At 42.2% G+C, this 144,179-nt stretch overlaps 5 protein-coding genes across 7 annotated transcripts; 3 read left to right on the top strand and 2 right to left on the bottom strand.

Moving 5' to 3' along the window:
* Positions 1–29,270: 29,270 nt before the first annotated feature.
* On the bottom strand, positions 29,271–30,044 carry CUNH17orf100 (chromosome unknown C17orf100 homolog). Its single transcript, XM_056127898.1, has one exon. It carries the CDS (start codon positions 29,922–29,924, stop codon positions 29,547–29,549), a length of 378 nt encoding a protein of 125 aa, XP_055983873.1. The 5' UTR covers positions 29,925–30,044; the 3' UTR covers positions 29,271–29,546.
* Positions 30,045–30,356: 312 nt separating this feature from the next.
* MED31 (mediator complex subunit 31) lies at positions 30,357–36,495 on the top strand. The gene is made up of 4 exons (XM_056127198.1): positions 30,357–30,471; positions 31,200–31,277; positions 31,516–31,612; positions 36,122–36,495. The coding sequence occupies exons 1-4, from the start codon at positions 30,444–30,446 to the stop codon at positions 36,309–36,311; spliced, it is 393 nt and encodes a 130-aa protein (XP_055983173.1). The 5' UTR covers positions 30,357–30,443; the 3' UTR covers positions 36,312–36,495.
* TXNDC17 (thioredoxin domain containing 17) lies at positions 36,444–40,184 on the bottom strand. Its single transcript, XM_056127197.1, has 4 exons — positions 39,958–40,184; positions 39,348–39,429; positions 38,944–39,019; positions 36,444–37,768 (listed from the first exon to the last, which is right to left on the bottom strand). Exons 1-4 carry the CDS (start codon positions 40,166–40,168, stop codon positions 37,697–37,699), a joined length of 441 nt encoding a protein of 146 aa, XP_055983172.1. The 5' UTR covers positions 40,169–40,184; the 3' UTR covers positions 36,444–37,696.
* Positions 40,185–40,492: 308 nt separating this feature from the next.
* On the top strand, positions 40,493–136,637 carry KIAA0753 (KIAA0753 ortholog). 3 transcript variants are annotated; one of them, XM_056126704.1, is made up of 18 exons: positions 40,493–40,548; positions 45,807–45,963; positions 50,266–50,881; positions 54,124–54,230; positions 56,964–57,026; positions 57,359–57,574; positions 60,659–60,869; positions 72,806–73,038; positions 77,726–77,892; positions 80,761–80,880; positions 82,600–82,689; positions 97,916–97,994; positions 98,847–98,930; positions 112,886–113,032; positions 114,456–114,537; positions 121,449–121,593; positions 122,305–122,526; positions 135,134–136,637. In XM_056126704.1, the coding sequence occupies exons 2-18, from the start codon at positions 45,871–45,873 to the stop codon at positions 135,249–135,251; spliced, it is 2,793 nt and encodes a 930-aa protein (XP_055982679.1). In that variant the 5' UTR covers positions 40,493–40,548; positions 45,807–45,870; the 3' UTR covers positions 135,252–136,637. The 3 variants fall into 3 exon arrangements, with proteins under 3 accessions (XP_055982679.1, XP_055982680.1, XP_055982677.1); XM_056126705.1 differs by lacking the exon at positions 40,493–40,548 and adding an exon at positions 44,603–45,191 and having other exon boundaries at positions 121,473–121,593; XM_056126702.1 differs by lacking the exon at positions 40,493–40,548 and adding an exon at positions 44,603–45,191.
* On the top strand, positions 40,943–44,408 carry LOC130035003 (collagen alpha-1(I) chain). Its single transcript, XM_056126494.1, has one exon. It carries the CDS (start codon positions 40,943–40,945, stop codon positions 44,294–44,296), a length of 3,354 nt encoding a protein of 1,117 aa, XP_055982469.1. The 3' UTR covers positions 44,297–44,408.
* Positions 136,638–144,179: the final 7,542 nt, after the last annotated feature.

The raw sequence follows: 144,179 nt of genomic DNA, 5'->3' as shown, positions 1-144,179 counted from the left end.
TTGGCCAGGAATGTTGGTGCGCTAATATGGAGCCCAGAGGCACACTGTGGGAGTGACATCCAGGCCGACAAGCGAGCAGGAGCCGGGAAGGGACAGCCTGGCACCTCTGCCACCATGTAGCGTGGAAATTTAGTCCTGGAACCCGCATACCTGGGCCTCGCTTGTGGAAGCTCTTGGTCACAGGATTCCATCTGGTGTAGGTGGGGAGACTGCACCTGCTCCACCTGGGGTGCCCCCCAGTAAGAGTGGCTCAGTATAGGGCCTGGAGAGATCTCTGCTCTGTGGTGTCTCCTGGGACTCATTGCTGTGTCTCTGGCTTTTGATCTCTTTCAAGATTTGTTTATGGGTCTCTGAAGCAAGGCCAGTAATAGTTTACAGGGTGGCACTGGAGTTGGTTCGTCAGGGTGACTGCCAACGCTTCCATGTGTACTGGGAAGTGGGGGAAGGTAGCCCAGCCCAACTCTGTGAAAGCCCAGAGATTTCAGAAACAAAACCTGCACACCAGAATTTTCAGTAGATTATATCTTGGTGAGGTCTGTCCTGAGACGATGGAGTCAGGCTGGGGTATGGCAGCAATTTTGGACTGTGGAAGCAAGCGGCAGCTGGGGGCTCTGCTTGGGCAGTCACATGCCAACCTGCCCCCCTCTGATTTACCCCAGTCTGTTCTGTCATGCTGGTAATCCAAGATTCACTGTCACTGTCCTCCCGTTGTTCATCGATTTTCTTGAGCGGGCCCAGTTACGTCTCCATTGTGACAATTGTTACTGTGTTTGGCATATCGAATACGTCACGGGTAGCTTGCCAGGCTTTGCCGTGTGGGCAAGATTCTGAGAGGGGTGGAGGAATCGAACTCAGGTCGGCCATGATGGCTGCATGCAAGGCAAACGCCCTACCCACTGTGCTATTGCTCCAGCCCAATCCTAGATTAACTGTGGCTTTTGGTCTCTTTCGAGATTTATCTATGGGTCTCTGAAATAAGGCCAATAAATGAGCTTGTATAGCTGAGCCGGAGATGGTTTGTGGGCATGGCTCCCACATACCTAACTTTTGGCCATTTAATTTCTTAGTAAACTTGGTCTCAAGTTGTTGGGTTCTGGCCAATGGCACAGTGGCAATTTGGGGATGTCAGGAAGCCTGAAGGCACCATCAGGCTGCTGATATACTCACCCTGCTGGAATAGAAATATTATTAGGAAGCAAATTTAAGATTATCGTTTAAATGGATATGGACTAAGAAAAGGGGAAATGCACCCCTAGATGGTATAACCCCTTGGTCAGTTCTCCTTGCAGGATGAGAATTTGTCCTAGAAGAAGTTTCCTCTGAGGGAAGGGCTTTACATCTGTTGATTGTACAACCATACCTATGTGTAATTGCTACCCCCAATTTTTGATGATTTCTCTGTAACTAACATATGAGACTAGTTTGGGGGGGGCAGTGAGACAGTGTGAGAGTGGAATGGGGCAATGTGAGAAACTAGAATAGGAAGAGACTGGCATAGAGGCAAGAGGAGACAGGAATGAAGGAAGAGAGTGAAACTGGATGGGGAGTGTGAGACTGGGAGGAGAGGAGTGTGAGTCTGGTATGGGGATGGAGATTGGAATAAAGAGTGACTGAACACCAACCAGCTTGGCAGCCCTGTTCCCTCCTTCATGTGTTTAACAGCAGCAGCAACCAGCTAGGGTGGGGAAGCGGCTATGGCCACTGAACACAGCGGTGGCGTGTGCCCACACTTTCTAAACTCGGAATTACTCCTTATCTTGCACTGAGGTATCACTCCTGGTGGAGCTCTGAGAATGCCAGGGATCAAACCCAGGTTGACTACCTGCAAGACAAGAACACTATCACCTCCAAATGAATATATTTTACATGATAACTGTACTCAAAAGTCTCACTAACCAATTCTTACTTTTACTATGCAAACATTGATAATTATGTCTCATTTCATTAAAGGTAAAGGTAAAGGCCCTCCCGTTGATCGTCGATTTGCTCGAGCGGGCCCAGTAACGTCTCCATTGGAGACTTTGTTGTTACTGTGTCTGGCATATCGAATACTCTCGGTAGCTTGCCGGGCTCTCCGAGAGGGGCGGAAGAATCGAACTCGGGTCGGCCATGTTGGCCACGTGTAAGGCGAACGCCCTATCCGCTGTGCTATTGCTCCAGCTCTCATTTCATTAGTAAGAAAAATACTGTTTGAATTTTACTAAAACTGATTTCATAGGCCAAGCTTTATCTTGGAATTAAAAAGAGAGTAACAGTTGAGCAGGTAGGGCACTTGTCTTGCATGGGTTCAATGCTGGTATCCCATATGGTTCCCAAGCCCTGCCAGGTATAATTCCTAGATGGAGCCAGGAGTACAGAGTCCTGAACACAACTGGGTGTGACCCACAAACAAAATAATCAAAGTTCAAACAAAATACATACTGATTTAGTACATTAAATTAGTGATTTAGCTGCCAAACTTCAGTATTTTAACATATTACTTCCAAACGTTTGGTCACACCCAAGACCAATTATGAAATTCGATTTTTCTTTAAATTAACTTAAACTAGGGCTAGAGTAATAGTACAGCAGGAAGGTCCTTTGCTTTGCATGCAGCTGGCGCAAATTTGATCCCTGGTATCCCATGTGGTCCCCCGAACACCACCAGGAGTAATTCCTGACCTAAGAGTAACCCCTGTGTACCACTGGGTATCCCTCCCCACAAATAATGATTTAAATATTTAAAATTATTTTTTAAATTTATGATTGATTGATCCACACCTAATGATGTTCAGTGGTCAGTTCTGACTATGCAGTGCCTGGAATTGAATCTGCAGATCCTAGGTTGGAGCATTCGCCCCAGTTCTTTGAGTATCTCCTTGGTCCCGGTGTAGAGAGTTTGAAACACCTACAATAGAGCCTTAAGGAAAATACTGGTAAAGTCATAAGTATGACAGCTTGTTGGGGGTTTTATTTTAACCCAATATACCTTAGAATAAATATCTATCAAAATGAAACAGGTTTCCTTACTTCCTAAATCAGCTTTGCCTGCATTTATCATCTTGAGATTCACAGATCCAGATTTTGCAAACATCTCACTTTACAGAGAGAGCAGTAAGACCTGGAGTGGTGAAATAATTTATCTGCGGCTTAATTTCTCCTTGAGAAAAAAAGTGTTTTATGGTCATGAGGGGAAAAAATTGCAGGAAATGTATTTCCAGACTGTACTTCATCAAGTGCTATGCTAGGTGTATCATTCTTAGCACTCTGAGAAAGATATTCTACCCAATCATTTCATTCAAGCCCAGATAAGTTTACCTTGGTAAAACTATCTTAAATCTTTGTGGCCTTAGACATCTTGTTATGGAGGTCCTGATATGTGTTAGATAATGTACATCAGAGTGCATCTATATTTGCACCAGTCTTTTTTAAGTTTATGACTTTTTCAGACTTCTGTCATTTCTGTAAGCTCTTAAAAAGTTCATAGGCCCCAGGGCATCATCTGGTGTATATAACAGATGGTCCTGGAACTGGAGAATGAATTTGATCAATAAATAGCACACCTAAAGAACAACTTTATTACTTACGCCTTCCCTTCTGTTCTCATCAAAGGGAGGTATGAATGAGCAAATGGTGGCAAAATGCATGTATTTCTTGTAGTACAAATCTTAAATATTCTAGTAGTAGAATGGGGCAGGTGCATTGGAGACAGGCCAAATGCTGCATGACCTGCAAAGGGCCTATTTCCTTTTTATGTAAAACAAAGTCTTTAGATGAGATTGGGATGATTTTGAAATATTTTACTTAGTATCAGGGCACTTTTGCAAATGAAATCTCACTACCAGGCAAAAAGTATACCCCTCTAGGATGGACAAAACTTGATTAGATATCAAAGTCTAACAGGTATGCAAGTTAACTGGTTTGTAGAGACATTCAGACATCTCATCCCTTAGCACTTGCAGCAATAAAGGGGTTTCCTACAGATAAGAATAGATTTAACAGATTCTAGAATTCCTGAAGCTATGATTAGAGCTCATCTCCATAGAAAAATCAGTACTTTTCAATTCTCTGAATGATAATTATGAAAAGTTTACACTACATAAATATACTGGCTCATGAATGTTTTAGAACTATATCACAAAACTTCTCTTGGTAATTATATTTCTTATCAAATGACTAATAATTTTATGATTAATTTAATTTAATAAGACTTATGAGAAACCAAATTGCCTATGTAATCAGCTAACTTACTTTCCTTTCATCTGTCAGACTTGGGAGGGACCCATGGCCACAAGCCAGCATTCAATAAGTCTAACAATTTAGCCTTTTGATATCTGAACAATTTTCTTTCTTTTTTTTTCTTTTTGGATCACGCCCGGCAATGCACAGAGGATAATCCTGGCTCTTCACTCAGGAAGTACTCCTGGCAGTGCTTGGGGGACGACATGGGATGCTGGGGATCGAACCCGGGTTGGCTGCATGCAAGGCAAACACCCTACCCTCTGTAATATCACTCTAGCCCCTAAACATTTTTCTTGTATCCAGTCTAACAATGATTATCTTCAAATCTTCTCCTACAACATGTCCTAATCAATAGATGCAGGTTGAATTGGCCAGGTCATATTCCTCAGTCATAATATGCAATAAACATTTTGATAATGTGAAATTGGCCCAATAAGAACTGAGTTCAAAATTAAACAAAGAATCCAGAGCAAGGGGCTGGAGTAATAGCACAGTGGGTAGGGTGTTTGCCTTGCACGTGGCTGACCCAGGTTCAATTCCCAGCATCCCATATGGTCCCCTTAGCACCGCCAGGGATAATTCCTGAGTGTACAGCCAGGAGTGACCCCTGTGCATCACTGGGTATAACCCCCCAAAATAATAATAATAATATTAATAATAATAATAATAATAATAATAAAGAATCCAGAGCAAGCTCTTCTGGGTAGGGACAATTGTCCTTATCTTGTCCTTCCCCAAAAGTTCCCAGATAAGGAAATGTTGAATTCTTACTCCAAAACGATTAGATTCTCAGCTATTGCAGAGTGAGTCTCAGAGGACCAGTCCACATGGACAATAACTGATGCCTCTGTTGCCCACCAGAATGTAACCATCCTTCCGACAGAGAGCTCTACTATTCTTTTTTTCTATAAAAACAATTCTTGAAACTGTGCAGACAAGATGGTTACTTTGAGGACACGAGTATGCCATCTTCCAATCTGCTGATTTGGAGGGTCAATAAAGCTCTTTTATTGATTCATCACAATGTCTCATCAACTGTCTGACACTAAAGTGGAGTGGAACCAGACCCTGAAATTTCAAAGGAATAATAATTAAATAGCCTATTCTTTTCTTCTTTCCATTGATAGAATAATGATACTTTGGTTCTATACTATTTCCCTAGAAAAATACTGACTGTGACCCACTAAATGGATTTTACCAGACTTTAATAGTTTTGACTGAAATCTTAGAAAAAAAAAACACTGGAAAGCACACCTGGTGGGTCAATCTATGAAAACAGAAACACATTACTGCTTTAAGGAAATTAAACTACATAAAAGCCAAAAGAGGAAGAAAAATTTTGAGAACTAATTTTGAGAACGTTTTCAGCAAATGAACATTTGTATACAAAATATTTAAAGGACTCATACAAATCAACAATAAAAAATACAAAAAAGAAAAATAAGCAATGGCTTGTAAAAGGATACCTGCATAGGTAAGAAGCATACAGATATTATACCTAATCATAGATCGGAAAAGAAAGGAAATAAAACTATTAAAAACTGGAAATATAGAGGGTCCATTTAAGGATAAAAGAGATCTTTGAGAAAGGGAATTGGCCCCTGGTAGTGGTATTCCTAAGTGGTGTTTATTAAAGCTGATTTTTTAACTATAAAATATTGCAAAGTATACTTTTAGTTGCCACTGAGATACACTTGCTGGCTGCTCGGTGAAGTGTTGTTGGTGTCATGTTCACTGGAGCCACAAGGAAGCAGTAAGCCCATAGAAGGCAGAAAGGAATCAAGTCATCCTTTCCTCATCTTGAAAGTTCCTTCTAGGGCCCCTTAATGGCCAAACTCTTCTTTGGTTTAGGTGGAATATCAGAAGTGTACCTAATGGAATTGTGGTTTAAACCCAGGTGGAATAAAGAAGATACTTCAGAGTCAATGGACAAAATCTTAACTGCCCAATGTACTGGTTAATGAACTTTTATAGTAAAAGAAAATTATGTATTTTTTTCTTACTATTAGTTTATTTTTTAAAAATTATATCTTGTACAGAGGAAGAACAAATTTAATGTCTTTTAAATACTATAACTATGCATGAAAATACATTTAGTGTTTTCTTAATGAAAGGAAGAAGCTATTATTCCAAATACAAACCAGAGTAAGTTAAAAAAAAAAAACATTTGTTTGATCTGTTCATTTCTTTTCTTCCAAGGGAGAACTTAATTTCAGATGAAATTCTATTTCTGCTTTTTTGTATCAAATGAAGAGTAATTTTAAGTCAATTCAGGTATTAAAGCATGCAATAATATTTCCTATCTGGAAATTGCACCCTTCTCCCAATAATTATTATTTCAGTATAAAACAAAGCACAATTTTGTATAGTAAGGAAAAGTATGTATTTTCTAACACAAAGCAACTATTCTTTTGGCAGGAGGCACACCCTGAGGTGCTCAGGGGTTAATCTTGGCTCTGCGCTCAGGAATCACTCCTGGAAGACTTGGGGAACCATATGGGATGCCAAGGATCAAATCCAAGCAGGCTGTACGCAAGATAAATGCCCTACCCACTGTACTATCTCTCCAACCCCAAAGCAACTATTCTTCATAGAAATAAAGGTGTTATTTCCCTCTCCCAGCAAAATAAACAGAGTTCTAATAATCAACACATCCATCTCTAGAGAAAGTTACAAATAGGTTACCATAAACTATGATAAGTACATCACACATTCAATCATAGTGCCACTTGAACATGTTATCTAAAGACTAAATTATAAAGTTAACCTTTGACAAAATGTATACTAAATAATTAAGATGTTTCCTGCTCCCCTCCTTTTTGGTCTTACAATTGTCCCATGAAATTTCTGAGGCCCTCCCGTTGATCGTCGATTTGCTCGAGCGGGCACAGTAACGTCTCCATTGGAGACTTTGTTGTTACTGTGTCTGGCATATCGAATACTCTCGGTAGCTTGCCGGGCTCTCCGAGAGGGGCGGAGAAATCGAACTCGGGTCGGCCATGTTGGCCGCGTGTAAGGCGAACGCCCTATCCGCTGTGCTATTGCTCCAGCCCCCCATGAAATATATTTTTAAAAACTTGAACCTGCTTTTTAAAGACTTTAAGAGTATACAAAGGGGGAACCCTGGCATATCCTAGTAGCCTTCCTAAATTGAGAATAGCTAGGAGTCTAGTGAGTGCAAAGCAGCATGATTATTCAGGACAATCCACTGAAAATGAGACAGCCACAGAAAAAGAACTGTAGAAAAGCAACAATTCCCCGTGAGTACTAGTTATAAGTAGTAAATGAGGGCAGTAAGAGAAACAATTGCAAAGATTCAATTCAATCCCTGAAGCTCACACAATTCTTAAAATCATGCCTGGTTCCAGGAAACCAGTAAATATCAGATATAGTACTCAGAAACTTCCCAAGATTTAACTCTACTCTGTAGACATTAAAAATAAATTTAAAGACTTGAGGGCGAGAGAAATAGCACGAGGGTCAGAGGTGTTTACTTTGAATGTGCAAGTGTCAGATTGGATCCTGCTACATATATGGTCTCGAGCACTGCCAGGTGTAGTCTGTGATCCCAACCAGCACTGAGTACAGCCCTGGAGGCCCCTAGCACCACTGGGTCTGAGTAACACTGGGTTTGAGTACTGAACTATCCATCTTGCTTGACCAAGTATTGCAGGGAGCAGTCCTCAGCCACCTGAGGAGATCTTGGGAAAACCCCCAAAACTAAATATAAGACTTGGAAAAAAAGATAATTATTTAAGCAGTCTTAGAAAAAAGCTCAAGTTTGTAAGAAAACAAAACTATATGATTCATCAAAATGGAATACACAAGGTGTGCCTGGAGAAAGTAAAATAGATAGGGCACTTGCCTTGCACTGACCTGGGTTTTATCCCAGGCATCCCATATGGTCCCCTAACAACTGCTAAGAGTGATTCCTGAGTGCACTCCCTGAGCAAAGCCAGGTGTGGCCCAAAAACAAACAAACAAGAATTCACAATGTCTGCATACAAACAAAAATTATCAGTATATAACATGTATAATGGGAAAATAAAAAGAATCAGTGAGAGCTGATTTGGAAACAGACCAAGATGTTAAAGTAGTTATAACTACATTTCATGTGTTAAAAACTAGAGAAAGAGTTGACCATATCATGAAGATTTTGAAAAAGAAATTTAGGTGCCAGAGAGATAGTATAGCAGGTAGGAAGCTTGTCTTGCATATGGCCAACCCAGGTTTGAACCCCAGCACTGATAAGATTCCTGGATCCCAGAAGTCAGGAATAACCCGAGTAAAGCCAGGTGTGGCCCCTAAACAAACAAAAATCAAAAGAAATTTAAGCATAAGTATAGTAGATATGAAAAAGATCTAAATTGAACTATTAGAGATGAAAGACTGAAAAATATCCAGTGTATGATATTTTCAACAGATTTAACATTGCAGATAAAAGACTAGAAAACTGGGGTGTGAAGGTCAGAGGCAAGGTGGTACCGGCAGAGCATCAAGCTCAGCCACTAATTTGCCCTGTTCCTTGGTGTAGCCTACAAACTAAGTGCTAGTTACTTGAAACCCAGGGCATAGGAGGCAAGGAGGGTAGCAGTTGAGGACTAGAAGCAACAGGATGAACTGAAACAGACTGAGAAAACTGGCAGGAGCCTGAAATGACAGCATACTGAAGTGAACCTGTCTTCGGAAGAGGAGATAGATGAATAAAGCTTTCTGTGTTGTGAGAGGGAAAAAAATATTAGAGAACTTGATTGTAAAATCTTAGCACGCCAAAGGTTTTGTGTTTGTGGGCTCACTGGACAGTACTGTCTTACCGCCTGTGTTCGGTGCTCTTGAGCCACTGTGTGTGGCCTGGATCAGGACGGCTGCTGGCCAAGGACAGACGAAGGAAGAAACGAGGGCCAGGCTTGTTGATATCAATTGTAGCTTATTCCAATCCTCTTCACTCCTGTCTCTCCTCTGCCTCCTTCTCTTCTGGGCCCCAATCTGGAACCCCTTCTTCTGGCTCTGACTCTGGATCTCTGGAGCCCTAGCTCTCTCACTTCTGACTCTGCTCTCTCCGAGCTTACATTCTTAGTCTATGTAGCAATCATGTAGGGTGGTGGGTGACACAAAGGTGGGTTGAACATTAACAAATCATCAAAGAGAGGTAAGACCACTCAGACCACTCCTCCTGGAGATTAACTCAAGGATAAAATATCATCTAAAGAGATTACTCCAGAGTACTAGGAGATCCGCTCAAGGGTGGGATCCCAATGAGGGTGTGTTCTTCCCTCAGCTAGTAATCTACTTAAATAGTTGTAGTAAATCTACTTCTAATATTTCTAGCAATGTCATTCTGTGTGAGCACAGTAAGAGATATAAACATCTCACTATACATTCCATAGTCCGCAGTCCGCAGGCCAGGTTAGTCTTCCTAGCCCCAGCAGGGTCCTAGTCTCGTTGTTACTTACTTTTGGATCATGACAGCATTTGTCCATGACCATGCCCTCAACTTATAGTTGAGTATCATGGCACTTTGGCCTGGCCCATTTTGATGCCAGGGTAGCTCACAGCTTGCCCTGGGTCCATTCAGTCCCTTGTTGGGACCCTGCTTTTGGGGTGCTAGGAACTAAGGGCAACTGAGTCAAGAAAGCAGATGCCCAGGATTAAATATTATTTGGAGTCAATCAACTCCCAAGTTACAAAGCATAATATTAACTGTCTTCCTGTGTCCATACAGAAAGGACTTTGCTTACAATACAGGTTCAGTGTCCTTAGAAGGATCTGATCTTATAAGCTAACAGAATCGGATTAGGGAGAAAAGGTGATTAACTGGCTGGGGAGGAGAGCACAGAGAAGAGTTTACAAATAAACAGAGGAATGGGAGCACTGGGATGGGTGTGACCTAAACTATCTGAGGAAGGACAAAATAGTGTTATCCTACACTTGATATAAAAGAGAAACTACCCAATGAATTATGGAGAAAAGATACACCTCCCACAAAAACGGAAAAAATAAGTATGAGTTGTGGGGCAGCAACAAATGATCTAATACAAATGTAACAAATCCATTGGGATGATGTGACAGAAAAAAACATGCCAAGGAATAATAGCCACATAATGTTTCAAACAATGAAATAAATCCAAATACAAGAAATATGAAGAAAATCACACAAGGACACTCAGAAGTCACAGAGAAGTCTTTGTACAGAAGAAAAAGATTAGGATAGAGCCATTTTTTTCCCTTTCACTTTTTGGGCTACACCCAGAGGTGCTGAGGGCTTACTCCTTGTTATGTGCTCATTGTCACTCTTAGCAGTGGTCAAAGTATCATATGCAGTGCCAAGAATCAAACAGGGCTCAGCTGCATGGAAGGTCAGCACCTTAAACTCTAAACTATCACTTGGGCTCTAGACAAAATTTCTTGTTGGAAATTATGCAAGCCAGAAGGCAGTGAAATAATGCTTTCAAAATACTAGGACATGAGAATGGAGAGATAGTACAGGCATGAAGCTGATCCCAGTTCCATCCCTGTCTTAGCATGGCCCCTAGAGCAATGCTGGGTGTAGCCCTATAATTTTTTTCAATGAAGGAAAAAAATCAATATTTTTCTGAACACACAAAGATTGAAACAACTTATTGCCAGCAAACTTGCAGTAGAAATGATTAAGAAGTCCTGAAGAAAAATGTCACCAGACAGAAATCTGCATCTGCACAAAGTAATGAAAAGAACAAAACTTCCAAAGTCTGGGAAACACTCATGGAATAAATATAAAGAGCTTTCAAATTATTTAAATTTCTTTAAAATGTAATCAATTGTAGGATCAACAACAACAGAAATATTAAAAAACAAACGGGCTGGAGCAATAGCACAGCGGGTAGGGCGTTTGCCTTGCACACAGCCAACCCGGGTTTGATTCCCAGCATCCCATATGGTCCCCTGAGCACTGCCAGGGGTAATTCCTGAGTGCAGAGCCAGGAGTAAGCTCTATGCATCGCCAGGTGTGACCCAAAATGCCAAAAAAAAAAAAAAAAAAAAAAGGCGGGGGAGGAGAAAAGCATCAGAACCTAGATAAGGAAGCTATTCACAAGTCCCTATTTCACCCCCAGGACACGACTCTTGTGAAGCCCACCTGCTGCCCCAGTCTGTCTCAGCCCCAGCTTAGCTCCCTCCCCAAACAAGGAATTTAAAGCCTTGGAACCTAGCTACACTCAGAACCTGGAGTTGCTCAGGAGGTACTCCTGACTCTGGCTCTCCACTCAGGGATCACTCCTGGAGAAGCTTGGGAGACCCTGTGTGGTGTTGGGGATCTAGCCCAGGTTAACCATGCAAGACTGTGAACAGAATAACCTTAGAGCAAAACATACTGTTTTAGAAGCACAGCAGCTGAAATCCTGCTTTCTGTAGCTGGAGTTTCACATGGACTTATGTCATACAGCTAAATTGTCCAAGTGGACCTGTCTTCGAACTGAGAACTCTGGGGTCTTCTCAGAATAGGGGCGAACAGATTCCCCTCACACTCCATACCCCTGCCACTGGATACCCCAGAGCTCCCACCTAAACCCAACATTTTCAGGCATGGGAGAGGCCGAGCGCTACCAAATTGTCTCAGGGAGACCAGTCTGGATTGAGAAATCTAGAGTGTTTCACAATGAGGATAGGTAGATTCCCCTTTCTGCCTGAAGGTCCAGGAGACCCCACCCACACCTGACACCCTCCGGCATACAAAGGCCCAGCTCTACAAATGAACCTCATCAAGCTACCAATCTTTCCAGCTTATTAGTTCCTAAAACATATGACTGCAGAAGATCTCCAAATTTCATAATATTGACAGCCCAGTAGGAAGACAACAAATTTGATGGGGAAGTTATGAGGAATATCACCATGATCAATTAGTAAAAAAAAAAATAATACAGAAGGCTTAACTACCATCAACCAGCATAGTAAATTCTTAGATAGATTTTAGGAACACCACAGTGATACAACAATTATTACAAACTGATTTTTATTGATTTCTTTTTTGACAATTCCACTTACCTTTTTGTTTTTACAAGTATTAGAAAATAAATTTCTATATGCCTGCTAACAAGGCAGGCTTGGGTGGGAAACTAGGGACACTGATGCAGGGAAGGTCACACTGCCAGCTAAAAGAGACCCAAATAAAAATATCCAAAACACATCTTAATCAGAATGACTAAAACCAAAGATAGAGATAGACGACCAGAAAAAGCAAGATCAATGAAAGAAATAACTTACAAAGGAGTGTTCTTAAGGCTAATAGAGTAGTCAATGGCAGAATAAATAGCAGTACTCCTACATTAAAAAAAAATAAAACACTAACAGGAGATTTATCAAATGACACCATACAGGCCTGAAGACAATCTGGGAGAGAGTAAACAAACAAACAGCTCAATGAAATAAACACCGCACCAAGAATATTTTATCCAGCCAAATTCTCATTTAGATTTGAAAGAACAATATACAACTTTATCATGGCTGAGATATCTGGGGCATTCTGAGGCACACAGCCATGGTAGCCACTTGTCCTTACAATGTAAAATCACTACTATGCCTCCTGCAAAGACTCCACTGTCTCTGGACCGAGTGTTACCCAGAAATTAACCTGCTGAAAATTCAGATATGTGGTTCTTTGTGACTGAAATTCCCAAGCTTTCTCGGAGTTGAGATGGACTACCTCCCCCCACCTTCCTATTTCTGAAAGCCCCATTAAAAATTTAATTCCAGCTCTACCACCTAGTCAAAAATTCTGGACTTCCTGGAGTGTGTGACATCTCCAAATTCTAAAACACTGGTAATCCAGTATCAGAACATCAGATTGAACAGGATGTAACATAGAAGGCAACCAATCTTAACTAACCAAATAGTAACACAGAAGGCTTAACCTATAACATCTTTGTAATCCCTCATACAAGGACTTAATGTCTCCATGATGAGATAAAACAATTTACACTAGTTTTCTTCTGAGGAAATATTTTTCTGATCATTCTGTTAGCAATTTATTGATAACAAGCAATATAAAATAAAATATTGTGGGCCTGCTCTGGGGGCATGATTAAGGGGTGTTTGGGAAAACTGAAGACAATGGTGGAGGGGAGGTGATAACGTAGTAAGACTGGTGTTGGAATATTGAATACCTATAACAAATCATCATGAACAAGTTTGCAAACCACAGTGTTTATTATAAAGTGTAGGAGGGAAATTTTACGTAAGTAAGCCTTACCTATTTCATGTAAACTCCAAAATATATTAGCACGGAATTTCTTTAGACATTTTATTAATGACAGATAAGGCATGATTATTACCAAAATAAGATCCAAAGTAAGGTAAAGGTAAAGGCCCTCCCGTTGATCGTCGATTTGCTCGAGCAGGCCCAGTAACGTCTCCATTGGAGACTTTGTTGTTACTGTGTCTGGCATATCTAATACTCTCGGTAGCTTGCTGGGCTCTCCGAGAGGGGCGGAGGAATCGAACTCGGGTCGGCCATGTTGGCTGCTTGTAAGGCAAACGCCCTACCCGCTGTAGGCCGACCCGAGTTCGATTCCTCCGCCCCTCTCGGAGAGCCCGGCAAGCTACCGAGAGTATTCGATATGCCAGACACAGTAACAACAAAGTCTCCAATGGAGACGTTACTGGGCCCGCTCGAGATCCAAATATGAAACAAAATTTAACACAATATCTTTAGATTCCAGAGTTGAAAACTTTCTTATGCAAATGAGAAGGATTTCATTATATTGTATTAAAGGGTTTATTTAACCATGTAACAATCACAAATTGGCTCTTACTGATTTTCTGATTATTCTACCTGCCGTTTATTAAATTTTTATTGTAAAAAGCTCCTAGAATCAACAGACCTGTAAACTGACTGCTACAAAATCAACACTCAAAAGTCTATGGCTTTCCTATATGAAAAAAATGAAATAGAAGGAGAGAGAGTGATTTTTGAAATAATCCCATTCACAATTGTGTCTAAGTACTAGAATCTGCTTAACTATACAGGTAAACTTCTATAAAAAGAGAATTACAAAACACTATTTAAATGAAAGAAGACACGAGGAAATGGAAAGGCACCCCTTAATCATGGGTTGGGATGATTAATATAATTAAAATGGCAATCCTCCCCAAAGCACTGTACAGATTCAATGCAGTCCTATAAGGATATCTATGACATTTTCGAAGCAATATATCAAAAACACTCCTGAAGTTCATATGGAATAATACTGTCTCCCAAAGACCCAAAGAAATCCTCAGGAAAAAGAAAATTGGGGGAATCACTTTCCCCAACTTCAAACATTATGACAAAGTGGTAGTAATTAAATAGCATGGTACTGAATAAAGACAGACCTTCAGATCAGTGGTTTTTGAAAATGGAATTGAAAATACAAAGACAGACTTTCAGTTATATAAACAGCTAACCTTTGATAAATGAGCAAAAAATGAGGTCAAGTCAGGAAACCCTCTTTAATAAGTGGTGTTGGAAAATCTGGTCAGTCAGATAAAAAAAAAATGCAATTGAGGGGCGGCCAGAGAGACAGTATAGCAGGTAGGGTATTTGTCTTGCATGAGGTCGACCCAAGTTCAATTTCTGGCCTCTCATATGGGCCTGAGAATGATTCCTGAGAGTAGAGTCAGTAGTAGCCCCTGAGTATCACTGGCATTGCCCAAAGTCCAAAAATAAATGAAAAAATAAAGACATTATTTTTTAAAAATGAACTCAGAGGAGCTGGAGTGATAGCACAGTGGGTAGGGTGTTTGCCTTGCATGCGGCTGATCTGAGTTCGATTCCCAGCATCCCATATGGTCCCCCAAGCACCACCAGGAGTAATTCCTGAGTGCAGATCCAGGAGTAACCCCTGTGCATTGCTGGGTGTGATGCAAAACAAACAAACAAACAAAAACAAAAAATGAACTCATATTTTTTCTAATGGCATGCACAAAAGTCATATATAAAAATGGATTCATGACATCTATATATCAGACCTGAATGCATAAGGTACATAGAGAAAAACATAGGCATAACTCTCCATGACACTGAAGCTAGAGGCAACTTCAAGGGTAAATGCTGCTGATCAGGCAAATGGAAGGAAAGATTAAAAAAAACAGAGTGGGGGGGTGGAGAGAGAGAGAGAGAAAGAAGCTTCTGCACCCCAAAGGAAATGAGGACCAGAATATAAAGACAGCACACAGACCGGGAGAAATTATTTGCTGACCACTCATCTGACAAAGGGTTAATATCCAAAGCATATAAAGCACTTGTAGGACTTTACAAGAAAAACAGATCCAAAAATGGGGAGAAGAAATGAACAGAAACTTCCTCAAAGAATATAAATGGTTAAAAGGCATATGAAAAAAATTATCTATATCATTAATCATCAAGGAAATGCAAATCAAAACAACAATGATATATCACCTCACACCAGACTGGCACTTATCAAAAAACAACAAAACAAAACAAATAATATTGGCAGGATCAATGTTGGCAGGGATGAAGGGAAAAAAGGACCTTAATTCATTGCTGGTGGGATTGTTGACTGGTCGAGTCTTTTTGGAAGACAATATGAACGGTCACTGTCATTGTCACTGTTCTCCCACTGTTCATCGATTTGCTTGAGCGGGCCCAGTAACGTCTCCATTGTGAGTCTTGTTGTTACTGTGTTTGGCATATCGAATACGTCACAGGTAGCTTGCCGGGCTTTGCTGTGCAGGCAAGATACTCTCGGTAGCTTGCCAGGCTCTCCGAGAGGAGCAAAGGTTTTGCAACTCCTAAAAAAAAAAATCAAACAATCTAAAAATCAATGGGAATTCTAAAAAGCATCCCAGAACTCACCAACAGCTTGCATCATTGCATTGTGAAGCTTCAGTTCTGGTGCCTTTCCACATACCAATTACTCTCTGTGCCCCTCATTCTGCCCTGGGTGAATACTTTACAATTTCTCTTTCTTTAGTCCCTCTTTTAGGCATCAACTAATAGAAACCATCAAGGAAACAAGAGGTGGAAAGTTCTCCATGATGATGCCTTATGAATATTCCTCAAAAAAATAGGAATTGAGTGTCCATTTGATCCACCAATTCCACCCCTGAGAACACAAGCCAAGGGCCCAAAAAACAATGTAAAAAAGACACATGCATTCCTATGTTCATTGAAGTACCATGCATAATAGCCAAAAACTCAACTCAAGTGCCCATGAAGATGGGAAACTGATGGATAAAGAAGCTGTGGTACATATACACAATGGAATATTACTCGACATAAGAAAAGTAAAAACAAGAGCCAGGAGGGTTGGCTCATGGTTGGAAGTCTGCCTCAGGTTCTGGGGGAGAAGGCAGTTGGAATAGAGAAAGGAACACTATGACAATGATAGCTGGAAATGATTACTCTGGATAACAATTTTGTGCTTAAAGTAGGTAAAGGAACAAACATGATAACCTCTCAGTACCTGATTGCAAACCATAATGCCCAAAATGTGTGTGTGTGTGTGTGAGAGAGAGAGAGAGAGAGAGAGACAGAGAGAGACAGAGAGAGAGAGGGACAGAGAGAGAGACAGAGAGTGAGAGAGGAGAGAGAAAGGGGAAGATGGGGTGAAGTACCTGCCGTAGAGGCAGGCTGGGGCGGGCATGAAAGAAACTGGGGATATTGATAGTGAAAAATGTACACTGGTGGAGAGATGGATGTTGGAACATTGTGTGGCTGAAACCCAACCATGAACAGCTTTGTAAATGCGTGTCTCATGGTGATTCAATAAAAAAGAAAATAGAAAAAAAAAAGATGAAGTCATGCAATTTTCTTATACATAATCCAGAGTGTATCATCCTGAGTGAAAAGAGTCAGAGAGAAAGAATCATCTCACACAAATCACTTGATCACTTGACTTCCCGTTAATTGTCGATTTGCTCGAGCAGGCGCCAGTAATGTCTCCATTTGTCCCTGTCGCATGCTAGTATAGCCCAATGGCGTCTGTTCGCTCTAGGAACATGAAGAGCCTCAAACCGATGATCGTTCGTGATCTTGATGAAGAAGTCTGACCATCTGGTAGGTGGGTGGCCACGCGGTCTTTTGACATCCCATGAAATCCAGTTGGTAACAGCTCTAGTCCAGTGGTCGTCTTTAAATCTCATTACGTGACCAGCCCATCTGATTTTTGACACCTTGGCAAACGAGACAGTGTCCCTGATTCTTGATTGTCGACGGATGTCGGAACTCCGGATTCTTTCTCTCATTTGAATGAAACGTGATATTCCAAGCATAGCTCTTTCAATTCCTCTTTGGGAGACCTGAATAGCGTTCTCATCCTGTTTACTTAGGGCCCAGGTCTCTGAGGCATATGTTAATGCAGGAAGAACAGTGGAATCAAATGTGGCCAGAGCCGGAGGTTCTTTCTCCTCTTAGCCATTTCTTCAATGCTCTTGAAGGCATTCCAAGCCACTCTCTTCCTCCTGCGCAGCTCAGGTGCCAGGTCATTTGTCATGTTGACTTCTCGACCTAGGTACACATAGCTGTTGCATTCGGAGATGGTCGTTCCGTTGAGAGCGAATGGGGCATCAGGAATGAGACTGTTTCTCATAAACATTGTCTTCATAAAATTCAGCTTTAGTCCGACCTTTCCACACTCACGGTCGAAGTCGGCCAGCATTTGTGCTGCTTGGCTGATGTTTGGTGTTATTAAAACAATGTCATCAGCAAAGTGGAGGTGGTGTAGTTGCTGACCATCTATCTTCACTCCCATTCCTTCCCATTCCAGTCCTCGCATGATGTTCTCGAGGGTGGCCCTGAAGAGTTTTGGTGAAATGGTATCACCCTGCCGAACCCCTCTCTTGACATCAATGATTACTTCTTTGTAGAATGGTGAGATCCTGGTAGGGAATCCGTAATACAGCTCATGGAGGATCTTGATGTATTGAGCTTGAATGCCCTGATTGGCTAGGGCTTCAATGACTGCTTCCATCTCAACAGAATCAAAGGACCTCTTTAAATCAATGAACGTTAGACAGAGCGGCATCTTGAACTCCCAAGAAACCTCAGTGAGCTTGGTTATCGTGTGGATATGGACGATGGTGCTGAATCCTTTGCGGAACCCGGCTTGCTCGCATGGTTGTCCTTCATCTAGTGTTCTGCCAATCCTTTTTAGGATGACTAGAGTGAACAACTTGTAGATGACAGACAATAGGCAGATCGGGCGATAGTTGCCAATGTCATGGCTGTCTCCCTTCTTGAACAGTAGTACGGTCCTGTTGGTTTTCCATTGGGACGGAACCTTGCATTCAGACAGGTAGCATGTGAAGAGCCGAGCCAGTGTATTGATGAGTACTGATGGCAGGTTCTTCAGGTGTTCAGGTCTGACCTTGTCTGGGCCGGGTGCTGTTTGTTTCTTTACTGACGAAATGGTGTGTCGGATTTCGGAAGGGAGAACATTGGGAACGACATATCCATCCTGTGGAATTTGGTATGTTGGCCAGTGGACATGGCTATTGAAGAGATTTGAGTAGAAGTCATGGATAATCTTCTCCATTGCCGTTCTGGAGGATGTCATAGATCCATCAGGACATCGGAGGGCAGTCATCTTGGTCTTGTAGTTGGCGAAGGACAGGCGGGCGTTACGAATACTTTTCCTGGCTTCTGCCGCATCTACCAGCACTTCTGCTCTTCTCTCTTTGAGGTCTTCCTTGATCGCATCTCGGCACTGCTTTGTGAGCTCAGATGTTTGCTTGCAGTTGCCTGAGGTATGCGCCAAACCACATTGGCAAATAAGCTCAAGAGTTTTCAAAGACAGGCGTTTTTTTGTGGCTCTCTCTCTCTTGGTGTTCCTCGCACAATCATGAAGGTGCTGAACCAGTTGATCGTATTCCTTGTCAATGTTGTCAACAATGGCATCTTCCCATGTTGCCGCAATAGTGCCAAAGAGCTCCCAGTTGGTGGTTGTTCTGGGAGTTCTCTTTTTAAACTTTGCAGCCCTTTCTCCCCGCTCTGTGAAGTAGAATTTTGCACGAGGGAGATGGTGGTCCGATCCCGTTTGGAATTTTGGGACAACAGCGACATTGGTCAGGCAAAACCATCGATTGAATATGATGTGGTCTATTTTGTTGTGGAATCGTCCACCGGGAGACTCCCATGTCCAACGTTTAGATTCTGCCTTCTGGAAGTGTGAGTTACCATGAATGGTCTTGGTCGACATGATGAACTCAGACAGTCTCTCACCCTGTTTGTTCCATTCTAGGCCATGGGTCCCAATGTGAAGTTCTTCAGCTGATCTTCTCGGTCATATCTTGGCATTAAAATCACCCACAATGATCTTGTAGAAGGTGTGGTCTTCTTTATAGAACTTCTCCAGCTCCATGTAGAACTTCTCAATTTCTCCTTCATCATAATTAGATGTTGGTGCGTAGATGAAGATAGAAACTGCTGGCAGTGAGCCACATCTATTCAAATGTAAATGTCCGATTCGGGTTGTTAGGCATTTGAATGAATCAATGCTCTTGGCCAAGTTTGTGTTGACAAGGACACCGAAGCCTCTGACACCTCTTTTATCGCATGTTTCGAGGATCAATTCTTCTCCAGTGTCAAAAACGGCATGATGAGATTGGTGCCTTCTTGTCTCGGTCAGACCAATGATGTCATACTTGATCTTTCGCGCTTGTACCATCAGGTCCTCCATGGATGCATCTGATGCTAGCGTACATGCATTGAAAGTACAAGACGATCATTTTTGTCTTCCTTCGTTGTGGCAGCCTAGTTCGGCCTTGAGATTTTATTGGCCTCTCCTTTCTCATCCTTCTCAATGCTGCCATGTTGATGAAGCCTTCAGGGTCAGGTGAATGAGACTCATTGTAATTACTGGCTCCAGGCTCACACAAATGTGGAATATATATTTGGAATAACTAATACCCTCAGGCAATGGAAGTGAAGGGCAGGCAGGAGAACTAAGTCCTTAGTAGGAAGCTTGCCACTTCACCTTTTCTCTTCCTTAGTAGGGGGAGGGAAAAAGAAGAAGTGGGATAGGTCAGGGAAGGGACACCAATGACAGAGGAAATAGTCATCTGGACCAGGACCAGTTGCTGAAAGGAGGTAAAGTGACATCAATGATATCCTATCAGTAACAGTATTATAAACCACAGTGCCTAGAAATGTGGGGATAGAAAAAAAAAAAAAGAAAAAAGTGCCAGTGATACAGGCAGGTGGGGGAGGGGCAGGAGGAAACCTGGGGACACTAATGAAGGAACTAGTGTTGGAACATTGATTCCTGAAACTCAATCATGAATAACTTTGTAATTCACTAAAAATATATTTTAATAGGGAGAGGAAATAAATAGGCACTTCTTGGAGGAAGATAGGCAGATGATCAATAAACACATAAAAAAATGCTCATCATCAATTATCATTAGGGAAATAAAAGCAAGAAAACAAGATATCATCTCACACCAGTGAGAATGGTTTACATAAAAAATAGTGCCAGAAGGAGAGTACAATGAGTAAGGTGCTTGCCACGCATGCGGTCAACTTGGATTTGATCACTGGCACCCCACATAGTCCCCTAAGCACTGCCAGGAGTGATTCTTGAGTGCAGAGCAAAGAGTAACCCCTGAGCATTGCCAGGTATGGCCCCAAAATAAACACAGTAAAAATTGGGAACAGTATATGTTGACAGGTATGTAGGGAAAAAGGAACTCTCATCCATTGCTGGTGGGAATGTTGTCTGATTTAATACTGTGGAACACAGTATGGAAAACAGTGCTCAGTAAATTTAGGATTGAGCTGCCATATAACCCAGCAGTTCCACTTTTGGCTACCTACTCCCAGGATAAAGAAAAAAAAATCCGTCATTCAAAAGGATATACATGGGGCTGGATTGATAGCACAGCAAGTAGGATGTTTGCCTTGCACGCGGTCAACCCAGGTTCGATTCCCAGCATCCCAATTACTCCTGAGCACCGCCAGGAGTAATTCCTGAGTGAATGAGCCAGGAGTAATCCCTGTGTAACACCAGGTGTGACCCAAAAGCAGAAAAAAAAAGGACATATGCACAACATTATTTATTGCAGCACTTGTACAGTAGCTAAGATATGGAGTAAACCTAGATGTCCAATGACAGATGAATAAATTATGAAAATATGGTATACACACATATACACACAATAGAATACTATACAGCTGTAAGGAACAATGAAATCATTGCAATCTGGTACCATCTGGATGGAATTACAAGATTCCATGTTGAATGAAGTAAGTCAGAACAAACACAGTGATCTCACTTTTCTGTTGTATATAGAATAATTGGATGAGGGAATGCAATATAATAAAGGAGGGTGCCAAGATCATCCTACACCCTAGAGTCAAGGTGGGTGGAGGACAGAGAAGCAAAGAAATCAAGAGGGGATGATGAGAAAAGAAGCAATGAGGGAGCAGGGGTTAGGGGCATAGGGTATATTGGTAATGTGGGGGAGTGCATCACTATATATCCAAATCACAGTCAGAAACACTGAAAACATGAAGCACTTTAAAATGTGCCTGTCAAGGGGGCAGGCAGAGGGAACTTGGGAACATTGGTGGAGGAAAGCTGACACTGGGGGTGTGATTGGTGTTAGGATATTTTATGTCTGAAACTCAGTAACTCTGTAAATCACAGTTCAATAAAATAAAATTTAAAATAAAATAAAATGCCATCAATTGTTTAAAGAAAATATGATAAAATGTATTCTAGGGATAATAATATATTTAAAATACATGATGAAAATTTAAAAAATGATCTGGAAATAAGGAATATACTATTGTTAGCTTCTCATATGTGAAGTACCATCACGTAAAGATAGAATACGATAAATTATAAATGTATCCTATGAATCCTAATAAAACTGTTAAAATAAAAATAAGGCAACAAAGATTTCAAAAAAGTATAATTTAAAATTGTCAGCCCATGGGCCATAGAGGGTAAAAAGCTATAGTACAGGAAGTAAAGAGTTTGCCTTTCATGAAGCCAAACCTCATTCGATAAGGCATAGTATAATGGTCCCCCAAGCACCATCAGGGGTAACTCCTGAGCAAAGAGCCAGAAATAGCTCCTGAGAATGGTTGGATGTGGCCCCTAGACAAAACAAAATGTAACCCAAGTGAAAAAAGAAATACAAACACCAAGGGACCAAATAGAAATAGTTGGCAGTTTTAAACCTAAACATATAATTGCAGAAAATATAAATTGGCTAAATATTTCAATTAAAATGAAGAAATTTTTAAGAATTATTAAGTTGGATTTTTTGGCTTTTTAGGTCACACCAATGGTGCTCAGGGGTTACTTCTGGTTCTGCACTTAGAGTTATTTATGGCGGTGCTCAGGAGACCTTATGGGATGCCAGGGTTCAAACCCAGGTGGGCTGCTTGCAAGGCAAATGCCCTACATGCTGTACTATTGCTCTGGCCCCATATTAGGTTGGATTTTTAAAAAGACCCAGCTATATAATAAATCCACTTAAAATTTAATGGCACAAATAGTAAGTAAAAGGGTAGTAGAAGATATTCTATCCTAATAATCAAAAAGATGGAAGAACTATATTATTATTAACTAAAATAGCTTTTAGAGCAAAAGTGATTATCATGGATAAATGAAGTTATTTTAAAATTATAAAGGGACCAATTTATTGAGAAGATATGATGCTGAAGACCTCCGGAACTAGCCACAGCCATGCTTAAGACCACTCTCCACATGCTCGGATGAGCCTCACACATGAAGGAACCGGCAGAGGTACCCAGGTGTGCAGGACTGGGGCTGAGATCTCCAAGCCTGCTTGGATAGGGACTGGGCCTCCTCCACCCAGATCCCCCATCATCCAGTAGCTAGGCATTACACCCACCATCTGCCCCGGTGCCATGTAATCCCATCAACGGCCAAGACCCACTGCCCACTGTCCTCCCGTTGTTCATCGATTTGCTCGAGCAGGCCCAATAACGTCTCCATCGTGAGACTTGTTGTTACTGTGTTTGGCATACTGAATACATCACGGGTAGCATGCCAGGCTTTGCTGTGTGGGTGAGATACTCTTGGTAGCTTGCCGGGCTCTCTGAGAGGGGCAGAGGAATCAAACTCTGGTTGGCCGGGTTGGCCACTTGCAAGGCAAATGCCCTACCCGCTGGGCTATCACTCCAGCCCCAGAGACTATAAAAAACCAAGTTCCCAGAAGCGCACAGCCACATTTGCGGCCACCCGACCTCTTATTGCCTAGTTCTCGCTCTGAGAGAACTCAGCAGGCTACCGAGAGTATCTTGCCCACATGGCAGGGTCTGGCAAGCTCCCCGTGGCGTATTTAAGATGCCAAATCCCAGTAACAATGATGGGTCTCATTCCTCTGACCTTGAAAGAGCCTCCAATGTGGCACTAACTAAAATCTCAGGGATAGGACGAATGGAGACATTACTGGTGCCTGCTCAAAGAAATCGATGAACAACAGGATGACAGTGATACAGTGATGATGCTGTTAAATGCTTATGGGGAATGCCTTGCCACAGAGGCAGGGTGGAATGGGGGGGATGGGGGTGGAAGGGATACTGGGATCTGTGGTGGTGGGAAATAGGCACTGGTGAAGGGATGGGTATTTGATCATTGTATAACTGAAACCCAAGCACAAAATTTCTAAGTTTATAACTGTACCTCATGTGTCTCACTAATAAAAAAATAAATAAGATTTTAAAAAATGCTTATTTATTTTTGTCTTATTTATGTCTCTAATAGAAGAGTTTCAAAATAGCATGAGGTACTTTTGGAGCTTCATGGAAGTGAGTATGTTCCGAATATTCCAAATAAGTGTAACTTGTCTTTCTTCCTTTTCTACTTTCAGTATTATACACTATACTCATTTTATATTGGGAGAAATCTCCCAAGCAATGCTTAGGGGCCCTATACTGGTCTGACAGTTCAATACTAGGGCCTGGTGATGCAGTTCAGCAGTGCTAGGGACACCAGGATCACCTCATAGTGCTCAGAGAACCACCCGGTACCTGTGACTGAACTAGGGAATTCGAACATGCAGAGCATGTGCTTAAGTCCTTTGAGCTATCTCCTGGGCTCCACTATGCTCATTTTAAATTAGTTCAAGGACATAATACCTACCTTTATTTGTTTATCATATGAAAACATCCTGGGAAACAGTGAAAAGTGTTCCCTATACTCAGTGCTTCTGGAAAGTTACTTTTGACTTCTATGGGTTCCAGTTTTTCCACCTGAACATCATTTTTTAAAATAAAGTTTTAAACAGTGAACACATCCTCCAGAATAAGTGTTTGGACTTCATATAATAGCACAAATGAAATCTGAAGAAAACCAGGTTAAGTGTCCTGGACCTGGAGATTTGTGCTAGCCACAATAGGATGGGAGGAAAACAAAAAAGGAGCAACATGAATTTTGGGTGACCTAGAGGATGACTTGAGTCAAATATCTCACTGATTTGAGTACTTGGTTCTTCTCAAACTGTGGCATCTGGGGAAGGAGTATTTTTATTAATAGCATCCTTTCAAGTATTTTCAACAAAACTGAGAGCAAACATTACATGATGAATTTTATAAGCTGCTCTCAGCTTCTTTGGATTAAATGGAGAACAGCAGATGCTAACTTCTTCCTCAGAATGATGTATACTGAATAAACTCAAACTAATCTGGTTGGCAACAACTGAAAACAAGTCATAGCTACGACCTCACATAGTCAATCCAAGGGATTAGCAGATGGAGCTATTAAAGATTTTCATGGCGGGGCTGGAGAGATAGCACAGCGGGTAGGGTGTTTGCCTTGCACGCAGCCGACCCGGGTTCGATTCCCAGCATCCCATATGGTCCCCTGAGCACTGCCAGGAGTGACCCCTGAGTGCAGAGCCAGGAGTAAGCCCTGTGCATCGCCGGGTGTAACCTAAAAAAAAAAAAAATTCTTTAAAAAAAAAAGATTTTCATGGCAAGGAACGGAGGGGTAGCACTGCTTTTCACTGCATACAAGATAGGATCAGAATACTGATTATATTTACCACATCATGATACAACAGAGTCCAGGTTCTTCTGAACTTGCAAGAGAGGGAGGAGGATGACAGAGCAGTCTGTAGAGCACACGCTTATAATATGAAGCTAGTCCCTGTTTACAAATCATGCCAGATAAAAAGGTTCTTTGACATACCTAACCATTTTAAAGCTTTTAAATCTGATGTGTAAAATGCATGTCTGGCAAAGGCACTATCACATTCTTTTTTTTTAACATGTTTGTCTTTTTTATTTTTTCACTCTTTCTTGCTCTGTGTGTGTATATATATATATGTCTTTGAATTTCAGCTTTGAAAAACTGGCAAATCTCCTGTCTTTGAAACAAGAATAACAAGAGAAACCATCGGGATTCTGTATCTCCAAGAGAACCAGTCATCCAGAAGCCCAGTATGTGCCTTTTTCACAGTAGTCTTCTAAGCAGTTGTCCAGGTACCACACTAAGAAAGGGATGAAAGCAGTTAATGCTGGATATTCAATATAGAGTGGTCTGAAAGACTACACTACATATAGGTCTACAAAGACAAATATCGGGCTGCTGATATTTTTTTTCAGAGGGTGCACATGAAAAAAAAATTGATTTTTCTCTTTCCACATCTTTGAATTATTTCATTTGCTATATAAAGCTCACATCAATTTTTATTTAAAAATAGGAACACTGTCAAAGAAAAACAACTTTGTTAATTTAAAAAACATTTAAAGAGTAAAAGGTAAAGGTAAAGGCCCTCCCGTTGATTGTCGATTTGCTCGAGCGGGCCCAGTAACGTCTCCATTGGAGACTTTGTTGTTACTGTGTCTGACATATCGAATACTCTCGGTAGCTTGCCGGGCTCTCCGAGAGGGGCGGAGGAATCGAACTCGGGTCGGCCATGTTGGCCGCGTGTAAGGCGAACGCCCTACCTGCTGTGCTATATATATATATAATGCAGTCCATATCATTAAAAAAGAATTAATAAGCTCATCAAAGATTAAAATTGCTAAATTTAATCATTAGTTTACGACAAATTTAATGAGGCAGAGCATTAGGGTAACCTCCCGGGTTTTGTAACATTCCCTTGGCTTGAACCTTATTCTCTGAGCAGTCCAATATACTATCCTTTAATTAAATGAAGTAAAGTGAGCAATGACTCAGCCTGGTGCTGGCAATAGTTCCTCTCACAATGAAACCCCACAGAATCAAGATCCTTTCCAACCTACTACATGAGGCCCACTTTCTTCCTGTGGTAAATATCAAATAAATTATTGAAAACAGGATTGTACAGTTTCCTCAAAAAGTGAACATATCTCTTTCCTCTAAGAGCTCCTTTCCAGAGACTGACAGAAATAACAATCTTATACCTTTCAGCATACTTCTACTATACAGTAACGTTCTTAGCCCAACAGACCATGCTCTAGCTTTCTAGGTTTCTGGAATCTTCAGTGATGTGACCTTTGGGTGGAATGACACTTTCATTTCAGTTCATAATGGAAGGCTGTGCTATATATTATAAGAGGGTTGGCAGCATCCCTGACTTTTACCTATTGGATGCCAGTAGTGTCCAATACATTCATTGTGACAAAATATTCTCCAAACACTACCCACGTCTCCTTCAGGATAAAACTGCCCCAGTTGAGAACCATTGTATATAGAACAATTGTGGTTTATCTGGTGCCAGGGATAAAGCCCTTACCTCACATATGGCAAGGAAAGTACTCTAACAATGAGCTAGATCTCTGGACCAAATTTGCCTGTGGCCATACATTCCACAAATACTTGAGATTAGATCCACAAAAATCCATGTAACCCTCCTCCCACTTGGAAAAATATAAGAAAAAGAAAAAAATGATAGAAAAGTTTGAATTTCTGAACTTTAAGAACTACTCTATGATGTCTATGAAAACTGAGTTTTCTAAAGCATTCCTTTAACATTTAGTCCAAACATCCTTCATTATTGGTAACTGTCAAAAAATTAAGGACAAAGGAAAACTAGGTAGGTCACATTAATATTCAACTGGTGATCCCCAAAGGAATAAGATCTCAAAAAATTCATCCTTGATTAGCAAGACAGACTGACTGGTGATGATTTCCTAGTTCCATGACTTAACATCTATGTACTAGATTATCCCACATTTTTTATTTTCAATGCATTCTCACTTCTCTCAAGGTTAGTCCACCTATCATTGAACTTACACTCAATGTCTCCACTAGGGTTTTGTATAGCTGCCCCAAACTTATCATGGTTGTAACTTCTATAACTGATCTTTCCCTAGAATCTCAGTAAATGGCACAACCACACCCCAAAACGCTTACACCAAAACTTAGAAGCTATCTTTAATTCTTCTGTTTCTTTTCCTTATCTTCCATATCCAATAGTTATATTTTGGCTATTGTTTCTAAAACATATCCTTCAGTGTCTCCTCTTTTCTCTAATTCCATTCTGTTACATAAATCTGAACCACGTTTATCTTCTCCTGACTAGTTCTTCTACTCTCCCCTGAGTTTCTTAACTTCACACTATAGATATCTTGAACTGAGTAATTTGTTGGCTAGGGTGTATGTGTGTCTTGTTCTCTATAGGTTGTTTTGCAGTTTTTGGTTTCTACATACTAGAAACCAACAGCACTTGCTTAACTTTTAACAAGTAAGCCTCCAGACATTGCCCAGTGTCTCCTAGGATACAAGTCACCTGTCAAAAATCAGTGTCTTTGTATGGCCACTGTTCACCAACCCAAATCTCAGTTCAAATGTTGCCTAATCAGCAAGGCATTCCCTAACCAAAAAGATCCTTCTTTATTCCATTACTGCCATTCTCTATCACATTATCTATTTCACAGAATGAAATATAGTAGGAAATGGTTTAGTCTGGTCATTTGTCTCTTCACGGAATATAAGCTCCAATATAATCATCACCCACTCTGGCTTGTTCACTTGTTCATTTTGGCTATAGTCTAAATTCTAGAAGAAGAGCCAGGCAGAGAAGGTACTTAAAATGGTCTTTGGGACATAAGAGACAGTACAGAAGGTAAAATGCTTGCTTTGGACACAGCTGCCCTGTCTGAATCCTCAGCACCACACACAATTCTCTCAAGTACCACCATGAGTGATCCCTGAGCCACCGAACCAGGAACAATCCCTGAGAACTGCCAGATGTAACAGCAAATTAAAAAAAAAAATTCCATCTGTGCCTCCTCAAACCTCACCTCAGGAGCCAAAGTGATAGTACTGCAGGAAGGGCACTTGCCTTCCACGCAGCTGACAGGGGTTAAATCCCTGGCATCCCATATGGTCCCTGGAGCCTGCCAAGAGTGATCCCTGAGTGCAGAGCCCTAACCACAGCCTGGTTTGACCTTCCCCCACCACACACACACACACACACACACACACACCCCTTTCTAAAACTATTCTGAATTATTAGTGTTGTTTACCTAAATTTTTCATTTTTAACTACTCTCTATTCAAAAGTGTGTGGGGAGGGGCATTAGGCACAAAGTCTTGGTAAAAAGGCTTATTCAAAGTAAACGCTTTTTTTGATGGGGTTGGAGTGCTAGAACAGTGGGTAGGGTGTTTTCCTTGCACACAGTCGACCAAGATTCAAACCCCAGCATCCCATATGGTCCTTCCTATACCTCCAGGAGTGATTCCTAAGCACAGAGCCAGGACTAACCGCTGAGTATCACCGGTGGTGACCTTCCAAAAATCAAAAAAGCCAATTAATTATTGTGAATCTGGCTTTTGCCCCTCAGGTTTTATATATATATATATATATATATATATAATAAACTCATTATAAATAAAATATAAATATAAAGGTAAAAGGCCCTCCCGTTGATCATGGATTTGCTCGAGCGGGCCCAGTAACGTCTCCATTTGAGACTTTGTTGTTACTGTGTTTGGCATATCGAATACGTCACGGGGAGCTTGCCAGGCCCTGCTGTTCGGGCGAGATACTCTCGGTAGCTTGCCGGGCTAATAAAATCACTTCACTGGTCATGATTTTGATTTGGACCCTACCCCTAAATTTGATGCAGCGAAGGGCTGAAAGGGACTCTAAATCCCAAACTCACCTGGTGCAGTGGTTCAAACGGCCTGTTCGTCCAACAAGCCAATTTATCATCCTGAACACTTTTGTGCGGCTTCACGTGAAATCGTTCACTGGGTCAAAGTGCTCAAAATGCAGGGCAGTCAATAAAAGCTGGATGGGTCTGGAAAGCGCAGTTTGACTATTTCCTCCATTGATTTCTGAGCTGTCTGCATGAAACCCAAGACTGGGCCACCTGCTGGTTGCACACTGGTGGCAGTTCTTTCCCCTCGCAGGACTCAAGGCCCCTCGGGCCCTCGGGAGGACTTTCACCAGGGCTTTTTCACATTCGGGCGAGCCGCGGGCATGTCCCGCCGGAGGGGGCTCTCCGCGCGGTGCAGAGACGTCTCCACTTGCCGGGTTGAGGCCCTGACATGGCGGGAAGAAGTCTCGGCGCGCTGCGAGGAGGTCTCCACGTGCTCAGAGGACACCTCGAGGACGTGGGGGGCCCGTTTCCCAGAGGGGGTCAGGAAGGGCCCCTCACTGAGGCGCTGGGAGGTCTCCACCTGCTGGGAAGACATTCGCACCTGTCTGGAAGACGTCTCCACGCGGCGGGACGACGTCTCCACGCGGACCGTCGACGTCTCTTTGTGGTGGCTGGTCTCCACCCGGGACAAAGAGGGCTTTCCTCGGAGGGGTGAGGCCATTCTACACGAGTAACGGGACCAGCAAGGCTTCTAGAGGATCCCAACCCAACATCCCGGCTGGAATTGCCTCAGGTGGCGTCATAAGGAGGTGGTGACGTCACAGAGGCGTTTTACGTCAGTCAGGCGCAAGGGCGGCTGAGTCGGCCAGGATGCCCCAATGTCAGGCGCTTCGGTCCTTTCGCGAGCTGGGTCATTCCTGGAAAATCCCGGGCCCGCCGGTCTGCTGCCGCCTCAGCTCTGGCACCGCCCCTCTGGCCTTCCAGGAGCCCGAGCGGGAGGAGCCGGGGCTGCGCGGCCCCGCGCTGGGCGGAGCCAGGAATGGGCGGTTCCGAGAGGGGCGGGGCCCGAGCGGGCGGCCTCGGGAAGGGCGGAGCCGCCGGCGCGAACCTGGCTGTGCCCGCCCCCGCAGCCCACAGTGCCCTGCGGCCGGAAGCTGGCAGCCGCGGCTTCCGGAGCCTCCCCGGCCGCTTGGGGAGCTTCCTCGGTCGTGCCGCTGGTTACCGGGGTCCTGCTCTTGTGATGGCCGGGGCTGTCGCTATGGAGACAGGTAAGCGCGAGCGCACGCAAACAAAACTGCCCTGGACTTAGTCTGTCGCTCTCCTCCGGGGCGGCCCTCCAAGGCCTGTTTCCTGGCAAGGGTACAATTTGGAGCGCGGGGTCGAGGACTCTGTTAGCGACAGCAAAGGTGATGGTTGATGGTTTTTCTTGTCGGTTTGTTCGCCGGTAGTTTTTCCTCACTGGTTATTCAGAAAACGATCCCGTCGCTTTCCCGGCGTGGGCGAAACGGAGGGAGCGGACAGTCAACAGTTGTTTCGACTGGGGCTCTGTCTCAGACCAGCTTGCATGAGTTTGAAATATCGTCGTAATCTTGTACATCGCTTTGTCACAAAAAAAAGGGAGGTTTCCGATTTTGCGTTCTTCAGTCAGCGCGCATCCTACGCCTTGACCTGATTGATTTGCGTTCACTTAGCTTTTTCTTAGTAGCTGAATTATTCCAGCGCACGACTGAAATAAAGGCCGTTTCATAAACTAACTTGGTTTGTTAAAATTTCTACAAGTGGTAAATACCCTCCTCCACGTGTATTTTTTCTTTGAAGATTTTAACTTTACAGAAACTTTAATCATCTCTTAATTCCTAGACCCAGTGTAGAAAAAAAATCGTGTCATATATTCAGAGATGTATTTCAGTTAAGTTTCTTTACCGTTTCCTTTCTTCAAATCGACATTGATTCATGATCTCTATTGTGGATGATTTTTTGCTATTTTCTCTTCTAGATGATGCGGGAAATCGACTTCGATTTCAATTGGAATTGGAATTTGTGCAATGTTTAGCTAACCCAAATTATCTTAATTGTAAGTTGCCGAACACCTCATTTAGTTGAATTTCTTAAAGAAATTGCATTATATATACCTAATAGAATTACTGCTTGCATTTAGGACGGTGTGTATGTATACATTTATTTATAGATATCAAATTGGGAATTTTTTAAATTTAAATTGATTTTGAATTTGATGGGCATTAGTGGTGGGGGTGATACATGTATAGTTTAAGTATTGGTTTGCTCTACAATTTTTTTTTTATGCCTTTCAGTTCTTGCCCAAAGAGGTTACTTCAAAGACAAAGCTTTTGTTAATTATCTTAAGTACTTGCTTTACTGGAAAGAACCAGAATATGCCAAGTATCTAAAGTAAGTTTACTTTTTATAGTCCTAAATATATGTACACTTTATTATACTCCAAACCACGGATATTTAACACATTTCAGTTTCACATTGGAGAAAAGTACATTTTGATTCTTCATTTAAGGAAATACTCTAAATTGGATTTCTGCAGTAATTTATTCTCATTATCCCCTTACCTTCCTTTGTTTCCCTGTACTCATCTCCCCCATCTAAGTTAAAGAAAGCAAAACAGTTTTCTACTAGATCTCTCAAAATGCAAATCAGAACCCAAGTCATAGTATAGGGGGTAAGGTTCCTTCTGAGCATCACATTTCATAATGTCCCCTGCACATCACAAGGAGTGATCCTTGAGCACCCAGCACCATCCCCTTGTAAGTCCCCAGCCAGGAAGTGGCTCAGAGTTAGTAGTGCTCATTCTTTGCTTATTGAAGCTTGGATTTGATCCCAGGCACCTCAGAATCCTAGAGTACTGCTTGGAGTAGACCCTGAGCACAACTGGATTCAGTACCAAAACAAAATATTGTAAACTCTGGCTGATCCCTTTCTTCCAATTTTTCAGTGGCTTTCCTTTGCATGTAGATAAATCTGTGTCTATTATTGTCCAATCTTCTCTAGCCCTCTTACTTGTCCATAATTATGCCACTCATCCCATCTCACTTGTATTCTGACTTCAAGGATCTTTTAGTCTATAAATGCAATTATAACAAAGACTTAAAATTGAAGGACACAAAAATGGGGTACTTACTAAGGTTTTCTGGAGTAGGTAACTTAGCTGAGTTTTAGTTACTGCTCTCTACTTTTAGGGTCTCATGTGCCAAGCACTGTGCTCATTTTAAAACACGTGTCATATATCATTTTATCATAACATTGATGAGGAAAAAAATCTAGCTACAGACTGAAAACAAAGTACTTGAGGACCTGCTTTAATATAAATTGTTTTGCTTTAAGTCTTACTGTGTTTATCTGAAAACACACATACATTGAGGCCATTTATCATTTCATCATAACATTGATGAGAAAAAAAAATCCAGCCTATATTAAGTGAAACAAATTACTTGAGGACTTCCTTTGATATAAATTTTTTAGTTTTTTTCCCCACGTATCAGTTTCCAAGAACCTATACAGAAGATTAAGTGAAAACATACTGTATCCATATAATTTAGGTTGTGCAACAGGTGCTTTCATTTTAAGGCTTGAATGAATTTCAGAAAACATGTAATAACCATAAGATTCTTCTTTTTTGTTTTGGGGCCACACCTGAAGGTGCTCAGAGGTTATTCCTGACTCTATACTCCGAAACCACTCCTGGCAGGTTTGGGGACCATATGGAATGCCGGGATTGAACCCTGGTTGGCCATGTGCAAGGCAAATGCCCTACTCACTTTAATATCTCTCCAGCCCCAAGACTGTTCTTTTTTAATGGTTAAAAAGAAGCCTCAAACTCATACATCTTTGGCTTTGGGGGCTGGAGAGATCGTACAGTGGATAAGGTGCTTGCCTTGCTTGTATCTAACCTTGTTCAAATCTTGACAGTTCCATATGCTCCCCAATTCTCCCCCGAGTTTCACCAGGAGTGATCTCTGAGTGGAGAGCCAAGAGTAAGCCCTGAGCACCACTGTGATTCCTACCTCCCCCAAAAAAGAGAAAAAAGAAAACCTTTTAGCTTTTTCCCTAAACACACTTAACATGTTTAAAATGTATACTTTATCCAAGTTGTTTTTCTGATCTGTTCCCAGTATCCATGAATCCCACATCCTCTTGTTCCTTCTAGAATCCTTAGAATCCTTACTGGCCCTTTATAAACAGCCATCTATGTAATTCAGAGAGATTTACTTCTTTCTGTATTGAAACATGTTGAACTTATATGTAAACTTATACTTATTGTTGGAGTCTGAATCTTAGACATCAAGTTTAGTTGCAAAACACTTCGAAGATTGTTGATTCTCTCTGCCAGACTGTTCACAATGTTCTCACTTTTCAGCAGTCAGCATTTAAAGAATGGAAATTGTGTTTAATTAGATTTTCAGTTACTCTTTAAAATGTGGACAATCTGGTCACTTTGGTTCTTCATTTTCCCAGTGACTTGTTAGAACTTAAAAGCAGCTGCCTTGGTGCTGGAGCGATAGCACAGCGGGTAGGGTGTTTGCCTTGCACGCAGCCAACCCGGGTTCAATTCCCATCATCCCATATGGTCCCCTGAGTACCGCCAGGAATAATTCCTGGGTGCATGAGCCAGGAGTAACCCCTGTGCATATCCGGGTGTGACCCAAAAAGCAAAAAAAAAAAAAAAAAAAAAGTATCTGCCTTTTCTAGATACTCCATCACCTGACCTCTCTAGTGAATATGTATCACGTAGGAGCATATTAGAAATGCACAGCTCAAGTACCAAGTACTGTTCAGGTGTAAATCAAAACCTGTGAATTGGGTGATTCACAGGCTTGTTAAGTTTGAGAAGACAATGGTCGTAAAGTGTCTCAAGTTTTAGTCATTGTATATGCCTTGGCTGTGGTATATATAGGATCTATAGGATCTCTTGTTTTGTATGAACTCGGATTTTCTATCTTTTCTATTTGAAGTAATTTCACTCACAAAATGGCTAGAAAACAGTATGGGTAATTTCTGTGTATTCTTCACCTGGGAGGTATGGAGGACATTATATATAACCACAGTATTATCAAAATAATTAAAATATTCGTCTGATCAGGCCTCATTCATATTTTGCCAACTGTCCTACTAAATAACCATGTTGTTACAATTATCCATTGGGGGCTGGAGCGATAGCACAGCAGGTAGGGCGTTCGCCTTACAAGCGGCCAACATGGCCGACCCGAGTTCGATTCCTCCGCCCCTCTTGGAGAGCCCGGCAAGCTACCGAGAGTATTCGATATGCCAGACACAGTAACAACAAAGTCTCCAATGGAGACGTTACTGGGCCCGCTCGAGCAAATCGACGATCAACGGGAGGGCCTTTACCTTTACCTTTACCTTACAATTATCCATTATCTTCATTTGTTGTTTTATCATATTACAATCTTAGGCTCCTATAATTTTGAGAGGTCTTCACATGTCTGTGACACAGAAGTGATGTTTTCTTAGAATATATTAGGAGTCACAGGCAGTCACTTTGTTCCAGTATTTGTGATGTGAATTCTCACCAGTTTGAGGTGTGATTTGACTGCCTTGTTTCTCCATTTCAAGTTATTATCTTCCTCTTTTCATCTATTATCTTGTAAGGAAATAAATAGTAGGTTATGTATTATTTCATGTCATACTTTCTTTTTGGTTTGGGGGTTATCACCTGGTGGTGCCCAGCTTTGTTGAGCTGTACTCCTGGCCAATATCTTAGTTTTTCTCACTGACTTTAGCATGTATTGAAGATACTGAATCAGTTTTTTACTGAGGTGATTTTCTAATACCATCACTTTTTATTAGTTGAAATTCAGTGCTAAGGTACATGTCTGTGTTCCTAATTTATTCATTTAAAAGATTTGGATTTTAATTTATCTTATATATTGGATTTTTTACTTACTGTGCATATTCATGAATTTTTATGCTTTTATGCTAGACTTGGTCATTGAGCTCTCCTTTGCATTGAAAGTACTTTTGGTGTATTTTCATAATTTTTTTTTTGCTGGTGTTTTAGTCTCAACTTTCTCTTAGCCTTGGAATGAGCTCTTTTTAAAAAGAACTCTGATTCGGTTACTCAGTGTGTTCTTTGGTACCAGTATTACTGCTTGTATACTCTCAGCACACACAGCTTAGGAACTGTAGGTGTGGATATATCTCTTTGTCTGTTTCTTTAAATTAAAAGCCATTCAGAGTTTCCAGTTATAGCCCAGTAACCTAAGACTCATTCTAGCTTCCTACTTTATCTGAGACTCGGTTTTTTCCAATAGCCTAAAATTTGGTCATCTTTACACACAGTATACTTATGTGTACTCAGTATAGAGTATACATAAGAGTACATATAACTTTAGAATTTCTGTATATGTACTAAAAATGACTTTTTGTTGTTATTTGGGTCATAGCTGTGCTATCAGCTTGCTCCTGGCTCTGTGCTTGATCAGATGCAATGTTTGGTGTGGGCCTCAGGTATAGCAAGTACCTTACCCCGCTCTACTCTCTGGCCTGACTTACTTTTTACCATTATTGGCGGGAAAGCAGTAGCTATCAATTAAATGCATAAGTTTGAAAAGATTTCATATTTCTCTCCTTGGAATCCAATAGATAGCATTATTTGCCACCAAACATTGACAATTAGCAATTACTGTGTGGTCTCAGGAAAGTTATTTCACCTTTTGAACTTGTTTTGAAAAATTCCCTAATGCTGTCTTTTGATGATAGATTTTTCTGCCTAAGCTGGGGGAAAAATGACATTAAATGAACTAAAGTATACTAAGATAATATTAAATAGAGAAATGTTGGGCTACAAGATAATTGATAAGTAACTGGATTAGAGCTTGGCTTTTATTGGCCTAAATTATGTTTATCACTAATTTATAAACTCAAACCCAGGTACCCTCAGTGTTTACACATGTTAGAACTACTTCAATATGAACATTTCCGTAAGGAGCTGGTGAATGCTCAGTGTGCGAAATTTATTGATGAGCAGCAAATTCTGCACTGGCAGCACTATTCTCGGAAGAGGATGCGCCTTCAGCAAGCCCTGGCAGAGCAACAACAGCAAAACACATCAGGAAAATGAAAAGCTGGACTCAGAACAGGCTCTTAGGACATGTACATATGACTTTTGTACAGAGAAGATAAGAAGACTCTTCCTATATCTACTTTACTGTGAAAGCACCTAGAACCTTTAGTGTGTGGTTTAAGTCAATGAACTTTTTATTGTTAATAATTATTTCTGTTAAATCAGAAATGTTCTTTGATTTTCCTTTGGATTTGTTTTTATTAGTATTTAGCAGAATGAAACACTAATGTTGGGGGATTTACATTAATTTGAGTTATGAGGGATGGAGTAAGGGGACAGCCAACAAATACACCCAACTTTCTTCTTGATGTAAATGAGACTTGAGGGAAGTCAGTCTCAGAATCTTACTACTCTTCACTCCTATCAGCAGCCCTTCCTCTGTCCTTCCCTCCCTCCACTTAACTAAAGAATGAGAAGAGCAGAGGCCTGTTAAAATCAGCAGGTATTGCCAGAGAGAACAGACCTTTGCTTATAACGCTTTAAGGAAGCATCTTTGGTATGTGAATCAAGTGACTGAAGACAGGGAGGAGATTAGTGATTACTAATGTAACTCTTGACTTGAGGCTAGAACAAAAGAGGAGCCATAAATACCTGTGCTCATTCTAGAAACCTAACACTCGGCATATGCTCCAACCTGCCCACTATACTAATTACTTAGCTGCATTCTCATTTTCAAAATAGTTCTGTTCATAAAGGAGGAAACTGGGCCGGAGCGATACTATAGCGGGTAGGGCATTTGCCTTGCACACAACTGACCCCAGGTTCAATCCCCAGGATTCCATATGGTCCCCCGAGCACCACCAGGAGTAATTCCTGAGTGCAGAGCTAGGAGTAACCCCTGAGCATCACTGAATGTGACCCAAAAAGAAAAAAAAAGAAAAAAGGAAACTGAGGTTTCGATAGGTTAAGTACCTTGCTTAAAGTTGTACAGCTAGTAAGTGGTAGTCAGTGTGATTGACTCATGGGCCAGTTCTTCATAATTACTAGGTTATGTAGTCTCCAACTTGTTTTACACACACACATCTGATGGTGAAACACGTTCAGAAATCTGTAAAACGATGGGGTCAGAGAGTTCAGTGGGCTTGAGCATATGCCTTGCAAGCCAGTGGTAACCTTTTCAGAGATTTGGAAGCTGTCTTTTGCACTAAGGAGACTTTTAGAATTTATCTCCAATAATATATTGCGTTGCACCATCACTGTCATTTCTGAAGATTTTACATCTAAAAGGATCCTTATAGTACAAGTAAATTAAGGATTTGTGAGGATTTTAATAGCACTGTTTAGCCATACTGCCATTATTTTTCACATCATTAACATGAATTCGAAACAACTGTACAAGTTGATAGAGAAAGTCAGGAAATCAATACAATTGCCATCATCAATTACTCATCTTCGGAGAACAACATTTCCACGAGGGTGGCCTGATGACACTCAGATTCTACCAGTTTCTGGGCCTGTAATAAAAGACCAGTTAAGTTTTAAATCATGGCTACAATATATCATTAGGGGCAGAGTCAGTTCTGCTTTGACTGACTCAAATCTTGGGACAGAGAAATAACATTCAGATACTATCAACTAGCTGTAACAAGTTTTATGAAATAGTTAAGATATTCACCTTAAGATGAATCATGAAAATGCTTGGCTGCAAATACTAAAACAGGAAATAGCAAGGTCAGTGCCATTCTTTTTAACTTAAACTTTTCGTTGTTTTTTGGGCCACACCTGGCAATGCTCAGGAATCACTTCTGGCAGTGCTTGGAATACCATATGGGATGCTGGAGATCAAACCCAGGTTGGCTCCACCCACTGTACTATTGGCCTGAAACTTTTTAAATTTAGACCCCTTCAACTATGACTAGAAGCGGTGCCCTTTTTCACTGAGAATTATGGGTTATATAGAAAACAATGATGCCAATGTTTTATGTGCTGGCCATAAAACTTTCTTGATACTTTCCTGAAAGTATCAAGATACTGTTGATGCTTTATCAGTTCTTAAGTAATTTTAAAAGAATAGCTTTGTAGGGGCTGGGGCAATAGTACAGTTGGTATGGTGCATGCCTTGCATGCAGTGGATCCTGATTCGATCCCTGGTATCTCATGATCTATCTAGCACTGCCAGGAAGGTTCCCTGAATAGAGAGCCAAGAGTAAGTCCTGAGTACCACCAAATCTTTTTATAAAGGTTTAAAAACCTCCATTTGGGACTGGAGTGATAGCACAGCGGGTAGGGCGTTTGCTTTGCACGCGACCGACCCGGGTTCGATTCCCAGCATCCCATATGGTCCCCTGAGCACTGCCAGGGGTAATTCCTGAGTGCAGAGCCAGGAGTAATCCCTGTGCATTGCCAGGTGTGACCCAAAAAGCAAAAAAATAAAAAATAAATAAACACCTCCATTTAAAAAGAATGGCTTCTTTTAAAGGCATGTAAGAAAAACTATTTTATATCTTTGCATTACTAATAGTTTATTGGAATTGGCAATAGATGGACAGACAGGTTGTAGTTTTTAAGGCACTCTAAACATCAATGTGATATGCAGATCACACAAGATCTTTTAAATTTAAATTCAAAACAAGTGAAAGGAGTTTTGAGGTAAGTGTAAAGTAGCCTGGATACAATTAAGGATACTTACTGTTCCATGTTTAAGCAATGTAGGTACTGCAGTTAGTTTCAGGTTTTTTCTAAAGTCATTATCAGGATCTTTCCAACTATTGAAAGAAAAATAGTAGTCAAGAGAAGCATGATTCCAAACAGTTTGCTTAATATTTGATATTTTTCCAGTTTTAGCCTTTCATTGTATTTTGGTAAACATTTATATTAAAACAAGTTTCAAAGAAATCCCATGCCAGATTCATCTAATTACCCCTAAAATAAGTGGCTTAATATTCAATATTTAATACTTGTAGTTAATAGCGTTTGATTGCATGGCGTAAAGATTTCACCGTAGAAAGCAGACTGAGTAACCCCTGGGTCTTTCCCACCAAAGTATTCATTGTCCAGTGCATGTCGGGGAAACGAGTATACATATCCACTTACTAAGGTCTCTCTCCTACTTGGCAGTAGATGAACACACATCCTTCTTTAATGTGCTTCAGCCCTTCGCGCACCACTGGGTCAGCTGTAAAAAAGATACAAAGTTATCAACTCCAACTAGGTACTGATAAAGTCTTTCTCTTCCACACCCTTAATCTCCGTACTGACTTTAAACCTGCAGTTAACAAAGGTTAACTGGAATCAGATGATCTTTTCTGATTTGAGGACACTTTAAAACTAAGAACCAAGTCCAAATCCTGATTTGTTCCCACGCCAACGAGCAAAGAACTAAAGGGGAACAAATTATTTGCTGACTTATAGAAAAGAAACCAACGTCACGTTTCCACCAAGACATACGGGAAAACGGAAAGTTGTGGAAAGAATTAAGATTCTAGATTCCAGACCTGTGTAGTGACGAAGCGTACTCTTGGGCGAGGAAAGGATAAAGTGAACTGGACAATGGAAAAGATAAAGTGAGGGACGCTAGAAGACAGTTCAGTTCGCCCCGAGGGTGTGCAGGAACGAAATCCTGGCCTCCGAGCCCAGCCAGTTTAGAGCCTTTCGCTACTTCCGCTCCGAATCCCGGAGCAGCAGCCCCGAATCCCGGTCTCACCCTGTTCACAGTCGGGGCACCAGCTTTTCCCTTCGGCGTCCTTGGAACCGGTGAAGTAGGCGAAAATGGTCTTGCCTTTGTGCTGCTCCACAGCCTTGCCGAACTCCTCGAAGCCCGACACTCTCACTTCTTCGTACGGGGCCATCGGCAAAGGCTCAGGTGGCGGAGCAAGGCAGGACTGTGAACCTCCGGGCGCAGTGGCTGGGACCATGGGCGGGGCGGGGCCGGCGTGGGCGGGGCTGGGGTGGGCGGGGCTGGGAGCCCGTGGGGCGGAGGTGCTACGGCAGCCTCCTAAGGACATAACATCCTCCCCTCCTTTCCGCTCCGCTTCTCTGCTCTTTCCATGCGTGCTTCAGTTCCGAAACTCAGAATTTTATTCTCATCCGGTCCAGGTCCCCACCCCGGGTCCCGTGACCGCGAAATACGTCGCCCTGCGGCCTCTAAGTCCTGAGGCGTCTCCGAAGCCCTTGCGGCTCCCAAAACGCCCCGCGCCCGTTGCCATGGCGACTGGGCAAGCGGCCGGAAGTGAGGCCTAGTTGGTGGGGGGGTTCCCTGCCCGCTTCCCGGCTGCCGCGCCTCGCCCCAGGCCAGGTGGGCTCGGGCCGGGACTGGGGGGATTCTGGGAAATTGCAGCGGGCAACCTGGACCTCCGGGGAAGGAAGCCCTGACCCCGGAAAAACCTTGCCGCTCCGTCCTCCCTCGTTACCCTTCGTCCCACCAGTGCTTTGCGGGGGGTCCCCGGCCGAGGGGGGCAGACGTCCGGGACCGGGCGAGGGTGGGTGGGGTCGAGGCGCCGGGAGGGCGTCAGGCTGCGGGGCTGCAGCGGAGTGCGCGAGTGCGTGAGTGCGTGAGTGGAGCCGCCATGGCCGCCGAGGGCTGAGGCGGAGGCCCCGGGCCGCGGCGGAGACGGGGGCAGCTCGCGGTTTCGAGGCAGGGCGGCGGCCGGGGGTCGCGGTCCCGGCGGCGGCGGGCGCTGGCGGCAGACATGCCGGGCCGCGGGGTGGGGCTCAGCCGGCCCGGGCGGGGCGTTCGGCGGCCTCGGGGGAAGGGGCCGCGGGCGGGGGCCTCCCGAGGCCGGGGAGCCGGACGCCGGGCGAGGGCCTCGGCGGGGGCGCCGCGCCGCGAGAGCTCAGAGGGGCCGCCGCGCCGTCGGCGGCCGTGGGGGCCAAGCCCGGCGGCGGGCAGCGCCGAGGCGGCCGGGCCCCGCGAGGCGTCTCGGGCGTCGCTGGAGGCGGCGGCGCGGCAGCCGGGGAGCGTGTGGGTCAACGGGGCCGTGGGGCAGCCCCAGGTGGTGGGGCCCGCGGGCGCGGTGTGGGTGACCGGGCCGGGGGCGGAGGCGGGCGCGGGCGCGCGGAGTCCCGGCGGCGGCGAGAGGAAGGGGCGCCCGGGCCCCGCGGGGCAGGACGGCGTCCTGGCGCTGTGGCTCCGAGTGCAGGCCTTGAGGGCCGCCGCGGGCCACGCGCAGGGCAGCCGCGTGGAGCTGCACCCTGTGCCTGCGGGGGCGGGCGCGGCCGACAGGGGCGTGCCGGGCAGGGCCTCGTGGGTCGAGACGAGCCGCGGGGGTGTCACGGGCCCGTGGGTGAAAGGGCAGGCGCGGGGGACCCCCCGGCCGCCCAGCACCGTGGCCCTGCGGGCTTTCTGCGCCAGGGTGTCCGGCCTGTGCGGGCTGCAGCCTGCCGGGAGGGTGCCCGCCGTGGGTGCGCCTGGGACCCTGGAGGCCAGGACTGGGGTCGCCCCGCAGCTGCCGGCCCGGGGACAGGCCGCGGGGGTCCCGCGGGCAGTGGAGGAGATCGGCTGTGGGGTGGCCCCGGGTTCTTGGGGGAAAGGACCCCCTCGGGGCGTGCCTGGGCCGGGGTGGCCTGAGGGAGTCGTGGAGGTACCCGCGACTGTGGAAGGAGCGCTGGACCGCGGGAGTGTTTCAGGTCAGCGGGAGAGAGGGCAGGCAGGACAGCAGGTTTCCGGGACCCTGGTCCAGGAGGCGGCGTGTGGGGAGGCCCCCGGCCTTTGGGGTCGAGGACAGGCGGCAGGACTGCCTGACACTGCGCAGGGTGGGGCTGCCTCGCTGGGGGGCCCCGGCGTGTGGCTGCGGAGACAGCCCCGGGAGGAACAAGGCATCGAGGGCGCCCCGCCTCCGTGGGGCACAGGACAACCTGTCGGGGTACCTTGTGCTGTTGAGGAGGAGCCAAGATATGGGGGCGACCCAGGATTCAGAGATAGGGGACAGGCTCTGTGGGTAGAGACGGGCTCAGGAGGGGACCCAGGGTCCTGGGAAGCCAGGCAGACTGTGCAGATGGCTGGGCCCGAGGAGCAGGAGGCGGGGCCTGCGGGTGCTCCCGGCCTCTGGGGCATAGAACAGACCATGAGGGCCCCTCAGGCCCTGGGGAAAGAGGTAGGCTGTGGGACTGTGCCCAGCATGTGGAGGACAGAACAGCCACTGGGGATGCCCCAGGCTGTGGTAGCACCCGGAGTCGGAGGACAGCAGTCGAGTTGTGATGCCATCCCCGGTCTGTGGGCCAGGCAGCAGACTCTGGGGGTGCCTGTGACTGAGGCTGTGCCTGGGGCCGTTCTGGAGAAGCCGTGCTGTGGGAATGCCCTGAGCCTATGGGAACAGAGGCAGGCTTTGGAGGAGCAGGAGGTGCTGGTGCCTCATGCGTTAGGGGCTCCTGGGCCTGTGGATCAGGAGACAGGCTGCGGGGACGCCTCGTGTCTCTGCAGGAGGAGCCAGGCATTGGGTTTGCCTGAGCCCATGGCAGTGCCTGAGGTGGCCAGTGTGCCTAAGCACAGGTGTGCCTCAGCAGGAGCACCCATACCTGTGGGGCTCCCTGGGCCTGACAGGGTGCCTGCGAGGGTCCCTGCTGCTATTTGGGTGTCTGGCCCTATGTGCCAGGAACTCAACTCTGGAGCGGTCTCAAACCCGTGGGGAAGGGTTCTTACTGCTAGAATGCCTGTGGAGTCAGGGGCAGCTGTGGCCCCCGAAGAGCTGTGGGCTGTAGAAGAGAACACTGGTTCCGGAGCGTGGGGAAGGAGAGAGGCAGTTGGGGTGCCTGTGATTGCTAGGATTTCTGTGGCTTCTGAAGTGCCTGGACTTAGGACAGAGCAGACTGGCTTTGGAGGTGCCCCAGGTTCTTGGGAGAGAAGACAGAATGCCAGTGTTCCTGTAACTGCTGGGGTACCTGAAGCTCCAAGGGGACCTGTTCCTCTGGAGGTCGAGACAGGCTCTGGGGCTTTCTCGGGCTTGCCAGGAAGGAGCCAGACAGCAGGAGTGCCTCTGATTACAGGGGTATTTGCAGCCGATGGAGTGCCTAGACCTGTGCCAGAGACCGACTCTGGAGGTGTTTCAAGCATGTGGGGCGAGAGAGAGACAGTGGCAGGGTCTGCAGATGCCAGGTGTCCCACAAGGATGGGGATACCCCCGCCTGCTGGGGTGCCTGGGCCCATAGGGGAGAATGGTCTTGGTAGTATCTCAGATGCATTGGGAGGAAGACAGACTGCTGGGGTACCCGTGGCTGTTGGGCTGCGCACAGCCAGAGGGGTGCCTGGGCTGGCGGGGGCAGAGATGCTCTCTGGGAGTCTAGCGGATTTCCCCAGAAGACGACAGACCATGGAGACACCTATGGCTGCTGGAGTTGCTAGGGACGTAGGGGTGTCGACAGAAGCTGGGCTGATGGAGGGAGTCACTGGCTCTGTGAATGGCTCAGGTGTGTGGGGAAGGACACTGGTGACTGAAGTCCCTGTTGCTGCCAGTGCTCCTGGATCTGCGGAGGAGGAGCCTGGCTCTGATGGTGTTTCTGACCCGTGGAGAAGGAGGCCCAATGTAACTGTTCCTGAGGGCCCTGTGAGAGGACCTCTGACTTTCGGGGTGCTTGCTGCTGTAGGAGTTCCCATTACAGGGCGCATGCCTGCTGCAGTGTGGGTGACTGGGCCTGCAGAAGGCGCAAATGTGGAAGAGTCGGGCCTCACAGCAGTGAGGACACACTCCATAGAAGGGGTTTCAGGAGAAGAGTCTGGAGATGGAAGTATCCTGGGGCCACCAGGGAGGCGCCCAGTTGTGGGGGTGTCCTATACCTGTGGCCCTAGAACCAGGTTGTGGAGCTGTCCAAGGTCCCAGGGGGGAGGGACAGTGTATGAGAATGTGCCAGCAGTAGTAGCGCCAAGACTAACTGGGGGGGTGCCAGAAACTCTGGCAACGCCTCCAGATTCCTGTGAAGAAACAGGCATTGGCTATTTCCGAGAGCGTGGGAGAGCACAGGCTGGGGTGTCTGGATTCAGAGTGAGGGGGAGCAATTTGGGAGCAAATTGCGGGGGGGAGGACAGATTGAGGGAGTCATTCCAGAAGTAGGTCTAGGGGTTGTGTTGGGGGGATCCTGGGACTCTGGGAGGGATCAGATTTGAGGAGATGTTTGTCCAGGATTGCGACTGTGTATGGGTATCTCAGTAGAAGGGGAGAACGGTATTTTGGAGATTGCTCCAGCCATGTAGGGTAACGAATTGGAAGGCTCCTTAGAGTACTGGGGAAAGGGACAGGTTGCGAGGAGAATGATGTCCCAGGAATTTGTGCAGGGGGATAGTTTGCAGATGGGTGTTTCTACACTTGTGGACTTTGTATGTATATGTGTCTGTGTGTCTGTGTGTGTGTGGTATCACTTGGAGAATCCTGAAACTTGGGATCACTATAATTTTTCCTAGTGGAGAATAGATTATTAGGCCTTTGGCATCCCGGGGGAAGTACTGACCACATAAAACTTGCAGATGCTCTGGTTCCCCCAGCAGGCTTTTTCATTTGGTTGCTCCAGCCCATGGACTGTGGGGATGTCGAGCCAGTTGGGATTCGCCTCGTTCATGTGCCTCCTCACATCTTCATTTTTGGTCATGTCTCTGTAGCTTTAGAAATAAGGAGTCTTGAACAATTGCCTTTATATTCTTAAACTTGTATCTGTTTAAGCAAGTCTAGTTTATAAACCTTGGGTTTACTCCAAAGCTAAATTAGGATTTTTTTTTTTTGAAACTGAACTTCCCAGTTGGACTTCTTAATAGGAAATTTTAAGGAACAAATTTCCCAGTACACTTAAAATTAGTTTATAGAAAATCAGCTTAGTTCAGCAAATGTTGAGTTCAATTGCCTACTCTGTCCAAAGCACCGTGTTGTGGGAAATATCAGAGAAGAGCAAGACAAGGCACTTACCCTCAAAGAACCTTATCTAGCTGGGAAGATGAGACATATACCTGTGAAATAGGTAAATAATATGAAAGTGTGTTTGACAAGCGCATGGAGAACTCAGTGTTTAAAAAGAAGCATTCAAAAGAGTGATATGAATGAAACCCTCAAAAGCTTCTAAAATCCCTTCATGTTTCTCTCACAGTTTAAGGGGGATAAAAGGGAGACAGTATTTATAGAAATAATTTTTAGTTAATGTCAAATATTGGCATAAATATCAGGTACTCTGATCCTGTATTTATATACAGAATTGTTCAGAGTTATTGTGAGGTATTCCAAATATTGCTTTCTGAGTGTTGGTTAGAGTTTACCAATAAAACTACCCTGCTAGAAAATGCTAATTTGCCATAGCAAAGCTCTTCTTGGGGGCTAATGTCTTAGCATAAACCCTTAAAATTAGAAATTTGGAATGAAAAGCATTCAATGATTGTCATTAAAATAGCATGTCCCCTTATTTTGGAAAGTAGAATTTCAAAAGTAATTGCATTTGTAAGTGGAAGAGACTGATTTCTGTCATGAAGCATTTGCTACTTAGTATGAGATTGATAATCTACTTCTAGCTTATTCCTATATGAGTATGGCTTTGTGTTTCCCTTTGAAGACTCGATCTAAAAGTAGCTTGTCTTCATTTTAGACAATGATTTTAGGGAAGAACTGTTGGCCAATGACTGGACTTTCACTGTTCACTATTTGACACGATGGGACCAGGTAGATCAGCTTCAACCTGTGTTCATCTAGCATCTAATGTACAACCAGATGGGATGTGTGACCCCAGGAGACTACAGACCCAGGTAGTTTTTCTTTACTACAGATTTGTTATGAAACACCTCAAGGTTCAAAGAACAATAAGCACCTTTTAAACCACCTTACAGATTTACCGATTGTGAATAACTTATCCTCTTTTAAAAATCAGCCATGTTTCTGAAAGTTTGCACTTGTAGAACATTTCCAAAGTAAGTTGAATAATAACGGCAGTTGTTTATGAATATTTTACAATGCATCCCCTAAAACAATCTCTCCCACTTAACCATAATACCTTTATCACACCTAAGAATGAACAAGAGATTCTTCATATTATTTACTAATCAGTACTCAGTTCATCTGAAATGTTTTTCCCTGTACTATTATATTATGAAAGTTTTCAAAAATACAGCAGGGGCTGGAGCAATAGCAAAGTGGGTAGGGCGTTTACCTTGCACGGGGCCGACCCAGGTTCAATTTCCAGCATCCCATATGGTCTCTCTGAGCACCGCCAGAAGTGATTCCTGAGTGCATGAGCCAGGAGTAACCCCTGTGCATTGCAGGGTGTGACCCAAAAAGCAAAAAAAAAAAAAAAAAAAAAATACAGCAAAGTTGATTTTTCCAGGTTGGCTTGATTTCATTATTATTCCCCTGTATTTGTCTTATTATCTATATCTTTCAGTCCACCTCTAGAATCCTTTCGTCAGTTGATCTTTTTTTAATTTGCCTTTGGGCCACACTTGGTAATGCTCAGGGACGGCGCATGGCTCTGTATTCAGGGATCATTACTTGCTGGGTTCTGGGTGCTATATGTGGTGCCAAGGACTGAACCTGGGTCACCTGCATGGAAGGCTAGTCCTATGTACTATCTCCCTTTGTACTATCTCCAATCAGTTCATCTGTTTTTTTTTTTAACATGTAAGAATACATGTTTACTACAGCATGCATCTGATAAATTGGAACTGGTGGTTTACCATTTTTTTATTTTGATGTAAAATTTACACATGAAATTGGTTGAAATTATACACTTCAAACACAAGAGATTTGACAGAAGTATACACATGTGAGACCCATACCTTTATCAAGATACAGTTAATTGTGTTAATTCAGAAAGTATCTTTCCTTTCATTTTTGAACACTTCCCACCTTTACCCTCCAGAGGCAACCACTATTCTGATTTTTTTCATTGTAGACTAGATTTTCTGTTAAAATAGATATTTTTTTGCTCCAGGTGGAGTATGTATTAGTATTTGCATACTATTTGTATTAAGATCTATTGTAAATGCATACTATTTGTATTAAGACTTCTTTGATAGCACTTTCGAATTACAGTCATATTACTGTATTAATCAGTAGTTGTTACTTTTTCACATTGAGTAATATTCCCTAGAAGGGAGTGTACCTTCTAGTTTAAATTGTTGTAAATGAAATGCTATGGACATTTTTGGACAAATAATTTTTTTGGAGTGGGGCACACATGGCTGTGCTCAGAGCTTCGTCCTGGTTCTGCTCAAGGATCACTCCTGGCAGGCTCAAGGGACCATAGACAGTGCCAGGGCTTGAATCTGGGTTGTCTATGGGAAAGCAAGTGCCTTACCCCTTGTACTATTTCTCTGGCCCCTGTACAGATATTTTTATAAATATGTTTTAATTTCTCTCACTGGATCATGGGGTAGGTGTGTATTTAATCTTCTAAGAATTTATCCCCAGGATGGTCATACCATTTTATAATCCTACCATCAGTGTGTGAGAATTACTGTTGTCTACATATGTAATGTCTTTTAAAAAAAAAAGGTCGTTCTGGAAGGTTCATTGTAGTTTATGAGCTTCGTTTTTAATTTAATTTTGACATAATTTTAGGTCACTGTCCACTGTCCTCCCGTTGTTCATCGATTTGCTCGAGCGGGCCCAGTAACGTCTCCATTGGAGACTTTGTTGTTACTGTGTCTGGCATATCGAATACTCTCGGTAGCTTGCCGGGCTCTCCGAGAGGGGCGGAGGAATTGAACTCGGGTCGGTCATGTTGGCCGCGTGCAAGGCAAACGCCCTACCGCTGTGCTATCGCTCCAGCCCATAATTTTAGGTAATTCTAATAATTTCAGAACAACGAAAAGATTGCAAGAACAAAATACAATTTCTGATATTGTTCACCCTATACCCCAAATGTTACATTTTATTATCTCTTTCATTCTTTTCCTTTTCTTTCTCCACACATATTTAAGAATAAGTTGCATATATACCCACTTAACCTCTAACTGTGTGTATATCTCCTAAAAATAGAGACTTGTCTTAAAATAATATAGTGGTCCATCAATAAAATAACATTGAAATAATGCTGTTTTATAATGTATAGGTATAATTGAGATTTCCTTAGTTGTCTCAACAATAGTATTGCAAAGACTATCCAGAGTCATGTGTTATATTGCCATGTTTCTGTAGTTTTGTTTAATCTTAAGTGATTATTGAGTTCGTTTTTTGTGATACTGATATTAGTGAAAAACGCAGGACAATTTGAGAAGTTTTATCAACTTGGGTTTATCTAAATTATATCTTGTAATTACATCTTTTTCGAAAAAATTTTTTTCTTGTAATTACATCTAGGTTATTCACTTGTGGAAAAACCACTGAAGCGATGCTGAGTTCTCACTGCATCCCTCAGAAAAAAAGAAAAAAATATATATATATATATGGTGGTGGGGAGAGGGTGAGGTTTTAAACTACACTTTTCCAGACTACCTTTCTGAATTTTTATCACAGTTTTCTTGAAATTTACTTTAATTCACGTGACATTTTATTGTGAGAGTTAGGAAGGCTATAATCTAAACAAATGCATTATAGCCCAGGTTTCATTGAATTTATAATCATGGAGGACTTTTCCTAAAACTTTTTACATGTTGATGATGGCATCAAAGCCATAAATTGTTTGTCATCTTTGACCTAGTAATCTCAGAACAGATAATTCTAAGAAAATAATTTGAGAAGAAAATTAAAGGTATGAAGGTACTAGTTGAAGTAATATTTCTAGTAGGGGAAAAATGGAGCAATCTAAATGTATAATAAAATTATAATTGGTTTAAGCATGAAAAGATGATTTGTTTGGTTTTGGAATAGGCAACTGTGAAAAATAATGAAACTGGGGATTTGGAAACATGCCTGTGTTTGATAGAGGCAAAGTGAAAGACAAAACTTGTATCTATTATGATTAAAATGGAAATAAAAATTAAGTCTGCATAAAAAGATCTAAGAGCACTATTTAGGCCAGTGTTTTCAATGTGTTTACTCTGCAGATTGGTGAAAATAGAAATATTTCATGGACTGATGAGGAAAAATTTAAATTTTAAAAGTTTTTTGTTTATTTTTAAAACTCATAAAATGGACATTTTATTTATGTGTATCATGTATAAAGCAGCAATGACTTTTTCATGTAGCACTGTAGCACTGTCCTCCCATTGTTCATTGATTTGCGGCTCTAGTGGGCCCAGTAATGTCTCCATCGTGAGACTTGTTACTGTGTTTGGCATATTGAATACGTCATAGCTTGCCAAGCTTTGCCATGTGGGAGAGATACTCTCAGTAGCTTGCCGGGCTCTCCAAGAGGGGCGGAGGAATCAAACCCTGCACGGCCGGGCAAACGCCCTACCTCTGTGCTGTCGCTCCTTGTACTGGCAGTAAATTTCTATGGACCAGTGATCATGGTACACTTAATATAAAGGTGTAGGATAAAAGATCCATGACTTGGGGGCTGGAGCAATAGCAGAGCGGGTAGGGTGTTTGCCATGCACGTGGCCGACCTGGGTTTGATTCCCAGCATCCCATATGGTCCCCTGAACACTGCCAGGGGTGATTCCTGAGTGCAGAGCCAGGAACAACACCTGTACATCGCTAGGTGTGACCCAAAAAGCAAAAAAAAAAAAAAAATCCATGAACTTATAAATACCAGATGAAAAATCTCATGAACATCTGAAGGAGTATTGTCAAATGACTTAGGTCCTGTACAACTATGTGGTGTGTCCATAGAACAAGTTTATAGTAACTTGAATTGGTCACTTTCTAGAACTAGACATTTTACTGGATATTGAGAAACTTTCTGGTTGCCGTTTGACATATTCTGGGTTCTTTTAGAGGAGGATCCCAGTATGCGCTTAGCAAATAGTGCTATGGGCCTGGGTGTTTGTAGGTTATAACCAGGGGTATGTGATAAATTTAATGATAATGTGAGTGGCAGATTCTACTACATCGAAGAAAAATATCTCTTAGTACTAATAATTGTGATATTTTAGAAGCTTGATTATAGACACATAACCAACTGTGCAACTTGTAATTTTTTAACGTGTGCTTTCTTTTTTAACCAGCTGCAATTTAATAGAAATGTTCCTCCACATTCAAGCAACTTGGCAATTCGATATTCTACCCCACATGCTATTAGAATTGAAAAATTGAAGCATTCCAGTAGTGAGCCATATTGTAAAGATTTGGATTTTAGAAGTGGTCTTGACTTAAGCGGTTCTGTTTCATTTTCTGTCGTATCAGAAGAGAGACTTAGCTACGCTGTACACCTAGCCAAAAGAGACATAAAACGAAGACAATTTGAAGAACACTTAAAAGAACATCATCTCAGAAGTCAACCCCAAATCTCTAAGAAATGTGGACAAACTAAGCCAAAAATATCTGACCACAAGGTAGATAGGAAGGAATCAAAGAATCAGGAAGCCTATCCATCCAGCCACCAGCCATCCAAAGTAGAAATTTCCAGCTCAGGCGCCAAGGTGTTCGTATATGCGACTCATCCAGGACAGTCAAATCTTTCCTTGCCAAATCCTCCACCCACCCAGGATCCAAGACTTCAAACACATATTAGAATAAGTGACCACAAAGGCCTATGTGAACAAAAAAGCCTGCTAGAAGTTCAACGACTCCGGAAAGAATTGAGCAAATGTATCTGTAAAATTGAAGAATTAGCTAAAAAAGGTGAGATAAATTAGATTACTTTACCTTGAAAAGAAGCCACGAGAACAAGAGAGTTCAGATACATTCCTATAGGTGCTGCAAAGATCATATAGGGGTTAAGACATTTGCCTTGCATCCTTCTGATCCTGAACCACTTATGCTCCCCAAAGCACTGTCAGAAATCACTCCTGAGCGTAGCCAGGAATAGCTGAAAGCTGCTGGGTATGATCTAGACCCCTCCCCTTCATCAAAAAAGCCAAATGCTTTCCTTTGGACCCTGCTTCCCTATCCAATTCTACTTCCTCCTGTTGACGTTTATTTGGTCGGTATCATTTTCTCTAGAGAGTTTGCCCTGCCCACGCCCCTCTTTTTACACGGGATGTGGAACAGCTCCTTTTCCTATAGGCTGTTCTTGGTAAGGTGACTGACTCGGGGCCCTGTTTGTCAGGAATTAACCTTTCAAATCGGATAACAAACCCTACAGAATAGTGTTTGAGAGAAGGAAGTGCTGTGTCAGAATATTATATAATACAAAGTATGGAATTTGAGGTGCTTTGCAAAAATATGTAGAGATAATAGAACAAAAGTTATGTAAATTAAAGTTATTTTAACACAGGAAGAAGGAAATCATGCTTACCTAGTGGTGGGTTACAGATTTATTGCTGATTTTGCCGTTTCCTAAAGAAAAATTTCATCATTTGCAAAATTTGCAAAATCTAAAATAGATAAAAAGTGTGTAAAGAAAAATTTTACATAGTGAGGCTAAAAAAAATTGTTCTTACGTTCTGTTTCTTATTAAAAAGTTGTAAGTTCTATAACACCAGGAACGTTTCTGCATTAAAATAATAGAATTGTGGGCCAGAGCAATAGTACAGAAGGTAGGGTGCTTTCCTTTCATGTGGCTGACCCAGTATCCCATAGAGTCCCCTGAGTCCTGCAAGGAATGGACCCTGAATGCAGAACCAGGAGTAAACCCTGAGTACCACCAGATGTGGCATAACCCTTCCCCCCCCTAAGTAATAATAATAGAGGTATTCTGCCTCATTTCTCAGTAACAACTTTCAGTGTTGGTGTTTGACATGACCCTCTGACATTGGTAGAAGACATCCATGCTCATGAGAACAAGACCTTACTAAAGTCCTATTGTTATGAAGATATGAACAAATAACAGGATGATGTTTAAGGTTTGAAAAACTTTACAGGGAAGAACTGGATTGAGTATTTTGTTTTCAGGTTAGATTTTCAATCTGTTACAAATCTGTATTCTCATAAAAATGTCACAGTAGGGCTGGGAGATAGCTCACCAGTCAAGTCTGCCTTGCAGACTTAAGTTCAAATCCTGGGAGCACACTGGGGGCTGGAGCAATAATAGCACAGCAGGTAGGGCGTTTGCCTTGCACACAGCCAACCCGGGTTCGATTCCCAGCATCCTATATGGACCTCGAGCACCGCCAGGAGTAATTCTTGAGTGCATGAGCCAGTAGTAACCCCTGTGCATCGCCGGGTGTGACCCAAAAAGAAAAAAAAGTCCTGGCAGCACATGGCCCCCCTGGTACTACCAGGTGAATGCTGGAGAGCACCAGCACTGTTAGGGTGGCCTTGGTGTTCCTCAGAGTCACAGGACTGAACTGCTGCCTGTTCGTGGTTCCTAGCATTGAATCACCTGGCTGTGAAGCTGAGTATTGCTATGAGTAGTCCCTGGGCCCCCTATGTACTGCTTGGGAGCTCCTTCTCCCCAGATGTCACAGTGGGTGACTTAAGATACCTTAAGTGGTTGAGTACATAGTAAGTTCCTATATTTGATCTCTGGCACTACATCATCCTTTTTTCTTTTTAAGTAACAGTGGGCAAGAAACCAGGTAAACATGTACATGCTTATTTTGAGTTTCTTCATTTATCTTGTTATAGACGTGGTTTACAGTGGCCTCTTCCTTCACTTCATCCTCTCAATTGACTTGAGTTTCTCAGTTGTCTTTCCATAGTGCTGTGCTAATACCGGTTGTATATGAAGTGTTACTGTTGATCCTGAAGTCAGGGTTCGAATTGTTTTTCAGTGCAGTGAGATCAAGCTAGAGATGGAAACAGTTGGATTCACAGGCTTCTACAAGATGGTGTCTGTGTCTGAAACTCTAGCTTTAATCTTTTAATTTATTCATTTATTTTTTGTTCTCAGTTTTTGGGTCACTCCCAGCAATGCTCAAATGCTCAGGGGTTCCTCCTGGCTCTGCACTCAAGAATTACTCCTGGCAGTGCTCTGGGGAACATATGGGATGCTGGGGATTGAATCCAGGCTGACAGTGTGCAAGGCAAATGCCCTACCCACAGTACTATTGCTCTGGCCCCCAACTCTTGCTTTCCTTGTTTGTTTTCAAGTTTGCCTTTTTATTTTGTTTTTTGTTTTGAGGCCCTTCTTAGCAGTGCTCAGGGGTTACTCCTGGCTCTGTTACTCAGAAATTACTTCTGGCAGTGCTCAGGGAACCATATTGGATGCCAGTGATTTAACCCAGGCCATCACGTGCAAGGCAGATGCCCTACCCACTATACTATCTCTGGTCCCTCAAGCAATCTTTTAGAAAATTTTTCTTTGAAGAAATCTTTTGTTTGGAGCACCCATGTGTCTAATACATGAATACTTTGAACATTCAAATTTTTGCACTTGCTATCTTAATATATTGAGGAAAGGGTTTATCTTTCAGAGTTGAGATAAAGTATGAGGTCTTGTTTAAAAAATAGGCAAATGAAGGATTTCTTAAAAATAATGGGAAGCTCAGTGTGAAGAATTTTATAGTAGTAAAGCATGTGTAATAGTATACTAGCTGTCCAGTTGGATTTGGTTGAGAGAATCCTACTTAGAGTGTGACTTTTATTAAAGTTCCATACCCCCTCCACCCTTTTTGAGGTTGGAAGTTGTCATGTCCAGTGGTGCTGAGGAGCTATTTATTTCTTGGTGCTTGGGGATTGCTCCTAGTAATGCTAAGGGGACAGTATGTGGTGTGGGTGATTGAACCCATGTCTTCTGCATGCAAAGTATGTGCCCCAGCCTGTTGAGTTTTCTCTAGCTTCATTCCATCTCTTGAGTCAAATCCTGTATATTTTCATTTCTTGGCTGATCAAAAGATTGAAAATTGTTTATCCTCTTGTGTGTTTGTCCTCAATGAAGCTAGAGACCTTTGACTCTATTCTTCCTGAGTACTTGAAATTTTTAATGTTTCTTTATATGGTTTATAATTTTTTTTTTGTGGGTTGGGGGTGAACATTTTCAGATCGAACGGAAGACACTTTGGATCCAGATGAAGAAAAGCGAGTCCGCATAAGGAGGCAGGAGCAAGCTGTTCGTTCTGCCCGGATGCTCTACGTTCTCCAGCAGCAGGTTAGTCAGTCCTCTGAGGAAGAGGACACTTAGCCTGGGCATTTCCTTTCCAGAGAATTCTGTTTTTCCTTACGTCTCAGGAATATTAGCACCAAGGTATCCTACGTGAATCCTAATGGGTTCATGAGGCTAAATTTCACAAACACAGGTAAATAAATAAGTCTTTTATTTTGTCATCTGTCTGTGCCATTGGTATATTTTGTGTAGATGTCCAAAATTCTTCAAGTGTTTGACTTTTGAGGATCTTTAAATCTTTAAATCCCTGGGTATTTTTTTCAGAAATATTATATATATCACGCATATATTTTTGTTTTTTATTATGCCAATTTTTTCTTTTTTTATTTATTTTTTTTATTAGTGAAACACCATGAGGTACAATTATAGACTTACAAATTTTTGTGCTTGGGTTTCAGTTATACAATGATCAAGTACCCATCCTTCCACCAGCACCCATCCTCCACCACCATGGGTCCCAGCATCCCTCCCACCTCCCACCCCCCCATCCCACACTGCCTGTGTGGCAGAGCATTCCCTTTTGTTCTCTCTCTCTCCTTTTGGGTCCTGTGGTTTGCAAGAGAGGCATTGAGTGGCAATCGTGTTTGGTCTATAGTCTACTTTCAGCATGCTTCTCCCACCCTGGGAGGATCCTCCCAACACCCTTTATTTGGTGCTCTCTTCTCTGTCTGAGCTTCCTTTTCCCCTAGCACGTATGGCTGGCCTCCAAGTCATGGAGCAAAATTCCTGGTACTAATCTCGGCCACTCCTGGGTGTTAGTCTCCCATTTTGTTGCTTTATGTTCCCCAGATGAATGCAGTCTTTCTGTGTCTATCCCGCTCTTTCTGACTCATTCCGCTTAACATGATACTTTCCATGTAGTACCACTTGTGTGTGAATTTCATGACTTCATCTTTTCTAACAGCTACGTAGTACTCCATTGTGTAAATGTACCAAAGTTTCTTTAACCAGTCATCTGCTCTCGGGCTCTCAGGTTTTTTCCAGATTCTGTATGCCAAATTTTAAATATAAAATGGAATCTAATGACTTCCATGTACCTATCACCTCGCTTTAGTATGTAATTTCTGCCATTCTTGCTTATTTGCCTCCTCTATTTCTCAGTTGAAACTATTACTATTTTAAAATTTTTTAAATTGAAACGACATTTTTGAGATACTCTATTTTCCATTAGTATTGATATTTATGTTTTAGGGGTACAGTGTTTCTGTACCATACCTACACCAAAGTGCCAATATTCTTTTACTGCTTGACTCTAGTTCCTTTTTTGTCTGCCCCTCTCCTTGCTTCCTACTTTAACAAACTCAGTCCTCCTGACAGAATCTGAGGATTTGTTTTCATTAGTTATTGTCCATTCCTTTGATTTGTTTTTTATTCTGCACCTGAGTGTAAATCGTTATGAATGTGTCCTCTTCACTCAGCCAGTTACCTTGCATGATGCCGTTCCGCTCCCTGCAAGTTGTGGTGAAATGCAAGCTCACATCTCAGATCTGAGAAGTATGCTGGATTGTATTTATGTCACTGCTTCGCTCGTTTGTTTTTCGGTTCTTGAGCTGTTTCCAGATCTTGACTCTTGTCATAGTGCTGTAATGAATCTGTGCTTGTTTGCATCTTTTTGAATTAGTGATATTTTTGTTCATGGGATTAACAGCATATGTTTTTGTAGGCAAAGTTAAGTGCATCAGATGCCTTGAAACTCTTAGTCCCTTAGAGAAAAGCAAATGTGTTAGTTTCTTATCAGTCTCAAATTTTTAAAATGGTGGAAACTTCACTGCACTATAGGACTGTCCTCCTGTTGTTGTATCAATTTGCTCGCGCAGGCACCAGTAACATCTCCATTGTGAGACTTGTTACTGTTTTTGGCATAAGGTAAAGGCCCTCCCGTTGATCGTCGATTTGCTCGAGTGGGCCCAGTAACGTCTCCACTGGAGACTTTTGTTGTTACTGTGTCTGGCATATCGAATACTCTCGGTAGCTTGCCGGGCTCTCCGAGAGGGGCGGAGGAATCGAACTTGGGTCGGCCATGTTGGCCACTTGTAAGGCGAACGCCCTACCCGCTGTGCTATCGCTCCTTTTCATTATTAAATTGTAAAGAATGAATACCACAGTAAGGATTTTTTTATTAGCAGTGTCTGGTATTTACATTCTTTACATTATGGTAGTTTTTTTTTTTAATTGTTTAATACCTTACTCATTGAAAAGCTTTCGATTCATTTCTAGTTACTGAAGTCACACTAGTCTTATTAGTTGAACTCAAGGATGAACTTTTAATTTAAAAGGAAATGTCTGAGTTAGAATTTGTTTTCTTTTTGGGTCTATTTTGGTCTTTACACTACTGTTAGATTATTTAAAATATGAACAGGCAGCCTTCTGCTTTATAAAAAGAAAAAGAAAAATTTTCACGATTCTCTGTAACATAGAGAATGAAAGCAAAATTCTTTAGTGTGATCTTGAAACTTCATGATTTGGGCCTCCAGCCTCTTCACTCACCTCAACTTTTGCTCCTTCCTGTTAAATTCCTGTTACATTGGGGATCAAAGGGTCGAAGGTGAACACTGTGCTCTGTTCATTGTCTTGAATTAGAGACCAGTCACTTAATTTTTTGGAACATGAAGAGCTTTGTTTTTATTTTCATGTGACTTGAATGAATAATGGTTATATATGGACAAAAAAGATCGGTGCAGAGGTATAAAGTTCCCATTTTTCTCCTTCACAAAATAGGTTAAAGAAATCCAAGAAGAATTGGATAAGTTGAGTCCACATAAAACTAAGCACACAAAGAAGGTATGATGCAACTCAATTATATTAATACTTAGTAAATCTCTTATATATTCTAGATTTGGGGTTGCCTTCCAAGATTGCTGCTGCTGCTGGTGATGGTAAAAGAAACTGAGAATAGGAAGGAAAAACTTTGTCATTAGATATTCTTTAAACTTTACGATTTCCTTTACCGTGAAAATGTTTTCCAATAGCAATAGCTTTGCTTATCTAGAGAGAAGATGGACATGTGAATTACATGGGTATTATTAGCACCACATATTCTTAGGGTGGGAGGACAGTTTACACTTAAAGAGGTCTGTATGTTAAAATAATTCTTGCGTCTCATTTATTATCAGTCATGGGCAATGTCAAGGCTGGCAACTGCCCATCGAGGAGCCATCCGGGCCTTACAGACGTTGGTCACTCAGTATACTGACCGAGGAGAGGATCCAGTTCCTTCTCGTTGTAGGGAGCTGGGTAGTCTTATCCGCCAGCTGTCACTGTGTTCCGCCAAATTGGATGTTGATTCTTCTGTTCCTGATGTGGTTATAGAGATCCTGCAACAAATTGAGGTATGAAATTGACCCAGATTTTAATTAAAAGTACATTGTGTCTAAAAAAAAAGTACTGTTTACTATCCCCTCATTTTAATGAAATTCACTTAAGAAGAATACAAGTATATAAGACAGAACTACGGCTTAATAAATTCATTAGCTTTGCAGTGGTCAGAAGTACTTAATTTTTATTTTGTGTTTGCAGTTAAATCTATAATTGTATTCACTTCAAGAATTGAAATTTGAACCTAGAACATAATGGTTCCTAACCAGGTCTATTAATTACATAGAATGTACAATTCCCTGACCGTGCTATTTAATGATTTATTAGCATAGGAAAGGAATACAGTATAGGATTCTGGATTAGTACTTAAATCATCATCAGTGCTTAATCTATATAGATTTTTGAAAAGAAGTAAATATATTTGGGTACATAGAGCCTCAGGTTTCATCACTTGCATGGCTAGAAACTTCTGGAAGTCACACTTGGCTAGTCAGACATGTAGTATAAAGTATAAGAGTAATAATCCTTCAGATCATTATACTACTGTGTTATTTGCAGGTCTTTAAAAACATAATTTCCCCATTTTATCCATACAATACCGATGTGGTGATTTGCAATAGATTTTATTCCTACTGTTTTTGCAGAATAAAAATCTAAAGGTTGGTCAGTGAGTTAACACAGATACTTTTCTTGAGAGCTTGAAGTCAAGTTACTATCTTTGACCTTCCGTGCCAGTGTTATTTTTGCAACACCATACATTTTCAATCACAGATAAAAAGGTCTTTTTTTTTTTTTTTTTTTTTTTTTTTGCTTTTTGGGTCTCACCCAGCAATGCACAGGGTTATCCTAGCTCATGTACTTAGGAATTACTCCTGGCGGTGCTTGAGGGACCATATGGGATGCTGGGAATCGAACCCGGGTTGGCCGTGTGCAAGGCAAACGCCCTACCTGCTGTGCTGTTGCCCCAGCCCCAAAAAGGTCTTTATTGTAATGTTGCAGAGTAGCTGGGACTTACCTTTACCTTTATAGTTGCATTACTCAACTAATATGTTTGTAGTTTTCTCTGTTACATTTGTGTATCTCTAACTCATCAGGTCTTTTGTCAAATGCAGGCCATTAGATGGTATGACAAGTTATGCAATGCTTATTAAACTTAACCACAAGAAACACTGACTGAAATCATTTCATTTTGATGATATACATGTTTTTATGTCCTTCGCTTCTGAAAATATTCAGTAATACAAGAAATTGATTCTTCCTAGTGATATTATTTTAAAGTTTATTTTCTTAATTAAGGTTTACCAATCTGAATGAAATCTCCTTGACTATGTTCAGTTACTGTCCTTAAATTATATTGAACAGATGGAGACTAGACCTGCGCTGTCTAGTAATGAGTAAGTGGGTTAGACAAGAGGAAATGACTTTTCTCAGAATAGACACATTTCTTATCATTGAGTGACCAAAGTCACTGGACCTGCTAGATTTTCATTTTCTTTTTCTTTTTCTTTTCTTTTTTTTTTTTTTAAGTGAAACACCATGAGGTACAGTTGTAGATTTACAAATTTTTGTGCTTGGGTTTCGGTTATACAATGATCAAATACCCATCCCTCCACCAGTGCCCATTTCCCACCACCACGGATCCCAGTATCCCTCCCACCCTCCATCCCCCCATCCCACCCTGCCTCTGTGGCAGGGCATTCCCTTTTGTTCTCTCTCTCCTTTTGGGTGTTGTGGTTTGCAAAAGAGGCAATGAGTGGCAGTCATGTTTGGTCTCTAGTCTACTTTCAGCGTGCTTTTCCCACCCTGGGAGGATCCTCCCAACACCCTTGACTTAGTGCTCCCTTCTCTATCTGAACTGCCCTTTCCCCTAGAATACCCGGCTGGCCTCTAAGCTATGGAGTAATCCTCCTGGTGTTGATCTCAGCTATTCTTGGGTATTAATCTCATATTTTGTTACTTTATATCCCCCAGATGAATGCAGTCTTTGTATGTCTATTCCTCTCTTTCTGACTCATTTCGCTTAGCATGATACTTTCTATATTGTACCACTTGTATGTAAATTTCATGACTTCATCTTTTCTAAGAGCTACATAGTACTCCATTGTGTAGATGTACCAAAGTTTCTTTAACCAGTCATCTGTTCTTGGGCACTCAGGTTTCTTCCAGGTTCTGGCTCTGCTAGATTTTCTTAATAATGTTACGTGAAGTATATCAGATTTTATGTTAAAAATACCTGACTCACTTAAGATACTCGTCAAGTTGTCCTGGGAAGATAGTTCAAAGGGCTAAAGCACATTCTTTGCATTCAAAAGCCCTGGGTTGGATTCGCTGTACCTAAAAACCCTAAAGGGATACAACTTAGAGGCCCCCCTCTTTAGTACTACTGGGGATGGCCCTGATGGTCCCCTGAACAGAGCTGGCTTAAGGACTGCTACATTGTTGGGCCCAAGCACTCAGGTCCCTTGAGAACATTGTTTGGGAGGTCCACAAGTAAATAAATAACTTGAGTTTATGAGGTTTTCGTTGAAAATTACAATGACTTAGCAGAACACCCGGTAGGACACTTGCCTTGTGTGCAGCCAATCTGGGTTTGATCTCCAGCATCCTGTATGGTTCCCCGAGTACCACAGGTGTGCCCTTTGACTCCCCCCACAAAAAAGAGAATTAAAATGTCTTAAAATATGCATAGGATTATATTCTAAAAACTAGTTTCTAAAATAGTTATTCTTAGTTTTACAATATGAATGCCTTTAAAAGTTGTCATAGTATTTATTGTTTCACTATTAATTTTTAATGTTCTAAACCTGTAAAGTAACAATTCCTTTTATTGGCTGCCCTAAAGTAAATTTAAAAGTAGAGTCATTTTGGCATTGGTTGAGGACCCCAGCACCATACCCCATAGTGGACTTTATTCATACTGGGCCTGTGCTCTACCACTTGAGCAATTTCCCCAGCTCAAAATTGTAAAGTTTTAAATTAACATTTCATTCATTATAGTCAATTAATAATGAAGTTTTCTATAGCTTACATTTCCAATTTTGTGACTATAAGTCAAACTTCTGTGAATAAACTAGAGAATATTGACTGTTTCACAACAGGCTTTGGAATCCCTCCTGGAAAAGAAATTTTCACCAAAAAAAGTCAAGAAATGTTTCAGTGAAATTCAAAGCAGATTTCCTGTTGGTGGCCACAGGGCCTTGGAGAGATGGCAGAGTGTATCTGCAAAGAGTGAAAAGAGACCCGTCATAGCAAAGGAAATACTTCCACAGGAAGCAAAGCCACCTTCAATGGCAAAGACGCATTGTGCTGGTATGTGTCTGAATGTGTTTACTATAAGGTGTTTTTTTTATGCTTTCAAATTTTCTGAACTGTAAACATTGCTCCACTGACAGGAAAATCAAAATTTAAAATCTAGTCTGCAATATATTTCCTCTGAACTAAAATAAGTAAATAACAATCAGTATTCTTCCTATTTTCTTTTGAAAAAAGGCTTGAATATTTGTATTGGTGGAAAAAAATAAAATAAAATTCTCCTTTTCTTCATCATGGTGTTTAGGCTACCCAAAGTAAATTCTTTTCTATTGAGCTAGAATTCAGAATCCTACTTTTTCTTTTAATTCTTTTATATTCTAATGGCACTTGACATAAGTGTGTGTGTGCATATATATATTATATATATTTTTTACATAGGTAATTTATATTACTCTAAAAAAGCAGGCACAGTAGTCTTTTGACTTTATTATGGATTATTTGCAGTGACCACCAATATATGTTTCTCTGCATCTTCACCACGTTACTGATATAATACTGTGAAATTAAAAGTCTTCAGTCTCTGGAGCTGGAGGAATAGCACAGCAGGTAGGGCATTTGCCTTGCACACGGGCCGACCTGAGTTTGATTCTCTGCATCCCATATGGTCCCCTGAGCACTGCTAGGAGTAATTCCTGAGTGCATGAGCCAAGAGTAACCCCTGTTAACCCCTGTGCATCGCCAGGTGTGGCCCAAAAAGCAAATAAAAAAAAGTTTTCAGTCTCAGTGAAAGTTGCATCTTAGTTTACTACATTGCAGTTCTCTGCTTCTAGTGAGGAAGACTGTTGTTGATTAGCTGTGTTTATTCCCTCTTCTGTAATTTATCTGTTCACATCCATTATCATCTCCTACTGGGTTTAATATCTTCTACTTGTCACTGAATATACTTTCTAAATCTTAATCTTTTTTTTATTTATATATAGCACTGTAGCACTATCCTCCCATTGTTCATCGATTTGCTCGAGCAGTCACCAGTAACGTCTCCATTGTGAGACTTGTTACAGTTTTTGGCATATTGAATACGTCATGGTTAGCTTGCCAGGCTTTTGCCATGCGGGCGCGATACTCAGTAGCTTGCCGGGCTCTCTGAGAGGGGCAGAAGAACGGAACCAGGGTCAGCCTGGGCCATCTGCATGCAAGGCAGGCACCCTACCCACTGTGCTATCATTTCACGCTTTTTCAGCATGTCTGATTGGGGGGGGGGGTGGTAAACTCTAAATGATAATGGTGCATCTTTTATCGAAACAATGAATCTAGTCAAAGTAGATAGAGTGTTAACTAGAACTCATCTGCCTCACAGGAAATTGGGAAGGGTGGGAGGTGGGGTTCTGTTGGGGTTCGCAGTTAAAAATAAGTATTGGTAAAGGGAAATGTGTTTGATATTTACATGACTGAGACCTAAACCTGAAAGCTCTGTAACTTTTCCCACAGTGATTCAATAAATAAATAAATTATAAAAAAAAAAAGATTACAATGAGTTCATAGATTCATTAGGGAAGAAGTGACAGCTTTACAATAAAAGGTGACTTGTCATTGAATACATGTCTTTTCACCTTCTCATCAGTTGAATTTTACTATTTTCTGTCTACAGGGCTGGAGCGATAGCACAGCGGGTAGGGCGTTCGCCTTACACACGGCCAACATGGCCGACCCGAGTTCGATTCCTGCGCCCCTCTCGGAGAGCCCGGCAAGCTACCGAGAGTATTCGATATGCCAGACACAGTAACAACAAAGTCTCCAATGGAGACGTTACTGGGCCCGCTCGAGCAAATCGACGATCAACGGGAGGGCCTTTACCTTTACCTTTACCTGTATACAGGAATTCCTGACCTAGCTCTAAATGGGAATTTCTAAAATCCTTGTTAGGTTTATTTTTGAATTTCCTGTGTTATAGTTTTGGGGTTTTTTTATTTTTTTTTTGCTTTTTAGGTCACACCCGGCAATGCACAGGGGTTACTCCTGGCTCTGCGCTCAGGACTTACCCCTGGTGGTGCTATTGCTCCAGCCCCCCTGTGTTATAGTTTTTATTGCCATTGGTTCATATCTTTTTAAATTACATTTTGAAAATGTTAGAGAGTTATTGGATTTGTACATTGTTCTTTTTGTTTGTTTGTTCAAATTTATTTATTTTGGTTTGGGGCCACACCTAAAGGTGCTCAGGGCTTACTCCTGGCTCTGTATTCAGGGATTATGAGATGGTAGGGATTGAACACGGATTGGCTACATACTATTGTACATAGCCTGTACATTGTTCTTTTAGCTTATAACTCTGAAATCTTGGATGTCATTTATTTTTTGGTTTTTTTTGTTTGTTTGTTTTTGGGTCATATCCAGTGATGATCAGGGGTTACTCCTATGTTTGTATTCAGTTCTCCTAGCAGTGCTCGGAGAACCATATGGGATGCCAAGGATTGAACCCGGGTTGGCCTCATGCAAGGCAAATGCCTTACCCACTGTACTGTTGCTCCAGCCCCTCTAGGTTTAATAGGAGTGCATTTTCTTTCTTTCTTTTTTTTTTTTTTGGGTCACACCCGGGGATGCACAGAGGTTACTCCTGGCTCTGCACTCAGGAATCACTCCTGGCAGTGCTCAGGGGACCATATGGGATACTGGGAATTGAACCCAGGTCGGCTGTGTGCAAGGCAAATGCCCTTCCTGCTGTGCTATCACTCCAGCCCCAAGGAGTGCATTTTCATATGTGAGGTTTTCCTTATGTGTAATACAGCTTATTTCCAGTTCTTTATTTTTCTCTCTTTTTTTAAAAAAATTTTGTTTTAGGCACCAGGATTTACTATTATTGGTAGGGCTTCATGCATAAATTATTTAGCATCACACTCCACCAGCGTGTTTGCTTCCCTCCATCTTTGTCCCAGTGCCTTCCCTCCAGCTGCCCCATTCCTAGTGAAGAACAGTTCTCAGTTCTATTGCTGTTGGCATTTGTTATTCCCCTATGTTTCTTTATATCTTGTATATGAGAGAGATGGGCTGGAGCGATAGCACAGCGGTAGGGCGTTTACCTTGCACACAGCCAACATGGCCGACCCGAGTTCGATTCCTCCTCCCCTCTCGGAGAGCCCGGCAAGCTACCGAGAGTATCCTGCCCGCACGGCAAAGCCTGGCAAGCTACCCGTGATGTATTCGATGTGCCAAACACAGTAACAACAAAAGTCTCCAATGGAGACGTTACTGGGCCCGCTCGAGCAAATCGATGAACAACGGGAGGACCGTGACCGTGAATGAGAGAGATCCCTCTCCTTCTGACTAACTTCACTTGCATGGTACTCTTCAAATACATGCATGTAAATTGCAAATTGCATGATTTCATCTTATAACAGCGTGGCATTCGTGTGTGTGTGTGTTTGAGTTTATTCAGTCATCTGTTCTTAAACACTGGGTGTTTCCAAATTTAGGTAATACATTGTGAATATTGCTGCAGTGAACAAAGGAATGTGAATGTCATTTCAGTCCTTACTGATGAACATTTTGGTTGTTTTCATTGCTTTTATAAAGATGAAGCCACGAGGAAGGTATATCCCTGTTGGTACTTCCAGGTGTACATAGGAGAGAGTTCTTCTATGCCGAATGTCACTGCTGGGACGCAGTGTGGGTGTGTCTTCACTGTTACTAGAGCAATTAAGTTGCTGGCCCCAAGTGATAGCATCAGTTTACTTTTTCTCTAGTCTTTTGTGAGGGCACTTGTTTTTTTTTAAATCTGTGTTTGTATTTGGTAGCCAGATTTCAGATCACCACCTCTCCCCAGTCCATTGTATGTGATACAACACTTAATTGTTTTTTGTTGTGAGGTGTTAGGCATTAAAATTAGAACCTGACATGCAAGGCAAAGTATTCTCTCACCATTCCTGGCCCACAAACTTTATTTTTTATCTTATTTGGATTGTTCTGATTATTTTCTGATCGTATATTCATGTTTGTATTGAGAGTTTAGATTTTTCTCTGTAAATTGCTAATTTCCATTCTTTTTGTGTTCCTGTATTAGATAATCTTTCTTATTAATTTCTAGACAGTTCTTTACATTTTCTGGATTTTAGTTCTAAATTATACATCATAGTGAACTTCTAGACTCTGACTTGTTTACTTCATGTCTTATGAAAGTTTATTTGTAGATCAGTGTAATTTTAGACATGCCACTAGTTGAGTTCACAAAGGCCTTTTCTGTTCTGATTTCTTCTCTCTGTGCTTTATAAGGCCTTAAAGTTTTCCTTTCACGTTTGGGCCTTCATTCCGTACAGAATTCAGTTTTATTAAGGGCGAGACAAAAATCCAGTTGTATTTTATTTGTTCTTGGGCCACACCCAGTAGTGCTCAGGGCCCTTTCCTGCAGCATTTGGGGAACTGTGTGCAATGCTAGGGATTGAAATAGGGTTGTCCAAGTGCAAGGCAAGTTTTTCCACCTGTGCTCCCTTTCAGAATTACTCTTTTTTTAAAAATGTTTTTTAATTGAATCACAGATACACGTTACAAGATTGTTCATTGGGTTTCAGTTATATGATCTTCCAGCACCTATTCCTTCATCAGTGCACATTTCCTATCACCATTGTCCGCAGTTTCCCTCTTGCCCCCACCCCCTGCGGTACTTTTCTTCTCTCTGTCTCTCTCTCTCTCCTCACTCTTTCCTTTTGGGCATTAGGTTATACAGATACTGAAAGATTATCATGTATGTCCTTTTACCTACTTTGAACACACAGTTCTTGTCCAGAGTGATCATTTCTAACTATTACTGTCATACTGGTCCCTTTTTCATCCTAACTGCCCTTTGCCCCACACATACTTGTGTCACACCTACAAGCATTGACCAGTCCTGGCCCCTGTTTTTCCTGGCCTTGGATATTAGTCTCATACTATTTTTTTTTGTATCCCACCAATGAGTGTGGGTCATTCTGTATCTGTCCCTCTCCTTCTGAATCATTTCACTCAGCATGATACTCTCCATATCTATCCATTTATAAGCAAATTTCATGGCTTTATTTTTCCTGACAGCTTTATAGTATTCCATTGTGTGATACCGTAGTTTCTTTATTCAGTCATCTGTTCTCAGGTACCTGGGGATGTTTCCAGATTCTGGCTATTGTGAGTAGTGCTGCTGTGAACGTAGAAGTGCAGATGGGTGTTTCTGCTGTATGTTTTTGAGCCCCCGGTGTGTCTTCCCAGAAGTGGTATTGCTGGGTTAAATGGGAACTCAATTTCTAGTTTCCTGAGGAATGTCCATATTGTTTTCCAAAAAGGCTGGACCAGTCAACATTCCTACCGACAATGAATGAGAGTCCCTTTCTCCCAGCATCCATGCCAGCACTGATTGTTCTTGTTCTTTTGGATGTGTGTTCATCTCTGAGGTGGGAGTTGATAACTCATTATTATTTTGATTTGCATCTCCCTGATGATCAGTGATGTAGAGCATTTCTTCATGTGCCTTTTGGTAATTTTAATTTCTTTGAAGAAGTTTCTGTTCAATTCTTGTGCCCATTTTTTGATGGGGTTGGAGGGTTTTTTCTTGTAAAGTTCAGGCAGTGCCTTGTATATCTTTGATATTAACCCCTTATCAGAAAGGGGAGTGGGTAAATAGTTTTTCCCATTACATGGACTGTCTTTATATCTTGGTCACTCTTTCTTTTGAGGTGCAGAAGCATCTTAGTTTAATGTAATCACATTTATTTTTCTTTGCTTTCACTTGTTTGGTCAGTGGTGTTTCATCTTTGAAGATGCCTTTAACTTCAGTGTGATGGAAAGTTTTGCCTACATTTTCCTCTGTGTACTGTATGGATTCAGGTCTGGTGTTGAGGTCTTTAATCCATTTTGATCTGACTTGTGTATGACGTTAGATAGAGGTCTAAGTTTCATTTTTCACATGTGGCTGCCCAGTTTTCCCAGTACCACTTGTTAAAGAGGCTTTTCTTGCTATGCTTCATATTTCTTGCTCCTTTATCAAAGATTTAGTGATTATATATTTGAGGGTCTGTGTCAAGATATTTAACTCTGTTCTATTGGTTTGCAGGTCTGTCTTTATTCTACCACCATGCTGTTTTATTTTGCTTTTTTGGGGGGGCGGGGGTCATACCTGGAGATGCGCAGGGGTTTCTCCTGGCTGTGCACTCAGGAATTAATCCTGGTGGTGCTCAGGGGACCATATGGGATGCTGGAAATTAAACCCGGGTTGACCGCGTGCAAGGCCCTACCCGCTATGCTGTTGTTCCAGCCCCATCATGCTATTTTAATTGCCACTACTTTGTAGTACTTTCTGAAATTGGGGAAGATGTTGCCTCCCATCTTCTTTTGCCCAACTGTTGCTTTAGCTGTCTCTGGGGTTCATTGTTCTATATGAATTTCAGGAGTGTTTTGTCTATTTCTTTGAAAAATGTCATTGATATCCTTATGTACTGTACTGAATCTGTATACTGCTTTGGGGAGTGGAAATTGCCATTTTGACAATATTAATTTCCTCAATCCATGAGCAGGGGGTATGTCTCCATTTCCTGATGTACTTTTTTATTTCTTGAAGTAGTGTTTTGTAGTTTTCTTTATATAGGTCCTTGACTTCTTTAGTTAACTTGATTCATAGGTACTTGATTTTCTGAGGCATGATTGTGAGCAGGATTATTTTTTTCATATCTTTTCTCTTTCATTATTTGCATATAGAAAAGCCATGAACTTTTGGGTATTGATTTTTTAATGTGCCACTCTACAAATTTATTGTTTCTAGGAACTTTTTTATAGTGTCTTTAGAATTTTCTTAGTATCATGTCAACTGCAAATAGTGAAAGCTTGACTTCTTCCTTTCCTATTCGGATGCCCTTGATATTTTTTTCTTGCCTAACTGCTATGGCAAATATTTCCAGCATTATATTGAGTAGGAGTTTTGATAATGGGCACCCTTGTCTTGTGCCTGATCTTAGGGGGAAGGCTTTTAGTTTTTCCCTTGAGGATAATTTTAATACTTGCTGTGGATTTGTGATAGATGGCTTTGACTACATTGAGGAAAATTCCTTCAACTCCCGTTTTGTTGAGAGTTTTTGTCATAAATAAGTGCTGGATCTTGTCAAATGCTTTCTCTGCGTCTATTGATATGGTCATAAGATTTTTATTTTTTTTTATTGAAATAGTGTATTATATTGATTGACTTACAGATGTTAAACCATTCTTGCATCCCCGGGATGAATCTCACTTGGTCATGGTGTATGATCATTTTGATGAGTTGTTGGATTCTATTTACTAGAATTTTGTTGAGATCCTTGCATCTGTGTTCATCAGGTATATTAGCTTGTAGTTCTCTTTTATTGTGGAATCTCTGTCTGCCTTTTGTATCAGGGTGATACTTGCCTTATAGAAACTCTTTAGAAGTGTTTCCGTTCTTCTGTTTCCTGGAAAAGGTTAAAAAGGATTGGCAGTAGGGCCTCTTTTAAGATTTGAAGGAATTCACTGGTGATTCGATCTGGGCCTGGGCTTTTGTTTTGGGGAAGACTTGATTACCATTTCAATTTTCTCAATAGACAGACAGATCTCTTCAGGTATTCTGAATCTTCTTGGTTCAGACTTGGGATGCTATATGAATCCAGGAGTTTGTCCATTTCTTATAAGTTCTTCTGTTTCATGGCATAAAGATTCTCAAAGTAATCTCTGATGACCATTTGAGTTTCTGTGGTTTCTGTTGTGATATCCCCCTTTCATTTCTGATTTGGTTTATTTAGGCTCGTTCTCTCTCTCTCTCTCTCTCTCTCTCTCTCTCTCTCTCTCTCTCTCCCTCCCCCCCTCCCTACCACCCTCCCTCCCTTCTCTCTCTTTTTGTGAGTCTTGCTAATGGTTTATTGATAGTTTATTTTTTCAAAAACCAGCTCTTGGTTTCATTGATCATTTGGATTGTTTTTTGGGATTCCAGCTCATTAATTTCTGCTCTAGGTTTTATTATTTTCTCCTGCTTGTTTTGGGGTCCTTTGGTTCATCATTTTCTAATATCTTAAGCTGTGAAGTCAAGTTTTTTATGTGGGCCCTTTCTTCCCTTTTGATGTATGCTAGCAAAGCTATAAACTTTCCTCTTAATACTGTTTTTGCTGTATCTCACAAGTTTTGGTAGTTTGTATCCTCACTCTCATTTCTTTATAGGAGTCTTGATTTCCTCTTTGATATCCTTTCTAACCCACTGGTTGTTCAGTTTCCGAGCTGTTCAGTTTCCAGGTGTTTGATTTGATTGTTCCTTTCTCTGTGTGATTGACTTCTATTTTCAGTGTCTTGTGGTCTGAGAAGATAGTTGATACTGTATTTATCCTCTTAATTTTATAGAGGTATGTTTTGTGGCTCAGCATGTGATCCATCTTGGAGAATGTCCCATGTGCACTGGAAAAGAATGTATACGTGGGTTTTGGGGGAGGAAAAACCCTGTATATATCAACTAGCCTGTCTTCCATTTCATCTTTCAAAGCCAGTATTTCCCTGCTGAGTTTTAGTCTCACTGATCTATCAAGGGGTGCCAAGGCAGTGTTGAAGTCTCCAACTACTATTGTGTGGCTACCAATGTCCTCCTTGAAGTCTATTAGCAGTTTTAAGTATTTTGCTGGCCCCTCATTGGGTGCATATATACCTTTATACGTTCAGCAGTGTAATTTCTTCCTGATGTGTGTATCCCTTGATTATTAAGAAATGGCCCTCACTATCTCTTCTAAACTTTTTCGGCCTAAATTCTATGTCGTCAGATGCTAGTATGGCCACCCTGGCCTTTCTGAAGGAGTTTGCTTGATAAATTGTTTTCCAGCCTTGTTGGCTCCGATAATTCAAATGTGTTTCTTGTAGGCAGCAGAATGTTGCATTCATCTTTTAAATCTATATTGCTACCGTGTCTTTTAATTGGTGTGTTTAAACCATTGATATTGAGAGATACTGTCATTGGGTTTTGTGTCATCTTTTTTCTTTTTTTCAAAAGACTATTGTGTTTCTGGGGTTTGTTGTGTCTTACAATAAACTCTTGAGTTTTTCTTTCAAGACTTCTTTTTTTTTTTTCTTTTAGTTTTTATTAGTGAGACACCATGAGGTACAGTTGTAGGCTTATAAATTTTTCGTGCTTGGGTTTCAATTATACAATGATCAAATACCCATCCCTCCACCAGTGCCCATTTCCCACCACCACGGATCCCAGTATCCCTCCCACCCTCCATCCCCCCATCCCACCCTGCCTCTGTGGCAGGGCATTCCCTTTTGTTCTCTCTCTCCTTTTGGGTGTTGTGGTTTGCAAAAGAGGCAATGAGTGGCAGTCATGTTTGGTCTCTAGTCTACTTTCAGCATGCTTCTCCCACCCTGGGAGGATCCTCCCAACACCCTTTATTTGGTGCTCCCTTCTCTATCTGAGCTGCCTTTTCCCATAGCATGTGTGGCTGGCCTCCAAGCCACGGAGCAAAATTCCTGCTAATCTCGACCATTTTTAGGTGTTAGTCTCCTATTTTGTTACTTTATGTTCCCCAGATGAACGCAATCTTTCTATGTCTATCCCTCTCTTTCTGACTCATTTCGCTTAACATGATACTTTCCATGTAGTACCACTTGTATGTGAATTTCATGACTTCTTTTCTAACATCTACATAGTACTCAATTGTGTAAATGTATCAAAGTTTCTTTAACCAGTCATCAAGATTGGTTTTGAGTCTCTGAAGTTCCTGAGCTGTTGTTTATCCACGAATTTGTGCATCCTTCCTTCAAAGCTTAATTTGGGTAAAGTATTTTTAGTGGAGCTTCCATTTCATTGATTTTTTTTTTAGCACAGCCGTAGGGCGTTTGCCTTGCACGCAGCCAACATGGCCGACCCGAGTTCGATTCCTCCGCCCCTCTCGGAGAGCCCGGCAAGCTACCGAGAGGATCTCGCCCGCACGGCAGAGCCTGGCAAGCTCCCCGTGACGTATTCGATATGCCAGACACAGTAACAACAAAGTCTCCAATGGAGATGTTACTGGGCCCGCTCGAGCAAATCGATAAACAACGGGAGGGCCTTTTTAACTATATCCCACCATTGTCCATGGGCCTGGAGGGTTTCATTGAATAAGTCTGCTGTAAATCTAATTTCCTTGGGGTATTGTATCCCTATAGTGCTTGTCATTTTGATTAGGATATGTCTTAGAGTCTTTCTAGCTGGTATGCTTTGAGCTTCATTGATCAGGATTCCTAAATTCTCCAGCTGTGGGAATTTTTTAGCAGTAGTATCTTTAGCTATTACTATCTCCTTGGGGTTACTCTCTGTCTCTGTGGGACTCTAATGATTCTTATGTTGTTCTGCTTGAATTTAGCCCACAGTTCTGTTCAAGGACTTTTTCCACCCTCTGCTGTCCCCTTGGAGGTTTTCACATCTCTCCCTCAAGCTCACTGAATTTGCCTTCAGCTGTTGTTACTCAACTGTTAAGGGCACAATTGAGTTTTTTTTTTTATTTCATCTGCTGAATTTTTAATGACATTTCTGTTTTCTTAATTCCGCTCTTACTTCCTCCTATATTTTTACTGGCTGTCCAATCCACAGTTTCATTGAGCTCATTAAATTTCCTCGCTATTTTATCACTGAATTATCAGGGAGAATATATATGTGGACATTGCTTGTTGAAGCTTCAGGGCTTCTGTATTCATCCACTCCTTGTGGTAGGGTTCTGCACTGTTTCCACATGGTGCCTATGATATTCTAGAGGTGGTTCTTTTGTAGTACACAGCGTCCCCCCATTCACTTGCCTGGGAGGGATCTGGGGAGCCTGGTGGGTGGTGGTCTCATCTTTCCCCAAATAGGATATGGGGGGGGAAATTAAATGGCAGCTGCATGAGCAACCGCCCCTTCTAAAAAATCATACCCACCCTTGAGAGTAGCCAGGCATTAGGGCTGTGCAGCCACCATTATGGTAGCTTCTGTGTCCCAAACTGCTTCCAGCTTGCCAGCTCTCAGGAAATTATCTTCCCACCACCAATATTCTTTTCATTCATGAAAATTATTTAGAACTTCTTTTATATTTATTTTGTGGCAAGGGAATCAAACCCATTATCAAGGCAGGCATTCTTCCACCCAGCTACAGTACCCAGTCCTCGTGTCAATTTTTTTTAGATATCATACCAAATGTCTTGTTGTTTGCCATGTTATGAGTATTTTTCCCCTCTTCTCTTTTATCTTAGCTATTTGACATTTAGAAATGATACTGAATTTTTTAAAAAATTTTCTTCTTTCATGGGGAAATCTGCAGAATTCTCTTTTTAGTTATAACAGTTTGTAGATTCTCTTGAATTTTTTTATGTAGAAAACATTGCCATATAGCCAGTTTCCTTTCCCTTCACGTCTTGAACATCATTATGTAGTTCAGACTTTATTCTACATCAAGTTAGACGCCTTTGAAGAATTTGAGAATGACATTTAAATACTTATAGCAAAAGAATTGGTGAAGTTTTAATTAAAGAAAAAGGTCAGTGAGGAAATATTATTGTGGCAGCCACATATACTGCCTGACCTTGGATAGTATCAGAAGTAAGCCAAGTGTGAGGCTGGAGAGATTGGTTTGGCGGTTAAGGTGCTTGCTTTGCACATGGCTAGCCCTAATTTGATCCCCAGCACCACATATGGTCCTCTTAGCACTGCCAGGAATGCTCACTGAATGCAGAGCCAGGAATAAGTCCTAAGCATAGCAGATGTGTTCCACCCAGCAAATAGTAACATGTGCAAAAGATAACCTTAACTTTATTATCAGGGAGGCCAGGTGGAAATGTGGGAGGCTTGAGGTTTAGGGAGTCACTGAGGACACTTTGGTTTCTGCTTATAGATCTGAGGTCATATTCATAGGATGAGGAGGAGCTTTGGCATAAAACATTCCGTGTTCTGCAGGGTTATGAGTTAGATTTGAAGCTTACCTCACCATAGATAATCGGCTTGACTTGAATAGCATTTCCTTCAACTTAATCCTTCTGAAATCTCATCATAGGTAACTGTCAATCTGATGCAGAGATTCCAGTGACTGAAAGGTTGGAGAATGAGCTCAGTATATTAGATGCTGATATCCCCCTGGAAAAAGCTCCATCTGTCTTAGACCAAAATGCAAACTTCAAAGAAAAGGCATCAGCCTTGGCAAAAACACGAGCGGTGAAAAAGAAGTCTGTAACTTATGTGCCATTTAAGAAGAAAGATGGTCTGGTGCCAGCAAGACAGCAACAGCAAGTATGAAAATCTTTTCTATCTTTTGTTCCATTTGTATTTATTTGATCTTATAGAGGATCACATAATCCAATAACCAGTGGGGGCCAGATTTTGAGTTTTCAAGCATTTGAAATCCAGCCTTAGAATTCAGCTATTTAAAATATACTGACTTAGCTCCAGAATTTTTAAATTTTTAAACAAAAATTAACAATTTTTGTCTGGCTGTGACTCAGTGGTAGCGCATTTGCATTAAATTTGTGAGGCTCTAGATTTGTCTCCTCACACTGTGTGGTCCCTAGAGCACTATAGGAGTGACCCCCAGCATCAAGCCAGTAGTAACTGCAGGACACTGCTAGGTATTCTCTCAAAAAGGACAATTTTTTTTTTTAATTTCTAGGACAGGGCATTCTCTTTTGACCTGGTTTGAGAATATCCTAATTTATTTGGTACCAAGGTCCTAATCAGGGAGGTCATTTGAAAGTTTTGTTTTGTTTTGTTTTTTAATTCTTATTTAGAAATATGTAATTGGAATTAATTAGATTTGCTTCCTTAAAAGAAAAATTTGGTTGCTATTAAGGATAAATATTGACAAATATTCGCTCATTATTAAAAAACAGTAGGGTAAACTTACTTTCTAAAATGGCTTTGGGAACCAACTTATATTTTAAACTTAATTTAGGGCCTACCATTGTATTTTTAACTTAGTTTATATTTTATTTATTTTGGTGAGGTAAGATAGTTGTTTTGGGTTTTTTTTTTTACTTTTTTTTTTAATTAAAAACATCTCATTTTGTAATAATCATGCCTTACCTGTCATTAAACATTGTTTAGTTAAAAACATACGAAGTAGTTCATTATATAGTTGTTTCAGGCTTTTAGTGTTCCAGCACACTAGTGTGACCCTCATTCTACCAATGTCCCCATTTTCTTTCCCATCTCCAACCTGTCCCCTTTGACAGATAACAAATTTACTTTATATTACTTGTTCAACAAAACTTTAAGAAATGACAGAATGATCAGAAAATGAATCAGTAAGAGCCAATTTTGCATATATATATATATAAACACATATAGAAGGCCCTTTAATACAATATAATAAAAATGTTTCTTCTCATTTGCATAAGCAAGTTTTCAATTCTGGAATCTAAAGTATATTGCATTAAATATTATTTTATATTTGCACATGGCTAGCCCTAATTTGATCCCCAACACCACATGTGGTCCTCTTAGCGCTGCCAGGAATGCTGAGTGCAGAGCCAGGAATAAGTCCTAAGCATAGCAGATGTGTTCCACCCAGCAAATAGTAACATGTGCAAAAGATAACCTTAACTTTAATATCAGGGAGGCCAGGTGGAAATGTGGAAATTATAATAAAATAATTTATTATAAATAATTATGGGGCTGGAGCGATAGCACAGCGGTAGAGTGTTTGCCTTGCACGCAGCCAACATGGCCAACCCGAGTTCAATTCCTCTGTCCCTCTCAGAGAGCCCGGCAAGCTACCGAGAGTATCTCGCCCGCACGGCAGAGCCTGGCAAGCTACCCGTGACGTATTCGATATGCCAAACACAGTAACAAGAAGTCTCATGAAGGAGATGTTACTGGGCCCGCTCAAGCAAATCGATGAACAATGGGAGGACCGTGATCCGTGAATCATTATAAATAATTATAATAATTTATATTATAATATAAATTATATTAAATTTATATTATAATAAACATATTGTATTATAATATAAATATTATAATATTTATATTATATTGTAATAATCATGCCTTACCTGTCATTAATAAAACTTTCAAAGAAATTCTGTGCTGATATATTTTCGAGTTTACATGAAATAGGTAAGGCCTATTTACATAAATTTTTCCCCTACAGTTTACATAAACTGTAGTTTGCAAACTTGTTTATGATGATTTGTTATAGGCATTTAGTATTCCAACACCAATCCCACCACCATTATCATCTTCCCTCCACCATTGTCTCCAGTTTTCCCGACTATCTCTCAAGACTTCCTCTGTAACAAGCCCACAATAATTTATTTTATACTGCCTGTTATAAATAAGTTGCTAACGAAATAAAAAATATTTCCTTAGAAGAAAATTAGTGTAAATTGTTTTGTCTCACCATAGAGACATTTAGTCCTAGTATTGGAGATTACTAAGATGTTGTTACAGGTTAAGCCTTCTGTGCTACTATTTGGTTAGTCAAGATTGGTTGATTTCTGTGTTATATATATCCCATCTAATCTAGTATGTTCCTACTAGAACTTGGGGATGTTGTGTGACCAGAAATTCCAGAATTTTCAAATGAGTAATACAGTTGGAGTTAAATTTTTAACTAGACTGTGGTTTGGGGGTATGGATGTGGCTTCCTGGGCTTCTGGAAGTACAGGTAGCTGGGAGAAGGTAGACCATCCCGACCCTGAGAAAACCAAATGTCAGTTACAAAGACCCATATTCCCGAATATTCAGAAGTTAATTTCTAGGTGAGGCTCTGTCCTGACACTATGGAGTTGGGCTTGAGGCATGGCAGTGAATTTGCAGTGTGGGAGCAAGTGGCTGCTGGTGCTCTGTTTGGGCAGGCACAGGGCTGAGTTGCCTGCTCCTGGGTTCCCTGAATGTCCAAGAAAAAAATTTCCCGGCAAGTTGATCTCTTTAGAGATTTACTTACGGGTCTTTGGAGCAAGGCCAGTAGATGAGCTTACGTGGTGCCAGAGGTGGTTTGTGAGTGTCACTCCTGGGGCTTCTGGAAATACAGGGAGCTAGGAGGAGACCCGCATACCGAATTTTCAGCAGGTTAATTGCTGAGTGAGGCTTAAGTCCCGAGGCAAGGGAGTCCAGCTGGAGGAATGGCAGCAAGGTAGTTTTTATTAAAACTTAATTAGATGTGAAGAGAGAAAACGAGAAGTACATGCATGAGAGAGAACACAGGCTTCTCCAGGATGAAAAGGAGTAGAGAGAGAAGCAAATGAGATACATATTCAAGAGAGGACACAGACTTGGCTAGCAAGCCTCTATTTCACCTTTTAAGCGTAATTTCTCTTTTGTTTATTTTGTTGAAGAAAGATAGTTTTTTATTAAAACTTAACTTAGAAAGATATGAGGGGAGAGAAAGAAGTACATGCTTGAAGGAGAACACAAACTTCTCCAGAGTGGAAATAAAGCAAACAAGGAAGCACAGACAAGCAAGTGAGATAATGTGTTCAAGGGAGAACATGGGCTTGAAGAGCAAACTATGTTTTTATATTTTTATTTTAATTTAGGGCCTACCATTATAAAACTCTCTAGAAGACCATCTATTAGTCTAAATACTCTTATTGTTGTTACTGTTATTTGATGGTGCTGTCCAGAAACCTCTGTAACAAACCTGTGTATTGTCCTGTGACCCCGAAAAAAGAATATTTAGCAGTTAAATATAGGCCATGGATTAGGGTCAAGTTTTATTCCCTTCAATGTGGGGGCTCATGAGAAGTAAAGATTAAGCTCATATAATGTTAGCTTGGTGCTCTTTGTCAGAGGCTTGTGCTCAGTAGCCTGATTCATTCTATTTTTTTTTTTTAATTTTATTTTGCTTTTTGGATCACACATGGCAATGTTCAGGGGTTACTCCTGGCGGTGCTCAGGGGACCATATGGGATGCTGGGATTAGAACCTGGGTCGGCCGTGTGCAAGGCAAATGCCCTACCTGCTCTGCTATTGCTCTAGCCCCTGATTCATTGTTTTGATAGCACAACACTTCTACTATACATTTATCTCTTATTCCTCCTACATTATTTGTCCCTTTCATCTTCTAGAAACTTGTAAAAAATTTCTATTGTATAGGTGAACCTAAAACCCACAGAGTTAAGTATTTTTTAGTCAGTAATAATTCACAGGGGTTAGAGCGATAGTACAGTGGGCAGGACATTTCCCTTGCATGCGGCCAACCCAGGGTTTATCCCCAGCATACCATATGTGCCCCCAGCATGGCCAAGGGTGATTTCTGAGTGCAGAGCCAGGACTAACCCCTGAGCATTGTCAGGTATGACCCAAAGACCAAAAAAAAGTATTTTAAAGTTTATTCTTATTTTGGTTAATTGTGTGGGAAGCAAAATGGACCGGCTGACATAGAAGATGAGAGTGAGCTCGACAGTGAGTCCCCCAGAAGTCCTGCCCCTGAATTCATACAGCCTCCTTACCCTCCAGCACACAGTTCAACCGTCATTCTTGGACGGGAAGACGCTTCAGCATGTGGGCGTGGCCTCCTCAGAGAGCCTGGCAAGCTACTGAGAATATCTCGCCCACATGGCAAAGCCAGGCAAGCTACCCAGGACGTATTCGATAGGCCAAACACAGTAACAAGTACTCTCCAAAAAATGGAGATGTTACTGGGCCTACTCAAGCAAAATTGATGAACAACGGGAGGACAGTGGACAGTGACAGTGTGGGGGGCAGGATTGGTGTTTATATATGTATAAGAATAGGGCCAAGTCAGGGATTCTCATTTTGCATTTTTGCATAGCTCCTCAACTTGATTTGTTTTCATGTAACTTATGTGTAACTTACCTCACTCAAATATCTACCACGGTGCTTTCCCTTTTTTTTTTTTTTAACTGAATGGAAAATATGAACAAGCATAGGGATACTTGGCCATTCAGTAAGCCAGAAATCAGAATCAGTTTCTTTAATACTGATTTGGCTTTATAATGTGTTTATCTCCTACCAGGGACTCCACAAAGCTGAAAAAACTAGACCAACTCAATTTCACAGCAAAAGCAGGTTGCAGCAGACAACAGTTTCATCCAGATTAAAAATGAGCCAGCAGCCTATGAAAGAGCATAGGGCTCCTTGGATACCTCCAAACCCTACATCTCCGCCAGCATCTCCTAAGTGGTAGGTTAAAATTTAAGCTACCATTTGGGACATGGTTTTCTTTTTTTTTCCTCCCTTTTTGGGTCACACCTGGTGATGCTCTGGGGTAACTTCTGAATCTCTGCATTCAGAAATTACTCCTGGCAGTGCGCAGGGATCAACCCAGGTTGGCCATGTGCAAGGCAGATGCCCTACTCACTGTACTGTCACTCTCGCCCATGTATTTTTATATTCCTCCATAAATCAAAAGTGACCTATTGCTTAAAACATTAAAATTTGATTTCCATTAAGAAAAAAATCTTGTTTAGGTGAATGATGTGACTTGGTTTTCTGTTTGGAAGTGTGGTGGGATCTAAATATAGGCTGTCCCAGCACTCTGTGGACGTCGAGAATAAACAGATTCTAGTTATTTGGGGCCAAGAGCTTTGCCTTCACATATCTTAATGTCAGTGCCTAGTACATTGCCTGGCATTTTGTAAATCTTAGTAGGCATTTAGGAAACCATTGTTGAATGAATATTCAAAAATAATTCTAGTGCTCAGCAGTAGGGCATGTGTGTGGCCCTGGTTTGATCCCTGGCACCACCAGCATCCTACAGTTAGCCAAGATAATTATGAATTATAGGACCAGAGTGATAGTACAGCAGGTAGGGCACTTGCTTTGCTCATGGCTGACTAGGTTCAATCCCCGACATCTCACGGATGGTCCCATGAGTACTGCCAGGCATGAGTCCTGAAGCCAGAGCCAGGAGTAAGCCCTAAACATTTCCTGGTGTGGCATGGGGGGAGAATGAAATGAAATCATAGTAGTCCTAAAACCATACTGAACTCATAGACACTGCTCTGCCTGTGGGGCCAGTCAGGCTAACACTGACATGCTCTCCCATTTAGAGTACATTCAGAGGAGAGCCACCATTCCACAGAGCTGCTCCAGGAGTAGCAAGAAATAGATGGAAATAGTCTTATTTTAGGGGGAGATAGTTGAAAGGTAAATGGGAGCTTGCTTACCAAGAATCAAGTAGTTCTTTTTGTTTGTGGGTGTTTGGGGGTTTTGTTTAGTTGTTGTGTGGTGGTGGTTTTGTTGTGTTTTGGTTTGGTGGCTATGCCCAGCTCTGCTCAGGGCATACTCCTGACTGCTCACTCGTAGCGGGGGTCAGGAAACTATATTTGGTGCTGGGAATTGAAACCAGGTTGATGGCATTCAAGGCAAGCACTTTCCCTTGCTGTATTGTCTCTGGATCATGGGAATAATAGCTCTTGAAAGCACAGTGGAAGGGACCAGATGGTACACCGGTAAATGGAAGAAGCAGAAGGCAGGCATGTGGAAGAAGCAAGTGAGAGCAGTGATTTGGCCCTGCCTTTTGCAAGGCTGATGGAATAAGACTGACTAATATCATTCAACCCTTATATTAAAGTTGAAGAGATAATGACTTAGGTAGCTCAGCTTTTATAATGTGCTTACAGTGTACTGTTTATTTCTCTAGATTTTGTGTGTTTATATATGTTTTAGTGTAGAGAAGTGAATTAAGTTTGTCAGCTCATGAAAACATGAATTAGTTGGAAGTCAGCATTATAAATCACATTGTAGACTATCTTCTGGAGTGTATTTATGGCAGTGGGGAGAGTACATAGGACTCTAGGTTCGATGCTGGATTAGGTCTATTTATAAAGAGAAAGAGTTAGTTTATAATATGGGATGTAATTAGTGGCCTAGATTCATAGAATAATAGCATTTTGTTAAAGTTCTTCCATCTTTCTATAATTGACGGTTATTCGCAGTTGGGGTTGCTTCTCTGAAGCAAGCACTGTATCCCTGTCATCCCATTGTTCATCGATTTGCTCAAGCAGGCGCCAGTAACGTCTCCATTCATCCCAGCCCTGAGATTTTAGCACCCTCTCCTTATTTGTCCTTCCCAATGGTGCCTCATTAGAGGCTCTTTCAGGGTCAGGGAACTGAGACCCGTTATTCTTACTGTTTTTGACATAATCAAATACGCCATGGGAGCTTGCCAGGCTCTGCCATGCAGGCGGGATATTCTCAGTAGCTTGCTGGGCTCTCCGAGAGGTACAGACAGTATATATAAGAGAAGACAAACAATATGTTAAAACCAAACGTGTGCTTCTTTAGGTATATCAGTGGGCTAGACTATAAGAGGTCGCGTTTGCAGCCATGGCTTCTGGGAGCTTTGTTTTGTAATCTCTGGATCTTGGCCATTGATGGGACTACATGGCGCCATGGGGCAGTTTGTGGGTGTGACTGCCACACTACTGGAAAATGGGGGATCTGGGTGGAGGAGGCCCAGTCCCAATCTGAGCACTCTTGGCGATCTCAGTCCCGGGTCCCACATATGTGGGATCCTCTGCCAGTTCCTGCATGCGTGAGGCTCATCCGAGCGTGTGAAGAGTGGCCTTGAGCATGGCTGTGGCATGGCTTCTCTGAAGCAAAGGAGAATTAATTTCCTTTGACACTGAGCCTGACTCCTTGTACATTGAGCTTCTGGTTTATGGTCCCACGTTATAGATCCAGTGTTTCTCAATATTTTTTCACACACTGACTCCCTTCTAACCCTGCTTCCTTCCTATGGTAGCCCTCCCATCAGTAAGCCCCCAGTCCCATACCTTACCCCCACCCCCCAATTATGCACTTACAGTGTTTGGAATACCCTAGGGACCCATGTGGGGCCATTTGGCCCCCATTTGAGAGATGCTATAGTCCACCATTATTTTAATGGTTTGATCTTCTCTGACCTGGTGTCTTTAGGTGAGTTACTCGACATGGAATGAATGATTACAGAATGTGTTCTCTCTCTCTCCTCTCTCTCTCTCTCTCTCTCTCTCTCTCTCTCTCTCTCTCTCTCTCTCTCTCCCCTCTCTGTGTCTGTCTTTCTAGTGTTGCTTGGCTAAAGGCAAACTCTAGCTCCAGAGAGGCAACAAAAGAACAATCTCTCGAGCAAGAAGAGAATCCAGATGAAAATCAGTTCAGAGATGCTATTGACCAGGAAGCAGCCAGGTTTGTACTTGTATTTTTCAAATCTTTGTAAGTTATAAACTTTCTTTCATGTAGACTCTGGGTTTTATTTTTTCTTGTTGTTGTTTATGTTTTGGGGTCACACCCGGGTAACTTCTAGTGGTTCTTGAGGGACTATATGTAATGCTGGGGATCAAACCTGGGTGACTACATGTAAGTAGTCTACTACACCGTGATACTATCTCCAGCCCCGTATTCCTGTGTTTTTTTTGTTTTTTGTTTTTTGTTTTTTGTTTTTGATTGGGTGCAGGCATACCTGGTGGAACTTAGGGATCACTCCTGGCAGGTCTCGGGGAATTATATTGGTGTTGGGGTCCAACTCAGTTGACCACATGCAAGACAAGCATCCTGTCCACTGTACTCACTTTCTGGCATCTCTCTCACATTTATAAGCTTTGTTCTCAGTCCTATGTATAAAGTTAGTGACTTAAAAGGTAAAGTACTAAACTGGGGATGGAGCGATAGAACAGCGGTTAGGGCATTTGCCTTGCACACAGCCAACCTGGGTTCGATTCCCAGTATCTCATATGGTCCCCTGAGCACTACCAAAAATAATTCCTGAGTGCATGAGCCTGGAGTAACCCCTGTGCATCGCCGGATGTGACTCAAAAAGAAAAAACAAACAAGAAAAGATAAGGTACTAAACTTTTCTGTATGTATTGATTACTTTTGTTTTTTATGGGGATCAGGGGTGGGGTGGGTGGGTCCTACATCTAACAGGACTCAGGTGCTGCTCCCTGCTCAGTGCTTGGGGGTCACTCCTAACTGTTTGAGGGTCAGTGCATACAAAATGTATCTTCCAGCCTGTGGAGTTATCCCTTCAGTCCTGGTTGCTTATTTCTTATATAAGAGTATGTGGCAAACTCTAGAGACAGTCTGGGCCCCCACTTAGTAGAAAGAATTAGCTTATTAGCTCTCAATATAGGTTATGATAAGTACTCTAAGCACTAAGAAGTTATGTACTGAGAGAGTTTAGAGGATAGATAGGTTTTTTGCTGTAAAAATCTAGGTTTCATGCAGCTGGATGGAAGTAGGGATAAGGATTTGAGGAGTAGACTTGGCGTGTGTGATAGTGGATTGAGAACATTCCATGGAAATAGAGCAGTGGAAGTAAATTGCTCTGCAGTTGTTCAGCTGAAATTGTTCTTGCAGTTATAACAAAGCAAAAATAAAAATGAACCAGTACATAATTAAATAATATTCACATCTTCTAAATTGCATCAGATGCTTTTCACATGTGATGACATTGTTCAGTTAGCTTTTCCTTTATGTTTTTATTTGACTTCACTTTCCTTTTCCCAATTCTCAGTATGTGGTGGCTAGTTTTCTAGCGAACATTTGTGGACCATTTCTTATTGTACTATAAATAGAAGTGCTTGTTTGGTTTTATTTTGGGGCCACACCTCGTGCTTAGGGATTACTTTAGGGGGGAGGTTGAAGAACCATAGTAGATACCAGGAATCAAACCTGGGTTGGCCATGTGCAAGGCAAGCACCTTACCCACTGTACTACCAAGTAAATATATTTTTACTCAGGAACTTTGACTTTACATGTAGAACTTTATGAGTACTACATGAGTACCTATTAACATCTTCAATTGAGCTAAATTGGGCTCTGGGGGGATCCTGACTCCTGTTTCTGTGGTAATGATATCCTGCAGTCTAAGCAGAATTGGTCTGACTCTTGTGTATTTTCTACTAGACTTGCTTGGCTTGATGCTGAAACTTCTAAAAGATTGACAGAATTGGAAGAATTAAAAGCTGAAGAAATGGACAAAATGCAAAAGCAGAGGTAAATATCTGTTTGTACAACAGAAAAGGATAAAGAAGATCTATTTCACAGCATCTAGCCGAATCTAAAAATTGAGATAGTTTAAAGGCATAGTCACACTTCTGTTTATTGGCTGTTTGAGTAAAGACTTTGAAATCACTTAAAATATCCAGGTGATATTTTACCCAAATCACCTAAAGTACAAATAGTGGAGCCAAGATTGAAGCCCAAGGGGCGCCTGACTGCTTTGAGGAGAGTTAGAATGACTCTTTTGAACTGTCCTTTAGGCTTGATTGGCTTCATGCTGAAGTGTCCAGAAGAACAAAGGAATTGAATGATCTCAAAACTGACAAAATCGATAGGCTTCAAAAATTGAGGTTTGTGTTTATTACTGAGGAAGACTAGTAAATGCTTGCCTGTTCTTACTGGCCTCGATAGTTTGACCAGCCATTCTGGGCCTTTTGGGACTTTTCAGAACTGAATGAATGAATGAAGGATGGATGGATAAATACCTTCATACTTTTGTGTCAGGCATACAATATTTTTTGGGAAATAGTTTCTTTTTCTGGTCTTGGCAGCATTTTTTTTTTTTATTGAATCACTGTGAATTGCAGAGTTACAAAGTTATTTATGATTGAGTTCCAGATGTACAGTGTTCAAACACCAGTCCCTTCACCCTCTCCACTAATGCACCTAGTTTCCCTCCTGCTCCCAGCCTGCCTGTACGGCAGACACTCACCTCCCAACCCCCCTCCTCTTTAGACAGTGGATTTTCCATATTGTTACTGGTAGGGTATTATGAATGTCAGTTTACCTCCTTCCAGCAGCTGGTCCTGGTCTAGAGTGACAACTTAGCTCTATCATTGTCCTAGTGGTCCCTTTCCTGCCATACTATGGTCTTCCCCCGCCCCCTTCCCACAGTGGCAAACTTCCTGCTAAGGGCTAGTGTTCCTGCTCTTCCATTCCATTGACTTTGGGTATTAATTACTCCTCTACTGTTTGTATCCCACATATGAGTGAGATCATTCTGTACCTGTCCTCTTTGCTCATACTCATTTTATCTCAGCGTGATAGTCTCCATATCCATCCATATATTGGCAAATTGTATGATTTCATATTTTCTTATGGCCAAGTAATATTCCACTGTGTATGTTCCATAGCTTTATCCAGTCATCTGTTCAAGGGCACTTGGGTTGTTTCCAGATTTTTACTATTGTGAATAGTACAGCAATGAACATAGGAGTGCCGGTGTATTTTCTGTGTTGTATTATTAGGCCCTTGGGGTGTATTTCCAAGTAGTCATATTGCTGGGTCAGATGGAAGCCCAATTCTTAGTTTTTTGAGGAATTGTTTTTCAAAAATTGCCTTTCAAAAGGCTGGGCTAGGGGGTATGGTGCCATCAACAGGTCAACCTGTACCTGTGGGGTGAGTGCATCAGCATTCTGATGGTGCCTTTTAGGCTTCCTGACACCCCAAAATTGCCGCTGTGCCTTTGGCCGGACCCCAGCAACTTGGGACCAATTTTACCAAGAAATTAAATGGCCAAAAGGTATGTGGGAGCTGTGCCCACAAACCGCCTCTGGCTCAGCTAGATAGGCTTGTTTATTGGCCTTATTTCAGAAACCCATTGATAAGTCTCGGAAGAGATCAAAAGCTGCAGTTAAGCTCAGACCCACGCATGGCTGAACAGACTGGCGTAAATTGGAGGAGGGGTGGTTTGGCCTGTGCCCGCCCAAGCAGAGCCCTTGGCAGCCACTTGCTTCCACAATCCAAAATCGCAGCCATACCCCCGGCCTGAATCTACCTTCTCAGGATGGACCACACCAAGATATAATCTGTTAAAAATTCTGGTACGTGGGTTTTGTGACTGAAATCTTCAGGCTTTCTCGGGGTGGGGATGGGTTACCTCCCCTAACTTCTCTGTACTTCCTGAAGCCTTGGCAGTCACATCCACACCCCAAAACCGCCACCCAATTGAAAAGCTACTCCAGCCTTACCGTCCTGATTAAAAATACCGAATACCCTGAACAAACACCATGACCTCTTAGCACCTGTAGTGCAAACCATAATGCATAAAAGGAAAAGGAGAGAGAGAGAGCAAGAAGGAAAGTGCCTCCCATAGAGGGAGGCTGGGCTAGGGAGTGGGGGGTTGAGGATAGTGGTGGGGAAACGGGGGAGATTGGTGGTGGGAAATGTACACTGGTGGAGGGATGGGTGCTGGATCATTGTATGACTGAAACCCAATAATGAACCGCTTTGTAATGATCTATCTCATGAATGTCCAGTTAAAAAATTTTAAGAAAAGTGATGTGTAGTTCATGTCCAGTCCAATCAGCTTAATCAATGGCTGAATAAATAGCAGTACTCCTACCTTTTAAAAAGAAAAAAAAGGCTGGGCTAGTCAACATTTCTACCAGCAGTGAATGAAGGTCCCTTAATCCCTGCATCCACACAAACTTTTTTTTTTGGGGGGGTGCCAGTCCCTAGTGTGGGGTGATATCTTGTTTTGATCTGCATTTCCTTGATGATTATTGGTATATAGATCATGTTTTCATAATGCCTTTTGGCAATTTGTATTTCTCCTTTGAGGAAGTTCCTATTCATCTCTTCTACCATTTTTGTTTTGTTCTGTTTTGAAGTGTTTTTGTTTTTGTTGTTCATTTATTTTTGGACCATAACCAGGTGCTCAAGCTTATTCCTGGCTCCACACTCAGGAATCATTCCTAGTGGTGCTCAGGGAGCTATATGGGATGTTGGGGGTTGAACCTGGGTTGACTGTATGCAAGGCAAGTGCCCTACCCACTGTACTCTCTCAAGCCTCTCTCTTCTCCTAGTTTTTTGATGGGGTTGGATGTCTTTCTTATAAAGTTCTGCCAGTGCTTTATATACCTTAGATATGAATGTTTTATCAGATAGGTGGTGGGCAAATAATTTCTCCCAGTCTTTCAGCTGTCTTTGTATTCTGATCATTGTTTCCTTTGAGGTGCAGAAACTTTTTAACTTAATGTAGTCCCATAAGTTTTTCTTTGCTTCTCTAGCATGTTCAGTGGCATTTCATCCTTAAAAATGCTTCTGCCTTCAGTGTCATGGTGCTTCAGGTATGAAAATCGAGTTTATTAATTGACTTTGATTGGACTTTTGTGCATGGCATTAGAGGTCTGAATTCATTTTTTGCATGTGGCCAACCAGAATTTCCAACACCACTTACATAAGAGACTTTCCTTGTTTAACGTCATATATTTTGCTTTATTGAAGATTAACTGGTCATATACCTTAGTTCTGTCTCAGAATACTCAACACTATTCCATTGATCTAAGGATCTGTCTTTATTCCAGTACCATGCTGTTTTAATTACTACTGCTTTGTAATAGAGTTTGAAGTTGGAGAAAGTAATCCCAACTTCAGTGTTTGATGTATTTCTTTGAAAGATGTCATGAGTATCCTTATATGGGCTGCATTGAATATGTATAATGCTTTGGGGAGTATTGCCACTTGGGTCATGTTAATCCTCTCAACCTGTGAGCAGATATGTTTCCATTTTCATCTGTCCTCTTATATTTTTTTGGATGTGTTATAGTTTTCTTTGTATAGAATTTGCACCTCTTTAGTTACGCCAATTCCTAGGTACTTGACTTTCTGAAGCTCATTTGTGAATGGGATTTTTTTTTAAAAAATCTCCTATTTTATTATTTGCATGTAGGAAGCTATGAACTTTTTTGTGTTGATTTTATAGTTTGCTACTTTACTATGCAAGTTTATTGTTTCTAAGAGCTTTTCTGTAGAATCTTTAGTGTTTTCTAAATATAGAATTGGCTTGCTCTTCAATCTCTGTTCTCCCTTGAACATGTTTTGCTCCACTATATCAATGATGGGGAAGTCTGTTTGTTTGTTCGTCTGTTCGCTCTTGAACCTACCACACATTTCTCTATTTCTCTCCCCTCACATCTTTCTCAATGTTTCAGTTAAAAACTACTTTGCTTCACTACACACACTGTAGTGCATTATTTATGTGTGTATGCATATGTTATAATCATATCATCTACATATAGCGAGAGATTAGCATCTGCTTTTTCTATCTTGATGCCCTTAATATCATTTTCTTGCCTAATTAAGTACTTCCAGTATTATATTAAATAGCAGTGGTGAGAGTGGGCGACCTTGTCTTTTGTCTTATCTTAGAGGGAATGCTTTGAGTTTTTTCCTTGTTGAGTATGATGTTTACTGTGGGCTTGTGGCTTTCACTGTGTTGAGGAAGGTTCCTTCAGTTCCCATTTTATTGAGAGTTTTTATCATGAATAGGTGCTGGATCTTGTCAAATGCATTGATGATCATCTGGTTTTTATTTTTTTCTTATACTGATAAAGTGTATTCCATTGATTGACTTGCTATGTTGAACCATCCTTGCACCCTCTGGGTGATTCCGAGTTGGTCATGGTTTATGATCTTTTTGATGAATTGTTGGATTTGAAAGAGCCTAAAAAAGGATTGGCAGTAGCTCTTCTTTAAAGGGTTGAAGTCCATCTGGGCCTGGGCTTCTTCTCATTTAGGGGACTTTTGATAACCATTTTGATTTCCTCAATACTGTTAGATCTATTTAGGTGTTCCATATCTTCTTGGTTCAGCCTTGGTACGTTGTAGGTGTCAAAGAATTTATCTTTTTCTTCCCGATTCTCTAGTTTTGTGGCATAAAAATTTTCAAAATAATCCATTATGGTCCTTTGAATTTCTGTGATGTCTATTTTTTTTTTCCTTTTCAGGTGTGACCTGGTGATGCACATGGGTTACTCCTGACTCTGCACTCAGGAGTTACTCCTGGCGGTACTCAGGGGACCATATGGGATGCTGGGAATAGAACCCGGGTCGGCCACGTGCAAGGCAAACGCCCTACCCGCTGTGCTATCTCTCCAGCCCCCCACCTTCATTTTTGATTTAGTTAATTAGGGTGTTCTCTCTTTCTGAGTCTTGCTAGTGGTTTATTAATCTTGTTTATTTTTTCAAAGAGCCAGCTCTTGGTTTCATTAACCTTTAGGATTGTTTTGTTGTTTTTAATTCCAGTTCATTACTTTCTGCTCTTAAGTTTTAGTGGTTCCCTTCCTCTTGCCTGCTTTGGCCTCATTTTGTTTGTGGTTTTCCAGTTTTTTGACCTCTGCAGTTATATTATTTATATAGACCCTTTCTTCTGTTCCGATGTAGCTTTTGGGAAGACAATATTTCAGGCAAATATATTGAAATGCTACATATTGCATAGCTATGAACTTGAACTTCTTTTTTAACACTGCTTTTTCTGTGCCCCACAAGTACTGGTAACTTGTGCCCTCATTCTCACTGCCCAGGAATCTTTTGATTTCCTGTCTGATTTCTTTCTGACCCACTTGTTGTTTAGAGCTGTTTAATTTACAGCTGTTTGATTATTTCTCTGTTTCTGTTTGTGATTAGCTTCTGTTCTCAATGCATCATGGTCTGAGAAGATAGTTAATAACAATATTCATTCTCTTTATGGAGGTATGTTTTGTTGCCCAGCATGGGTCTGTTCTGGAGAGTGTTGCATGTGTGTGTTGAAGAAGAACGTGTATTTTGCTTTTGAGCGGATAAAAAGCCCTTTATTTGTCCACTAAACCCTTCTCTTCCAATTCTTCCTTCAAAGCCAGTATTCCCTTGCTGTATTTGAGTCTAGTTGATGTATGGAGAGGTAACAGAGTGGTTTAAGGTCTCCAACTACCAATGTCTTGTCGTCAGTATCTTTCTTCAAGTCTATTAGCAGTTGTTTTAAGTATTTTGCTGGTCCATTATGAGGTGTATCTATGTTTAGGAGTACAAGTTCTTTTTGATTTATATATCCCTTGATTATTAGAGAATAACCCTTTCAGTTTTTCATAACTTCTGTAAGCCTGAAGTTGATGTTGTTTGATACAAGTATGGCCACCCCAGTCTCTTTTTTTGGGGGGAGTGGCGGTTTGAAATACTGTCTTTTTCCAGCTGCTGACTTTGAGTGTGTGTTTGTTTTACTGTTTAAATATGTTTCTTCTAGGCAGCAGAAGGTTAAATTTAATTTTCTAATCCATCCTGCCACTCTGTCTCTTCATTCATTTTGGTCATTGACATTGATTGAGATAGAAGTTTGGCATGTTTGTGAGATTTGTCATAAAGTTACCCCTTCAGTTATTTTTATAAAGTTGGTCTCGAGTCTATGAAGTTCCTGAGCTGTTATTTATCTGTGAAGTTGTATATCATTCCATCAGATCTAAGTGAGAGTTTGGCTAGGTAAAGTATTTTTGGTGAGGTTTTATTTGTCTGCATTTCTGGATTGCTGGCTTCTCTGGTACCTTCTTCTTCCGATCCTTAATAATCCTAAGTAGTTGGTTAACCCTCTTTACTCATCTTTTGAGTCTTTACGTGCTTTTGTATTTACTGTGTGCATGGTTCTACTTAATAGATTCAGGTCTTACCTAACAGAAGGAAGAGGGAAAAGTACATTTATTCCATCTTTCCAAAAATGAAAATCTGTTCACATTTTTAAAACAATTCCTTTGTCTTGTTTCTAATTTAAAGTAAATCTAAATTCCACTTTGTTTGATCCTTCTGTAGAAGCATATAGACATTTTCCCTCTTTTTTCCTTTTTAAAACTTTAGGCCAAATAGTACATGAAGGGGCATTCTCAGAGGTGTCAGGGTCAGGGGACCCATGCAGTATTGGCTATAGTACCCAGGCTGCCTGCATGCAAAATATTTGCTTGTTGAGCTATCTCTCCAGCCCTAGACAGTTTCTGTTGCTTTAACTTGGTGTGCATAAGTTTCACATATTCTTAAATTGTTTTAGGAACTTCATTCAGTTCTGAGAAATTTTCTTGCCTTGTTTTTTAGTTTTTTCCTTGTCTTCTTTCTTTATTCTTAAATTTCTGGACTGCTCCTTGATTTTTATGTCAGGAACCAGTCCTGGGTGAACAGTTCTAAGGCAGGGATGCCACGAGGATTAAGAGAAGAGACAGAAATTAGAGAAAAATCATGGGGTCAGGGAGCTCACAACCTTGTGAACTGAGAGCCCTGACTGTCCTCTATGTACAGTATTTATTGCTTAGAGCCAGTAATCATTAAAAGAAGAACAATATTCTTTGGTAAGATGCCTAACTATCTTGATCTATCTGGGTTAAGCTTTAGCATATCTAAGGAGGTAGTTATTGAGATGAACATTTTTGCAAAGGACTTTCTCAAGGGGAAATTCTTCAAGAAAGGGAGCAGAGACAGACCATATACAGGACCCCTGCTTCTAGACCCAGCATTCTGGAGAGAAAGGCCCCAGAAATTATTATCCTGTCTGTCTCCATTATGTCTATCTAGTCCCCAACAACTTTAGACTTCCTGAATTGGTCCTCTGAGTTCTTATTCATTGTTTTCCTTTCCCCCTCTCTTTCCCTCTTTCCGGCCTTCTCTCACTCCCTACCTCCTGCCCACAATATTTTTGTTGTCTTATCAAATCTATTTAGTTTGTCATTTCTGATGAAGTATTTATAGATTTTAAGTGCCCATCTATAATTCCTGAAAATCTCCTATTTATAGTTTTCCTTTTTTTTTTTTATAGATACAGTACTATATTCTCAGTGTATTAACAATAGCTTCCGTGCCCTACTTTGCCCTACATAATTTATTTTTCTTACTTGATCTTGATCTTGTCTGTCTTTTGGTGTTTTAATGTAGGGTGCTGATTACTAATTGAAATCTTGAGCATGTGGGTGTGGGTTGGAATTAGTATTTTACTTTTAGCTTTAAAAAATGTATAATTTGGGGCTGGAGTGATAACACAGCAGGTAGGGCGTTTGCCTTGCACATGTCCAACTCAGGTTTGATTCCCAGCATCCCACAGGTCCCCTGAGCACCGCCAGGAGTAACTCCTGAGTGCAGAGCCAGGAGTAACCCCTGTGTATTGCTGGATATGACCCAAAAAAGAAAAAAAAAGTATAATTTTCAGTATAATTACAGTAAAATTCAAAGATCTTAAAGACACAGGTGAATAAGCAAGCGGTTTTATGTAAGGGCCACAGTCGTTAGTGCTTGGCCTAGTCTGATGAATTCAGTGCTTGGACCTAGCTCTGCAGTGCTGGAGGCCACCATGGTCATCCTGACAGTGCACAGGGCTGCATCCATGTTAAAAATATGCTCTTTTCAGCCATAATTCTGGCACAATTTTTGACAAAAGTATATCCTTCAATAACCAATACCTTAATGAAGGTAAAAAATATTTTCATTGGCGCATATGCTGCTAGAATCCATTTGCTGCTTGCCCCCACATGGCTGAGCACACGTAGTGCCCGAGCACGTGTCACCTGCATCCCCCCTCTTGAGATGTGTACTTTCATGCTTTCATGTCTAATGCTGGGATGTGGGTAGAGGCTCTTTCTCTGCCCTTGGAGAAGCCTGGGTTCTTTCTTGAGCACATTAATCTCCACTCTCCCACCTTCTCTTCCTCCTTCCCTTCAAAAATCTCCAAATAAAATCTGTTTTACTTCAAAAAAAAAAAAAGAATATTTTCACCAACCTGAAAAACTCCCACATGTCCTTCTGTACATCTCTGCGTCGCATTACCCTGTCCTTTAAAGAGGCAACCAGTTTTTTTGGGAGGAGTAGGGGAGCACACCCACTGGTTTTTCAGAGCTTATTACTGGCTCTGCGTTCAGGGATAACTCCTGACAGGATTCCAGGAACCGTATGTGGTGCTGGGGATCGAACCCAGGTTGGCCATACTTAAGGCAAGTACCTTATGCACTGTACTATTCTGGCCCCATCAGCCTTTCTTTTTTTTTTTTTAATAGCACAGCAATAGGGTGTTTGCCTTGCGCACAGCCAGCCTGGCCAAGCTGGTTTCATTCCTCCTCCCCTCTCGGAGAGCCCGGCAAGCTACCGAGAGTATCTCTCCCACACGGCAAAGCCTGGCAAGCTACCCGTGACGTGTTCAATATGCCAAACACAGTAACAACAAATCTCATGATGGAGACATTACTGGGCCCGCTTGAGCAAATCGATGAACAGCGGGAGGACGCTGCAGACAGTGTCCCTACCCTAGTATAGTTTTACCTATTCTTGGACTTCATATAGGTAGAATTATCAGGATCTGTTCCTTTATCAGGATCTGCTGCTTTTACCGAGCAGGAAAGTGAGATCCTCCACACTGCGTATATATTAGACTAGATTGTTCCTTTTTATTGCCGAATAGTATTTGCTTGTATAGCTATCCCGCAGTATATTTTTTCATTCTTCTGTAATTGACATTGGAACTGTTTTCCATTGAAATGTGAATCACTAATATGAATAAAACTACTCTAAATATTCTTGCACAAGCATTTTGCAGACATATACTTTCTTTTCTGTGGGGAAAGTACCTCAGAGTCTTACTTCTAGGTCAAAGGATAGGCAGATGTTTACATTTATGAAACTGGTCATAAAGTTTCTTAAAATACCTATACTACTTTTGACTCCCAAAGACTTCCTTGTCTGTTGTTCCTAATCTGGCTCACATTTGTCTTGGAATTTGTAGCTCCCTGTGTTTTTTATTTGCATTTCCTGGAAGATTAATGATAAGCACCTTTTCTGGCACAAAGGGCTGGAGTCAATGTTTGGCATGTTGGAGCCCCAGGTTTGATCCCTGGCACTGCAGAGTTCCCTGAACCCTGCTAGGTACTCCCTCACCACCACCCCCACCACCACCCGCCACACACACACACACAAATGTTCTGGTACACAGAACCCCACAAGCACGCGACCCAAGGAAGAAACCGTCTCGGTGACTTGCATGACCATGGCTGCCTGTGATGGACAGGGATAAAGGTGCATCTGCCTTGGCCTCTCCCTATTGTAGTCTGAAGGGTTAGAACTTTCTGGGTACCTTCTGCCTGGAATCAGACCTCCAGATTGTTGGTATACCCTTTTTCAGAAAGAAACTGGAGCCTGGGTGCTTCACCAACACACAGTCCCTAACTCTGTCTCACATTTGCTTGGGATAGGCACAAGAGCCGCCTTCCTAGGGGCTGAGACAGGGACAGAAACCAGACCAGATCATTGACCAGGACGGTGAGCAAAGTTTGGTGAAGTTTTCTTACCTCTTTTGCCCATTTTTGTTGCTTTAAAAACTATTGGTTACATTTTTTTTCTGGATATGAGCACTTTGTCAGATACATACAGAAACCTTTTCTCTCATGGCTTACCTATGTACTTTCTTGAGGTGAGCGGGGGAGGCATACCTTGCAGTGCTAAGGAACTGTTTCCAGCTCTGCTTAGGCACCTCAAAACCATGCAGTACCTCTGACAGGCAGTGTATGTCCTCAGTCCTATCTCTTTGGCCCCTACATATCTCTTATAATGGTCTCTATTTTATATTACATTTATGTATGGTTTATTTTATTTTATAATTAGTCTCACTATTTTATAAAAATTTGTTTTATTTTAAAAACTGATTTACAAAGTTATTGATAGTTGAGTTTTAGGCATACAGTACTTCAACACCAATCCCACCACCAGTGTTATGTCTAGCAGTATTCCTATACTCCATCCCCACTCCTATGTTTCTGCCTCAACTGTTACTTTGACGGGTACATTATAAAGTTCCATCGTTGCAGCTTAGATCTCATGTTTTCGGTGTTGTTGAGTCTGTGCTTTGGATATGTGGTTATACCGTTCTTCCACATCACCAGTACAACTGAAGCCCCTATCCCTGTTTTCCCCGTAACTTCTCTTTCTTAGCTTCTTCCTTCCCACCTTGATTTTTTTTAAGTGTAGGAGTACTGCTATTTATTCAACCATTAATTAAGCTGATTGAATTGAGCATGAACTCCACATTATTTTTATTTTTTATTTTTTTAATTGACTATCCACGAGATAGACCATTACAAAGCTGTTCATAATTGGATTTCAGTCATACAGTGATCAGCATCCCGTCCCTCCACCAGTGTGTATTTCCCACCACCAATGTCCCCTGTTTCCCCACCACTATCCCTTACCCCCAGCCTTCCTCTATGGGAGGTATTTTCCTTCTGCTCTCTCTCCCTTTTTCCTTTTGTTCATTATGGTTTGCAATAGAGGTCATGGTGTTTGTTGAGGGCATTTGGTATTTTTATCATGACGGGAAGGCTGGAGTAGCTTTTCAACTGGGTGGCCGCTTTGCTTCCCACCTCGATTTCTTTTCTTCTTTGACCTTCTCCTCCCTAAAATCTGTGGTAAGGATGATCTAGGCATCCCACCTTAACTACATTATATTTCCTTGTCCAATTACTCTGTATACCACAGATAAGTGAGATCATCCTGTGTTTGTCTTTTCTTCTGATTTACTTCATTCAGCATGATATCTTCCAAGTTCCAGCATGGTTTCAGCAAATTGCATGATTTCATCATTCATTGCATCTGCAGAGTAGTCTGTTGTATGTATATGCCCCCACATCTTCATAATCCATTCATCTGTCTTTGGACACATAGGTTGATTCCATATCTTTTCTATCATACTAATTGCAGCAAGGAATAATGGGATACATATGTCCTTTTGAATAAATAAGTATTTTGTGCTGGTATAGATGTCCAGAAGTAGAATTGCTGGGTCATGTGGCAATACAATTCTGTGTTTAATGAGAACTCTGCATACTATTTCCCTTGGGAGTTGAATGAGACAACATTCTCACCAGTAGTGAATAAGAGTTCCTTTTTCCCCCACACCCCTGCCAACATAGGTTATTTCTACTATTTTTGATATATGCCATTCTCACTGGTGTGAGATAAAATCTCATTGTTACCTTGATTTGGATTTCCCTAATGATAAGTGATGCTGAACATTTTTTTCATATGCCTACTGGCTATCCTTTTGTCATCCTCTGAGAAGTATCTTCATTTCCTCTCCCCAATTTTTGATAGAGTTTTTAAAAATAAATTGGTTTTGATCTTTGTGAGTACTTTATATATCCTGGATATCAAACCTTTGTATGATGTGTTGAATGCAAATATTTTTTCCCATTCAGTCTGCTGCCTTTAGCCCATGTTTCTGTTACCATGCAGAAACTCTTTGATGTAGTCCATTTATTTATTTATTTATTTTTGTTACCTTTGCCAGAGGTGTCAGATCATTGAAGACACCTTTGAGGTTCAAATCTTGGAGCATATTTTTTTCAGTATACTTTATTGTTTCTGATCAAATCTCAAAGTCTTTGATCCATTTTTAATTAACTTTTGTGTAAGGTGTGAGATGGATCCAACTTTAAATTCTTATATGTAGTTATGCAGCTTTCCCAGCACCATTTGTTAAGGAGACTATATTCATTCCGTTTAATTTTTTCAGTTTCTTTATCAAAAATTAACTGTCCATATATATGGGTTTTGTCCTTGGATATTCAATTCTGACACATTGATCAAAGGGCCTATCGTATTCCAGTACCATGCAGTTTCATCACTATAGCTTTATAATACGATTTGAAATTAGGTAATGAAATACCTCCCAATTTCTTATTTTTGTGGCTTTGTCTTTTTTTGATCCCTTCTGATTCCATCTGAACATTAGTATTGGCTCTTCTTCATTGAAGAATGTCTTCTGAATTTGGGTGGGGATTAGTTTGATTCTATATTAATATCTGGGGCTTCATCAGTCCCTTGGTCTGTGGGACCAAAGAGGAGGTCACAAAGCAGGGTCAGTGGGGCAGGAAGAGGTCCATAGCTCTTGATTCATCTAGATGATTCAATATTATATTGAATGGTATTTGGTTTGATAATATGTAAGTATGGCTGTCCCAATGTTTTTTTGTTTTTTTGTTTTTGTCTTCCATTGGTTGTATGGTTATTTTTCATCCTTTCATTCTGAATCTGTATTTATCCTGTGAGTTTTGGGTGTGTTTCCTGTAGGCAACAGATGGATGAATTTTCTTTTCTGATACACCGAGCTACTCTTTTTATAGGGAAGTTTAGTCCATTGACATTAAGGGAGATTATTGATATAAAGGTCTGTGTTACTATTTTATTGTATGTGTGTGTGGAATTAGGTTGTTCTTGCTTATAATAGGCAGCCTTTCATTATTTCTTGCAGGATTGGTTTAGTTGTCACAGATGTTGGCAGCTCTGTTTTGTCTAAAAAGGTTCTTATCCTCCATCAAGTCTAAATGATAGCTTTGCAGGGTAGTGGACTTTAGGCTGGAATCTATCTGATTTGTTACTCTTCAGCAAGCAGTTACTCCTTATCATATATATGTTAATCTAACAATTTTTGTGCCCTTAGATGATATTTCAGTGTTCATGCAGATAGATGAATATCTAATATTCCAGTTTGCATTCCAGGGTTATTTATTACAGAGGTATTTGAAGAAAGACATCAGAACCAACAACCCTTAGAGTTGGTAGGGTTGAAGGAGTGGAACTGTAGCCCAGGGGCAACTAAGGTTTCCTCAGTCCCTTAGTCCAGACCAGGAGGAGATTACGGCACAGAGGCAGTGGGACAGGAGGTATAAACCTATGTGATGAAAGGGCATCATTATTCATATGGGTGTGCACTGTGTTCAGGAGCCAGACAGAGGGTCTTCCATGGTCTGTGGGACCAGTCCTTTCTTTTTTAATTAACTGTCAAAGAAATCGGTGTCATGATAAGGTCTCAAGATGGTTTCCTATTTTCTTCTAAATGTTTTCTAGGCTTAGCTTTTATATAGTCCATTTTAACTAATTTTTGTGAAGAGATGAACTACTGTTACAGGTGCATGTTTTTCTCTATGGGTATCTGGCTCTTCTCTAGCGTCATCTGGATGGATTCTTCATGCTCATCTTTTGGTCTTTCCTTAGAGGAGATTAGATTGCCCAGAAAAGAATTTTCTGATTAACCAGAGAGACAGGATCTGATTGCCATTTTCCTTGGAGTTGAGTTCTAGAGGAGGGCCATGAATCTTATCGCTCAACATTTAGCAATCATACGTGATCTCCTCTCTTTAATGGGAACTATAGCTTCAGTTCTCATTAACATACCTTTGTCAAGAGACCCTTCCAGAGAATGAACAGTCAAGACTTATGTTTAGAGAGAGCTAAGTACCCTAATTATGTGAAGTAGGGAAAGGAACTTAGGATTCAACTTCTCAAATACCATTTGACTGTTATATTTAAATACCCTTATCCTGGGCTGGAGCGATAGCACAGCGGTAGGGCGTTTGCCTTGCAAGCCAGCGGCCCGGCCCAGCAGGGTTCAATTCCCTCTTGGAGAGCCTGGCAAGCTACCAAGAGTATTTCGCCCGCACAGCAAAGCCTGGCAAGCTACCCGTGACATATTCTATATGCCAACCATAATAGCAACAAGTCTCACAATGGAGACGTTACTGGGCCCGCTCGAGCAAATCGGTGAACAGCGGGAGGACAGTGCTGCAGGACCAGAGCGATACTACAAATGGGTAGGGCATTTGCCTTGCATGATGCCGACCCGGATTCAATCCCTGAGTGCAGAGCCAGGAGTCAGTCATTGAGCACAGCCAAGTACAGTCCAAAAACAAAACAAAAGATTTCTAGTCTGGAGGTAGCTAGATAACAGTATTTATTTATTTTGCTTTTTGGGTAACACCCAGCGAGGCTCAGGGATTACTCCTGGCTCTGCACTCAGAAATCACTCCTGGCAGTGCTGGGGGACCATATGGGATGCTGGGGATCGAACCAATAGCTTGGCTATTACTCCAGCCCCTGGACCTGGAAGTCTTAAGTTAGCAGTACAAATTAAGTCAGCAGTGGGTGCTCGGGTCTTTTTCCCCCCACTCTCCTGGCCAAGATCTCACTTTTTCTGTTTTCCAGCACTGTTTTGTTTTGTTTTGTTTTCTTCTCTTTGTAGTTGTATGTGTGACTCTCTTATTGTGGGGTTTGACAGAAGAATAAAATTAGTTTTATTTGCTTGGTCTTCTCCCTTTTGTAGATGTTTCTGTCATCCATTATTCTTTGAAAATATACTTAAGCCTAGCATACTTCTTCAGATACATTAAAGCTTTGAACTCAGCATGGAGTTCAGGACCAGCAGTGCTACATCACCTGGGTGCTGTAGACTCTCAGGCTTCACTGGGATCAACTGAATAGGAATCAGCATTTTAACAAGATCCCAGGGGACATAAGTGGTCATTAAAATCAGAGAAGCCCTGTGGTTTTATAGTCATTTACTTCACTTTCCCTGATATGATTTGTCTTTTCCTTTGGGGTAGGTCAGACTGCTCATAGAATATGAAATAATATTTTCAGGATTTTGATCTTAATTTTCAGTTTTCTTTCTCAATAGAGTTTCTGCCAACCAGTTAGCGGACAAGGTAGAGAAGGCAGTTTTGGAACATTTGAAGCCTCTCCTGGTCAAGGCCCAGGTAATCTTGTTCATTTCATTTGCGTATCTTGGAGTTTTTTAGAGTTGCTCCAGAGGTCACACTGACCCTTTTTAGGACTGAGTATGTATTGGCAACTGGATGCTATTGATTTCTAGTGCCTTCTGCCTTCCGGGCATCAGTACAGTGCATCCAGACTCCTCTGGGATATTCCCAGCCCCTAGAAATCCCCAGATAGTTGATGGTCTTCTATTGTGGATGAAGGATTATAAAGGAGGACAAAAGCCTGCTTTCAAAAAAGTGAGATTTTTAGCTTGATGTTGAGTTTACATTACCATGTTCATTCTGAGTCTCATAAATTCAGAATGTTGTATATTCAGGAGGTCCACACAGTACCAGAGATTGAATTTAGGGCCTCACACATGTCAATCTTATGCTCTATGCTTTTGAACTATATCCCCCAGCTCCAAATATTATAATCATAAAGTCTTCGAAGAGGTTACCAAATGTTTATATTTCTGATTTGAGAAATGTTAAATTATTATTAGAATCCATAGATATCTTAGGAACCCAGAAGACTTTTAGAACACAAATATTCTAGCCCTCCACATTTTATCAACGAGGAGGGCATGAAACAGAGAAGTTGAGTAGTTGCACAAAATCACACAGCTGCCCTGACGATGTTGACAGTGTCAAGGGGAGAAAAGGGCAGAACGCCAAGATCAACACGTAGCATTTATTTTCATGAGACAAAGTGCTTTGGGTTACTGTAAAAATCCTACTATAAATCCGGAGCTGAGGAACAGTAGCAGACAGTTTGGTAACAAAATTTATTTGTGCTAATTTTAAGTATGAAATTTATAATTTGGGAATATGATTTTCTATTTTTAATAGCAGGTCAGTTCTTCTCTAGAAGTAGATGCTCCAGTGAAGGATAAGCCACCAATGGAGACAGTAATAGCGAGGCCTACAGAGAAGGTATGTACAGTGAGAAGTAGATATTCTGCACAGACGCTGTATTATTAATAATTTTTTTAATGTTAAGAAAATGAAATGTTGATTGCTTTGTAAATACCACATTATTTAAGAAGGTTGGAAATTAATTATATTCTTACACTGTATGTTTAACACTGTGCTTTAAATTATTGTAGATAGCTTATTGAAATTTCTAGAGCCACAGGTTTGTCAGCAGCTCTTTTTCTCTCCTGATGACAGAATGTGAGTGCCCTGCATGATAGAGAATATTGATGGCCTGCAGCAGAAAAATAGCTGTCCTCATTTTCTTTTGTTCAACATAATTTTGCTCAGTACTGACCTGATTTCCTTTATACTTAGGGCCTAATGTTTTATTATTAGGCTGACATTTCTTGAGTGCCTAATACATGAAAAGTATCTGGCCTAGAAGAAAGAAGAGGTAGTCTTAAGATAAAAAGGAGACTATTTGAGAAAAATAGCATTTTATGGTTGTTCAGTCTTTATGTGTTCTCCCTCTGAAAATTTTGTTTAATATTTATGGGAATAATCTCTGGGCCTACGGGTGTGGTGTAGAAAGGATGTCAGAAGGAAGTTGAATGAAACTATACCAGTCTGATGGTCCAAGAATGGAATATTGCACTTGGAGGCCACCACGGCCATACCGGGAAGTGCCTGGGTGGCTGTGTAATGCTGTAGATCTAACTCAGAGTGCCACATGTGCAAAGCATACACACTATACTCAGATTAGCAATAATATTTTCATAGTCCTTAGAATCCTTTTTATTTTATTTTATCTATTTTTGCTTTTTGGGTCACACAGCGATGCTCAGGGTTACTCCTGGCTTTGCACTCAGGAATTACTCCTGGTGGCACACAGGGAGACCGTGTGGGATGCCAGGGATTGAACCCAGGTCGGCCTCGTGCAAGATAAACACCCTACCCTCTGTACTATTGCTCCAACCCCTTATAATCCTTTTTAAATTGCACTAGTATTTGGAGCCAGAAAATCATATGGTAAGCTCCAAGAAACATTCGACTTTTATGGATTTCTGTTTTGGATTGATGTTTTGTGCAACTTAGTCTCCAGATAATACCTTTTTCCCACCAGCAAAAAAAAAAGGGCTGGGGCTGGAGCGATAGCACAGCAGGTAGGGCATTTGCCTTGTACGTAGCCGACACGGGTTCGATTCCCAGCATCCCCTGAGCACCGCCAGGAGTAATTCCTGAGTGCAGAGCCAGGAGTAATCCCTGTGCATCGCTGGGTGTGACCCAAAAAAAGCAAAAAAAAAAGGGGGGGGGGCTAATACCTATTTTAGGGAGGCAATTGCAAACTGTATTTTAGTATGAAAACAAAATGAGGTGATTATAAAGTTATTGAAATAGGCATGTTTCCTAAGATTGAATATTACTAGAGAAGATCAGCTTGTACATAAGGTAAAGGTAAAGGTAAAGGCCCTCCCGTTGATCGTCGATTTGCTCGAGCGGGCCCAGTAACGTCTCCATTGGAGACTTTGTTGTTACTGTGTTTGGCATATCGAATACTCTCGGTAGCTTGCCGGGCTCTCCGAGAGGGGCGGAGGAATCGAACTCGGGTCGGCCATGTTGGTCGCTTGTAAGGCGAACGCCCTACCACTGTGCTATCGCTCCAGCCCAGCTTGTACATAAGAATTATTTTATAGACTTTAGTCTGACAAAATTCGTAGAAAATACAGTAACTCTAGCATTCAGAATTCTAGACTATTAAACAGCATCATTGCAAAGATTTTTTCTGATTTAAACCATTAAAACCTATAAGTAACTGAAAACAAAATAATTCAAATTTGAGGTATGATAAAGTAAAAAGAATTTAAAATGTTGTTAACAAAAAAGAATTGTGGATTCTTCAACACAGTTCTCAAAGTTCTTGTAGCTTAGCAATAGAGTGCATGCTTTGCATGCCGAAGATCCGGCCTGGACGCCCGTGAATACACAGATATAAATAAATTAATAAGTAAATAAATGCTTAAATATAGAAGATATTTGCTACACTTATTAGTTTTGTTTTAGGGCCACCCCCAGCTATGCTTAGGGCTTACTCTGGTTGGACTCAAGAGAACATACGGGGTGCTGAGGCTCGAGCATGGGCCATCCAGACAAGGACTTTCCCCACTGTACTCTCTCTTCGGTCCTGACAGACACAAACGTTACTAGTATAACATGATTCTCAGGGGTGTGGATAAATAACTCACTGACTTAGAACCCTTCCCTTGCAAGCATATGGTTAAGAGTTTAATTCCTGGTGCCACCACGTGTACTGAGCTCAATCCTAGCAACTCTGCTCTCTTGTGACCCTTGGTGCTACAAGCCATTTCTAGTGTGGCACTCCATAGCCAAGTGTGTGTAAGCACCAAAACCAAAGAATAAAGGATGTGATTGCATTAAGTTTTATACAGTGTGTGAGCACCATGGCCAGAAAGCACAGCTCTAGTTAGCATTTTATAAGCACTGTAGTGTCTCAAGTAACCACCATGCCACAATGTGCATGAGCATCACAACAAAAGGACTACAACCCTCACTGAGCACCATGGTGTGTGTGCCAGGACCACAACATCAGGTATAGATGAGAGCCCTGATTATCCCAACATAACATCAGAACAGCAACAACAGAGTTGGGCTAGGGGCTGAAATAAACAAAATGTGAAAAATACAGCTCACAATAGATTTTACCAGATACTTCAAGATGATCTCTAACATTAGGAAAAAGATGCTGGAAAACTACCATTTAAACATATTTCTTGCTGTTGCTATAGCCAAACTTGGGCATGATTTATTTTTTTCAAAATGTTTGATTTTTTTTTATTTATTTATTTGTTTTTGGTCTTGGAACCACACTCAGTGGTACTCAGGGTTTACTCCTGACTGCACTCAGGGATCACTCCTGAGTGGGGATCAGGGGACCATATGAGATGCCAGGGATTGAACCCAGGTCAGCCACATGCAAAACAAGTACCCTACCCTCTGCTATAGCTCTGGCACCTATTTGAGGTTTTTGTTTTGTTCTTTTAATTAGAAACTATATGTATACTTGCCTAAAAATCCAAACTGTTGAGAAAAACCTTGATGTGAGAACGTAAATCTCCCCATAAACAGGTAACGTGCTTTTCTGTAATCTGTTTCCTCATTATTTTTCCTTTTTACTTTTTTATTGAATCACTATGAGATAGCACAGCAGCAGGGCGTTTGCCTTGTATGTGACCGACACAGCCAACCCGAGTTCGAGAGCCCAGCAAGCTACAGAGAGTATTTCGCCCGCATGGCAAAGCCTGGCAAGCTCCTCGTGATGTATTTGATATGCAAACACAGTAACAATGGAGATGTTACTGGGCCTGCTTGAGCAAATCAATGAACAATGGGAGGACAGTGCTACAGTGCTACACTATGAGATCACGGTCATGGTCCTCCCGTTGTTCATCGATTTACTCGAGCAGGCCCAGTACCTTCTCCATCATGAGACTTGTTGTAACTGTGTTTGGCATATCAAATACGTCACAGGTAGCTTGCCAGGCTCTGCCGTGCGAGTGAGATACTCTCGGTAGCTTGCCGGACTCTCTGAGAGGGGCGGAGGAATCGAACTCGGGTCGGCCATGTTGGCCGCTTGTAAGGTAAACAACCTACCGCTGTGCTATCGCTCCAGCCCATGTGAGATAGACCCTTACAAAGCTGTTCAGTCATACAGTATTCCAATACCCATCCCTCCACCAGTGTACATTTCCCAGTACCAGTGTCCCCAGGTTCCCTCACATCCCCCCACCCCCTGCCTGCCTCTATGGCAGGTGCTTTCCTCTCTCTCTCTCTCTTTCTCTCTCTCTCTCTCTCTCTCTCTCTCTCTCCCTCTCTCTGCCCCCCGCCCTCTCCCTCTTCCTTTTTTCCCTTTTCCTCTTCCCTTTTCCCTCTTCCCTCTCCCTCGCTCCCTCTCCCTCTTCCTCTTTCCACTCCTCTCTCCCCTCTCTCCTCTCTCTCCTCTCCCCTTCCCCTACCTTTTGGGCATTGGTTTGCAGTATTGATACTGTAAGTCTATCATGAATATTCCTTTACCTACTTTTAACACTCAGATCCTGTCCAGCATAGCATGGTCATTCTCTGTTATTATTGTCATATTGGTCTCTTCTCTGTCTTACTTACCCTCAGCCCCACATGCTCTTGTGGTTAAATCAAACCATTGACCAGTCCTCCTAACCCCTATTTTCCCTGGCCATGGATATTAATCTTCTTAAAAAATATATATATATATACTTATATATATGTGTGTGTGTATATATATCACAAATGAATACAGTCATTCTATATCTGTCCCTTTCCTTCTGACTCATTTCACTCAATATGATACTCTCCATGTCCATCCATTTAATTTATATGCAAATTTCATGGCTTCATTTTTCCTGACAGCTGTATAATATTCCATTGTGTAGATGTGCCATAGTTTCTTTATTCATTTGTCTGTTCTTGGGCACTCAGGTTGTTTCCAGATTCTGGCTATGGTGAATAGTGTTGCAGTGAACATAGGAGTACAGGTGGTGTATCTGCTGTGTGCTTTTGGGCCCCCAGGACATATTCCCAGAAGTGGTATTGCTGGGTCAAATGGGAGCTCAATTTCTAGTTTTTTGAGAAACATCCATATTGTTTTCCAAAAAGGCTGGACCAGTCGACATTCCTACCAACAGTGAAGAAGAGTTTCTTTCTCCCCACATCCAGGCCAACACTGGTTGCTTTTGTTCTTTTGGATGTGTGCCAGTCTCTGTGATATGAGATGATATCTCATTCTGATGATTAGTGATGAACAGAATTTTTTTATGTGCCTTTCAGCCATTTGAATTTCTCTTTGAGAAAGTTTCTGTTCATTTCATCGCCCCATTTTCTGATGGGACTGGATTTTTTTTTCTTGTAGAGTTCAACCAGTGCCTTGTATATCTTTGATATTAATCCCTTATTAGAAAGAATTGGGTGAATATCCTTTCCCATTCCAGAGGTTGTCTTTGTATTCTAGTCAGTGTTTCTTTTAAGGTGCAGAAGCTTCTTAGTTTATCTCTGCTTCCACATGCTTGGTCAGTGGCGTTTCATCTTTTTTTTTTTTAATTTATTTATTTATTTATTGAATCACCATGGGAAAGGTTACAAAGCTTTCAGGTTTAGGTCTCAGTCATGCAAATATCAAGCACATTTCCCTTTACCAAAACTTATTTTTTACCATGAAGAACCCCAATAAAACCCCACCCCCCCACCCCTCCCAGTCCCTGTGGGGCAGATGAATTCTAGTTAACACTCTATCTGCTTTGATTAGATTCATTGTTTCAATAAAAGATTCACCACTATTATTTAGAGTTTGACCCCCCCCCCCCCCCGAATCAGACATGCTGACAAAGCATTGTGAAGTGATTTGCTTTCTACAGCTGGGTTCAAGAATTATATGTTGGTTTTGGATTTCTGCTATTTTACTTATTGACCCTGGAAGTATTTATACTGAAAGTCAGATAGTTAAGAAATTGGTTTCTGTGCTCTGGAGTCGTGGCCGTGCTGGAGAGCCGCTAGTGGGGGGCAACTGGTGGCCTTGGTAGGGCGTGAAGGGAGGACCGAAACACCCCCCTTCCCATGAGGTTTCAGTCGCCCCCAGTCCCCCGGCTCATACCTGCTGTCCACAAGGCTCCCATGCGGCCGCCATCTTTCTTTCCAGAGAGGAGAAGGCGACTGGGGCAACACCCTTTCCCCTCCGGACAGACATGATGGCCTGGATTAACGCATAGTCCTTTCACTTTTCTGCTCCAAGCTGCCGGGTTCTGCATTAAGTCCCTGTGCTTCTGGGTCTGTGGCCGTGCTGGAGAGCCGCTAGTGGGGGGCAACTGGTGACCTCGGTAGGGCGTGAAGGACGGACTGGAACGTCCCCCTTCCCATGAGGTTTTAGTCGCCCCCACACCCCGGCTCATACCTGCTGTCCACAAGGCTCCCATGTGGCCGCCACCTTTCTTTCCAGAGGGAGGAGGGCGGAAGGGACCAACACCCTTTCCCCTCCGGGCAGACATGATGGCCTGGATTAACGCATAGTCCTTTCACTTTTCTGCTCCAAGCTGCTGGGTTCTGCATTAAGTCCTTGTGCTTCTGAGGCTGTGGCTGTGCTGGAGAGCCGCTCGTGGGGGGCAACTGGTGACCTCGGTAGGGCGTGAAGGACGGACCGGAACGTCCCCCTTCCCATGAGGTTTTAGTCGCCCCCACACCCCTGGCTCATACCTGCTGTCCACAAGGCTCCCCTGTGGCCACCACCTTTCTTTCCAGAGGAAGGAGGGCGGAAGGGACCAACACCCTTTCCCCTCTGGGCAGACATGATGGCCTGGATTAACGCATAGTCCTTTCACTTTTCTGCTCCAAGCTGCTGGGTTCTGCATTAAGTCCTTGTGCTTCTGGGGCTGTGGCCGTGCTGGAGAGCCGCTCGTGGGGGGCAACTGGTGACCTCGGTAGGGCGTGAAGGACGGACCGGAACGCCCCCCTTCCCATGAGGTTTTAGTCGCCCCCACTCCCCCGGCTCATGCCTGCTGTCCACAAGGCTCCCATGTGGCCGCCATCTTTCTTTCCAGAGAGGAGAGGGCGAATGGGGCAACACCCTTTCCCCTCCAGCAGATTTGATGGCCTGGATTAACGCATAGTCCGTTCACTTTTCTCCTCCAAGCTGTTGGGTTCTGCATTAAATCCTTGTGTTTCTGGGGCTGTGGCTGTGCTGGAGAGCCGCTCGTGGGGGGCAACTGGTGGCCTCGGTAGGGCGTGAAGGACGGACCGGAACGTCCCCCTTCCCATGAGGTTTTAGTCGCCCCCACACCCCCGGCTCATACCTGCTGTCCACAAGGCTCCCATGTGGCCGCCACCTTTCTTTCCAGAGGGAGGAGGGCGGAAGGGACCAACACCCTTTCCCCTCCGGGCAGACATGATGGCCTGGATTAACGCATAGTCCTTTCACTTTTCTGCTCCAAGCTGCCGGGTTCTGCATTAAGTCCTTGTGCTTCTGGGGCTGTGGCTGTTCTGGAGAGCCGCTCGTGGGGGGCAACTGGTGACCTCGGTAGGGCGTGAAGGACGGACCGGAACGCCCCCCTTCCCATGAGGTTTTAGTTGCCCCCACACCCCCGGCTCATACCTGCTGTCCACAAGGCTCCCATGTGGCCGCCATCTTTCTTTCCAGAGGGAGGAGGGCGGAAGGGACCAACACCCTTTCCCCTCCGGGCAGACATGATGGCCTAGATTAACGCATAGTCCTTTCACTTTTCTGCTCCAAGCTGCTGGGTTCTGCATTAAGTCCTTGTGCTTCTGGGGCTGTGGCCGTGCTGGAGAGCCGCTCGTGGGGGGCAACTGGTGACCTCGGTAGGGCGTGAAGGACGGACCGGAACGCCCCCCTTCCCATGAGGTTTTAGTCGCCCCCACTCCCCCGGCTCATGCCTGCTGTCCACAAGGCTCCCATGTGGCCGCCATCTTTCTTTCCAGAGAGGAAGGGCGAATGGGGCAACACCCTTTCCCCTCCGGCAGACTTGATGGCCTGGATTAACGCATAGTCCGTTCACTTTTCTGCTCCAAGCTGTTGGGTTCTGCATTAAATCCTTGTGTTTCTGGGGCTGTGGCCGTGCTGGAGAGCCGCTCGTGGGGGGCAACTGGTGGCCTCGGTAGGGCGTGAAGGACGGAGGCGTTTCATCTTTGAAGATACCTTTAGCTTCAATATCGTGGAGGGTTTTGCCAACCTTTTCTTCTGTGTAACTTACGTATTCTGATCTGACGTTGAAGTCTTTAATCCATTTTTTAAAAAATTCTTATTTATTTATTTATTTGCTTTTTTGCCCGGGGGGGGGGTCACACCCAGCGATGCTCAGGGGTTATTCATGGTTCTGCACTCAGGAATCACTCCTGGCAGTGCCTGGGGGACCATATGGGATGCCAGGGTCAGCCGCGTGCAAGGTTAACGCCCTACCTGCTGTGCTATCTCTCCGACCCTCTTTAATCCATTTTGATCTGATTTTCATACATGGTGTTAGGTAGAGGTCTACGCCTTTTTTTTTTTTTTTGGCATGTAACTGTCCAGTTTTACCAGCACCATTTGTTGAAGAGGCTTTCCTTGCTTCACTTTATATTTCTTGCTCCCTTATCAGAGATTAGATGATCATATATTTGAGGGATTGTGTAAGTTTATTCAACCCTATTCCATTGGTTTGCGGATCTGTCTTTGTTCCAATACCATGCTGTTTTAATTATTACCGCTTTGTGTACAGTTTGAGATTGGGGAAGGTAATGCCTCCCATCTTTTTGTCCCTAAGAATTGCTTTAACTATTTGTGGGGGCTTATTGTTCCATAATGAATTTCAGGAGTGTTTGAATAATTTATTTGAAGAATGAGAATATCATGGGTATCCTTGTAGGGATCACATTGAATCTGTATAATGCTTTGGGGAGTATTGCCACTTTGACAATGTTAATTCTCCCAATCCATAAGTAGGGGATGGGAATGTGTTTTCATTTTCTCGCGTCCTCTTTTATTACTTGAAGTAGTATTTTGTAGTTTTCTTTGTACAGGATTTTTACCTCCTAAGTTAAGCTGATTCCGAGATACTTGATTTTTCTGAGGCTTGATTGTAAACAGGATTGTTTCTTTTCTTCATATCACTTTCTTCTCTCTAATTGTTTGCATACATGAAAGCCATGGACTTTGGGTATTGATTTTTATAGCCTGCGACTTTACTATACAAGTCTATTGTTTCTAGGAGTTTCTTGGTAGAGGCCTTAGGGTTCTCTAAATATAGTATCATGTCATCTGCAAATAGTAAGAGCTTGATTTCTTCCTTTCCTATCTGTATGCCCTTAATATCTTTTTCTTGCCTAACTGCTATGACAAGTACTTCCAGTACTATATTGAATACAAGTGGTGAGACTGGGCTTCCTTGTCTCATCTCATACGAAGGAAGGCTTTTAGTTTTTTTCCCATTGAGAATAATGCTTACTGTGGGCTTGAGGTAGTTGGTTTTGACTATATTGAGGAAAGTTCCTTCAGTTCCCATTTTGCTCAGAGTTTTCATCAACAGTTTTCATTGTCAAATGCTTTCTCTGCATCTTTTGATAACGTATGGTTTTTATCTTTTCTTTTATTGATACGATGGATTATGTTGACTGATTTGTGAATGTTAAACCATCCTTGCCATCCCCAGGATGATTCCCACTTGGTCATGGGTATGATCTTTTTGATGAGTCGTTGAGTTCTATTTGCCAATATTTTGTTGAGGATCTTTGCATCCATGTATGAGAGATATTGGCCTGTAATTTTCTTTTTTTGCGGTGTCTCTGTCTGCTTTTGGTATGAGGGTGATATGTGCCTCATAGAAACTGTTTAGGAGTGTTTCTGTTTCTTCAATTTCCTGGAAGAGCTAGAAAAGGACTTGGTAATAGGTCCTCTTTAAATGTTTGGAAGAATTCACTAGTGAAAATATCTGGACCTTGACTTTTGTTTTTGGGAAGACTTTTGATTACTGTTTCAATTTCCTTGATAGTTATAGGTCTATTCAGGTATTCCAGATCTTAGCCTTGGGAGGAATCCAGGAATTTATCCATTTCTTCTAGGTTCTATTGTTTCATGGCATACAGACTTTCAAAGTAATTTCTGATAGCTTTTGAATTTCTTTGATTTCTGTTGTGATGTCCCCCTTTCCATTTGTGATCTGATTTATTAGGGTTCTTTCTCTTTCTTTGTGAGTCTTGCTAGTGGTTTATTAATCTTGTTTATTTTTTTAAAGAACCAGCTCTTGGTTTCATTGATGTTTTGGATTGTTTTTTGGGAATGCAGCTCATTGATATCTGCTCTTAAGTTTTATTATTTCTCTCCTCTTGCCTGGTTTTCAGCTACTTTTGTTGATCCTTTTCTAAGATCTTAAGCTCTGAAGTCAGTTTATTTATGTGGGTACTTCCTTCCTTCCTGAGAAATGTTTGCAAAGCTATAAATTTTCCCCTTAACACTGCTTTAACCGTGTCCCACAACTTTGTGTCTCCATTCTCATTTGTTTCCAAGAATCTTTTGTTTTCTTCCTTGATTTCCTCTCTGACCCACTGGTAGTTCAGCATTGGGCTGTTTAATTTCCAGGTGTTTGATTTGATTCTCCATTTCTGTGTGTTATGAACTTCTGTCTTCAGTGCATCATGGTCTGAAAAGATAGTTGATAGAATTTCTGTTTTCCTGATTCTATTGAGGTATGTTTTATGGCTCAGCATGTGGTCTTTCTTGTAAAATGTTCCATGTGCACTGGAAAAAGAATGTGTATTCGGGTTTTGGGGGATAAAAAGCTCTGAATGCTTCTGTTAGCCCTCTCACTTCTTCCTTCAGAGCCAGTACTTCCTTGCTGAATTTTAGTCTTGTTGATCTTTCAAGAGGTGGTAAGGTAGTATTAAGTCTCTGACTACTGTTGTGTTGCTACCAATGTCCTCCTTGAAGTTTATTAGCAGTTATTTTAAGTATTCTGCTGGCCCCTCACCAGGTGTGTATATGTTTAGGAGTGTGATTTCCTCCTGATGTACATATCCTTTGATTATTAAAAAATTGTCTTTGCTGTCCCTTCTAATCTTTTTCAGCCTGAAACCTCTGATTTTAGATACTAGTATGGCCACCCTGGGAGTTATATTTTTGAGGGAGTTATTTGCTTAAAGGATTGTTTTCCGTACTTTGACTTTGAGTCTTGGTTTGCTCTGACTGTTCATATGTGTTTCTTGTGGGCAGCAGAATGTTGGGTTCAGTTTTTTAATCTATTTCACCACTCTGTGTCTCTTAATTGGTGCATTTAAACCATTGACATTGAGAGAGATTATTGTCATGGGGTTTTGTGTCATCTTTCTGTAGAGGTTTGTTGTGCTTGTGAGGTTTGTCTTGTCTTACAGTAGCCCCTTTAGTCCTTCTTTTAAGTTTGGTTTTGAGTCTAGGAAGTTCCTGAGCTGTTGTCTATCCATGAAATAATGTATCATTCCTTCACATTTGAGTGAGAGTTTAGCCGGGTAAAGGATTCTTGGTGAGGTGAGTTTCATTGAATTTTTACACTATATCCCACCATTGTCTTCGGGCTTGGATGGTTTTCTCAGACAAGTCTGCTATAAATCCAAAGGATGCTCCTTTGTATGTGATTTTCTTCTTTGACCTTGCTGCTTGCAGTATTGTGTCTCTCTCTGTGATGTTCATCGTTCTTATTATGATATGTCTTGGAGTCTTTTTTATTCGGGTCTCTTAGCTGGTGCCCTTCAGGCTTCTTGGATCTGGATGCCTGCATTCTCCAGCTCTGGGAACTTCTCAGCAATGATACCTTAAACTTTTTACTACCTTCTGTTACTCCGATGATTCTTACGTTGTTCCTCTTGAATTCATCCCCTAGGTTTCTTATTTGCCCTTGAGCTTTTGAGGTCTTTTTTCATTATATGTTGTTGCCTGTATTCTTTTTGCAGCTCATCTTCAAGCTCACTGATTCTGTTTTCAGCTGTTGTCATTCTACTGTTGAGGGCACTGAGTTTTTAATTTCATCTACCGAATTCTTTATTGGTGACAGTTCTGTTTGTAGCTTTCTTATTTCTGCTCTCATTTTTTCCTGTTTTTTATTGGCTGTCTGTTCCACTGTTTCTTTCATATTCTACTTTAATTTACTGAATGTCCGTTCCACCATTTCTTTGAGCTCATTGAACATCCTCAACATTTCATCTTTGAATTCTTTATCGGAGATACTGTATTTGTGGGGCCAGAGTAATAGTACAGCGTTTAGGGCATTTGCCTTGCACACGGCCAACCTGGGTTGGATTTCTCCGCCCCTCTCAGAGAGCCTGGCAAGCTCCCCGTGACGTATCCGATATGCAAAAATCATAACAACAAGTCTCACAATGGAGACGTTATGGTACCCGCTCGAGAAAATCGAACAATGGGAGGACAGTGCTACAGACAGTTCTGTGTATTTGTGGGTATTCTCTGTTGAGGTTTCTGGGCTCTTCATCACCCCTCGTGGTGGGGATCTGCACTGTTACTTCATGGTGCTGTAGTATGGAGGTGGATCCCTTCAGTTCACCATCAGTGTTCCCCCTCTTGCTGTGAGGGAGGATTCTGGATGAGCTCAGTCGATGATGGTCTCCTTTTTCCCATTCAAGGATACTAACTTCCTCTTTGGTGCTCCTCTGTGACTAATGTGGGGGTCCCAGTGCAGCTTGATGGGATGTGTTCTTTCACATTAGGATTGTTCAGATTCTTGTGTTCACCGTTATTTTGGCGAGTTTGGGGAGTATTTTTTATTGGAATTGGCTAGTGGACTGTTGATCTTAAATGTGTTTGGGGTAGCCAGGCCATCCTTGTAAGAATTAGTAATGGAGGTTGAAATATGATTCCAGGGCACTATGAAAGGGGAAAATAATTGCAGCCACATGAGTGGCCACTGCCCCGGAGGCCACATGTCCCACATGTCCACCACTATACCTGTGCAGGATTAGAGTTCTACTTCTGGCACACTTCTGAAACTGCAGGCATCCCCTCTGGCCTACATGCTCATTTGGACACCCAGGCCGAGGAGAGTTTCCATTTCCCTGTGGCTGCTTGCTCGGCACACCACCCCCTGTAATCTGCTTTCTTTATAAGATTTTTGGTGATATATGGGCATACTGAGAATTTTTTAATGGTGCTTATTATCCATGATGTTCCATCCTTGACAGATGAAAAATATTACTATACAAGTAGCATACACATTTATTATTATTGGTTTAGTTGTTTTTAGAATTTTGTGATTTTATTGTATTGGTTATTCAACTGATTATCTTTTTAAGTTTGGAGGTTTTCTTCATATTTTATTGGCCACTTTCTTCCTTAGTATTGAAAGACTTTTTCCCAAAAATAATGTAACTGTTCACTAAATGTCTTACTTTGTACAAGCCAATATACTATGTGTTCCAACATTCGTCTGCTTCTATTCCTTCTAATTCTGAAATAAAAGATTTCTTTTCCATATTAAACCAAAAAAAAAAAAAGGAAAAAAAGGATTACAGAAAAGTGACCCAGAGAGGTTAACTTGCCCACAGTTGCTGTTCTACCTTTGGTTTGTCCCAGAATTTAATCCCAGAAATGTCTTATTCCAGAGCCTGGTATAATCATTTCTGTAGGTAATGCTAGATTTCCTTTAGCCTCATACCCTCCTTCTTGCAAGAACTTGAGGTGTGTATGTGGGGGGGGGGGGGGGGGGGCTGGCAAACAAACAGAAAAAAAACAGTATTTTCCAGAGAAGATCATAGGCATATATTAGAATCAGAAGAATGTAAGTTTTTTTTGCAAACTCTGGGTTTGATGTTTGCCTTCCACACAGCTGAGCTGGATTTGATATCCAGCATCACATATGGTTCACTGAGCACCGCCAGGAGTGACTCCTTAGCAGAGAACCAGGAATCATACCTGAATATTGCTGAATGTGGACCCAAAAAGCCAAAAAAAAGTTTCGAAACAAATGATCGTTAACTTGTATGTCATGAGTAGGATTTTTTTTTCTTTGAGAAGCAAGCTAGGTTTTTGTTCAATGAAATTTACTTTGAAAGATGTGAGGAAAGAGAGGAAATACGTGTTTCCAAGAGAGAAAGCCAGCTTCTCCAGAGTGGAAAAGGCAAGCAAAGAGACAAAAACTAGCAAGAAAAGTACATGTTTATGGGAGAACACAGGCTTGACGAGCGAGCCAGTGAGCGGGCATTTTTATACTGAGCTAAAAGAAAATAGCTGTGTCTTCTGGAGTCAGTCTGTGGCATGTAAAATGCTGGACATTCTTCTGAGTGTAGCACAAGAAAGATATTTGCTTTATCAACTGGCAAAACAGATGATAGTGATAAATTACATGGATGATAGTGATATTAAATGACTGTAGCAAAACTTGTACTACTAGATTATAACTGGATTCGAATTTAATAATGTTTTTCAGTTGGATGATGTTTTAGAAGAAACTGCTCCTGAGCCCTCAGCTGTGATTCACTCTGAGAGCTTGGAGTCTGAAGCCTTGGCCACCTTGGATGACAGCAAGGACAACCCATATCTGGAGACCATGATGCTCCGAATGGAGGAAATGGAAGTAAGATCTGGGACTGCCTCGGGGACTGACCCTAGCTGCTTCTGTAACTTAGTCCTTAGAATCACATGCTCCTGGTTTCAAATCTCAACTAAACTGCCAGCTTAGTAATAGCTCTTTTACCCTAACAAGGAATGTGTTTTTTGAGGAAAAAATGGAGTACAGAGTATCAGCAGCATCTTGATGCCAACATTACTGAGGAAATGACCATTGTTACTACCCATAGTCTCAGGTTGTTGGTTGTTGATTTGAAAAGTTGGTCCCTTAAATAGGACCATCAGCTTCCCCAGCCTTTTTTATAAATGCTTTTTAATGGTCCTGCTTCCAAATAGCATGGAGTCCTGTTAAAGTACAAATAATTTTAGCCTTCTTAATTCCCATGATACTACTTAAGAATGCTTTTTTTTGAGGGGGTAGGTTTGGGGGCTACACCCTGCAGTGCTCCTAGAGAGTACTTGGGTGACCACATGAGTACTGCAATGTTGGGCATTGAACAAGAACTGGCCACTTGAAAGCAAGTGTCTTAACATCTACTACCTTTCTGGCCCTTAGAATGCTTTTTCCATTTGCCCAGCCCCTCTGAATTGTTCACAGGAAATTGTGACACAAAAAGAGACTCAGTGATCTGACCTAGGTCACAAAACATTTCTGCCAAGACTAAGATAAGAATCTAAGTATCCTGACCATCAGTTTGTCATTGTTTTTTGTTAATAGGATTCAAGGTGGGAAAAATACTGGGAGCCACTCCTGGAAATGCTTTGTGTAGCAGTGCAGACCTGATGATGTTGTGTTCTGGTCCAGCACTTCTTGGGCACCACTAGGGCCATACTATGTGGTGCTCAAGTAGCCCTGTAGTGCCTGGCATCAAACCAAGATCTTTCACATGCAAGGCATTTAGTCTTAACTTGAGCCATATCTCCTGCCCCCGTTTTATTTTTAATTCCATCATGATTAAATTTTATTTTGTCTTCATTGCTAAGTAGAAACATTTTAGGGAAGACAATTTTTTTTAAAGAGATAATGTCATTTATCTTGGTCTTAGAGCTGATATTCCCATCTTAGAAGTGATATCTGAAAGGCCAAGAATAGTAGCTTCTAGCAATGTGAGGCATATTTAAATGTAAATGAATTAGGTTTAAACATACTACTCACATTTCAAGTAGTTCATAGTTTGCAACTGCTGTATTGGACTTGGTTTCATCACAGCACATAGTTGGAGTTGGCAGGGCAGATCTAGATCAGATTACATTAATTAGACTGATTGTTTCACTTTAATTTAGACTTCATGGACTAATCACTTCCTAGCATGCTCTGGCAGTATGTCTGTGTCAAATGTGCTAATTTATTATTTCCTTAACAATTCTCATATATTCTGAAGCTTAATATGTTTTCTCATGAATTAAACTTTTTTTTTTAATTTTTAAAGAAATACCAGGAGACAGTTCGTCAAAGATATAATAAAATTGTATATGCTGATCCTCATCTTTGGATGCAGGAAGTAAAGAATGGTGAGTTTTTCACTCTTTTATTTTGTTCAACATTCTAAAAATTTTCAAATATACAGAAAAGTTGAAAATACTGTATGACCGACACTTCTGGATTCTATAATTAACTTCTGAATTCTATAATTAACCTGTTGATCTTATTTCATCATGTATTTTATTTTTAACAGATTTCAAAGTTATCTATTATAGGTTTTGATTTTTTGTTGGGGGCCACACCCAGCAGTGTTTAGGGCCAACTCCTGGCTTTGCACTCAGGAACCTTCCCAGGCAGCCTCGGGGTCATATTGTATGTCACAGATCGAATCCAGGTCACCTGAGTGCAAGGCACCTTACCCACTCTACTACCTCTCTGGCCCCTAGCTTTTATTTATTTTAAAATTTATTTTTGTACATTTATGATTTGTTAAAAAAAAATTAACAAATCAGAGTATTTCAGTACCTATGAAATACACAGGGCTGGAGACAGAGCACAGCAGGTGGGGCGTTTGCCTTGCACGTGGCCGACTCAGGTTCGATTCCTCCGCCCCTCTCGGAGAGCCTGGCAAGCTACCGAAAGGATCCTGCCCGCACGGCAAAGTCTGGCAAGCTCCCTGTGGTGTATTTGATATGCCAAAAACAGTAACAAGTCTCACAATGGAGATGTTACTGGTGTCCACTTGAGCAAATCGATGAACATTGGGAGAACATTGCTACAGTGCTACATTTATGCTGTTTTTATGTTTTCTTTTTGAGATGAAATTTGTATGTCTAATCATCGGGGAGGTGCAAATCAAAACAATAATAAAAGAACATCTCACACCACAGAGACTGGCACACATCAAAAGAACAAGAACAACCAGTAGATACAGGTAGAAAGGAACACTCATTCACTGCTGGTAGGAATGTGGACTGGTCCAGACTTTTTGGAGAACACTATGGACATTCCTTAAAATCTAGGAATTGAGGGGCTGGAGAGATAGCACGGCGGGTAGGGCGTTTGCCTTGCACGCGGCCAACCCGGGTTCGATTCCCAGCGTCCCATATAGTCCCCTGAGCACCACCAGGAGTAACTCTTGAGTGCAGAGCCAGGAGAAACCCCTGTGCATCGCCGGGTGTAACCCAAAAACCAAAAAAAAAAATCTAGGAATTGAGCTTCCATTTGAATGTACACCACGGACCCAAAAACAAAATGGAGAAAAGACATTTACAGCCTTATGTTCTTTGCAGCATTACACAGTAGCCAATATCTGGAGACTATCCAAGTGTCCCAAGAATAGATGGGTAAAGAAACTATGGTCCATACGCACACTGGAATACTATTCAGCCATAAGATATGATAAAGTCATGCAGTTTGCCGCTAAATGGAGGGAGCTGGAGAGTGAAATCATACAGGGAGAGAGACCAACACAGTATGCTCTCTCTCATCTGCAGAGTATAAGGAAACATAAGGGAGGAATAATGAATTCCCAAAGACAATGGAAATAACATGATAACTCAGAGTCAGTAGGAAGCATGCCACTTGAAAGGCTGGGAGACAGGACAAGGAGGAGGCAATGACTAGTGAAAGGTGGATCAAATGAGAGGAGGAGGTGGTGCTGAAACGTGATAAAGTGTCATGTATGAAACTGTATTAGCAACAGTACCATAAACCACAAAGCAAAAGCATTTTAAAGTGCCCTCGTAAAGGCAGACTGGTGGGTGAGAGGCATGGTGGGGAGGGTGGGGAATTGGAGAAAAGTGGGTACTGGTGAAGGGGTTGGTTGAAAAAATGTATGCCTGAAACCCAATCATTAATAACTTTGTAATTTTACAGTGACTGAGCGATAGCACAGCGGTAGGGCGCTTGCCTTGTGCACAGCCAGCCTGGCTGAGCTGGATTCGATTCCTCCGCCCCTCTCGGAGAGCCTGGCAAGCTACCGAGAGTATTCAATATGCCAAACACAGTAACAAAAAGTCTCACAATGGAGACGTTACTGGGCCTGCTCGAGCAAATCGATGAACAACGGGAAGACAGTGTGTTTAATAAAAAATTAAAACTAAAAAATAAAAAAGAAAGACATTAAAAAATAAATTTGCATGTAATAAAATGCCAGTCTTTTTTTTTTTTTTTTTTTTTTTTTTTTGCTTTTTGGATCACACCGAGTGATGCACAAGGGTTACTCCTGGCTCTGCACTCAGGAATTACTCTTGGCAGTGCTTGGGGGACCATATGGGATTCTGGGAATCGAACCCGGGTCAGCCGCATGCAAGGCAAACACCCTACCCGTTGTGCTATCGCTTCAGCCCCAAAATGCCTAAATCTTAACTGTCACTTGAGGGATTTTGATTTTCCTGTGTGTCAAATTCTACCAAAATATACTGTCACCTCAGAAAGCTTTCTTCCTTAGTCAGCATCCCACCACTCAGGAAACCACTGTGAGTTTTCCCCACCATCAATTAGTTTTGCATGTTTTAAACTTTCGTATAAAGGCAGTTGTTGGAAGACCCAAATTTCTTTAGTTATAATTTAATAGAAATACAGCACAATAAGACCAGGAGAGATTCAGGCTGTGTTCATTCTTGAAAGCTCCAGGGAGGTATCAGTGGATGGGTCAAAGTTTTTGGAACAGATGCCAGGGCAAGTTTTCAGTGCCAGACAGATGAGAAAGGCCTGATGTCTAAGCTTTCAAGGGGGGCACGATACATGAAGTTGGATGTGCAGGCACAGTGAACAGAACATGTTTTTTGTGTGTGTGGGACCCTTATCTTTTGAGGTTCTCCACTTTGCTTGGCATTTTTAGTAGTAAATTGAGGGGGAAAGGCCAGAGATGGTGCACATTGAGGTTTGTCTTGGCATAAACTGGTTCTGTCAAGTGAAAAACACCCTCCTGCATTCCTATGAGATAGTTTGTTCCAGAAAACATAGCCTTTCCTTTTGCCTTTTTTGAGGTGATAGGGAAAGCACTGGGCTTTGTGGTTGCAGCAGGCTGGCACTTAGTCTTTTCCTCAGAGTATTCTTAGATTTATCTGTTTCTTCTTTTCTGTTGCCACTGTCACAATTTTAAGTTTGTAACAAGTTAAAACATAGATTTCAGGACAAGGATTCTTAGAATTCTGGAAGTAGGAAATCTGAAGTCTTATAATGCTAAAATTAATGTGATTCCTGTTTCCTCAGCTGCCTGCATCCTTGGTTTATGGCCATGCTTCTCCGGATTCTGCGTCTGTTGTCACAGTGCGTCCTTCTGTTCTGTGGGGCAGTTTCCCTCTCCTACCTACATTTAGGTTCAGCCTGATAACCAGGATACTATCCATATCTCTATACATAACTCCAAATCCCTCTTTCTACGGAAGGGAACATTTAGAAGAGTTCGAATGTAGGTATCTTGAGGGGCCATTATTCAGCTTTCTACACTTGTATTGGTAGTTAGTTCCTTTTATTGCTGAGTATCTAATTTATTTTCCCATCGAGAGTCACGTAGATACATTTTTAATATCTACGTGAAGATAAAGATAAATTTTTAATTTGTAACTATTAGAAATAAATATCTGAATAAATTCATTTGTGTTCTATATGTGGACATAGTTTTATTTCTGTTGAATAAACACCTAGGAGTGGAAATTTGCTAGGTTATGGTTATATGTATATAACCATATATATGCTAGGTTATATATATATGAAACATTGTAAAACACTACCAAACCTTTTTCAAGTGGCTCTTCCTCTTTATGTCCTATCTACTTGATAGCCTTGTCAGCATTTGATGTTATCATTCTTTTTTATTATTGCTCTTGTGGGCATTGTAAACTTCCCATTTTAATTTTCTTGGTGAAATACAGTGTTTAGAACATTTCCACGTGATTTTTAGCCATTTGCAAATTTCCCTGATAATTTGCTGACTTTTAGTATTTTTTAAAAATTGGGCTGTCCTTTTATTTTTTAGTAATAGGATTTTTGTATGCATTCTGAGCATAAGTTCTTTGTCAAATATATTCGTACATGTGTTTTTTTTAATGACACTTTTGTTAAGACATATCCCATACTCTTAAAATTCATCCTTTCAAAGTGTACTGGAACTGGAAAGGTAGTATAGCAGATAGGTGCTTGCATCGTACACAGCTGCCTCAGGTTTAACAACTCTGGTACCACATATGGTTCCCCCAAGCCCTTCCAGGATTGATTTCTAAGCACAGAGCTAGGAGTCCTAAGCCCTGAAAACTACTGGGTGTGGTCCCCAAGCAAGCTAAAATCTGCTGTTGTAAAGTTTAGTAATATTGTAATTTCAGAACATTTCAGTACCCTCATAAGAAACCCTGCATCCGTTAGTACTCACTCCCCACTTTCCTTCCCCACACACCTACCAGCCACTAATCTACTCAGATATATGCGATTTTTTTTCTTTCCATAGCTCACCTCTTCAGGTTATATTATGAGCAGTTTATATTTTGATGAAGTCTCACTTTTTGTGTGTATAGGTTTTACATTTTTTGATCCAGTAAACCTTTGCCTAGTCCCAAAGTAATCCAATAAGTTGCATTTTCCTTTGGAAGCTTTTTCATCATAATTTTTATGTGTAGTCAGTGATCTGCCCTGAATAAAAGTTTGCTGTGTTTTGAGGTGGCTACTGCAGTTCATGCCTGCACCTGCCATGGGCATCTGTTTGTCTAAAAGAACTTTCACTTTTCTCCTTCACTTTAAAAAATCATACATTTGCCTTTTGGCTGCAGTTAACTATGCTATTATCACAGAAGTGTTGTTCAAATTCTGTTTGGTCCATGCTTATCAGTTACTACCTTACTCAATGAAAGGAGGTGGCTAAATGTGGTTAAACATTTTCTCTGAGGAATTGAAGTACTGAGCATTAAGAAATGTAAAGGAAATTGTGGTTATAGGAGGGCATACAATTTTTTAATATAAAAACTAGGTTTTGTTTTTGATTAAAAAAAAACTCCGTTTTAAATTTTCAAAGGTGAGTCATCTAAACTCAGTACTACTATGTTTCCTTGCCTACTTTCTGTTATTTTTAAGCACTCTATTCTTCGTTCATGTTGTTCTCTTCTTCCCAGTCCTACTCCAGCTCCCATTTCCTTCTCATATAACAACCTTTTCTTTAAGGCTCAGCTAATGTTATCCTGTGGTTGGTAATATATTTCAGTGTACTTACTAGAATTTTCCTCACCTGTACATCCTAATGAGCTCATTTATAAATCCCAGGACTTCTGACCTGGTGTATGTTAGAGACACTTGGGAAAGAATCCTGTCTCTTCCAATAAATCCACAGATTCTTTAAGGTCAGGATTTGTTATATTCGGTTGTCTCTGCATTGTACATGCCATGGACCTGATACCTGGAGAAATCTTAGTCATTTCTTAATGAATCTATGGGCAGTTTGGCTTCTTTTTTTGTATGAAGGTAGAGGAAAGGAAATCATTTGTTTTTTGTTTTTTTTTGGGGGGGGTGGTCACACCCAGCGATGCTCAGGTGTTACTCCTGGCTCTGCACTCAGAAATTACTGCTGGCACCAGGAGGATTACTCCATAGCTTAGAGGCCAGCCAGGCATTCTAGGGGAAAGGGCAGCTCAGATAGAGAAAGGAGCACCAAATAAAGGATGTTTGGAGGATCCTCCCAGGAGGGAAGATGCATGTTGAAAGTAGACTATGGACTGAACATGTTTGCCACTCAAAGCCTCTTTTGCAGACCACAACACCCAAAAGGATAGAGAGAACACAAGGGATCGCCCTGCCACAGAGGCAGGGTGAGATGGGAGGGATGGGGGTGGGAGGGATATTATCCATGGTAGTGGAAAATGGGCACTGGTGGAGGGATGGGTACTTGATCATTGTATAATCGATCATTTTTTTCACAAGCACAAAAAATTGTAAATCTACAACTGTACCTCATGGTGTTTAAAAAAAAAAAGTCGGAATTTCAAAAAAAAATATATCACTTTAATAAAGCATTTTAAAATTTTTCATATCATGAAAAAAAAGAAATGACTGCTGGCTGTGCTCGGGGGACCATATGGGATGCTAGGAATCAAACTCGGTCGGTCGTGTGCAAGGCAAGCGCCCTACCTGCTGTTCTATGGCTCCGGCCCCGGGGAAGGAAATCTTGAAGGGCAGTTGTCTCACTAATGGTTTGGCTATTGGCCTACAAAGTTGAGTTGCATCATACAGAAGAATGTCTAACCAAGGACTCAGTGTTCTCTTTTTTTCAAGGATACTATAAATTATTGGTCATTGTGACTCTGCATAGACACTTGGTATGCATGTAAAGGAAGCTCTCTAGAACGCCAAGAACCAAAATCAGTTTTGAAACTTTAATTCCAGAGTCATGAAATCATAGTAAGAACCTAGAAATTCTGATTGTTTTCTTGCATCCGAAACCAAATGTAACGTAGGTTTTGAATTGTTTAGTGACTAATACATATCTCTTATCCTTTTTCTAAAATAAATTGAAAATAGATTATAGTTTTAGTAATATGTTTTCAAAAACCAGCTAATGTAGTATTTCTACTTAAAGTAATGTTTTGACTATCATCATGCAAATTTTTCTAACAATGCCAAGGGACAAATTATATCAGCTAAATAAGTGATCAAGTGTGAGTGGATTTTCTTCTTCAGTAACCAGACTGTTAAAGGTTAAAAAATAAACTTAACTGCTTCAAAGTCCTGGAACAAGTGCCTGAATCCTAGTGAAATTCACATAATCTGGGACTCTGTCCATATCTCTCCTAAGACTCTACCTCAGCTATTTCTGGCCCAGAATGAATTTATTGTTTCTTAAACTGGATTCCTCATTAGTTTGTTTCCTTGTGTCTTTTAAATTCACCTTTCATTTAAATAAAGTTTTTCCTCTCACATGGGTTGCTGAATCTATTATGCTTATGAGACATGCGTTGTAATTGCTTTCAGGTTCTTATTCCAGGTGTGTATAGCACTTTTTCTTTAGATGTAGTCATTTTGTGTTCTCCTTTTCTAGACCAAAAGATCCCAGCAGTAAGTGAAATGCCTCTACTACCTCAGCCTATCCAGATCACAAAAAGAGCAGCTCAGAAAGACAGGGACGTGAACATCATGTTAAAAAGGCCCTGCAGTGGCAAGTGAGTAGTAATGAGGCTGTCTGACTTCATTGTAGCTGGTTGCCTTTGACACTGTTAAATTTTGAATTCTTTTAACTCCCGCAAGACAGAATCACTTCAAGATGGTTTGGTAAAATTATGCATTTGTGGGATAGATACTGAATATGTTGCATCATAAAGAACCTTTTGGGATTTAAGAGCATTTCCATTGTTCTGAGTGTTGAAGACATCACCTGGGAAATGTGGGTGTATTGTTAATTACTGTTTTAAGATTTGTTTTAAAGATTTACTTAAAAACTCTTGTCCACAATGCCCAAAAAGGGAGAGGAGGGGAGAGAGAAGAAAAGTGTCTGCCATAGAGGCAGAGTTGGGGGTAGGGGATGATGGGAGGAAACCCAGGTACACTGATGCTGGTAAATGTACACTGTTGGAGGGATGGATGTTGGAATGCTGTATGACTCAAATCTAATCATAAACAGCTTTGTAAGGGTCTGACAGTGATTCAATAAAAAAGTTTAAAAAAAAAAAACACCTGTCCATGGGGCAAGAATTACTACCAAGTCTGAAGTTAGTCCAATGAAAAGAGAAAATACTGAGTGGTGATGAGATGTTAACTTTGTTTCACTGAGAAAGAGAAAGAAAGCCTTTGACTATCAAGCTGTTGGAATGTGTAATATTTAGCCTTGCTTATAGGTGATTTTAAATGTGTCTATCATTTTTATTTGCTCTCAGTTCCCTAGATGAAAGTGTGGAAACAGAGGAGAGATTGGAGAAAAGAGAGACTCCCCGAATCTCTCTTGAAGATTCTCAACAGAAAGAGGGGGAAATTGCCCTCTTTGTTCCCCAGGATATGCAGCACAGCATTAGAGACTACTGCAGCCGTTTCGAGCAGTACCTCCGGATAGTCTCTCACGAGGCTGTGGGCTCCTTCAACCCATGGCTGCTTGCCGAAAGGTCAGTACGGTGTTATATGCCTCTGGTTGGAAACCAAAGTGTCGCTGGAGAAACAGTTGACCAAGATCTCAGGCTGTGTGCTTAAACTGGATTCCATGGTAATTCTTTCAGCTGCCTATTTCAGATAGAGGAAACGCTTCAAACCCTGGGGGGTGAGACCCCTATAGGTGCCTTCCCTTGCCTCCCCTTCTTTGGCTGGAGGGGTAGAATTCAGGAATCAAGTTGGGCAGATTTCCTGTTGCTGTTGTGAGGGCTGCTTCCTCACAGAAAACACAAAACATTTGCAGGCAAGAAAAATTGTTGCTTGTGAAGTCTTGATGGTTGAATAAGTGCACATAGGAATGATGGGTGTTCAGACCTTGGTATTTTCTTGAACCCTTCTCCTCCTGGGGAGACTTCATCTGAGAAAAGTAATGTGGAGTTGAGAGTCAATCCTGTTGCCAGTAAATTCTTGGTGAGTGGTCTTTTTGTATAGTACATTAAAAGGTATGTGTCGATCCATTCTTTTTTTTAAGGAGAGCCCAAATATGAATCCTCGTGGGTAGCACCTTCATTATGGATATGTAGATAGTTTTCATCATTGAGCTAAAGTGAAAGTGAGGCATTTTTATATTTCTTCCCTATTTTTTTTCCTTGTTTGTTTTTTTGGGTCCACCTGGTGGTAATCAGGAGTGAGTGCCAATGCAGAAGACCACATGGTGTTGGGAGTTGAACCAAGGTTCCTGGAGGCTAGCATGCATTCCAGTTCCCTGAGCCACCTCCTTGACATAAGGTATCAAACATATCCCAGAAGTTAATAATTGCCCTTTTTTTGGTGAGTGGTGGATGCAGGTAGCATGTGCTGGGAGCACTAGTACAATAGGATGCATGCCTTGTACACAGCTAACCAGGTTCGATCTCCATAGATATGGTCCCAGAACCTTGCCAAGAATAATCCCTGACCACAGAGCCAGTTGTAAGCCCTGAGCTCTGCCCAGTTGGTTTAAAACCCAAAGTTAATAATAAAAATAAGTACATCTTTTTGTTGCTGCCTTTATGTGTTATTTTTCTCCATATACTAATACTTTTTAAGTATCACAGATCACAAATCATCCTGTTATTCGTCGATTGCCTCGAGCAGGCCCCAGTAACATCTCCTTCATCCTAGCCCTGAGATTATATTCAAGGCTCTTTAGGAGAATGAGACCCATCATTGTTACTGGTATTTGGCATATTGGGTATGCCACGGGAAGTTTGCCAGACTCTGCCGTGTGGGCAGGCTATATTCGGTAGCCTGCCAGTTTGTCCAAAGTAGGAATGAGATAATAAGATGTCATAATAAGATGTCGCATGGCCGCAAATGCAGCCGCGCGGTTCCGGGAGCTGGTTTTTATAGTCTCTGAGTCTTGGCCATTGATGGGATTACACGGCGCCAGCGGGCCAGTTGGTAGGTATGACCCCCGCCTACTGGAATTTGGAGGATCTGGGTGGAGGATGCTCAGCCCAAATCCGAGTAGGCTTGGAGATCTCGGCCCCGGAACCCGCATGACTTTGTCCCTCTGCCAGTACCTTCATGTGTGCGGAGAGTGGTCTCAGCATGGTGGTGGCTGGTCCTGGAGGTCTTTGGCTGCCGGAGCCCTGGTCGGGGCGGGGAGGAAAGCTCAACCCGCTCCCCTCCAAGGGGCCCCAGCGAGGACAGCCAGGCACGGGGACAGGAGACTGCACTGTTCTCTTCCGGGAGCTGGGTTTTATAGTCTCTGAGTCTTGGCCGTTGGTGGGATTACACGGCGCCAGGGGGGCCAGTTGGTGGGTGTGACCCTCGCCTACTGGGATTAAAATTTTTAAGTATAATTTTCCTTAAACCTAGAAGATATGTGTCAGTCCATTTCTCAAACTACCCAACTCTCTCCTATCACAGTGCTGCCCAGCTATTACTGTAGCATAGCTTGGGACTTAGAAAGTCTTCATCACGGACTGGGTGTTAGGGTGCCTCCCTGCTGTTTCAGAGTAGGAATTTCCCAGGGCCTTTAATCTTAAATTATAAATCATGTTAATTATCCTGCTTTGGGTATTGCAAGGAATTACTTTAAACTTACATGTTTGAAAGTATCTTTATTCTATCAACATACTTAATGATTTGACTGAATTTTAAATTTTTACCACAAAGGGCTGGAGTACATGGTTTCATGCTAATGCCCTGCGCTCATTGCTGTCACCACACTGGTTCCCTGAACACCAAGCCAGGAGTAACCCCAGAGCACCACTGAGTGTAGTCCCAAAGGCCAGAATAAATAAAATTAAATTACTGGTTTATTTTTTTTCTCAAAGAATATATTTTCTTTCATTAGGATGAGCTGAAGCGATAGCACAGCGGTAGGGCGTTTGCCTTGCACGCAGCCAACATGGCCGACCCGAGTTCGATTCCTCCGCCCCTCTCGGAGAGCCCGGCAAGCTACCGAGAGTATCTCGCCCGCACGGCAGAGCCTGGCAAGCCACCTGTGACGTATTCGATATGCCAAACACAGTAACAACAAAGTCTCCAATGGAGATGTTACTGGGCCCGCTCGAGCAAATCGACGAACAACGGGAGGGCGTTTACCTTTACCTTTTTACCTCATTAGTATGAAGGAGGATTGCTTCCAAGAGCAAAAGTAAAAAATCTCTCAGTATAATTGCTTAATATCAATAAATTTGCGTACAGTGCGCTCTTTCTCTACTCTATACCCCACACTACCTTCACAATTCTCAATACTACTACTTTCTGAATCTGGTGCTTTGTGAAATAAATTGGCTTTATTTTCCTTTACATCTCTTTTACTAGAGCCTTTGTTTCTAAACTCTTGCTTTTTAAACTGTGGGACTATATAACTAAATGTGGAGGTCATGAAAAACTTGACAACTATGACAAGGTATCTGAATGCACAGTGGCCAAAAATTTATTTAAAAATCAACTGTACAGGGGGCTGGAGCGATAGCACAGTGAGTAGGGCATTTGCCTTTCATGTGGCAGACCCAGGTTCAATTCCCAACATCCCATATGGTCCCCCGAGCACCGCCAGGAGTAATTCCTGAGTGCATGAGCCAGAAGTAACCCCTGTGCATGGTCAGGTGTGACCCAAAAAGAAAAAAAAAAAATCGACTGTGTAATGAATCTGACATGTTTCTGGATGCCCTCACCATGTTGCATTCTCAAAATAAAAGGGTTGTGAATAGTGACTGGAGTAAATAGCACAGAGGGTAGGGTGTTTGCCTTGCACGCAGCTGACCCAGGTTCGATTCCCAGCATTCCATATGGTCCCCTGTGTACCACCAGGGCTAATTCCTGAGTGCAGAACCAGGAGTAACCCCTGTGCATTGCCAGGTGTGACCCAAAAAGCAAAAAATTTAAAAAAAAAGAGTTGTGAATAAAAAAGTTTCTAAGAAGCCCTAATCTCTGTCACTGTCACTGTCCTCCCATTGTTCATCGATTTGCTCGAGCAGTCCAAGTAACGTCTCCATTGTGAGACTTGTTGTTACTGTGTTTGGCATATCAAATACTCCACGGGTAGCTTGCTAGGCTCTGCTGTGCAGGTGAGATACTCTCGGTAGCTTGCCAGGCTCTCTGAGAGGGGCAGAGGAATCGAACCTGGGTTGGCCCTAATCTCTATAAACAACTGAATTACTATTTTGTGTAATTTGTATTTCCTGAAAATCTTGGACATTCTTTTTCATCTGCTTTTATATTTTTCTCATTGGGGATTTATATGTTTATTCATTTCCCTTTATTTTATGTGGAGTTTGCCTTGGGATCAGAGATAATCACTTGTGCAAACTCTAAGATTTGGACTTAGTTCATAAGACTTTTTTCCCCCCCTGTTTTGGTCATACCTGGCAGTGCTCGCAGTGCTTGGCAGTACCCGGGATACCATATGGGATAGAACCTGGGTTGGCCATATCCAAGGCAAATGCCCTACCAGCTATACTGTCACTCCCACCCAGTTCATGTGATTTTCAAGTATCCTTTAGAGCATATGAGAAACTCTTGGTGCTGGCCAGGATAGAAAATCAGCCTTCTGGAGAAAGAGTTAATATGTGTGAACTTGACTCCTGTGAACAGCACACTACTGTAGCATGGTCACTCCTTGAACCTGGCACAAGTCAATAAAGATTAGACCATTGTTTTTTTTTAAATGTAGGAATGCTGTTATTTATTTAGCCGTTGATTAAGCTGATTAAATTGGGCATGAACTCCACATTACTTTTATTTTTATTCAGAATGTTAATTCTTTTAAAAAAAATTTTTTAATCACCACAAGATGCTGTCAAAAAGCTTTCCTGTTTGAGTTTCAGTCATACAGTGCTCAATCACCCAACCCTCCATAGTGCACACCTTCCACCACCAAAACCCCAGTATCCCTCCCCGTCCCACCCCTCCCCCGCCTGTATAGCAGACAACCCCCCCCCCCCCATTCTTGTTTGTATTGTTTGTTACTAAGAGCATAAGATGTCGCACGGCTGCTTGCTGGAACTCAGAATTCCAGATAATTAGGGTCTGGAGAAATCTCTGCAGCGAGCTGCTTGGTTTGGAGATTCTTTTGCGTGTCTCTGGACCATGACCGCCAGGAGCTTAAGTAGCAGCCAGAGGCAATTTGTGGGCGTGACCTACAGGGTCCCGTGGAAATGGGGGATGAGAGGGACTGGCCCATCCTAACTCTTGAGGCCTGGAGTTTGCCGCCACTGAACCCGCATACCTGCACTTCTCATTGGGTTCTGGAAATTGGCAGCCACCGGGGTCTTTAGGGGGTAGGGGCAGGTGGAGGGACGACACCTGCCCCCATCTGAGGCACCCCAGTGAAGTCTGCCTGACTTCAAGTCTGGAGGCATCTGCAGTGAGCTCCTCAGTTTAGAGATTCTTTTGTATGTCTTGGGATCATGGCCCTTGTTCCCATCTTTTCCAGAGAAATGAACTAGTGGCATATGCCCTACAGGGCGTGCCTGCTCACCTGCAGCGCATTGAGCCACTGGCCCTAACTGCGGTTTTGGATCTCTTTCGAGGTTTATGGGTCTCTGAAATAAGGCCAATAAATGAACTTGTATAGCTGAGCCAGAGGCAGTATGTGGTTGTGGCTCCCACATACTGAACTTTTGGCTGTTTAATTTCTTGGTAAACTTGGCCCCAAGTTGTTGGGGTCTGATCAAAAAGGTACAGCAGCAATCTTGGGGTATCAGGAAGCCTGAAGGTACCATCAGGCTGCTGATGCATTCGTCTCTCAGGTACAGATTGACCTGCTAGCAGCACAATACCCCGGACCATTGTTCTTTTGTCCTTCGCACTTGATTAAATGACGCATCTTATCCCAACTTGGGCTGGAGCGATAGCACAGCGGTAGGGCGTTTGCCTTGCACACAGCCAACATAGCCGACCCGAGTTCAATTCCTCCGCCCCTCTCGGAGAGCCCGGCAAGCTACCGGGAGTATCTCACCCGCACGGCAAAGACTGACAAGTTACCCGTGACGTATTCAATATGCCAAACACAGTAACAACAAGTCTCACGATGGAGACGTTACTGGGCCTGCTCGAGCAAATCGATGAACAACGGGAGGACCGTGACCGTGATCCCAACTTGTTTCATAGATGTAGGGAAAGGATCTGTCAGAGCAAAGAGGGCCTGGGTTTTTTACAGATATTCTTTCCTGCTTTGTTTGACCACAAATGGCTGTGTATCTGATATTCTAGCTCTGTTTTTGGTCTCTCTTATTTTATGTCTTACTAAATATTCCAAAAATGAGCATTGCATTGATCAAATCTTAACTAGGTGCCCAAAGTCGGTTGACTTTATATAATAACCTCATGAGTGAGGAAAGACATTAGCTTAGTTTTTCTCTTCTTTTTAATGTCTTAATTCTCCTTACACCTGAAGTAAAATTCTGCTCCATTGATCAGAGAGAACAGGTGATATAAACTGGAACTAAATAAAGAGCGAATGTGAAAGCGAAGGTGTGAGGTGTTAATGCTTCTGTTGAGCACAAATTCTTAAGGATTCCTGGTTTGAAAACCAAACCAAGAGTCTTACAGTCAAGGAGGACAGTTCTAAACTAATTATCAATTTATCATCACAAGGTTAGAAGGATGGCATTTTTAGGTATGCAAGGTGTACAGAATTTTAGTTCCCTTGCACTGTTTTTTAGTCAGCTACCAGAAGGTGTGTGCTATCAGTATAAGACCCATATTGAGGAAGAGGGTGCTGGCTTAGGGAGCTTTGATTCTAAAATGGAACTTCTAGAAAAATGACTAGAGCTATTTCCAAGAGAATGATATTTTAGTTGGGGCCAGAGGCACTCACCTTACAAAGTGGCTATGGCTGCAGAAGCCCTGGTTTGAATCCCAGCATGACATATGGTCCCCTAAGCATCACCAGGTGTGGCCAGAGGAAAAAAAAGAATATTTTAGTGAGCGTATAATTTTTGTTAAGTGTCCAGATTGGAGTAGTAGGATAGAGAACTCTGGTAAGAATAGTTTCCAGAGGGGGAGGATTCGAGGAAGAAAAGAAAATGTGTGTGGCTGTGCATTTGGAGTACTTGTATATTTCTCTCATAGTTTGGTGCTGAATTGGTGAGAGGAATATAGAAAGCAGAGTGTGTGGAAACATTTCTGAGCCAGAGAGGCAGTATCAAGAGATAAGGGGCTTGTCTAACATGTGGCTTACCCTGGTTTAATCCCCAGTACCATATATGATTTACTGAGCACCACCAAGAGTGATCTTTGAGCACAGAGCTAGGAGTAAACCTTGAGCGCACCACTGAATGTAACCCAAACTCTCCCCTCCCCCAACCTAAGTAAATAAATAAATTAATTAATAAGCCACTGCTTATAGTACTGGAACCCTAGATCAACCTCTCCTCTGAGGGCAACTGGTTTTGTGTTATGGTTGAGGGCCATATCTGGCAGTGCCCAGGGACTGCTCCCAGCAAACTGCCTAGGTTCTCTCCTGGTAGTGCTTGGGGGACCAGGTAGTGCTGAAAATCGAAACAGACCTCCTGGGGCAGAGCGTGCACACTGTAGACTTTGGACCTGTCCCCCAGCCCCTCTGAGAATAATCGTGAATTAAGAATAAAATATACGTGCTTAAAGGCATCAGGAAGTGAGTAAAGAATATTCCAGAATCCCGAAGAAGACAGACAGGGGAGCTCGCCTTTCTCGGGCACTGAGAGAGATAGTCGGTTCATAAGGGAGATGGTCGCACTTTTGGCCACCTTTTCAGATCATAGGAGATGCAGAAATCCACGTCTTGCCAAGGTGAGGGCGTGGCCCTGATAAATTCTACTCACCTTTGAAATATGGGTGGCACTTCTGAAATTAGGATAATCTGGGCACTAGCTCTCCTCATCTTTCAATTATCTCAGTTTCTGAGACTAGATCAAATGATTCTTTGTAACTGCCTCCCTCCCCGCACCCCCCACTTTCACACCCTAGGCATCATATTTTTCTCTGAAGGTATTTTCTCTCTAAACTCATAGTTTCTGCATTCTTCAAACACAGCATCTGTTGTATGGTGAAAAATAACCAGGCAGCAGAGTTATCATAGTAAGAAAAGCAGGCCCCCAGCGGCTCCCGTGTTAGAGCTATCAGAAACAGACAACAGAGTAATCCAGCTGACTGCATTCGTAGAGAGAAAAGATAATTTAGAATTTTGGTAAAGAATTGGAAACTAAACCGAACATTCTAGAACTGAAAAATATAATTTGTGAAATGAGTGATTTGTTGGATGGGCCTTATAACAAATCACTCTGGCCCAATGGAGATATTTGAAAAGTTGAAGAGGATAAAGAAACCTTGAGGATAAAGTGACTGGAGTCTCAAAAGGAGAGAAAAGACAGAAGGGTCAGAGGCAGCGCCCTAAAAGAGAATGTCAAGCTGGCGTGACAGTGGTACAGTGGCTAACCTGGGTTTGATCCCCAACACCCCATGTGTTTCCCACCACACACACACCTGATCCCCCATCTCTGCCAGCAGTGATCCTTGAGTGCAGAACCAGGAGTACCTGGTTTGAGCACCATGAGCACCTCTGAGTATGACCAAAAAAAAAAAAACACAAAACAAAGGGGAATATTTCATACCAAAGTAACAGAAGATACCATCTACAGTCAAGAAAATCTCATAGTCCCATACAAGAAAAAGATCTATTCCTAGGTGTAGCATAGTAGCGTTGGAAAGTCACCAAGAGAAAAATTAAATTATCATCTGGAGGGGGAAAATAAACAACAGAAACAGAAAGGCTTGGCATACAATTTAAAGTTCTGAAAGAAAAGAACTACCAATCTGAAGTTAAGAGTTCAGTAAAACATATGATAATTAGGAAGGTTAAGAGAGGTTCCAAAACCATTTATAACTTTATTATCATTAGCCTTCACTATAGGACTACTTAATTTTTAAATTTGTATTAAAAGCATCATGATTTACAAATTGTTCATTATACAGTTTTTTCAAGCGTTTAGTTTTCCAACACCACCAGTGTGACCTTCCCTCCACCAGTACCCCCAGTTTCCCTCCAAGTCCCAACCTCCCCTCTTAGACACATAAGAAATTTACTTTAGGAGCTGGAGCGATAGCACAGTGGGGAGGGCGTTTGCCTTGCACGCGGCCAACCCGGGTTCAAATCCCAGCATCCCATATGGTCCCCTGAGCGCCGCCAGGACTAATTCCTGAGTGCAGAGCCAGGAATAATCCCTAAGCATCACCGGGTGTGACACCCCCCCAAAAAAAAAAGCAAAAAAAAAGAAGAAATTTACTTTATTGCTTATTCCAAAAAAAACCTTTAAGAACTGGAAAATAGAATCATCAGAAAATAAATCAGTAAGAGTCAGTGATTACTGTATGATTTTGACCTATGTAAATAAGAAAATTAAAACCATTTAATACCGTATAATAAAATTCCTATTCTTATTTACATATATATGTTTTCAACTCTGGAATCTAAAGTATATTACATTAAATTTTATTTTATACTTGGATCTTGTTAGCGTAATAATCATGTCTCACCTGTCATTAATAATCATTTTAAAGCAGTTCCACGTTAATATATTTTGGAGCTTACATGACATAGGTAAGGCCTACATATGTAAATTTTCACCCTCACACTCTATATAAACACTGTGGTTTACGAAATTGTTCATAGTGATTTGTTACATGCGTTTAATATACCAATACCAATCCCACCACCATTACATCCTCCCTCCACCATTGTCTCCAATGGCCAGCCCTTATCCATTTTTCCTGAGCTAACTAAACCTGCTGTGTCACATTTTTTCTGGCTGACTTTCCATCACCCAGCTGGATTTTTTTCTCCCAGCTAAGTCCATCTTCCCATGCCTGAGCCTGCCCCTGAGTCCAGTGCTCTTGCCCCACCATGGGAGTGTCAGAGGAGAGGCTGGATCATGGGACAGGTAAAACAGACCCCTGCACCTACCCCAGCCCTGACCCCTGACTCTCCACTGAGTCCCTCCGATGCCCTCCCCTGATTTCCCTTGTCTCTCCTGACCACTGTTCTCTGCTGCCACAGGGATGAGGCTTTTCCCTCTGGGGAAGTCAAAGCCTTCTGCCTTGCTCTTGCACCTTGGTGGCAGGCTCTTCCTACGACAACCCTGCTGCCTCCAACATACACCCTCACTATACCGATTCTGGTGCCTGCAGAGTTCTCTAGAGAGAACTACAAACAGTCTTTTCTGAAGCATCCTCATATCAAAAGCTACTTTGTTTCTTCTCTTCAGTAGCCCAGCCTAAGTTGGCGTGATGCTAGCAGTTGCAGGGACCACTGTGTTTCCCTGCTGCTGCCCTTATCTCTCCCTTCTTACCTTGCCTCTCTCATCCCCTCCCCTCCACCATTGTCTCCAATTTTCCCAACCACCCCTTAAGCCTGCCCCCATAGCAGGCCCTAAATTTATTTTATTTATTTATTTGGCATTCTGGGTCACACCTGGTGATGCACAGGGGTTACTCCTGGCTCTGCACTCAGGAATTACTCCTGGCGGTGCTCAGGGGACCATATGGGATGCTGGGAATCGAACCCGGGTCTGCTGCATGCAAGGCAGACTCCCTACCCACTGTACTATTGCTCCAGCCCCTATTTTATATTGCTTTTTATCATTAACAATGATTTAAAAATGTTTCCTTAGAAGAAAGTGAGAATTGTTGTACCTTACCTTGGAGCTTTTTAATCTTTGTATAAAAGACGTTGTTACAGGTTAAGCCTTCTGTGTTTGTTTTGTCAGTCGAGATTGGGTGCCTTCTACATTATATCCCATCCAATCTCGTTTGTTACTACTGGCTTATCAGTGTTGTAGAGTTTCATGCACTCCAGGAAGTCCAGAGTTTTTAATTGTGTTAAAACAGAAGTTAAATTTTTAACTGGGTGATGGCTTTGGAGTGTGTATGTGACTGCTAGGGTTTCCTGAAGTACAGGAAGATAGGGGCAAGTAGGTCATCCCGACTCCGTGGAAGCCTGGAGATTTCAGTCACAAAACTCATATATAGAATTTTTCAGCAGGTTATTTCCTTCCCTTCCCTTTCCCATTCCCTTTTCCTTTCCTTTCCTTTTTTTTGGGGTGGGGGGGTGAGGGGGTACTTTTTGGGTCACACCTGGCAATGCACAGGGGTTACTCCTGGCTCTGCACTCAAGAATTATTCCTGGCGGTGCTCAGGGAACCATATGGAATGCCAGGGATCAAACCCGAGTCGGCCATGTGCAAGGCAAATACCCTATACTGTCACTCCAGCCCCTGTCAGCAAGCTAATTTCTGGGTGATACTCTGTCCTGAGGGTGGAGTCCAGCAGAGGGCATGGCGGCAGTTGTGGAATATGGGAGCTCTCAGTTGCCAGGGATCTATTCGGGCTGACACTGGCTGGCCCAGCCCCCTCTGGGGAACCCTGAACGACTCAGCCATGAGCAGGTATCCAGAAAAAAATCTTCAATTTGTTGATCTCTTTTGAAATTTATTTTGAGTCTATGGATTATAACCAGTGGATAAACTTACACAGCACCAGAAGTAGTTCATGGGCACGACTGCCAGGGCTTCTGGAAGTACACAGAATGGAGAGGGAGATAGCCCATCCTGATAATAGGAAATATTTTAAAAGGTATTTCTTTTCAGGGGCCAGGTAGATAGTACAGAAGGTAGAGGGGCTTGCTTTGAACACAGCCCACCCGGTTTCAATTTCTGGCATCCCATATGGTCCCCTGAACACCACCAGGAGTGATTCCTGAGTGCAGGACCAAGAGTAACCCTTGAGCATCGACAGCTGTGACCCAAAAACTAAATAGTTAACAATAAATAAAAACGTTTTTTTTTTTTGCAGAACAACAAATAAAAGTCAGACAAAAAGTCAAAAATGTAGGAAGTCTGAATAAAGTAAATGTGGTAAATGTATAGTAAATTAATACTGATTATACAATAATAGTTTTTTTATTGGTGTATGTGTGATTTATGGCACACAGTTATAGCAGCATATAGTCAGGAAGGGGATCCATGGGGTTAGAGTTAACACAGTTTCTGCATTGTCCGGGAAAATGGTAAGGATATCAATGTATGTTAGTCTTCAAATAGAAGATGCTTTCTATAATCCAGGGTGTCCACTAAAAGGGTAATAAGAGAATATGATACAACAGAATGTACTAAGGAATTATCTCAAGGAATCTCCCTGTATGTTTGCAAAGGAAAAATAGTAATTTTACCTGGGGAAATGTGACAGGCCTTACCTTAACCAAGTAACCAAAGTAAACAGTAATTGGTAGTAAAAAAAAAAAAAAATTTTTTTTTTAAAGTACTGAGGGCACACAGAATCTCTTTCGCACTTCTGTTCCCAGAATATCTCTTGAATCTGGTTGTGAGGAACATCGAGCAAATCCAAGCTAAGGGACAGTGTGCAAAGAGGCCTTTGTTCTGTTGTGCTGGCAGGGGGCAACACCTAATGGTAAGGCCTTTCCTCCTTAAAAAATGAAGGTCCTAAAAGATAAGACTAGAGAACAGTTCCAGATAAAAGTTGATAGTCATAACAATAAGTGTACCAGTAGCTCTTGGATTGAAACCGAGCTTTACAAGTTTTCTTTTAATTAAAGCAAAGTATTTAGATAGCAGGCAAACTTTTGAGAAAGGCTAGATAATGCCCCATCTATATTAATTTGACATTTTTATAGTTTTTATCTTGGTTATTTTAGAGAATATGATTGTTTTGAGGAAACATACACTGAAGTAATTGAGGAAGCCTTCAACCGACTTCAGTTTGGGGGAAAGGTTGTGTGTTCAGGCAGTCAGTTTTGGAGCTGTATTGGAGTTGGGGTGCAGCTGGCAGGTTTCTGACCACCTTTACTTTAGCTGTGTCCTGGGGTTGTCCCTTAAATAAGGGTTCATTACAGACCTCTCCCTCCAGCAGGACTTGGAGTCTAAGCACCCATCATCTGAATATCTAGGAGATGTGTTTTCGTTATCCTTGTTATTCTTCAGGAGTGCCATGGGTGTTCTTGGCCTTTGGAATATTCATTTAAATCTGAACGTTTAATGTTCAGGTGATATGTTAAGTTCCCTGTTGAGTAGAAGATGATTTGCTCTCATAGTTGGCTCTGTGTACCTTAAGCTGTGCTGTTTTGTCTTCCAGCTTTTCAGAAGAATTGATAGATGAAGCTTTGGGGGCTGTGGCTGCTGAACTTCAGGACATGTGTGAAGATTATGCAGAAGCTGTGTTCACCTCAGAATTCTTAGAGGCTACTCCATAAAGACTCCAAGGCTGGGCCTGACTTGTCACACTGGAGAAGAGAAGGCACTGCCCATGTTTGAGCCCATGTATGTCCTCAGTTCTTCCTCCAAGCGAGAAGGTGCTCCCCCCTCCCCACCCACCCAAGGAAGAAATGCCAGTGGGGCTGTCTCACTTTTTTCTCGTTGTTATGGCCGTGGCCCTGTTGCATAGCAGTGAAGGAACCTGTTATATTCATCATTTTCCCCTGAAACGTAAATTATGACAATATATTTTCTGATTGTGTGATTCTCTTAATGAAATATTATGCTCATTCCATTGGCTCAGTTGGGTGACTAAATTGTTTTGGAATTTAATTAATATTATGGCCCCTAGGGATTAAATTGCTTTTGAGCCTTCGGGTATCATTGATGGTAACAGAGAAGTGCAGTTACTATATGGTCCCAACCCTGACTTGTGTTTCCTTTGGTGGTAGTTTTCTATCAGGACACCTGTCCCTACTGGGTCACAGACTCATATAGAGCCCAGAAATTGTTTATGCTTCTAAAACTCCTCTCTGTTACACTTAATAGAAATAGGAACCCAGTTAATCAGTGCACTGTGTTCATTACATATCTCTAATGTTCTGTCGCAAGGTGCTTTTCATGTTTTAGACTTCCCGAAGTCTTACTGCTGAGTGTTGACAACTTCTGACATATGAAACTTTGAATTCAGAGAAAAATATAGAAGAATGTTTGACTTTTTCAGAAGAGGCCAGGTGACTCCTGTGCCTTATCGAGTTTCCTGAACTCAGCTCCACCTCTGATAAGGTCATACATTCCTAGGTTTTCATCCCACAAAAGGAGCCTTGCATGGGAGAAGAGAATCATCCTGGATTATATGAGACTTCTTCCCAGAGAAACAGAGGAACTTGAGGACTTTAACAGCTGGTCTTGTGCGTCTTGTCAGTCAGATTTTACCAAGATCAAAGCCTCTTCAGAAAAAGAAACAAATGTTCATAAAAGCAAGGCCACTGCCTGGAAAAAAGTTTCCCTCAATTTTTTGCCTGAGGCTTTTGGTGAAAGAAATGTGAAGAGTGACGTGAGACACCCCACAGAATAATGTGAATCTTTTTATAACACAGTGTTGTCATCTGGGATTTTTCTCTGAAGTGTGAGTATTTCAGGTGATAATTTCAGCTGCTTGATCACACTTATTATTTGTGTGAAATTGATTTTCATTTAATGTTACTGTTTTCCTGCTTAGTTTTATATGTGCTCAGAATTAAAGACTTCAAGGGAAATTAAGTCTTTAATTGAGGAGTTACATGTAACACTTTAATTGTTAAGAGTGTGTCATTGATAGCTTAATTTGTATAGTGGTTTTTACTGTGTTCATTTTTAAAATAAACTCGATATTTTAAGGTTTAGCTGTGTCTGGATTAATTTACATCACCTTTTTCACCTCACAGGCAATGTGAAATGTGATTTCTAAAACCCATGATAATTTTTTTATATTTCATATGTGCATAGTGGACTATTTCCCTTCCCTTATCCTCCAGGAAAAATAAATGATAATAAAAGTTGACATTTATTGAGCACATATTAGATAATAGATATTGCTCTCAGTGTTTTCCATGTAATAATTCATTCCTCATATCATCTGTGTGAGATAGATGCCATTATGATTTCCATTTTTTAATTCAACTTTTTAATGTTTTTTAAATTGAAGTAACATGATTACAACAGTATTTAATGTTTATGCTTTTGGCATATAAGTCACCACCTCCACTGCACCACAATGCACCCTGTCCCGATGTCACTTCTAATCCTTCTGCCTTCAGATCCTGTTCCCCTCTCCAGTTGGTAACCTCAGTTCTATATTCAAAGACTAAGGAATTGGTTCTCATTACACTGTCCGTTCCCCTTGCTCTGTTTCTATGTATACCACATATTGAGTAAGATCAATTATTTCCATTTTATAGAGGAATGAGATGATGTAAAAAAGGAGGTAATTTTATCAAACCAGCTTTTATTCGACATTTCTATCATTATAATTCATAAAGATAATTGTTAGAATTTTGAATGTTCACTTGAGTGTATTCTGCCTTTCCTTGACCTCGCTTGACGTGTCCTACAGATTGTTACCTGGAGTAGTTCCTTTCCTGAGTACTTCCTGTGTACTGAAGTTAGTCCTCTGGAGGATCTTTTCAGTTTTCTCCACCTACGAGGTGGGTGCTCCCCACTTCTGACCCACCTGAGTCAGGTTTACACCTGCCTGCATGTGCAGTGTCTGCTTTATAAATCCAGGCCCCAGTGAATCTTGGGAACTAAAGACACAAAAATAAACTGCAAGAAACAACATTTTAAACAATTTACAAATTCAAGAATTTATGAAAACAAATTTTTCTTTTTGTAGCTACCTGGGTTGCTTTAATTTTTGTTCTTCATGAGCCAGTTCATCATATATATGTCATTTTCTAACTCCCTTCAGTTTTCTCCTGATCTGTCCTGTAGCTTCAGAACAAATATATGAGTGAAGCATCTCTCTTGGGATAGGCCATCCCAACAGATAGCCTCCTGGTGGCTTAAGACGAGGCCTCTGCCTAGCTTGTCGATGCTCAATAACCACTTAAGAATTTGTGAAAGAGGGGCTGGAGAGATAGCCCAGCGGGTAGGGTGTTTGCCTTGCACGCAGCTGACCCAGGTTTGATTCCCAGCATCCCATATGATCCCCTGAGCATCGCCAGGAGTGATTCCTGAGTGCAGAACCAGGAGTAACCCCTGTGCATCGCCGGGTGTGATCCAGAAAGCCAAAAAAAAAAAAAAAAAAAGAATTTGTGAAAGAAAGAGGGCACATTTTTGTGGGAACAGTTTTGTACAGGGGGGGTCAACTGTGTATCTTATAGTCCAAAAGATAACTCTTAGTCCTAGACTTGCTAACAGTGTACCACCTAGCAAGAACACTAGAGCCACTCTCTTGAGTTCACATTGGTGCATTTGGTTGTCTGTGGGGTTTGTTGTTTTGGGGGTTCAATATTTGGGGATCACTGCCAGTGTGCTCAGGGGACCCATGTGCCAAGAGTCAAACCCAGGATCCAAAGCATGCACTCCAAAGTCCAGTGAGAATATAGCAGGTAAGAAACTTTGTCATATACCTTCCCGACCCAGGTTTGATCCCCAGCACCACATATAATCCCCTGAGCCCCGTCTGGAATAATCCCTGAGTACAGAGCCAAGGGTAATCTCTGAGCAAAACTGGATGTGGCCTCCAGAAAACAAAATCATGTGGACAGAGCAAAAAAGTCGGGTCTCAGTCTCACACAGTGGCTGGGGTATGAGGTTCCTATTTGTGGGACTGTAGCCCTAGAACTCTCCCCCAATCTTCTCAGAGAGTGCACCCATCTTCCCATATGAGTCCCCTTTATCTTCTGCCCTTCCTAGATTACCCTTCGTGATTTCCGTCAGCCAACCCTTATCCATTTTTCCTGAGCTAACTAAACCTGCTGTGTCACATTTTTTCTGGCTGACTTTCCATCACCCAGCTGGATTTTTCCTCCCAGCTAAGTCCATCTTTCCATGCCGGAGCCTGCCCCTGACTCCAGTGCTCTAGCCCCACCATGGAGGTGTCAGAGGAGAGGCTGGATCATGGGACAGGTAAGACAGACCCCGGTACCTACCCCAGCCCTGACCCCTGACTCTCCACTGAGTCCCTCCGATGCTCTCCCCTGACTTCCCTTGTCTCTCCTGACCAGTGCTCTCTGTTGCCACAGGGATGAGGCTTTTCCCCCTGGTGAAGTCCAAGCTGTCTACCTCACCCTGCTCTTTGGTGGCAGGCTCTCCCCATGACATCCCTGCCGCCTCCAACATACACCCTCTCTGTACTGTTTTTTTTTTCTTTTTGGGTCACACCTGGCCGATGCACAGGGGTTACACCTGGCTCATGCACTCAGGAATTAATCCTGGCGACGCTGCACCAGTTCTGGTGCCTACAAAGTCCTCTAGAGAGAAGTACAAAACAGTCGTTTCCTCACATCGAAAGCTCAAAAGCTGCTTAATTTCTCCTCTTCAGAAGCCCAGCCTAAATTGGCCTGGTGAGCAGTTGTGGGGACCACTGTGTTTCCCTGCTGCTGCCTTCATCCCACTGTGCGGCTGCCTTCCCCTCTTACCTAGCCTCTCCCCCTCCCCTCCCAGATCAGTCGTGCATACGCCTTCTGCTCCTCTTGGCTCCCGGTCTCTCCCGCCCACACTTCACTCCTTTGTCTTCACTTTGGTCAGCTGAGGTCAGCAGAAGATCTCCCACTTGTGGGCCACAGTGCCCTGCAGAAGGTCACAGTGCCCATTCAGAGATGCTCAGAGTACTTTCCTACATTCCTGCCATCCTGCCACCCTCTGGGACCCACACTCTCCATTCCTGGCACGGGGATGGGGGAATTCCAGGCAGCCTTAGAGTTCTGAAACGTTGAGGTAAAGATGGGCAGCATTTAGACACTCACCCTGTGGACTCTGCCTGCCCCTGAGATTCCCTGACCTGAACTGAATGTGATCTAGGAAGTCCCCCTTCTACACCCTGCTTTACTTCCTCTCTGCCCCTTCTCTTAGGCAGCTATGGATTCCAGAGTCTGCAGTCACCTTTACATCCCTGTAGACCCCCTGGGAGAGTTCCCATACGGGTTCAGGAGGAAAGATGGTCCTCAGCCATGTGTATCCAGCACATGGTTCTTGGAGGTCAGCAGATGTTAGGCGAATACTTTAGATTTGCCACCACCAAGCCCCCTCTACTTAGCACCTTAATTCACAGAATGTCTTCAAATAGTGTCTCTTTAAGCCCCTAGAGCCACCCATCTTATATGTCCACAGTAACTTGGACGGGTGCTGAATGTGAGCCGTGGGACTGGAGAGGTAAGGGACAGTAGGTGCTTGAGGCCCGGAGTTTGATCCCCAGCTCCTCATGGTCCCAAGCACTGCCAGCATAGCCCTGGTGGCCCCCAGCACCACCAATACCACATCACCGGGCCTGAGTCATTGGGATTATCAGGTCTGCTAGGCTGAGTATGCCCAGCAGTAGCCACCTGGCCCTTGACTAGAAAGCCAAGCCCCCATCACCCCCATAAAATAAATCTGAGTCACAAAGTAAAATCCATATGTTCTCCATGCCTCAGTTTCCTGGACTGTGAAATGGTAATAATAATACCCACCCAGGGTTGTGGAGATCATGGGTTTGAAGGAGCACCCAGAGCCCTCTAAGCCCTGGCTAAATGTTAGCTTTGGATATGTCTCGGGCCTGGTGGCTTCTCCAGCCTTGTCTGAAGTGCTGCCTTCCACCCCTGTGCTCTCCTGTCAGTGCGTTGCCTCATCTTGCCCTTCAAATCCAACCCTTGGCAACTCTCTTCCTGGCCCTACCTCCCCTGGGCGCTGGCAGCAGGCCTGCCCCTGGCTTCTCCTCCAGTCCTGGGCTCCACTCTGAAGCCACAAGTAAGGAGTAGCCAGCCACTCTCTGCCCTGTGGGCACACCTGTGCTGAGGCTCATGTCCAGCTGGATATGCCAGTACTGGCTTGCTTTGTGGGACCTAGCAGCTATACCCATCATAGCCTTCTGACCCTTCTGGAGCAGCCTTAGAGGTATGCCCATGTCCCCAGTGTCCCAGTTTGGCCTCCCCCACCTCCTGAAAGCAATATTCTCGGGCAGCTTCTCCCCATATGGCACTGCCTGCAGGGAGTGCGGCTTGAGTTTTCTCCAGAGTTAGAAACACCCTCATTCCTATGTGCCAGTCTGGCTGCTCACTGACCTGATTGGCACAACTAGAAGGGAAGGATACACCTAATCCTGCACTCTGATTGGTTAGATCATAGTCTCGTATTCATCTCTTGCAAGGATGGTGGATGGGCAGCCTATCAATGAAGTAGGCTGAATCTGAATAAGAGACAGCTTCCCAGAAGCTAATGGAGGGCCTGTTCTCTGGTCTCACAGGGATCTAAGTCTGAGAGACGAAGCCTACTGGGGTGCGTAAGGAAGTTTAAGACAGTTTCATCTGCACTAACAAGCAACAGAGATACAAAGATATTTAGGGCACAGGCCCGCAGAAGGAAAATTCAGAAAAATAGGAAAGCAGGGCCAGGAGTGATAATATAGCGAGTAGGGTGCTTGCCTTGCACAGGGCCAACCAGGGTTTGATCCCTGGAATCCTGTATGGATCTCTGAACCTTCCAGGAGTGATTCCTGAGCGCAGAGCCAGGAGTAACCTCAGAGCATCTCCGAGTGTGTGTCAAAAACAAAAAGAAAGAAAGAGGAAAGCAACACAGTATGGTTGTGCACTATGAAAGGAGTGCATTGTTACTGAGTTGAGTTAGTGTGTTGGCTGTCTCCCTGGCGGAGGTGGTGTTTGAATTAGACAGGAAAAGAAAACAGACTCTGATCATCAAAGAAGAGAACAGGACAGGATCCTTCTGGCGGGAGAAAGGCAGATCTTGAGAGGGGAGGACATGCATGATGCATGTGAATCTACAGCACTTAGACTAAGATGCAGGAGCAGGTGGGCTATTGCTGAGACAGCTCCCCTCTCTCTATCCCACTAGGGGGAGGGGGGCTGACTTTCCAACAAACAACTTTTCCGTGGCCTGAGACATGGCTCAGTGGCAAGCATGCATGCACTGCACACAAAAGACTCTGGCATCACACTAATAAAAATAACAACAGGACTGAATAAAACTCTTTAACTATGACGTTTAGAAACGATTTCTGTCTAACTTGAAGAAGATGGCCTCAAACAGGAATAAGCATTTTCCATAGACCTACTTCTTCCCTTGCCTTGAAAGCCTGATCTGCCCCAGAAGCTCCTGGCTCCAGCTTCTTCCTAATCCCGATTCTGTTTCTAAATGTGGGAGTCTACTGAGAGCCCTGGCCCTTGCCAAGCGCTCCATTGGTATTTAATCAATCCCTTCCTGAAATCCAATTTGTTATAGATTTCAGCCTTGCAATAAATGTGACAACAGGCCTGCAGGGACAGACTTTTTCGGTGAATGAGAAACGAAGGCGCTGCCCAAACCAGTGAACTGAGAACAATGGGCTGGAGGGAGGTGCGGGTTGTAGGCCAGTGGAAGCGAGCAGGCTGGAATGGCCGGGCTACCCTCTCAGCACGCCAGGCTCAGTCCTTAGCCAGGCCTGCTGCCTTTATGAACGCGTGGTAATGAAGTCAATATCGCTCAGTGTGGCAGTAGAACCTGGGCAATCCTTAATGACCTCAAAATCTGCTCTTGACCCTGCAATTAGAGCTCTCCCCCCCCTTGAGCATCCAGAAAGGTGACTCTCCAGCCAACACTGCCATTCCTGTCAGGAAGAAATCTGTCAGAAAGAAGTCCTGAGCATGATTGGAACAGAAGTGTGTGTGTGTGTGTGTGTGTGTGTGTGTGTGTGTGGCAGGGGGGTGTCTGAGCAGCTAGCAGTCCTGGAGGATGGGTCTGGGGTGGGGGCAGGTCTTTCTGTCAGTGTCCACCTGCCCCTTGCCTCTGGGGGCAAGTGTGGCCTGGTGCCCTGGTCCCACCATCTATGCCTCTGAGGGAGCGTGAGTCCCATGCTGAGCACACCTCAGTCCCTGTGACCCTGTGACAGAAGGCCTGGCCCTGGGGGAGGGGTGCAGGAAGGCTGGCTTGGCTCTGCCAAAGTTTTTAATTACCTCAGATAATCAGCTACAGCTTCAGCCACAAACAAGCCCCAGACTCCCCACACTAATGTAGGAAACCTGGTTTCCATCTGCACGCAGGGATAAACTAAAATAGGAATGAATGCTATTTTTAAGACTCTAAACCCCCTTAAAAATCTGGAAAAAGCGATGAACTCTTTCCTCAGAAAGCACACCCACAGATACATACGTACATCCGCACAGCCACCACACATATGCCCTTAACAGCTACGCACACAAGTATCCTAAGCCTAGAACAGGTACACAAATACCCACGTGCATATTTGCACAGGTACATATTCACATGAACATGTGTGATCACATGTACATATGTGTAATTCTTTATACCCACTTTTGGGGACCTCATAATTGCTGGGTTCAGGCAGACCTGGATTCAGGATTTAGGAATTGAGCCTGCACAGAATGATTCTGAGGCCCAGCTCTTTTCCTTTAATTCTCCCTGAAGTTGTCTATGTGTATGGCTCTGACAAACACACACACACACACACACACACACACACACACGAAGGTTTATTCTCCCTTTTTTTCTGTGGATGAGAACAGAAGCCTAGAGCTCACAGGAAATCTATAGTGAAACTGGGACTCGACCTGCGGTCTTCTCCTTCCCATCTGGTGCCCATTGGCTCCATCCCTGTTTCCTCTAATGCTGTTAGCCCCCACTCCCTTTTGCTGCATGAACAAATATTGCTTCCTGTCCTGGAAATTTCTAATAACACTCTCACACTGGAGATAACAAAACCACCCAGTTGAGGTGCACTGGATCTCAGGCCAAGAAGGCTTTTGTTCAGTTTCCCAAGTATGAACTATTGCCATGATGCAGCATTTAAAAGCATACAGCCTGCATCTGACCAGTTAAAACACACACTGAGCACTGAGACCTACCTCTGGCCCCTTCCCTGAGGTCGCCTGCAGAAGCTTGCCAAGGCCACCAGAGGCACGCGCGCGCGCACACACACACACACACACACACACACAGAGCAGCAGCAGGAGCAGCAGCAGGTGTGACTTTCTGGAACCTACCCTGGCCAGGACATTAGAGAGAAGCTGGGTCATGTGATGATGCAGACTTCAGTGTCTGTGACTTGGAATTTGTACTGCATTCTCTCATGGAAACTGCTGAGTCCTCAACACAGATGTGAGGAAGCAGTCTTCTGCCTCCCTCTATCAATACTTTTCCCCCCTACACACTCATGGCAAGACTTTTGGGACCACCCTTACCTGCTCGTACATCCCAGCCATGAACAATCTGATCTGACAAGTGAGTGATGCAAA

This window comes from Sorex fumeus, unplaced genomic scaffold (assembly GCF_029834395.1).
Source record: "Sorex fumeus unplaced genomic scaffold, SorFum_2.1 ptg000063l, whole genome shotgun sequence".
NCBI lineage: Eukaryota > Metazoa > Chordata > Mammalia > Eulipotyphla > Soricidae > Sorex > Sorex fumeus.
Note: the sequence above shows the minus strand (reverse complement) of the source record. Positions and strands in the feature narration are given on the sequence as shown.

Excerpts from the sequence above, each read along its gene's own strand:
- LOC130035003 (XM_056126494.1), top strand. The coding sequence starts at position 40,943 with ATGCCGGGCCGCGGGGTGGGGCTCAGCCGGCCCGGGCGGGGCGTTCGG.
- CUNH17orf100 (XM_056127898.1), bottom strand. The coding sequence starts at position 29,924 with ATGGCCTCACCCCTCCGAGGAAAGCCCTCTTTGTCCCGGGTGGAGACC.
- TXNDC17 (XM_056127197.1), bottom strand. The coding sequence starts at position 40,168 with ATGGTCCCAGCCACTGCGCCCGGAGGTTCACAGTCCTGCCTTGCTCCG. Across the intron at positions 39,430-39,957 it reads GTGCCCCGACTGTGAACAGG|CTGACCCAGTGGTGCGCGAA; the intron begins GTGAGACCGGGA and ends TCTTTTTTACAG. Across the intron at positions 37,769-38,943 it reads CATTGCTTAAACATGGAACA|GCCCAGAAACTGGTAGAATC; the intron begins GTAAGTATCCTT and ends CTTTTATTACAG.
- MED31 (XM_056127198.1), top strand. The coding sequence starts at position 30,444 with ATGGCCGGGGCTGTCGCTATGGAGACAG. Across the intron at positions 30,472-31,199 it reads GGCTGTCGCTATGGAGACAG|ATGATGCGGGAAATCGACTT; the intron begins GTAAGCGCGAGC and ends TTTCTCTTCTAG. Across the intron at positions 31,613-36,121 it reads GAATATGCCAAGTATCTAAA|GTACCCTCAGTGTTTACACA; the intron begins GTAAGTTTACTT and ends ACTCAAACCCAG.
- KIAA0753 (XM_056126704.1), top strand. The coding sequence starts at position 45,871 with ATGGGACCAGGTAGATCAGCTTCAACCTGTGTTCATCTAGCATCTAAT. Across the intron at positions 60,870-72,805 it reads GGCAAAGACGCATTGTGCTG|GTAACTGTCAATCTGATGCA; the intron begins GTATGTGTCTGA and ends ATCTCATCATAG. Across the intron at positions 113,033-114,455 it reads TCCGAATGGAGGAAATGGAA|AAATACCAGGAGACAGTTCG; the intron begins GTAAGATCTGGG and ends TAATTTTTAAAG.